This window comes from Lithobates pipiens, unplaced genomic scaffold, assembly GCF_037356315.1.
Source record: "Lithobates pipiens isolate NorthernLeopardFrog02 unplaced genomic scaffold, aLitPip1_a1.2 Scaffold_23, whole genome shotgun sequence".
In the NCBI taxonomy this organism is placed as follows: domain Eukaryota; kingdom Metazoa; phylum Chordata; class Amphibia; order Anura; family Ranidae; genus Lithobates; species Lithobates pipiens.
Window position 1 is genome coordinate 49,897,970 of NW_027507785.1, and position 144,179 is coordinate 50,042,148.

The 144,179-nt window shown below is 46.2% G+C and overlaps 1 protein-coding gene and 1 long non-coding RNA gene across 2 annotated transcripts in view; both read right to left on the reverse strand.

Annotated features, from left to right (window-relative positions):
- Positions 1-864, reverse strand: part of LOC143927483 (uncharacterized) — a 1,643-nt gene extending 779 nt beyond the window's left edge. Inside the window, exon 1 of the long non-coding RNA XR_013262275.1 lies at positions 1-864. This exon is cut by the window's left edge and continues 459 nt beyond it. This is a non-coding gene — a long non-coding RNA (uncharacterized LOC143927483).
- Positions 865-2,711: 1,847 nt separating this feature from the next.
- OXTR (oxytocin receptor) lies at positions 2,712-89,530 on the reverse strand. The gene is made up of 2 exons (XM_077451574.1): positions 88,069-89,530; positions 2,712-10,195 (listed from the first exon to the last, which is right to left on the reverse strand). Exons 1-2 carry the CDS (start codon positions 88,970-88,972, stop codon positions 9,945-9,947), a joined length of 1,155 nt encoding a protein of 384 aa, XP_077307700.1. The 5' UTR covers positions 88,973-89,530; the 3' UTR covers positions 2,712-9,944.
- Positions 89,531-144,179: the final 54,649 nt, after the last annotated feature.

Here is a 144,179-nt window from a genome sequence, read left to right on the forward strand (position 1 = left end):
TTCTGAGATGTCTGCATATTCATACATGTTAATAAAGACTTCTCATTGCGCTGTTAAAGTTTAATGGTCCATATAATTTATGTGCGGCAATAAGGTATAAAGCCAAACTCTACCACCTGAGTCCAGCTATGGATCCATTATGGTGGCTCTAGCTCAGAAACGTTTTGTTACATTTACCTCCATGCTCTGTAATGTGTCAATGTAACCCTTCCAGTTCCAGGTATCTTTTACCTATTACCAGGTTCACAAGACTCCCCTTGGCGATGCTTTTCTTGGGCCTCCAACTTATATGATATTACGACAAATGTGACGGAATAACTGGGAACAACTCAAGGTGGACAGAACACTGAAAGCAACCAGGTGGGTGGGGTCAAAACCCAGGTGGGTGGGGTCATATCCCAGATGAGTGGGGTCAGAACCCAGGTGGGTTGGGTCAGATCCCAGGTGGGTGGGGTCAGAACCCAGGTGGGTGGGGTCAAAACCCAGGTGGGTGGGATCAGATACCAGGTGGGCGGGGTCACAACCCAGGTGGGCGGGGTCAGATCCCAGGTGGGTGGGATCAAAACCCAGGTGGGTGGGGTCAGACCCAAGAACTGTGAACATTAAAGATGTTTTGCAACACCAGAGTCTGTGCAACCCATAAGCAACGAGTTCCTCGTCTACATGGAAAATGGAATGATCCTTGCCACCATGAACATAATCACTGATTTGACAAAAGGATCTCTCACTTTTGCAATTTTAAGGCCAACCTAATCAATCTATAAAGCAATAAACCCAGTTTTCTAAAGTGCACAATCACAGTGCCCACCGCCCACACAGACTTCTGTTACACCAGGGCTAGGACAAGACGGGGGGGGGGGGGGGGGGGGGTTGGCAGCAGGGATAGTCACCCCAGGCACAAGCACTCCCAAAGAGGGTAGGGGCAGGGGCGGACTGACAACTTATGGGGCCCCCGGGCAATAGGAGATTATGGGGCCCCCAGGCAATCACAGATTATGGGGCCACACAGTATTCACAAACACACACAGACACACACAGTATACAGTCACACAGTACACACAGACATGTTTCTATTGGCTGAGAAGGTACTGGAGAGGTGGGGCAGCTATAATCTTGGGATTTTTAGACCAAAAGGATGTCGGTAAGGGACATTTCAAAGACAGATGTAAAAAAACACACATTTTCTACATACTGTCCCTGGTTTTACTGAGGCTGGCAACCCTGGTGGGGGCCCCTAGTGGCATGCGGCCCTCCAGGCATGTACTGGCCATCGGGACTACCGGGAGTTTCCCGGTGGGCCGATGGCTCAGTGGGCCGGTTTCAGTGACAGCCTGCCAAATTAATGGCTGCGCTACTCTCGCAGCCATGTATTTGAGCACCGCTGTATTTCCGAGTGCAGAGCAGCGCGGCGCACTTCGGGCTCTTTCCGCCCCCACTCGGTGCTTTCAGAACACTGCACAGATCTTCGGCCACCTCCGGCCCACAGTCGTCCTTTTCTGTCACCGCTCGGCTTCCCCCGCCCCCTCCCCTCCGACAGCTCTTCAGCTTCAGCTATGAAAACTCGGCCAGCTCCGGCGGCCCCCGCGGTAACGGACGCTGTGAATTTAAATGAGCCGGGGGCCGCCGTGTGATGTCCTGAGAGCAGCCGACAGGCAGAGAAGTCCCCGGCAGATGAGGGAGGCCAGAGGATGGTGGTGCTGCTGGAACCCGTCCAGGTAACCGGCTGGCCCAGCACAACCATTGATTGCTATATATAGCATATGGCTGTATATATACAGGATGGAGGACCCTATGGAATGTAGGGGTTGTATGGTATGTAGGGGGCCTAGAAGAAGGACCCTATGGAATGAAGGGGGCCCAATGGGAAAAAATGGTGTTATTTTTTCTGCATCAGTCTTGATGACATCAGAAGACATTGGAGCATGGGGGGAGAAGACTCCGAGGACCAGTCTAACAGGATGGAGGATCAAGTAAGCAAATCTTCCTGTTTCATGCTGCCTGGACCTAAACAAGCCCTTACAGTGTGGGCACGATTTTATTGTCAGATGACAAACTGACCTTTGAAGCAAAGCCCTCCAGTAGTGCGCTGTCACTGCTGCCGGGGGCTTCCCCCTTCACCTGGTCTTGCTTCTGGGTTTGCATACTCCTGCTATGTGGCTAGCCGGGCCCGTGATGACGTCACTCTCGTGCAAGTGCGCAGCATACTGTTTTTGTGCGTGTTTTCAAAATTGGAGTGGGCCGGTCTGGATGAAGTCCAGGGCCAAATTTTTGTCCCAGTCCAGCCCTGGGGCCCTCTGGCAGTGCCCGAGTAGCCCAATGGTCAGTCCACCCCTGGGTAGAGGGACATGCATGTTCTAGATCCATGGTGGGCAACTAGCAGATTGTGGAATCCCTTATACCAGGGAACACACACAACAAGGCCACTCTCCACCCCCCTTAACCCTCATCTGCCCATAGCTGACATTAAAAACACATAGTGCATACGCAACTGCCCAGCCAACCCCAGCTGCTAGAAAGCAAGCCCACACACACTGTGAACCCTGCATGCTTACTATGGGCAGACAAGCCACAGAGGGGCAAAGATGCTCATTTATTTGTCATGTATTAGGAGCCAAGGAGGGGAGCACCGTTTCACATCTTTGCCTCGGGCGCTAGACGGCCCTGTTCCAGCACAGTCGACACAATTCTACAAAATTTGGTTGCTGCAGAAATTAACGTTCAAATCATTTTAGACTTTATTATAAAGGCTATAAGTCCCCGAGTTCTTTCATACATTCTTATAGTGGCTACAGCGCCCAGAACGACCGTCTCACATGAGATCTGCGCCGCGTCATTCAGTGCTGTCGGTGGCTGTCAACGAACATGTCCAATAAATACAGCATTGACATTTACAAAGCAGGTGAAGTGAAAAATGGTGATAACGGTGGTGTGAGGACTAGATATGGACAGGAATTGGTGCAGTGTTAGAGACATGACTGAGCCATTACTGGTGAATTTTTATATGTCCTATACATGGTGACATATGATGCCGGAAATTGACAGCAGACGTGGTGATGCAGTGATAGGTTTTAAAAATTACTCATTGGCGCTGCAACATCCGAGAAATGCTATACTATTAATAAATGGCTGTACATTTGGTAGACACCTGACACTAGGAAACAAACAGCGGCCTTCTTTGTGATCAATGCACTAGAAAGGACTGGTCAATTATGAGGCCATCTTGGATGATTCACTGGGAAATAGCCAGAACACCCAGACCAGATGATGTCATTTCTTCAAACCTTAGTTGGCAAGACTAAGCCCTTGTACACACGGTCGGAGATTCCGACGGAATGTGTCCTATCGGACCGTTTTGTCGGATAATCCGACTGTGTGTGGTCTCCATCGGACTGTTTCCGTCGGAGTATCCGATGGACCAAGTTTTCCAACTTGTCCATAAAATTTTCCGATAAAATGCTCCGATCGGACATACTCCGATCATGTGTAGCCTACTCCGACGGACAAAGTGCCACGCATGCTAAGATCAAATTCCTAGACCAAAGCTATTGGCTACTAGCCTGAACGTAGTCCCGTCGTAACGAAATAACGTCATCACGTTATGTACAATCGGATTTTCCGACAACTTTGTCCGACCGTGTGTATGCAACAGTTTTGGACAAAATCCGTCGGACAAAATCCGTCGGACAAAATCCAACGGATTTGGTTGTCAGAATGTCCGACCGTGTGTACAAGGGCTTAGGCCATCTTGTCCATACTCTAGGACAGACTTTCTCGACCAGGGTTCATTGAGGTTCCTCCAGAGTTTGCTAGGGTTTCATTGACCAATGGGCAACCTTTGGCTCTCAGATACATTTCCCAATGACACCATTGATCGTTTTAGCTATAGGTTAAGTGGAAATTCTTCTCAATGACCTCAAATTGAAGGATCATTCTTCCCATTGACTATAACACTAATGTACTCTGAGCTGCAGATGAGCCAGTTGGCCCAGAAAGTTACCTCAATAGTACCTCCATGTTAAAAAGGTTGAGAAGGGCTGCCTTGGGGACTAGTGACATCACTAAGAATGTTTTTTTTTTTTTATTCCTGAGGAACCAGTGATAGCCTATTAGAAAAATGGTGTTGTAGATAAACCCAACTGAAGTCACTTCACTAGAACAGTTACCGTAAGCCCCATACACACTATCAGATTTTCTGCTAATTTTTGTCTTCAGGTTTACCAAAACTATGTGGTAGAAGGGCCTGCCTGATTGCATACAAATGGAAACGCCTAAGGTTTGACCTCATATTATATGGTTTTGGTAAATCTGAAGGAAAAACTCAGCAGAAAATCTGATAGTGTGTATGGGGCTTTACTTGAACTGTCAACCCTCTAGGCTGGCTTTTCTCAACCAGGGTTCATTGGAATCCTAGGATTCCTCAAGAGGTTTTTTTGAGCAATGAGTAAGTTCTACCAGTAAGATAAATTCCCACTGACACCAATGATCTATTTAGCTATCTGTAAGGCAGGGATTCTTCCCAATGACCCCAAATCTGAGTATCATTCTTCCCAGAGACCATCACACTAATGTACCCGGAGCTGTCAATGAGCCACTGAGCCCCAAAAAGTTATCTCAATGGGTTCCTCCATGTTAAAAAGGTTTAGAAAGGCTGCCCTAGGGACTAGTGACATCACTAAGACCGTGTTGCGTCAATTTCCAAGGAACCAGTGATAGCCTAATAGCAAAATAGTAATGTAGATAAGCCTAATTGACGTCACTTCACTAGAAAAGTTACTTGAGCTGTCAACCCTCTAGGGCCATGGACACTGGTGGATCTTGATCTCCAACCTATACTGACTATCAATGTAAATGGGGCAATTTTCCACTGACACCCAATGTAAAGGGTCACTTCTACGCTGACCAGCAACGTAAGAGGGGAACTTTTCAATGGACCAATAATGCAAAAGGGTACTTCGCCAGTGGCCGCTTGCGTAAGTGAACCCTTCTTTTCTGGCCATTATTTTTTATAATTTCTCTTACCATTTACTAATCACACTAATATACTATGACAGGGGTCTCCAAACTTTATAAACAAAGGGCCTGTTTACTGTCCTTCAGACTTTTGGAGGGCCGGACTTTGCCCAGTGGGAGTAAACAATGCCAGATCTTTGTATTAGGGGGAGAAATAGCTTGTGCCAGTGAAAAGGAATAGTGCCCCATTGTTGGTGTCAGTGGCAGGAATTACGCCATACTGTTAGTGTCAGTGGAAGGACTAGTGCCCCATTGGCGTCAGTGGCAGGAATTATGCCATATTGTTAGTGTCAGTGAAAGGAATAGTGCCCCATTGTTGGCGTCAGTGGCAGGACTAGTGAACTATTGTTGGTGTCAGTGGAAGGAATGGTGCCAGTGGAAGGAATGGTGCCAGTGGAAGGAATGGTGCCAGTGGAAGGAATAGTGCCTCATTTTTGTTGTCAGTGGGAGGAATTATGCCCCATTGTTGGTGCCAATGGTAGGAATAATAACTCAAAGCCTGGATAAAGTCAAGCAAAGGGCCGCACTTTGGGGACTGTTGTACTATAGCATGGATATGCAATTAGCGGACCTCCAGCTGTTGCACAACTACAAGTCCCATGAGGCATAGCAAGCCATTGGCTCCCACTACTGTCAATCAAATCCAATGATGCTGGCACCGGGGCCGAGTCCTGCAATCAGCCTCTATGGACGCCGAATGCGGGACTCGGGAGCGCGCCCGCAAGGTAACCCCCGGAGAGGGTGCTTCTCCTAGGGCAGGGATATGCAATTGGCGGACCTCCAGCTGTTGCACAACTACAAGTCCCATGAGGCATAGCAAGACTCTGACAGCCACAAGCATGACACCCAGAGGCAGAGGCATGCTGGGACTTGTAGTTTTGCAACAGCTGGAGGTCCGCTAATTGCATATCCCTGTACTATAGTATCAATTTTAGCAGGGGGTCCCTAGGAACTTAAACACTTTCAAGAGTTCCTCCAGAGGTAAAAAGGTTGAGAAAGCCTGCTCTAGTGGCTAGTGATGTTACTAAACCCAATTAGTTGCAAAAAACTAGAAATTTGTTTTGTGACTAATGCCAATAGAGCCAAAGATCAGGCCAATTATTTTTTTTTTTAAACCTGTGATGTCACTGCTGCCTCAGATACAAGTCCACCAAACTAAACGGGTTCCTTTACGTTGGGCAGGCCACCATACATTTGAACGAATAACTGGATTTTAAAACACCTTAGATCCTTTAATATATCCTGGAAATGTAAGCAAGTTTGCAAATATACTGTATGTTTTTCACTTTTCCCTTTCTCCGATTGTCCCCTGAGAGCTGTACCAGATCTTCTTAAATGTCTGCCAGTTCAACTTTCCTGCCTGATGGCTGAAGAACACAGGAGGACTAGTGTAGTTGGATGAAAACGGTATCTCTGGGATCCTTTATAGATGTGCATGCTTGTGGTTGACAGCCTCTTGGTTATATGCTATCAGATTATAAAACCTGCTTCTATAGTAATATATTAAGCTTCTTTTCTAAGTGTAGTGTTAACCAAAAAGTAATCTTTGATGTCACATTTTTACATGCTTGATGAACTATATAAGCTTTTTCTCAACCAGGATTCCATGGAGCCTAAAGCCGCGTACACACACGGGCGGACTGTCTGTCCAACTTACTCCGCTGAAACACATTTCAGCGGACAGTCCGCTCGTGTGTGGGCTTCAGCGGACTTTTTCAGCGGACAGTCTGGCGGACTAAAGGCCCGTACACACGGTCGGACTTTTTGACAACAAACATGCAAATTAGCTGTTTTGGAGCAACATCCGACTGTGTGTACGCTCCATCGGACAAACTTTTTTCTGTTTTCATCGGACTTTTGTTGGCTGTGCGAACGGACAAACTTTCTGGCAACAAAAGTCCGATGGAGCAAAGTCCGACCGTGTGTACGCAAAAGCATCGGACTTTTGTACAAGGTACAAACACGCATGCTCAGAACCAATGCAAAAGATCAGACTACAATACAGAAGTTGACCAAAGGTGGCGCTGGAGTCATTGAATGTCCTCTTTTGAAGTGGCGTCAGTACGTTGTGACGTCACTACGTTCGTGTTTGTTGTCAAAAAGTCCGACTGTGTGTATGCAATACAAACTTGTGGACCACGCCCTTTGTACAAAAGTCCACGGAAAAGTTTGTACAAAGTCCGACCGTGTGTATGAGGCTTAAAGGCCCATACACACACGATCAGACTTTTTGACAACAAACATGCAAATTAGCTGTTTTGGAGCAACATCCGACTGTGTGTACGCTCCATCGGACAAACTTTTTTGGTTTTCATCTGACTTTTGTTGGCTGTGTGAACGGACAAACTTTCTGGCAACAAAAGTCCGATGGAGCAAAGTCTGATCGTGTGTACAGAAAACCATAGGACTTTTGTACAAAGTGCAAACAGGCATGCTCAGAACCAATGCAAAAGATCAGACAACAATACAGAAGTTGACCAAAGGTGGCGGTAAAGAGCAGAAAAACCACGTGGTTTGGTGAAAGTTGGCTAAAAAAGTCCTGCTGTGTGTATGCAATACAAGTTCAGGGCCGACGCCCTTTGTACAAAAATCCAAGGGAAAGTTTGTACAAAGTCCTATCGTGTGTATGAGGCTTAAATCTTTCGGAATTTCCGTAATACAGTCCGTCCAACTTTGGTTTCAGCGGACAGTCCTTTTGTGAGTAGGCTAGTTGGACGGACTAAGTATGGCGCATGCTCAGAAAGGATTTACACGGCGGAAGGTTGCATTGCTGAGTATTGGACGTCCTATTTCTAGTCCCGTCGTACGTGCTGTACACGTCATCGCGCAAGCTTTCAACGGACTGTCTGTTCATCGTGTGTGGTCAAGTCCGTTCATTCAAAAGTAGGACGGACTGTCCGTCGGATTGTCTGACGGACTTAGTTGGCCAGACAGTCCGCCCGTGTGTACGCGGCTTTAGGCCCCTTTCACACGGGACGGATCTGTGATGATCCACCCCGTGAACATCCGCTTGCTCAACGGGGATCGCTCCGTTGATCCCCACTGAGCCGGCGGATGACAGGGCGGTCCCTGCACACTGTGCAGGAACCGCCCTGTCAGATCTCCGCTCTCCTCTATGGGGGTTCGGATGAACACGGACCGTCTGTCCATGTTCATCCGATCCGCTCTGCAGACGGATAGAAAAATAGGATTTTCCTCTGTCTGCAGAATCGGACCATAGCAGAGACGGATGATATCGGGTGTCAGCGGATAAACGCTCATCCGCTGATACCCGCTATCCCATAGGGATGCATGTATGTCCGTATTTCATCTGAAAACAGATGGATGAAATACGGACATACTGTCCGCGCGTGTGAAAGGGGCCTTAGGGTTCCTCCAGAGTTTGCTAGGGGTTCCTTGAGTAAGGAGCAATTTCTGCCATTTAGATAAGTAACCACTGACATCAATCATCTTTTTAGCTAATGGGGGATATACCGATTAAGCACAAGGAACAATACGTCCCGTGACCATCAAGCTAAAGTACTGTGAGCTTAGATGTAGCAGTTACTAATAGGGGTTCCCTGAGACTGGAAAGTTATTTCAAGGGATTCTCCATTGTTACAAAGGTTGAGAAAGGCTGTACTATACTGTTTTCATTAACTCCAAAGCAATGATTCTTATCCTCTTAATACTTGTTAGCAGAGGCGTAATTAGAACCCCGGTGCAAGAAACCATGAAGGGTTCCCCTGACCAGTGGGACCCTTTCCATCAGTCCCAGACCCTTTCCCTCTGGGGTGCTTTCCACCAGGCCCAGGGTCCTCCCCGCTGAGCCCGTTACCCATAAGCCCCAGTTCACACTGCTGCGATGTATCGTGCGACACTAAAGGCAAAAAGACTGTGCACTTTGCAAAGTGCAGTTGCTCCAGAGCTTAGTAAATGAGCAAAAGCTCAGCTGAATTTATTTTATTTATTTTCCTTGCACGTGATTGGGTATTCTTTGCAAAGTGAAGAGTTACCGAATTTACTAAGCTCTGGAGCAACTGCACAGTCCATTTGCTTTTAGTAAATCAACCCCATTGAGAGAGATTTACTGGAACATTTGGACACAGAATCTGGTGCAGCTCTGCATAGTAACCAATCAGTGTGCACCAGTTTTATTAACTCTCCTCCCATAAAGTCGCAATGCAAGTCAAAATACAATGGCTGCTGTCTAAATCAATCTGACTGAAGGTGCAGCGACTTTGCTGTGATTTGAGTGTCATAGACTGCAATGTTAAATCACAAAAGTTGCAAGCAAGGAAGTGGCGAGCAAGTTGTGTGACAGCAGTGTGAACTGAGCCTTACAGTCCCTTCACATGTCCTGCAGAGGCCCCCCCCCCTTCCTGCTGTCTTAGTCCGCCCCCATGGTGGCGGAATGCCAGGGCCCAGTTATGATCCTGCGACCCTGGTAGTTCCACTACTGCTTGTTAGCATTTTGGGACCCTTCAGATCTTCAAAGCCTGGAAACCATGAACATCTAGCAGCTATTACCAATGGGTAACAGGAATTACCAAGGTCCATGCACATCTAAAGGGAGACCGGAATACTTTCTTTCTAATAACACCTGGATGCCTTGTGTCCCCTCTCCAGTCGCCCACGGCTTCCTTGAGTTTCAGAGGTCTTCTGCTAGGTATAAAAGCAGAAACTTATCCTCAAGACTGCAAGCTGCTGACATAGACTGAAACATTAAAAAAAAAGAAGCCACATAACAGTCACATGTACTGTTCATCCAGAAGGTCCACTTCTCCATACATCCTACTCTTTTAGTCTCCCATCTTGCCTCTCCTAAGATTGGGGTCATCATCAACTCCACAGCAAGGAAGATAATCTACAGTGTCCCCAAGGCTTTGTCCTCTTTTGTGTCCACCATCTGTACCACCTGGAAAACCCAACCCAGTACAAAGGGGGGAGGGGGGTCACACTGTCGATGGCTGAGTGATGCTCTTTTGGCTGGAGCTCTTCCGACTCAAGACGAACGTTGAGGAGTTGCTCTTCCTGCTGGCGCTCAGGTCGCTTCCCTGCTGCTTGGCCTTCAGGTACCGCGCCGAGCAGCAGAGAAAGCGCTGCAAGAGGTCGTGGAAGAGGTGTCCGGTGAACAGCATGTAGATCCAGGGGTTGCAGCAGCTGTTAAGGCTACCCAGGAGCATGGCGATGATGAACAAGGAGGCTGCGAGAAACAGAGAAAGAGAATAAGTTTGGTTGAAGTATAGGAGGCGAGGCACATAGTCAGAATAATAGGAGGCATAAAGGTATAACGCCACAAATGAACAGAGAGAATGCTGGGGGGACATGGCTTTCCAATCATGTTACTGTAGCGCTACCCCCGCAGGAGCCGCTGCTTATTTGGGCCTATTTCCCCACTCACAGCATATACAGCCAGGCACACAGCATTTTCAGCATTCTTCCTTTGGCTCAATATTCAGTCCAAAGTTTTCTTTTAGGGTTTTTATTGGAACAGGAACTTGGATAGGAATGGGGGCATGGGATACCCCAAAACTGTAGAAACAGAGGACTGCTATGCTTCTGGCTGTTTTATACAAAAAATGCAGGCTGCATTGTACATCCTGTGGCTGTATTGAATTGTTCAACTCCTGGCTGTACTGAGCAGTATAGCAGGCTCCTCACTGTTTTGCACAAATCCTGGCTGCGTTGCCCTTTCTTGTGGGATAAAATACCCTACAGTCACTTCTCTGTATAGCAGGATCAATGATCCACTCAGTCCCAGAATGGTTGGGCTTCCTCCCACCAACTCCCTTCAGTCTCTGATCCAGACTCACTTTGCTAGGCCCCCAAGCTAAGCCTAGTTGGGACCTCGATGTCTTGAAAGGCTCCACTGGCATCCTGCACAGTGGTCTCCTCTGAATCACTGGACTTAGGAACTCTGCACCCTGGCTGCCAAGCCTCACAATATTTATGCCCCCACCCCCCACCTTCTGGGCACACCTTCCCAAGGATTGGCTGGAGTTGCATAAATATTCAGGCTGCCTGTCTCTCACTCTCACTATGCTTCTAGCAGTCTCTAGAACACATATGGCAATAGGGTTGCCACCTCATCCGTTTAAAACCGAACATATATGAAATACACAGGTTCTGAGGCTAATTAAATGCATGTAAGGCACTAAGCGAGTTTAATCAGCCACAGAACCTGTGTAATTAATATGTGTTCGGTTTTAAAGGGAAGAGATGGCAACCCCATATGTCAAACACAAGGCCCGTGGCCCGAATCTGGCTCGCCAGGGTTTGTCATGTGACCCTAGCAGTCAGAACGTGGTAGGACTCCATTCCACCACCTCTGGCTCTCACTCTCCGCTTCCGCTCCCAGCTGTCACTTGTAAACACAGAAGCTGTCACTCTGTATACAGTACACCCCTGAACTCTGCATTCTGTGCATAGTGCACCCCTATACCCTGGACCCTACATAACGCACTACTAAAGTCTGCACTATGTACATAGCATAATCCTGAACTCTGCACTCTGTACATAACAAACTCCTGCTCCTGAACAGTGTTCATTTTGGCAGCAAATTTAGATTTTTTTTTAGTCTTAGGACTGAAATGGAATTTTAGTTTAAGGCCTCATGCACACGAGACGCAGTTAAACGCGCGTTCAGATGCAGTTGGACAGTTTTTTCAACTGCACCTGAACTCATTCAATGTTATCCTATGTGTCCATGCACACAGTCTCGTTTTTTTCCGTTTATATGCAGTTGCGTTTAATCTCGTTTTTCCAGAAGCAAAAAAATGCGTTCAGAAACAAAAATTTCTGCGTTTCAGACGCAAAGCGCGGCTAAACGCGGCACCCGCGTTTAGCCGCGTTTGCGTTTATATGCGTTTTTAAAGGTGACCTTTTTTTTTACATTAAAAATCTCAAAAATGATTGCAAATGATGAAAAACCATTAGAAAAATATTTTAAACAATTGCAATTGCAAGTGGACAATCCACAACTTGTGGCAAGTGACGTGGCAAGTGGACAATCCACAACTTGTGGCAAGTGACATGGCAGGTGGCAAGTGATGTGGCAAGTGAACAATCCACAACTTGTGGCAAGTGACGTGGCAGGTGAAGTGGCAAGTGACGTGGAAAGTGGACAATCCACAACTTGTGGCAAGTGACGTGGCAAGTGACCTGGCAGGTGACGCGGCAAGTGACTTGGCAGGTGACGTGGCAAGTGGAAAATCAACAACTTGTGGCAGGTGACTGGCATGTGACGTGGCAAGTGGACAATCCATAACTTGTGGCAGGTGACGTGGCAAGTGACGTGGCAAGTGGACAATCCACTTGTGGCAGGGGACGTGGCAAGTGACGTGGCAAGTGGACAATCCACTTGTGGCAGGTGATGTGGCAAGTGACGTGGCGAGTGGACAATCCACAACTTGTGGCAGGTGATGTGGCAAGTGATGTGGCAAGTGGACAATCCACTTGTGGCAGGTGACGTGGCAGGGGACGTGGCAAGTGGACAATCCATAACTTGTGGCAGGTGATGTGGCTGGTGACGTGGCAAGTGGACAATCCACATCTTGTGGCAGGTGACGTGGCAGGTGACGTGGAAAGTGGTGTGGCAAGTGGACAATCCACAACTTGTGGCAGGTGATGTGGCAGGTGACGTGGTAAGTGGACAATCCACAACTTGTGGCAGATGGCATGGCAGGTGACGTGGAAAGTGGACAATCCACATCTTGTGGCAAGTGACGTGGCAGGTGATGTGGCAAGTGACGTGGCAAGTGGACAATCCACAACTTGTGGCAGGTGACGTGGCAGGTGATGTGGCAAGTGATGTGGCAGGTGATGTGACAAGTGGACAATCCACATCTTGTGGCAAGTGACGTGGCAGGTGACGTGGCAAGTGACGTGGCAGGTGACGTGGCAAGTGGACAATCCACATCTCGTGGCAAGTGACGTGGCAGGTGATGTGGCAAGTGACGTTGCAAGTGGACAATCCACAACTTGTGGCAGGTGACGTGGCAGGTGATGTGGCAAGTGACGTGGCAGCTGACGTGGCAAGTGACATGGCAAGTGGACAATCCAAAACTTGTGGCAGGTGACGTGGCAAGTGACGTGGCAGGTGACGTGGCAGGTGACGTGGCAAGTGATGTGGCAAGTGGACAATCCACAGCTTGTGGCAAGTGACGTGGCAAGTGGACAATCCACAACTTGTGGCAGGTGACGTGGCAGGTGACGTGGCAAGTGAACAATCCACAACTTGTGGCAGGTGACGTGGCAAGTGACGTGGCAGGTGATGTGGCAAGTCACGTGGCAAGTGGACAATCCACAACTTGTGGCAGGTGATGTGGCTGGTGACGTGGCAAGTGGACAATCCACAACTTGTGGCAGGTGACGTGGCAGGTGACGTGGCAAGTGAACAATCCACAACTTGTGGCAGGTGACGTGGCAAGTGACGTGGCAGGTGATGTGGCAAGTCACGTGGCAAGTGGACAATCCACAACTTGTGGCAGGTGATGTGGCTGGTGACGTGGCAAGTGGACAATCCACAGCTTGTGGCATGGCAGATGACGTGGAAAGTGGACAATCCACATCTCGTGGCAAGTGACGTGGCAGCTGACGTGGCAAGTGACGTGGCAAGTGGACAATCCAAAACTTGTGGCAGGTGACGTGGCAAGTGACGTGGCAGGTGACGTGGCAAGTGATGTGGCAAGTGGACAATCCACAGCTTGTGGCAAGTGGACAATCCACAGCTTGTGGCAGGTGGCATGGCAGATGACGTGGAAAGTGGACAATCCACATCTCGTGGCAAGTGACGTGGCAGCTGACGTGGCAAGTGACGTGGCAAGTGGACAATCCAAAACTTGTGGCAGGTGACGTGGCAAGTGACGTGGCAGGTGACGTGGCAAGTGATGTGGCAAGTGGACAATCCACAGCTTGTGGCAAGTGACGTGGCAAGTGGACAATCCACAACTTGTGGCAGGTGACGTGGCAAGTGACGTGGCAGGTGACGTGGCAAGTGATGTGGCAAGTGGACAATCCACAGCTTGTGGCAAGTGACGTGGCAAGTGGACAATCCACAACTTGTGGCAGGTGACGTGGCAGGTGACGTGGCAGGTGAACAATCCACAACTTGTGGCAGGTGACGTGGCAAGTGACGTGGCAGGTGATGTGGCAAGTGACGCGGCAAGTAGACAATCCACAACTTGTGGCAGGTGATGTGGCAAGTGACGTGGCAGGTGATGTGGCAAGTCACGTGGCAAGTGGACAATCCACAACTTGTGGCAGGTGATGTGGCTGGTGACGTGGCAAGTGGACAATCCACAGCTTGTGGCAGGTGGCATGGCAGATGACGTGGAAAGTGGACAATCCACATCTCGTGGCAAGTGGCGTGGCAGGTGATGTGGCAAGTGACGTGGCAAGTGGACAATCCACAATTTGTGGCAGGTGACGTGGCAGGTGATGTGGCAAGTGGACAATCCCCAACTTGTGGCAAGTGACGTGGCAAGTGGACAATCCACAACTTGTGGCAGGTGCCGTGGCAAGTGACACGGCAAATGCAAGTGTACAACTGCTCTCTATGCTGCTGCTGCTCACTCTGATCAAAATAGCAGAAATAGTTAAAAAAAAATGCTTTGAGAGCTTGGGGAGGGTCTACATGATGTTATCTTTATAAACGCGTTTAAACGCAAACGCGTCTAAACGCGTCTAAACGCGGCATGCAAACGCGGCAAAACGCGCGTTTCTAAACGCGCGTTTCAGCTTTTTTTTAACAGAGGTTTCATCTGCGTCTCGTGTGCATGAGGCCTAAGTCCCATTTTAGTCTCCTGCAATTGTTTTGGTTTTAGTCGTATTTAGTTGACTAAATCTCCAGTATATTTTAGTCGACTAAAATGTCCTATGTTTTAGTTGACAAAAATCTCTAGTACATTTTAGTCGACTAATACACACCAATTTTAAGTACACAATGGGGTTTATTTACTAAAGTTGGCAAGTGCAAAATCAGGCTCACTTCTGCATAAAAACAAATGAGCTTCTAACCCCAGCTTGTTCAATTAAGCTTTGGTTATAAAACCTGGAAGCTCGTTGGTTTCTATGCAAAAGTGAGCCTGATTTTGAACTTTACAGCTTTAGTAAATAAACCCCATTGTGTACTTAAAAGTGGGGTATGCCTGTACTAATTTTAGTTGTCTAAAATCGAATAGGTGTCGTTAAATTGTAATGCATTAGTTAACATTTCTCTACAATTTCCAAACTCATTATATACTGCTGGAGTGAAAAATCAAATATGGTATTATTTATGGTATTGAGGTATTAACATGTCACCAGTGTTAATTTTGAAGTCAAATTTCAATTTAGTTTTAGTCTTAGTCTTTTCTTTTGACTAAAATGGCATTTTAGTGTTAATCGTATTTTAGTCATCTCAATTGTTTTAGTTTTAGCCGTATTTTAGGTGACTAAAATAGTATTCATTTAGTTGACTAAAATGTTTTAGTCGTTTTAGTTGACAAAATTAACACTGCTCCTGAACTCTGCACTCTGTATGTTGCCCACTCCTGAACACTGAAAGCTAAGTTGCTAACTCCTTTTTCTGGCCAAAGGTGGGCCAGAAGACATTGGACCAGATATTGGCCTACCAACAACAACCTACAAAGCCATCCACAACTCTGCTCCAAGATATATCACTAAACTCATCTCAAAACACCAATCACAATGTCCTCTCCATTCCTCCCAAGACCTTCTGCTCTCTGTCTCCATCCTCACCTCCTCCCATGCTTGCGTCCAGGACTTCTCAAAAGCCTCTCTGGAACTCTTTATCTCAATCTATCCAACTATCTCCTACTCTGTCCAAAAAGCTACAAAGTCATCAACAACTCTGCGCCCAAATATTTTCCCAACCTCATCTCAAAACACCAACCAAACCATCCTCTATATTCCTCCCAAGACCTCCTGTTGTCTATCACAATCGTCACCTTCTTGCCTCCAGGACATCTCCAAAGCCTCTCTGGAACTCCTTATCCAAATCTATTCAACTATCTCACACTCTGTCCAACAAACTACAAAGCCATCCACAACTCTGGCCCGAGATTTATCACCAGCCTCATCTCAAAATACCAACCAAACCATCCTCTCCATTCCTCCTAAGACCTTCTGCTCTCTATCTCCCTTGTCATCTCCTCCCATGCTCACCTCCAGGATTTCTCCTGACCCTCTCTGGAACTCCTTCCTCAATGTATCCAACTATCTCCTACTCGGTCAGACAACCTATAAAGTTATCCACAACGCTGCCCCAAGATATATACCCTCAAACTCGTCTCAAAACACCGACCAAACTGCCCTCTCCATTCCTCCCAAGACCTCCAGCTCTCCATCTCCCTCATCACCTTCTGCCAAGCTCGCCTCCAGGACGTCACCAAAACCTCTCTGGAACTCCCTACACTGGAAGTCTATCCAATGATCTCCAACTCTGCCCACCTTTAGGTGATTCTTGAAAACCCATTTCTTCTAGGAGGCCTATCCCCCCTCGAAGTAACAAAATGTACCTTGACGTTCAGCTTTTGTATCACTTGACTTTCCCTTTTAAATGGAAAGTTCTAATGAGCAGGGCCCTCTGATCCCATATGTATTGAATTATAATGTAATGGAACCGTCTCCGTCCATTCTGTAAAGCATTGGCGCTATATAAATCTTGTATAATAATAATAATAATTGTGAGATAGTCTAAACAGTCCAGCAGTTCTATGACTAGCTCCATTTAATGTAGTGGAATATTTTTCCTCTAAAGCAATATACAGAAGACAAAACGCTGTCACAGGTACAGAACATTACATAGGAATAAGATCTACATTCAATCTAGAGAAGAACAAGAGATCGTACTGCTTGCGAAAACATGTCCAAGGTCACCCATCTGCAGAGACTCTTCCTAGAAATACAACCCTCCAGGGGAAGATATGAATATAAAGAGCACATAATATTTGCAGCTATTGTTGCTCCGGGCTTTGTATTTGCAAAAAGATTAGGAGGCCTTAATGAATGGTGATAATAAATCTGCACGTGGATTAGACTGAATGATATGCTGTTTGCAGGAGGGTTTACGTGCGTTGTGTACACGTGCGGTCCTTCCTTATCCAAAGGGCCATCATGAAAACCGTAGGTGAGGCCCAAAGGTGGATTCAAACCTGAACAATGAAAGTTTGTATCGAATTAGCTGCCCTGGGAAAGCATTAACATTTCTTATCGTATGAGATCCAGGAAATGCAGGGCACAGCCGCTCCTCTGATAATCTTATGGCCCCTAATGTGAAAAGGTTACAAGCATAAAATTTTACATAAACAACAGTTGGCTTAGCTGTACATGTAAGCTCAAATATCAACCTGTGATTTGCCAATTCATGGGTGATGGTTCACTTAAATGCCCCCATTGTATATACTCAGCCACCTTTTACTCCCTGCCTTTCCATTCGTCCAACAGAGCAGCCTTGCTCAACCTTCTCTTACATGAAGGAACCCTTAAAATAACATTCAGGTTTCATAAATTCCCTGCTAACAATTGCTAAATCTACAGATTAAAGTGGCTGTAAAGACTCAAGTTTTTTTTTTACCTTCATGCATGCAGCAGCCTCCCCTAACACTTACCTGAGCCCGATCTTCCTCCAGCGCTGTGCACGGGAGCCTTGGCTCTCCCAGGTCTCTTCCTCCTCATTGGCTGAGACAGTCAATAACAGCCAGTGAGCCAATGATGAAAGAGTGGGGGTGAGGAAGCCGCTTTCTATAGGGGCACTAGGAAGGAGGGAGGGGCCAGGAGAGCCTGTGGGAGACCCGAGAAGAGGAGGATCGAGGCTGCTCTGTGCAAAACCACTGCACAGAGCAGGTAAGTTTGGCATGTTTGTTATTAAAAGACAAAACAAAAACAAAAAAATGCCTTAATTATCACTTTGGTGGTCAATAGGGATGATCTTGGGTTCAGGCTGAACCCAGAAATAAGCTGCCATTATTGGGCCAATGAGCTGAGAGCTGGAGATTTCTAGAAGGGGTGGGGATGCTCATGACATCAATGGCCTAATATGGACACATGACCAACCATATGAGGTTAGCGGTCTTGACCTAATATGGACATGTGCCCATGTTAGGTCAATGGGTTTTGATTTAGAAAAACTTGGGTTCAGACTAAACCTAAGATCATCAAGAGTGGTCAGAAGAAGTTATGCCCCTCTTACAGAAAACTAATAGGATAAGGTCAGTGGGTTTTGATTTTGAAGAACTTGGGTTCAGACCAAAACTAAGCTCATCAAATGTGGTTAGAAGAATGAATGCCCTTGTTACAGATAACTATTAAGATAAGTTCAATGTGTTTTTGATTTTGAAGAACTTGGGTTCAGATGAAACCTAAGCTCATTAAGAGTGGGCAGAAGAAGTTATGCCCCTCTTACAGGTAACTAGACATGTGCAAAAGGAAAAAATTTGTTTCGTTTCGTTTTAATTAGTTAATTCATTAATTTCGTTTAGTTATATTCGTTAACTTCCTTAAATTCGTTTTCGGATTTCGTTTAGTTTTCTACCGAATTCGAAAAATCGGCCACATTCGAAAATATTTCAACGAAATTCGAAAATATTTCTACCGGATTCGAAATGATTTCAACATGATTCGACATTATTTCAACCACATTCGAAAATATTTTGTGATCCGACTTTAGGGCCATGTATCTCGGGGTCACTTGGTGCTAGAAACTCCAAATTTGGATATGTTGTAGCGCTAGTACTATTGTGTTTGCAAATTTGGGGTTTCTAGCTATAAGTGACCCCGAGATATGTGGCCCCAAAATCGGGTCGCAAAATGTTATTAGTTAATAGAGCAGAGAATGACATTTTGCGACCCGAATTTGGGGCCACTTATCTCGGGGTCACTTATAGCTAGAAACCCAAAATTACTAGCACTATAACATATCCAAATTTGAAGTGTCTAGCACCAAGTGACCCCGAGATACATGGCCCTAAAGTCGGGTCACTAAATATTTTTGAATGCGGTTGAAATAATGTCGAATCATGTTGAAATAATTTCGAATCATGTTGAAATAATTTCGAATCATGTCGAATTCATTCAAATTCATTCGTTATATTTCTTTCGTATTCGTTGTAATTTGTTATTTTTTTATTCGGACATTCGGATGCATCCGAATGTCCGAAAGATGCAAAATTCGTCTGAATTTCGATTCGTTACGAAACTAATTGCACAAGCCTACAGGTAACTAATAATATAATTGATGTCAATGGTTACATAGCTAAGAGGTGCATTTGCACATTGCTCAAGGAACCCCTAGTGACATCTCAAGGAAACCTAAGGTTCCACAGAACCCTGGTTGAGAAAGTCTACATCAGTTGATTTGATAAACCCAATGAAGATATGGAGAGCATATCAATTATTACTCTTCTCCCCACAGCCAAAAGTACTTGAGCAGCCAATTGCCACCACTAGAAGCACAACTGGAGGGTTCTTGGAGCTCTGTAAGCCCCAACTGGAGTAATTCAGAGCTAAAACAGAGCTCTATGACTTGAATCCAACAGGTAAAAAGGTCAGAAGATATGAAAAGGGAAGGTTAGTATAGGCAGCTTGAAGTATTTAAAGGAACATGTTGTCTTGCCCTCTATAAACAAAGCACGGGCTCACTTTAACTTGCATATAAAGACCTGGCTAAAAATCAGAACACCTTATTCATCCCAAAAGTGTTCAGAAGGGCTGAGGTGAGGATTCTGTGCTGGACATTCCAGTTCCTCCACTACAAGCTGGTCAAACCATGTCTTTATGGAGCTAGCTTTGTGAACAGGGACAAAAAAGGAGCATTCCCAAAATTGTTGTCACAAATTTTGAAGCTCACAATTGTCTAAAACAGGGATTTGCAATTAGCAGACCTCCAGCTGTTGCAGAACTACAAGTCCCATGAGGCCAGGGGTGGACTGACCATTGGGGCACTCGGGCACTGCCCGAGGGCCTCATGCCACTAGGGGGCCCCATCAGGGTTACCAGGCTCAATAAAACCAGGGACAGTATGTAAAAATCTGTGTTTTTTAAAAAAAATCCCAAGATTATAGATGCCCCCCCTCTTCAGTGTGTGTATGTGTATACTGTATGTGTGTGTGTGTGTGTGTATACTGTGTGTCCCCATAATCTCCTATTGCCTGGGGGCCCCATAATCTCATATTGCCCGGGGGGGCCCCATGAGTTGTCAGTCCGCCCCTGCATGAGTCATAGCAAGAATGACAGCCACAAGCATGACACACAGAGGCAGAGGCATGATGGGACTTGTAGTTTTGCAACAGCTGGAGGTCCGGTAATTGCATATCCCCCGTCTAAAATGTCTTTGTATAGCGGAGCAATAAGATCACTGGAAACACCTGTACTCCCTCATTTGAAGGGAGATCTACAGACTTTTGGTCATATACAGTGCCTTTAAAAAGTATTCACACCCCTTGAAATTTTCCACATTTTGTCATATTACAACCGAAAACGTCAATGTATTTTATTTGGATTTTATGTGATAGACCAACACAAAGTGACACATAATTGTGAAGTGGAAGGAAAATGATAAATGTTTTCAACATTTTTTTGAAATAAATATGTGAAAAGTGTGGGGGGTACATTTGTATGGCGCCCCCCTGAGGTAATACTTTGTAGAACCCCCTTTCGCTGCAATTTCAGCTGCAAGTCTTTTTAGGGATGTCTCTTCTAGCTTTGCACATCTCGAGAGGGACATCTTTGCCCATTCTTCTTCTTTGCAAAATATCTCAAGCTCTGTCAGATTAGACAGAGAGCGTCTGTGAACAGCTATTTTCAAGTCTTGCCACAGATTCTCAATTGGATTTAGGTCTGGACTGTGACTGGGCCATTCTAACACATGAATGTGTTTTGATCTAAACCATTCCATTGTAGCTCTGGCTGGATGTTTCGGGTCGTTGTCCTGCTGGAAGGTGAACCTCCGCCCCGGTCTCAAGTCTTTTGCAGACTCTAAGCCCTTGTACACACGGTCGGAGATTCCGACAACCAAATCCGTAGGAGTAATTCCGACGGATTAATTCCGGAAGAGGTCCGGAAGTGATGTTGCATACACACGGTCGGACAAAGTTGTCGGAAAATCCGATTGTACATAACATAATGACATTATTTAGTTACGACGGGACTACGTTCAGGCTAGTAGCCAATAGCTTTGGTCTAGGAATTTGTTCTGAGCATGCGTGGCACTTTGTCCGTCGGAGTAGGCTACACATGATCGGAGTATGTCCGATAGGAACATTTTTTCGGAAAATTTTACCGCCAAGTTGGAAAACTTGGTCCGTCAGATATTCCTACGGAAACAGTCCGATGCAGACCACACACCGTCGGAATATCCGACAAAACAGTCTGATAGGAAACATTCTGACGGAATCTCCGACCGTGTGTACAAGGGCTAACAGGTTTTCTTCTAAGATTTCCCTGTATTTGGCTCCATACACCTTCACATCAACTCTGACCAGCTTCCCTGTCCCTGCTGAACAAAAGCATCCCCACCACATGATGCTGCCACCACCATGTCTCACGGTGGGGATGGTTTGTTCAGGGTGATGTGCAGTTTTAGTTTTCCCCACACATATCGTTTTGCTTTTAGGTCAAAAAGTTTAATTTTGGTCTCATCTGACCAGATCACCTTCTTCCACATGTTTGCTGTGTCCCCCACATGGCTTCTCACAAACTACAAACAGGACTTCTTATGACTTTCTTTCTCCAATGTCTTTCTTCTTGTCACTCTTCCATAAAGGGCAGATTTGTGGAGAGACGACTAATAGTTGTCCTGTGGACAGATTCTCCCCCCTGAGCTGTGGATCTCTGCAGCTCCTCCAGAGTCACCATGGACCTCTTGGCTCTTCTCTGATGAATGCTCTGCTTGCCCGGCTGGTCAGTTTAGGTGGACGGCCATGTCTTGGTAGGTTTGCAGTTGTGCCATACTCTTTCCATTTTCAGATGATGGATTGAACAGAGCTCCGTGAGATGTTCAAAGCTTGGGATATTTTTTTATAACCTAACCCTGCTTTATACTTCTCCGCAACTTTACCCCTGACCTGTCTGGTGTGTTCCTTGGCCTTCATGATGCTGTTTGTTCACGAAGGTTCTCCAACAAACCTCTGAGGGCTTCATAGAACAGCTGTTTTTATACTGAGATTAAATGACACACAGGTGGACTCTATTTACTAATAAGGTGACTTCTGAAGGCAATTGGTTTCACTCGATTTTATTTAGGGGTATCAGAGTAAAGGGGGTGGAATACAAATGCACGCCACACTTTTCAGTTGTTTATTTGTAAAAAAAATGTTCAAATCCATTTATTATTTTCCTTCCACTTCACAATTATTTGCCATTTTGTGTTGGTCTATCACAAAAAAACAAATACATTCATGTTTTTGGTTGTAACATGACAAAATGTGGAAATCTTCAAGGGGTATGAATACTTTTTCAAACCACAGTATGTAGCTAGGTGTGGTGGTCAGGGATCCACAAGCTTGGCTGTTTGGTATCTAATTTCTAAAAAAATTCTTCAAACTTGTTCAAGACAGCAGCACAGAGGCCACCAACCAACAGCGAGCAATCACAAATAATCTGTTCATTGCAAATTGATATTTGATTGGTTGCCATGGATTACTGCACAAATTATTTTTACCCTCCATAAGATGACGTTCATCAACAGCACTCTATATTGACGCTCCATTGTCAGTGCCCTGTAGATGGCGCTGCGTTTCCACACACACAGAGGTTCAAGAACCTTTTTTTTTTTTTAATTTCCAAAGTGCCAACGGGGAGTTCAGAGAGAACGTTAAATGGAAGAGAATTGTACGGCGCACGATTTCCCCATATAAATATGTAACCACATAATTAATAACAATAAAGCAGACCGCTGTCTAATATTCATGTACAGAGGCGGACAAATGAGGAGCATAATAAGCCGGAGCGAGGTGATAAAGTGGTGGCTGGTGACTGATTTTTACGCACATTTAGAGAACACATATGGAAAGCATAAAACCCCTGATCGAGATAACCAAAACAACTAAAGTTCTATATCAGGACTCTGATCTGGTCTCCAAAAAATCTGAATTCTAATGTTAAAAATCTCAAATTCCACAATAAAAAGGGTTATAAAATGAAAGTGTATCCTAAGCCAAAGTGGAGGAGTGGTGAGGGGTTAGTTGGTTGAGGGCATTAGTGGAGGAGTGCTGATGGGTCAGTAGGTTGAGGGATTTAGTGTTGGAGTAGTGATGGGTTAGATGGTTGAGGGAGTTAGTGGTGGAGTGCTGAGGGGTTAGTTGGTTGGGGGAGTTAATGGTGGGGTGCTGGGAGGTAAGTTGGTTGAGTGAGTTAGTGATGGAGTGGTGAGGGGTTAGTTGGTTGAGGGAGTTAGTGGTAGAGTGGTAAAGGGTTAGATGATTGAGGGAGTTAGTGGTGGAGTGGTGAGGGGTTAGATGGTTGAGGAAGTTAGTGGTAGAGTGGTGAGGGGTTAGTTGGTTAAGGGAGTTAGTGGTGGAGTGGTGAGGGGTTAGTTGGTTGAGGGTGTTAGTGGTGGAGTTGTGAGGGGTTAGATGGTTGAGGGAGTTAGTGGTGGAGTGGTGAGGGGTTAGATGGTTGAGGAAGTTAGTGGTAGAGTGGTGAGGGGTTAGTTGTTGGGGGAGTTAATGGTGGGGTGCTGGGAGGTAAGTTGGTTGAGTCAGTTAGTGATAGAGTGGTGAGGGGTTAGTTGGGGGAGTTAGTGGTGGGGTGGTGAGGGGTTAGTTGGTTGAGGGAGTTAGTGGTAGAGTGGTAAAGGGTTATATGATTGAGGGAGTTAGTGGTGGAGTAGTGAGGTGTTAGTTGGTTGAGAGAGTTAGTGGTGGAGTGGTGAGGGGCTAGTTGGTTGAGGGAGTTAGAGGTGAGGGGTTAGTTGGTTGAGGGAGTTAGTGGTGGATTGCTGGGGGGTTAGTTGGTTGAGGGAGTTAGTGGTGGAGTGGTGAGGGGTTAGTTGGTTGAGGGAGTTAGTGGTGGAGTGGTGAGGGGTTAGTTGGTTGAGGGAGTTAGTGGTGGAGTGGTGAGGGGTTAGTTGGTTGAGGGAGTTAGTGGTGGAGTGGTGAGGGGTTAGTTGGTTGAGGGAGTTAGTGGTGGATTGCTGAGGGGTTAGTTGGTTGAGGGAGTTAGTGGTGGAGTGGTGAGGGGTTAGTTGGTTGAGGGAGTTAGTGGTAGAGTGGTAAAGGGTTAGATGATTGAGGGAGTTAGTGGTGGAGTGGTGAGGGGTTATATGATTGAGGGAGTTAGTGGTGGAGTAGTGAGGTGTTAGTTGGTTGAGAGAGTTAGTGGTGGAGTGGTGAGGGGCTAGTTGGTTGAGGGAGTTAGAGGTGAGGGGTTAGTTGGTTGAGGGAGTTAGTGGTGGATTGCTGGGGGGTTAGTTGGTTGAGGGAGTTAGTGGTGGAGTGGTGAGGGGTTAGTTGGTTGAGGGAGTTAGTGGTGGAGTGGTGAGGGGTTAGTTGGTTGAGGGAGTTAGTGGTGGAGTGGTGAGGGGTTAGTTGGTTGAGGGAGTTAGTGGTGGAGTGGTGAGGGGTTAGTTGGTTGAGGGAGTTAGTGGTGGATTGCTGAGGGGTTAGTTGGTTGAGGGAGTTAGTGGTGGAGTGGTGAGGGGTTAGTTGGTTGAGGGAGTTAGTGGTAGAGTGGTAAAGGGTTAGATGATTGAGGGAGTTAGTGGTGGAGTGGTGAGGGGTTATATGATTGAGGGAGTTAGTGGTGGAGTAGTGAGGTGTTAGTTGGTTGAGAGAGTTAGTGGTGGAGTGGTGAGGGGCTAGTTGGTTGAGGAAGTTAGAGGTGAGGGGTTAGTTGGTTGAGGGAGTTAGTGGTGGAGTGGTGAGGGGTTAGTTGGTTGAGGGAGTTAGTGGTGGATTGCTGGGGGGTTAGTTGGTTGAGGGAGTTAGTGGTGGATTGCTGGGGGGTTAGTTGGTTGAGGGAGTTAGTGGTGGAGTGGTGAGGGGTTAGTTGGTTGAGGGAGTTAGTGGTGGTTTGCTGGGGGGTTAGTTGGTTGAGGGAGTTAGTGGTGGAGTGGTGAGGGGTTAGTTGGTTGAGGGAGTTAGTGGTGGAGTGGTGAGGGGTTAGATGGTTGAGGGGGTTAGTGAAGGATTGGTGAGGGGTTATTTGGTTGAAGGAGTTAGTAGTGGAGTGGTAAGGAGTTAGTGTAGGAATGGTAAGGGGTCAGGTTTTTATTTGCTGTCAATGACATGTGGAAGTATTCCAATTGCTTGCTTCCAATGACAAAAGATTAATATATATAGTACGTTCACCTATATAAACTACAAGACAATGAATAAAAAAGTATTTTATAAGGGATGCATCTAAAAAAACAAAAACGCTGTAATGCGGAATCTATTATGGTCCTAGCACCCAAGGCCTCTACATGATCTGAAGGAGGGATGGGGGGGGGGGGGGGGCTTTGTCCATTGGCTACCATCATCCCTTAAACAGGATATCAAACACAACGTCCAATCTTACAAAGATCTTACGACTTCCGTGAGTTCCCGACCCCTAACAATATCAGGGGTGATAAGTGAAACAATACGACTAGAACTGAATAGGAAATCCATAATAAATGACTGATAAGGTGTGTGAGGCTCTGGGCCAGGGTTGTTTGGAACGTGGGTGGCTTTAAATAGAACCCAGAATAGATGTCCTGTTTCCCACGAAAAGGGCTGGGTGGGTGATTCTAGATATTTGGCAAAGATAGGCAAGAATTGGGCAACAAGCTATGCTCTCTCTACTTCCCCACTATTATTTGCATATCCAAAAAGAAAAAAAAAGGCGGCATAGCATAATAGATTATTCTTTTACTCCGATAAAGTGTAATTTGAGTTTTACTGAGATAAAAAAACAAACAAACCCAGTCCAGCTGAACGAAATACATTGTATTTTAACAAACAGATCTTTAAATATAAAGAGTCCAATCCAAAGTAGGCGACATTCAACTACGTATTAGATACCGGCCAGGGGCGTAACTATAGGGGGTGCAGCAGTCGCGACCGCACCTGGGCCCTGTGATGCAGGGGGCCCATGCAGCCCCCTCTACATATGGCCGGCAGCAGCATAGGCAGCTAGCACACACTATTACATACCCCCTCCATATCCCCCTGGGGACAGGGACCCCCACCTCCCCTGGGGACAGGGACCCCTTCTCACCTGGGGGCAGTAACTTTATCTTCCCTGGAGAAAAGGACCTCATCTCTTCTGGGGACGGGGACCCAATCCTGCCTAAAGACAGTCCCCCAATAGGGCACCTAAAAATGTAAAAAAATAAATAAATAAAAACTACTGATACCAGTGGTGGAACTACAGGGCTCACAAAAGGTCATACCTGTGACCACGCCCTGGAGTTCCACCGCCGGCCTCGGAGGGAAGGGCCCTGGCTGGGGTTCAGGGGGGCCCTTCATGGTTTCTTGCATCGGGGCCCTGAAGGTTCTAGTTACGCCACTGATACCAGCTCGCCAAATATTGTTTCTAGCTTCGAGACTAGTTAAATCAAAAGAAAGAAAAAGTAGAGCCACGTGTACGCCACTGTTTCTTTTTAGAGTTTTACATTTTGTTACCGTTCTTCTATATAATTGATCTCAACAGATAAATTGACATCCATGTTAGATGATTCATCCATATAGATGATTCACCATTCTTTTCTCTGAGAAGAAGAATATTCACCGTGGACCCGTCAAAATTGCAGTTAGTTTAACAACTATTATGGAAACGGCCAACAATATTCTTCAAATTCTTATCTAAGACGCCAATGTTTCCTTAAAGTGGTTGTAAAACCCTTACAAACCACTTTGACCTACAGGTAAGCCTAGATTAAGGCTTACCTGTAGGTCCAAGAAATATCTCCCAAACCTATACGGTTTAGGAGACATTTACCGTAGACAGCGGCGTGCAGGCGCACTGAGCGTGGCATCGCCGATGACGAAAATGCCGCGCGTCTCGGCTCCCGTGCGCATGCGCGGGAGTGACGTCATCGCGGCTTCGCCGAATGACAGCGGCGGAGCTGCGAGACCCACGAGAAGATGGATGCGCCGGACTACAGGGGACAGCGGTGACTTCATAATGGGCTACTATGCGATGCGATGCGATGCATAGTAGTCCATTATGCTTTGCCTTCGCAGGGAATGAAACATGTGCGGGAGTGACGTCATCGCGGCTTCGCCGAATGACAGCGTCGGAGCTGCGAGACCCACCGAGAAGATGGATGCGCCGGACTACAGGGGACAGCGGTGACTTCATAATGGGCTACTATGCGATGCGATGCATAGTAGTCCATTATGCTTTGCCTTCGCAGGGAATGAAACATGCGCGGGAGTGACGTCATCGCGGCTTCGCCGAATGACAGCGTCGGAGCTGCGAGACCCACCGAGAAGATGGATGCGCCGGACTACAGGGGACAGCGGTGACTTCATAATGGGCTACTATGCGATGCGATGCATAGTAGTCCATTATGCTTTGCCTTTGCAGGGAATGAAAGAGGAAGTAAACTCATCAGGGTTTACTTCCTTTTTAATAAAGCTTTCAGTTTTACCCAATGGCTTCCATAATCCATCACCAGTTTGATATCACTTTGGTTTATTGTTGGTCTCGGTAGTTACTCCTTCATCACCGTACAAGCTTTATTGAATCCTGCACTCAAGGGCGGACTGACAACTCATGAGGCCCCCGGGCAATAGGAGATTATGGGGCCCCCAGGCAATCAGAGATTATGGGGCCACACGATATACAGACACACAGTATACACAGACATCTTTCTATTGGCTGAGAAGGCACTGGAGAGGCGGGGCAGCTATAATCTCTGGATTTTTAGACCAAAAGGATGTCAGTAAGGGACATTTCTACATACTGTCCCTGGTTTTACTGAGGCTGGCAACGCTGATGGGGCCCCCTAGTGGCCCGGGGGGCCCTTGGGCAGTGCCCGAGTGGCCAAATGGTCAGTCCGCCCCTGGCTGTTTAATATATTTTTGTTTTGTTTGTCCCTTGGTCCCGGTAGTTGCACTTTTGTCACCTTACAAACTCTATTGCATCCTACCCAAATAACTTTGTGTCTAGAGTATAGACATGACTAGGGTTTAGTCACAAAGTTATAAGTGCAGGCAGGGGCGGACTGACCATTTGGCCACTCGGGCACTGCCCTAGGGCCCCCGGGCCACTAGGGGGCCCCATCAGCATTGCCAGCCTCAGTAAAACCAGGGGCAGTATGTAGAAATGTCCCTTACTGACATCCTTTTGGTCAAAAAATCCAGAGATTATATCTCCCCCACCTCTCCAGTACCTTCTGGGCCAAAAGAAACATGTCTGTGTATACTGTGTGATTGTATGCTGTGTGTGTGTGTATACTGTGTGATTGTATACTGTGTGTGTGTGTGTGTGTATACCGCGTGACCCCATAATCTCTGATTGCCTGGGGGCCCCATAATCTCCTATTGCCTGGGGGCCCCAATGTCAGTCTGCCCCTGTAAACAGCTGACTTATTATGGAGGCAACTGACGTCAATTAAACTTTCAAATTCAATGGTAGAACACTTTTGGGAGATACAAGAGGTAAAGCCGATGTTTTTTTATATTTATGGGGATATAAAGAAGCAGAAATTTTGGAGTTTAAGTAAAACTTTATTTTATTAACTAACTTGGGTGAAATATATGAACCCTGAAGAAGGGAGTTAATCCGCCACAAGGGGGATCACTTAAACTCCAAACTTTTTGCATCTACACTACAGTATATATCCCCATAAATGTACAACTATTGACTTTTTCCTCTGGAGGATGAAAGCTTTTTGGTAACTTACAACCCTTCATCGAGCGTTATACATTTTGGATCTTTGGGGAACCCAAAAGCTTGCATCTGCATAACTTGTTAGCCAATAAGGGGGTTCACTTAAACTCCAAACTTTCTGCAGGTCTGCTCTATCCAAACATAGACCGGTAGAGTTGACGCTCCTGACTGCTGCTTCTGTTGAGATTTCTTTGCTGTTCATGTTTCCAACAAGGAACAAGGCCATCCTAAATGCGTTGGGCTTTCACGGCTGGATTTACCAGAAGCAGTATCTCACAAAAGTCAGTACACCCCTCATATTTTTGTAAATCTTTTCTTCTATCTTTTCATGTGACAACACTGAAGAAATGACACTTGGCTACAATGTAAAGTAGTGAGTGTACAGCTTGTATAACAGTGTAAAGCCTCATACACACGATAGGACTTTGTACAAACTTTCCCTTGGATTTTTGTACAAAGGGCGTCGGCCCGGAACTTGTATTGCATACACACAGCAGGACTTTTTCAGCCAACTTTCACCAAATCATGGGGTTTTTCTGCTCTTTACCGCCACCTTTGGTCAACTTCTGTATTGTTGTGTGATCTTTTGCATTGGTTCTGAGCATGCCTGTTTGTACTTTGTACAAAAGTCCTATGGTTTTCTGTACACACGATCAAACTTTGCTCCATCGGACTTTTGTTGCCAGAAAGTTTGTCCGTTCGCACAGCCAACAAAAGTCCGATGAAAACCAAAAAAGTTTGTCCGATGGAGCGTACACACGGCCGGATGTTGCTCCAAAACAGCTAATTTGCATGTTTGTTGTCAAAAAGTCTAATCGTGTGTATGGGCCTTAAATTTGCTGTCCCCTCAAAATAACTCAACACACAGCCATTCATGTCTAAACCGCTGGCAACAAAAGTCAGTACACCCCTAAGTGAAAATGTCCAAATTGGGCCCAAAGTGTCTATTTTGTGTGGCCACCATTATTTTCCAGCACTGCCTTAACCCTCTTGGGCATGGAGTTCACCAGAGCTTCACAGGTTGTCACTGGAGTCCTCTTCCCCTCCTCCATGACGACATCACGGAGCTGGTGGATGTTGGAGACCTTGCGCTCCTCCACCTTCCATTTGAGGATGTCCCACAGATGATCAATAGGGTTTAGGTCTGGAGAGATGCTTGGCCAGTCCATCGCCTTTACCCCTTAGCAAGGCAGGGGTCATCTTTGAGGTGTGTTTGGGGTGGTTATCATGTTGGAATACTGCCCTGCGGCCCAGTCTCTGAAGGGAGGGGATCATGCTCTGCTTCAGTATGTCACAGTACATGTTGGCATTCATGGTCCCCTCAATGATCTGTAGCCCCCCAGTGCCGGCAGCACTCATGCAGCCCCAGACCATGACACTCCCACCACCATGTCTGACTGTAGACAAGACACACTTGTCTTTGTCCTCCTCACCTGGTTGCCCCCACACACGGTTCACACCATCTGACACCAAATAAGTTTATCTTGGTCTCAGACGACAGTGCATGATTCCAGTAATCCATGTCCTTAGTCTGCTTGTCTTCAGCAAACTGTTTGCAGGCTTTCTTGTGCATCATCTTTAGAAGAGACTTCCTTCTGAGATGACAGCCATGCAGACCAATTTGATGCAGTGTGTAGAGTATGGTCTGAGCACTGATAGCGTGACCACCCACCCCTTCAACCTCTTCAGCATACTAGCATGCTTTACTGAATATAAAGACTGATTTTACTGTTGTGGGTTTAGTAACACTTTAATGCAGAAAATGCACTAGGGTAGGGGGTCTCCAAACTGTGGCCCATGGGCCGGACGTGACCCTTTGCTTGCCTTAGGGCAATATTGCTGCTATTGACAGCAACGACACCATTCCTTCCAATGACACCAATGATGGGGCATCATTTCTCCCAGTGATGCCAAGGATGGGGCATTATTCCTCCCACTGACCCCAATGATGGGGCACTATTCCTCCCACTGACACCAACGATGGGGCACTATTCCTCCCACTGACACCAATGATGGAGCACTATTCCTCCCACTGAAACCAATGATGGGGCACTATTCCTCCCACTGAAACCAATGATGGGGCATTATTCCTCCCACTGACACCAATGATGGGGCATTATTCCTCCCACTGACACCAATGATGGGGCACTATTCCTCCCACTGACACCAATGATGGGGCACTATTCCTCCCACTGACACCAATGATGGAGCACTATTCCTCCCACTGAAACCAATGATGGGGCACTATTCCTCCCACTGAAACCAATGATGGGGCACTATTGCTCCCACTGACACCAATGATGGGGCACTATTGCTCCCACTGACACCAATGATGGGGCATTATTCCTCCCACTGACACCAATGATGGGGCACTATTCCTCCCACTGACACCAATGATGGGGCACTATTGCTCCAACTGATACCAATGATGGGAATGATGATTCCTCTCACTATTACCAGTGATAGGGCGCTGTTCCTCCTCCTACTGACCACAGGTACAATGCTTTTTTTTTTTTTTTTAATCCAACTGTCCCCCAAACCTGAGGAATTGTTCTCTCCCACTGATGCCGGTACATTTTCCGCTCTCGCAGTCTGGCTCCCTCTAAAGTCTAAAGGAAAGTCAGCAGGCCCCTATGTTTAGAACATTTTCGAGAACCTTAAAAAAAAAACGTATTATCCTTTACAACCACTTTAATAACAGGATTGTTTCAAGCATGTGGTGACCTTGTCACAGTCATATATGGATGAAAGTAACCTTATTCTTTGAGGGAGGAACCTATGATATCACAAGGGACGCACCATGCACACAACCAAAGACCGCCATCTCCCTCTGTGTGATTCTTCTCCAATAACTTTATAGGACACCTTGCGGTGTATTGACATGGAGTGATTGATGCCTCCTTGGTTAAGCCTTACCTTTAGCGGGTGCTCAATCTAAAGGGCTGGTGACACGGGACTTCGAAGCCAACAGGCCTCATCCTTGCTCTCTGGTGCGACGCACACAGAATCAATGGAAACATTTTCATGCAGCAATGGCGAGCGAGACTCATCACCCGCTCAGGAGGGAAATGGGATTGGATGTTTCAGAAAGGCTCTGCCGAGAGATGTCTCCACAAAGGCTTTTAAGGTGGAATAAAAAAAAAAAGACATATATGATGCAGTTACATCAGCCTTTCCAGGTCCCCCCAGCCAACAGTTTTGTTACTTGTTGATCCTGCCAGTACTTCTATTTTGGAATTTAGGTGATTCCCCATTTTGGCTAATTTCACCCAACTTGGGCCAATAAAAGATATTTCTTAAACTCCAAAAAGTCTGCATCTAAATAACCCTATACGTGTAATACCTCTGAGCTCTCCTTTGCAAGATGCAAACTTTCAGGTAACTTAGAACCCTTCGCCAAGCCTTATACTAGGGATGAGCCGAACACCCCCCCCCCCCCCCGGTTCGGTTCGCACCACAACCTTCGAACGGACCCAAAATTCGTACGAACTTTAGAATCCTATTAAAGTCTATGGTGACTCGAACGTTCAAAATCAAAAGTGCTAATTTTAAAGGCTAATATGCAAGCTATGCAACAGACAACACCAGCAATAAGGGGTATCTTCAGGTGTATACTGTGCTGGAGGCACACAACACCCACTTTAACTCCTGCAGATGCCTGTATTAGAGAACACCAGCAATAAAGGGTAGATACAGGTGTATACTGTGCTGGAGGCACACAACACCCACTAACTCCTGCAGATGCCTTTATTAGAGAACACCAGCAATAAAGGGTAGATACAGGTGTATACTGTGCTGGAGGCACACAACACCCACTTTAACTCCTGCAGATGCCTGTATTAGAGAACACCAGCAATAAAGGGTAGATACAGGTGTATACTGTGCTGGAGGCACACAACACCCACTTTAACTCCTGCAGATGCCTGTATTAGAGAACACCAGCAATAAAGGGTAGATACAGGTGTATACTGTGCTGGAGGCACACAACACCCACTTTAACTCCTGCAGATGCCTGTATTAGAGAACACCAGCAATAAAGGGTAGATACAGGTGTATACTGTGCTGGAGGCACACAACACCCACTTTAACTCCTGCAGATGCCTGTATTAGAGAACACCAGCAATAAAGGGTAGATACAGGTGTATACTGTGCTGGAGGCACACAACACCCACTTTAACTCCTGCAGATGCCTGTATTAGAGAACACCAGCAATAAAGGGTAGATACAGATGTATACTGTGCTGGAGGCACACAACACCCACTTTAACTCCTGTAGATGCCTGTATTAGAGAACACCAGCAATAAAGGGTAGATACAGGTGTATACTGTGCTGGAAGCACACAACACCCACTAACTCCTGCAGATGTCTTTATTATAGAACACCAGCAATAAAGGGTGGATACAGATGTATATTTTTCTGGAGGCACACAACACCCACTTTAACTCCTGCAGATGCCTGTATTAGCCCTTGTACACACGGTCGGAGATTCCGACAACCAAATCCCTCGGAGTAATTCCGACGGATTAATTCCGGAAGAGATCCAGAAGTAATGTTGCATACACACGGTCGGACGAAATTGTCGGAAAATCCGATTGTACATAACGTGATGACGTTATTTCGTTAGGACGGGACTATGTTCAGGCTAGTAGCCAATAGCTTTGGTCTAGGAATTTGATCTGAGCATGCGTGGCACCTTGTCCGTCGGAGTAGGCTACACATGATCGGAGTATGTCCGATCGGAGCATTTTGTCGGAAAATTTTACCAGCAAGTTGGAAAAATTGGTCTCAGTCGGATATTCAGACGGAAACAGTCCTATGCAGACCACACACAGTCAGAATATCCGACAAAACGGTCCGATAGGAAACATTCCGACGGAATCTCCAACCGTGTGTACAAGGGCTTAGAGAACACCAGCAATAAGGGGTATCTTCAGGTGTATACTGTGCTGGAGGCACACAACACTCACTTTAACTCCTGCAGATGCCTGTATTAGAGAACACCAGCAATAAAGGGTAGATACAGGTGTATACTGTGCTGGAGGCACACAACACCCACTAACTCCTGCAGATGCCTGTATTAGAGAACACCAGCAATAAATGGTAGATACAGGTGTATACTGTGCTGGAGGCACAGTATACAGACTTTTTTTAGGCAACAACACGAACGTAGTGACGTTTCAACGTACTGACGACACTTCAAAAGAGGACGTTCAATTACTCCGGCTCCACCCTTTGGTCAACTTCTGTATTGTTGTCTGATCTTTTGCATTGGTTCTGAGCATGCGTGTTTGTACTTTGTACAAAAGTCCGATGGGTTTGTGTACACACAATCGGACTTTGCTCCATCAGACCGTGTGTATGCTCCATCGGACAAACTTTTCGTTTTTCATCTGACTTTTGTTGGCTGTGCGAAAGGACAAACTTTCCAGGCAACAAAAGTCCGATGGAGCAAAGTCCGATAGTGTTTACAGAAAACCATAGGACTTTACAAACACGCATGCTCAGAACCAATGCAAAAGATCAGAAAACAATACAGAAGTTGACCAAAGGTGGCGGTAAAGAGCAGAAAAAAACACGTGATTTGGTGAAAGTTGGCTGAAAAAGTCCTGCTGTGTGTATGCAATACAAGTTCACGGCCGACGCCCTTTTGTACAAAAATCCACGGGAAAGTTTGTACAAAGTCCGATTGTGTGTATGAGGCTTTAGATCTCTTCATCAAGCTTTATACATTTTGGATCCTTGAGGAACCCAAAGTTACCCTGAAATCTCGCATAATAGGTTAGCCAATAAAGGAAATAACCTAAACGCCAAACATTCTCCATCATCGATGACTAACATGGTACCCTATGGCTGCTATGATGGAGCTGACCTTTAACTCTGCTCTTTGAATGCTCTGCCTGACTTTGAAGCAAGGAAATCCTCCATCTTGTACAGAGCACAGGATTAAAATCAATGAGGACATCTGGCCACCCGGACGGCGCGCAAATAAACTCGTTCTTGTTGTCATGCGGTGACTTTTGTATTGGCAGCAGTGGAAACACTCCGCCTTCCCCCTTCCCTCCGGTAATGACAGCGTCTACTGATAAAACCTTAGCGGTTCATTAGAGCTGAGCGTCAGAGATACGGACAATGTAGAATCGCCTCTCTCTACACCAGGCTCACAGCCGCAGAGAAACGTGCAGCTGAGCATTCCCTAAGTGGATTCATTTCGGAGATCAGACAGCATGTCCACCCCCATGCCCTCACCTTGTACTAGAACCCAGACAGCATATCTGCCATCAGTTGGCAGCTGACTCCCCCACTGGTGAAGAACACCCCCTCATAGGTATTCGCCTCATTGCCTGACCTTCACTGGCAGCCTGACAGTCCTTGAATTAAAGCTGAGCTCCGGCCTCGCCTTCAGTTTTGCATAGTTATAGCGGCTCCTCTCCTGGACTGAAATGGCTTCCTTTGATTTCACCGCACACTGTGAGCTTCTTACAATGTGCATTAGAAGCCGCAGCAAATCAGATAGAGCCCTGCCTCGTCTCTTGACTGGAGGACATCATCTTGCCATTTTCTCCTTAGCCTGTCCCTGGCCTGCCCACTGATCTTCAATTCTGCCAATTGTGAAGGCTCAGGATCACATGTGGGCATTACCATGCAAATACAGTCTGCCCAGGAACACCCACTAATGCCGCGTACACACGAGCGGACTTTTCAACGTCCAAAGTCCGAAGGACTGAGTCCGTCAGACTATACGATCGTGTGTGGGCTGCAACGGACTTTTGACTCACCAAAGTCCGAAGGACTTTAGAATATGGAACATGCTTCAAATTTTCCCGACGGAACTCCGCCGGACCCGGTCCCCTTCGAAAAATCCGCTCGTGTGTATGCTACTCCGACGGACTAAAACCGACGCTAGGGCAGCTATTGGCTACTGGCTATGAACTTCGTTATTCGAGTCGGGTCGTACGTCATCACGTTCGAATCCGTCGGAGTTTAGTGTGATCGTGTGTGGCCAAGTCCATTCGGCCGAAAAGTCTGTCAGAACTCCGTCGAACTCCGGCAGAACTCCGGCGGAACTCCGGCGGAACTCCTTTGGAAGTCTGTCGGGCATAAGTCCTCTCGTGTGTACGGGGCTTAACGCCACTCATTTTGATATTTGCATAACTCCTCCAAAGAGCCAGCCCAAGAGGAGTACCAAGGCAAGGTGCTGTGATGTTTTCAAGAAGCGATGTACAGTACAGCTCCCAGCTGTTCCTCCCTGCTTCATAGAGGAGCACAGAGACCCATGGAGCACGTTCAGCAATCCAGCCACCCATAGGAGCTCACAAACCCGCCCATAGGAGCCCGGAATCCAGCCACCCATAGGAGCCCGCAAACCTGCCCATAGGAGCCCACAATCCAGCCACCCATAGGAGCTCACAAACCCGCCCATAGGAGCCCGCAATCCAGTCACCCATAGGAGCCCGCAATCCAGCCACCCATAGGAGCTCACAAACCCGCCCATAGGAGTCCGCAATCCAGCCCCCCATAGAAGCCTGCAAACCTGCCCATAGGAGCCCGCAATCCAGCCACCCATAGGAGCTCACAAACCCGCCCATAGGAGCCCGCAATCCAGCCACCCATAGGAGCTCACAAACCCACCCATAGGAGCCCGCAATCCAGCCACCCATAGGAGCTCACAAACCCACCCATAGGAGCCCGCAATCCAGCCACCCATAGGAGCTCACAAACCCACCCATAGGAGCTCGCAATCCAGCCACCATAGGAGCTCACAAACCCACCCATAGGAGTCCGCAATCCAGCCCCCCATAGGAGCTCGCAAACCTGCCCATAGGAGCCCGCAATCCAGCCACCCATAGGAGCTCGCAAACCCTCCCATAGGAGCTCGCAATCCAGCCACCCATAGGAGCTTGTAAACCCTACCATAGGAGCCCACAAACCCTACCATAGGAGCCCGCAAACCCGCCCATAGGAGCCCGCAATCCAGCCACCCATAGGAGCTCGCAAACCCGCCCATAGGAGCCAGCATTCCAGCCACCCATAGGAGCCCGCAAACCCTACCATAGAAGCTCGCAAACCCGCCCATAGGAGCTCGCAATTCAGCCACCCATAGGAGCTCGCAAACCCACCCATAGGAGCCCGCAATTCAGCCACCCATAGGAGCTCGCAAACCCACCCATAGGAGCCCGCAATCCAGCCACCCATAGGAGCCCGCAAACCCTACCATAGAAGCTCGCAAACCCGCCCATAGGAGCCCGCAATTCAGCCCCCCATAGGAGCTCGCAAACCCGCTCATAGGAGCCCGCAATCCAGCCACCCATAAGAACCCGCAAACCCTACCATAGGAGCTCGCAAACCCGCCCATAGGAGCCCGCAATCCAGCCACCCATAGGAGCTCACAAACCCGCCCATAGGAGTCCGCAATCCAGCCCCCCATAGGAGCTCGCAAACCTGCCCATAGGAGCCCGCAATCCAGCCACCCATAGGAGCTCACAAACCCGCCCATAGGAGCCCGCAATCCAGCCACCCATAGGAGCTCACAAACCCACCCATAGGAGCCCGCAATCCAGCCACCCATAGGAGCTCACAAACCCGCCCATAGGAGCCCGCAATCCAGCCACCCATAGGAGCTCACAAACCCACCCATAGGAGCTCGCAATCCAGCCACCCATAGGAGCTCGTAAACCCTACCATAGGAGCCCGCAAACCCTACCATAGGAGCCCGCAAACCCGCCCATAGGAGCCCGCAATCCAGCCACCCATAGGAGCTCGCAAACCCGCCCATAGGAGCCAGCATTCCAGCCACCCATAGGAGCCCGCAAACCCTACCATAGAAGCTTGCAAACCCGCCCATAGGAGCTCGCAATTCAGCCACCCATAGGAGCTCGCAAACCCACCCATAGGAGCCCGCAATCCAGCCACCCATAGGAGCTCGCAAACCCGCCCATAGGAGCCCGCAATTTAGCCACCCATAGAAGCTCGCAAACCCACCCATAGGAGCCCGCAATCCAGCCACCCATAGGAGCCCGCAAACCCTACCATAGAAGCTCGCAAACCCGCCCATAGGAGCCCGCAATTCAGCCCCCCATAGGAGCTCGCAAACCCGCTCATAGGAGCCCGCAATCCAGCCACCCATAAGAACCCGCAACCCCTACCATAGGAGCTCGCAAACCCGCCCATAGGAGCCCGCAATCCAGCCACCCATAGGAGCTTGCAAACCCGCCCATAGGAGCCCGCAATCCAGCCACCCATAGGAGCTCGCAAACCCGCCCATAGGAGCCCGCAATCCAGCCACCCATAGGAGCTCGCAAACCTGCCCATAGGAGTCCGCAATCCAGCCACCCATAGGAGCCCACAATCCCTACCATAGGAGCTCGCAATCCAGCCAACCATAGGAGCCCGCAATCCAGCCACCCATAGGAGCCCGCAATCCGGCCGCTGCCTGTAGGAGCCCATCCGCCTGCAGCCGCTGGGGTAAGTGCCGGGGTGGGGGATGCGGCCAACCGACCAGTGGGGGGGGGGATTGGTCGTGTGCCGCGCCCCCCCCCCCCCCCAAAAGCCACCACTGGATGCCATCAATGGGTATCAAAAAAGATATGTAATGAAATGGAAAGGATTTGTTTAGCTTGTTGATGAGAAGAGGAACGAGGAACAAGGGAAGGCAAAATATAGGCATATTAAACTTCAGCAACTGTAAGGAGCGCTCACATAGCATAGAGATTCCACAGAGGTCGCCACCTGCTGGCTACAAGTGGTAAGCATAAAATATTTAGCATTTTATATTCACCTAAAAAGTTTCATATTGTAATATCCCCCCCGAGGGATATGAGTCCCAGCATGACCTGTCATCTGTTCTCTATCTGTACTAGAAATACAAGCACAGCTTTTTTTCTTGGGTCTCATTTAGATGGGTGGCTGAGCTTCGTTTTTACCATCCCCCTGCCACCCACCCAAACTGTAGAATAACAGCTGGAGGCAGGGGCACCCTTACACCAACACAAGGCAGCTTCTATCTATCTATGGAGAGCAGCGGAAGAGCACAGGGGTCACCTACATTGCGAAGACCACAAGAAAACGAAAAGAAAGAGAGAGCACCAAACGACCATCCAAAGAGTCCAAAATCCTTTATTCATATCACACATAAAAACAGGACAGCAACACATTTCGGGACCCAAATCCCCCTTCATGAAGGCAGCTTCCATCTATCTATGGAGAACAGGGGGGGAGCATGGGGGTCCCCCAAATTGAGAAGTCCATGTGAAAACACAGTAAGAGAGAAAGCCAAACAATCATCCAAAGTGTCCAAACTTCTTTATTGTTATCACAAATAAAAACAGGACAGCAACACGTTTCGGGACCCAAATCCCCCTTCATCAAGGCAGCTTCTATCGATCTATAGAGAGCAGGGGAGGAGCACGAGGGTCACCCAAATTCCATGCGAAAACGAAGAAAGGGAGAGCGGCCAATGATCATCCCAAGAATCCAAAATCCTTTATTGTTATCACACATAAAAAAAGAATAGCAACACGTTTCAGGCACCCAAATCCCTCTTCATCAAAGCAGCTTCCATCTGTCTATGGAGAGCAGTGGAGGAGCACGGGAGTCCCCCAAACCGAGACGTCCATGGGAAAACGAAGAAAGAGAGAACACCAAACGATCACCCAAAAAAGTTCAAAATCCGTAAACAAAAAGAGAGGATAGCAACGCGTTTCAGGAACCTAAATCCACCTTCATTAGGGCTTGGTGAGCATAGAAAAATGTGTCTATTGGACTCAAAGTAAAAGCTCATGGATATAACTCCTAACTGACAGGAGACAGAATGGATGCTGGGTTGCGCCTGCCTGTTTGGCCATGTTACAACACTGCTATCTAATTGCAACGCAGCTTCCTTCTATCTATGGAGCAGCACTGTTGCCACCCTAGCACAAGAAAGATGCTAGAACTACAGAACACTGCCCCCATTTCTTCTTCTCCAAAGCATAGGGGGTAGGTGTTCTGTAGTTTACAGAGGTGAACTAGGTGAGGCTTCTTGAGTTATAACACTACAGAGTGCCCAGGAAACGGGACAGAGCTGGTTTTGCACTTATTGAACAGATTTAATAAAATGCTTTGGATATTTAAAGCGGTAATGAACCCAAAAATGAAATACATTGCATCTTACCAATCATTAGATATGGTGGCTGCATTCGTTTTCTTTTTTTTTTAGGCTTTTGTTCCCGTCTGTTTTCACCCGGTGATCTGGCCAGTAACACACCTCCTGTATTATACAGACACTACTCAGGATGAACAGGGCCATCTTAAGAGCATTATAGGCCCCTGGGCAATACAGTGCACCGGAGCCCTGTCTACATAATCACGCATGATTGCCCTTCAAATGCAGCTTTACTGTGCCCGTGAATGCAGCCTCACTGTACCCACCATTACAGCCTCACTGTGCCCATGAATGCAGCCTCACTGTGCCTGTGAATGCAGCCTCACTGTACCCACCATTTCAGCCTCACTGTGCCCATGAATGCAGCCTCTCTGTGCCCACCATTTCAGCCTCACTGTGCCTGTGAATGCAGCCTCACTGTGCCCACCATTGCAGCCTCACTGTGCCCATGAATACAGCCTCTCTTTGCCCACCATTGTAGCCTCACTGTGCCCATGAATGCAGCCTCAATGTGCCCACCATTGCAGCTTCAATGTGCCCACTGTTGTCCCCTTACTGTGCCCACCATTACAGCATCACTGTGCCCATGACTGCAGTCTCGCTGTGCCCACAATTGGACCCTCACTGTGCCCATTAATGCAGCATCACTGTGCCAATATTGCATCTAATCAATCATTAGATATGGTGGCTGCATTCGTTTTCTTTTTTTTTTTGGCTTTTGTTTCCATCTGTTTTCACCCGGTGATCTGGCCAGTAACACACCTCCTGTATTATACAGACACTACTCAGGATGAACAGGGCCATCTTAAGAGCATTATAGGCCCCTGGGCAATACAGTGCACCAGAGCCCTGTCTACATAATTACACATGATTGCCCATCAAATGCAGCTTCACTGTGCCCGTGAATGCAGCCTCACTGTACCCACCATTGCAGCCTCACTGTGCCCATGAATGCAGCCTCACTGTGCCTGTGAATGCAGCCTCACTATACCCACCATTGCAGCCTCACTGTGCCCATGAATGCAGCCTCACTGTGCCTGTGAATGCAGCTTCACTGTACCCACCATTGCAGCCTCACTGTGCCTGTGAATGCAGCCTCACTGTACCCACCATTTCAGCCTCACTGTGCCCATGAATGCAGCCTCACTGTGCCCACCATTGCAGCCTCACTGTGCCTGTGAATGCAGCCTCACTGTGCCCACCATTGCGGCCTCACTGTGCCCATGAATACAGCCTCTCTTTGCCCACCATTGCAGCCTCACTGTGCCCACCATTGCAGCCTCAATGTGCCCACCATTGCAGCCTCAATGTGCCCACCATTGCAGCTTCAATGTGCCCACTGTTGCCCCCTTACTGTGCCCACCATTACAGCCTCACTGTGCCCATGACTGCAGTCTCACTGTGCCCACAATTGGACCCTCACTGTTCCCATGAATGCAGCATCACTGTGCCAATTAATACAGACTCACCATCGCCTGGTAACACACACACACACAGCGGGCATCTCCTCCTGTGTATCACGGAGCTGGCTGGGTCTGTGTTTGGTGGCCACGCTGTAACAAGGTCTCACCCCCCTAGACCGGCTCGTGTGATAGGCGGAACACTGATTCAATCTACTATCACACAAGCCAGGCCAGGGGGGCTGGACCTTGTTACAGCAAGGCCGCCAAACACAGACCCAGCCAGCTCCATGATACACAGGTGGAGGAGAAGAGAGGGAAAGAGCGGAGCACTGCTGCCGCAACTCAAAGCAGCCCCATCGCAGACGACCTACCGGGAAATTTCCCGATATCCCGGTAGGCCAGTCCAGTCCTGGCTGGGGTTGCTGGGCAGGTGGGGCCCCCTAGGAAAGTGGGGCCCCCGGGCAACTGCCTAGCGTGCCCATGCAAAAAGATGGCCCTGAGGATGAATAAGCACAGGAGGCACAGCAAGCAGCAGCATTGTCAGTCTTGGGAGTGGGGGGGGGGTGGACCCAAACTCCAGCTAACACTTTAAAATGTGTTTCCTCCTGTTTACCTACCTCTTGGCTTCATCCTGTCATATACATTGTGTCATCAATCCATTCTTATATGGGTAAATATGTGCTCCCTGTGTATTGTTTTGGGATTGAATACATGTTTTTGTGTACAATCTTATGAATTTGTGTTTATTATAGATGACTTATTGTTTGTATCTGTGTTTTCTCTTGTGGTAGACAGTGCTGACAAATGTAAATCTCCTGAGGAAGCTACTAATCAGTGGCGAAACATGTAGAGAATTTTGTCCTTATGCACATTTTTGCAAGTGTTCTTTATTTGATGGATTATATTCTGTTGATTTTAATTTTTATATAATAAAATTATTTTATATATATATATATATATATATATATATATATATATATATATATATATATATATATATATATATATATATATATATATATATATATATATATATATATATATATATTCTATGTGTCCTTGCACCTCTAAAGTCCCATTTCTCTGCATTGTTGTTCATGTTATAATCAATTACAACAAACAGTTTTCTTTTCCATTCGGGATAAAGGTTTTACATGAACAAATAGAAGCCGGTCATTGTAAGCACCTTTGCCCACGTTAAATGGGTCCTCCCTTCCCTGTAAACTGATACCTTCTGCTGGAGAGCTTGTGCTTTTGAATAACACGAGACTAGCTCGCTGGATTCACCAGATTAAAATTCCCTCAGAAGAAAGAAAGCCTAAAAAAAATAAAAAATAAAAAAAAAGCGAATGCAGACATCGCATCTACGAATTGGCAAGCTACAATATAATAATCTTGCGTTTAATCCCGCTTTAATTCACATCTAAATGGGAGCAGAACTGCTGGGGGGAGGGGGGGGGGGGGTAGATGGAAGATACTGAGCTCTGATGAAGTCAGTAATTGGCCAGGAGATGCTGCTGAGCCTAAGGCTAGATTTACATTTGCTTGCTTCCACTCTGAAAACTAATGCAGCCACCACATCCAATGATTGTTAAGCTGCAATATGACGTTTTTGGTTTTGGCTTTTTTTTCTGCTTTATCCATAAAAAAAAAAAAAAAAGAAGCCTGCGGTGTCCTCCTTTAAGCTCCCACCCGCTGAGCGCCCAGAGATTAAGTATGCCATTGAAATGTAACCTCGGCTCGATGAGAGGCGGCCGCTCCGATTCAGCCTCACATCTCCAACTCTCCCGGGGGGGACTCGTCACCCGCCGCTGAAAGTCCTCGCTGACGTCACGGCTCCTTTTTTTGTGTATTTTTAGCTGCGGCGGAGAGAGGTGGAGGTGGGACGGCAAAAAATATGTCAAGCGTTAATTAGACGGATTTACGCCATTCTTACCTCCGCCGTTATCTCTGAACGGGAAGGCATTGGCGCAATTACTGTCAGATTTCCTTCCAAGGCTTGTAAAGTGATTCTGGATATGTCTTTCTCAGTTTTAGGCCTCGCTCTGAGCGTTGTACCCTCGCCGCGTTTGTGCGGGTGAAAGGCCGGTGTATCGAAACCTAAAAACAAAAATTTATATATATTGCAGATTACCATTTCTTAGATGTGGTGGCTGCATTTGTTTTCTTTTTCAGAATTTTTTTTCTTCCTAGCATACTTCTTCCCCTCTCTGAGTGGCTACGCTCCTTCCTCAACTGTATCTATGGAGGAAGTCATCACGATTGTCACACAGGCTGGACTACAAATTGTCTGCCTTAGTTCATTTACAATACACATGGATTGTGGAGGTTAGCAGTTTGTAGAAGAAAGATTGTTTTTGCATCCAGGTAGGGAAGTGACAAGGATATTGCATTTCTAGCGGGATTCACAGGTATTTTCTGTACCCTCGAAAAAATGTATTTAGCATGAAAAATGAAAACTAAAGCAGCCAGCACATCCAAGGATTGGTAAGCTGCATTATATAAAATTTTGTTGGGTTTTAGATATCTATCTAGTACATGTCATATCCTATTTTATAGGACAGAAATTAAAACTATTGCTGGAAGAAAGTAAGAGGCCTATTTATATCAAATAAAAGAAAAAAATCGGTGGATGAATGTCACAAACATTCGCCCAGCCTCCACGAATTCTTGCTTTATTCTGTGAAAATTGTTAGTTCCATCTAGTGGCCAAAATGTGGTATTACTCCTTGAAAAACCTCAATAAGGAAAAACCTGCATTATGGCCACGAAATAGAGCTGATGGGGCTACTGACCATACCGTCACGAAATAGAGCTGATGGGGCTACTGACCATACCGTATTCCCAACTCTTTCCCCATACTCTTGCCATGCCATATTACCAGTCCCCCTTCCCACCACTGGCAATACTCTTAGTACCCCTCGGCAGATACTTGCCAAGGCATAGTCTCAGTCACACTCCCCTCCTATTAGTGGCCACGTCATATTTCCAGTCCTCACCTCCCACCACCAGCGGGGCCATATTTCTATTCCCCTTCTCTCACTCTCTCCCACCACTAGTCACGCCATGCTCCTGTTTCCTCCTCCACTGCCCACTCCAAATTCCCAGTCACCCCCTTCCCACTGATTGCCATGCCATATTACCGGTCGCCCCTTTCCACCACTGACAATGCCATACTCTTTTGCTGCGTACACACAACCGGACTTTCCCGTAAACTAGGTCCGACGGTCTTCCCCGGCGGACTTTTCGGCGAAGTTCCGACGGACTTTCAAAACGAACGGACTTGGCCACGCACGAACGGACTTAGTCCGTTCGAAAGTACGTGATGACGTAAGACGGAACAAAAAAGGAAGCTCAATAGCCAGTAGCCAATAGCTGCCCTTGTGTCGTATTTGGTCCATCGGACCAGCACACACACGAACGCTTTTCAAGGTTTTTAGTCCATCGGAATTGAGTCCGTCGGATAGATTTGAAACATGTTCTATTTCTAGGTCCGCCGGATTTTTTCACCGAAAAATGATCGGATTAGCTCACACACGATCGGATTGTCCGATGGACTAATCCCTTCAAATCTAGTCTGCCGGAATGTCCGATGTGTGTATGCGGCATTAGTCCCCCCTCCAGCTACTGGCCATGCCATATTCACAGTCACCTTCTCCTCCCATTACTGGCCATACCATATTCCCAGCCCTTGTTTCCCACCACTGGCAACACCATATTCCTATTTCCCTTCTCCCACCACCGGCAACACCATATTTCTAGTCACTCTCTCCCACCACCAGCAACAACATATTTCTAGTCACTCTCTCCCACCACCGGCAACACCATATTTCTAGTCACTCTCTCCCACCACCGGCAACACCATATTTCTAGTAATGCTCTCCCACCACCAGCAAAACCATATTTCTAGTCACTCTCTCCCACCACCGGCAACACCATATTTCTAGTCACTCTCTCCCACCACCAGCAACAACATATTTCTAGTCACTCTCTCCCACCACTGGCAACACCATATTTCTAGTCACTCTCTCCCACCACCGGCAACACCATATTTCTAGTCACTCTCTCCCACCACCGGCAACACCATATTTCTAGTCACTCTCTCCCACCACCAGCAACAACATATTTCTAGTCACTCTCTCCCACCACCGGCAACACCATATTTCTAGTCACTCTCTCCCACCACCGGCAACACCATATTTCTAGTCACTCTCTCCCATCACCAGCAACACCATATTTCTAGTCACTCTCTCCCACCACCAGCAAAACCATATTTCTAGTCACTCTCTCCCACCACCAGCAAAACCATATTTCTAGTCACTCTCTCCCACCACCGGCAACACCATATTTCTAGTCACTCTCTCCCATCACCAGCAACAACATATTTCTAGTCATTCTCTCCCACCACCGGCAACACCATATTTCTAGTCACTCTCTCCCACCACCAGCAACAACATATTTCTAGTCACTCTCTCCCACCACCGACAACAACATATTTCTAGTCACTCTCTCCCACCACCGGCAACACCATATTTCTAGTCACTCTCTCCCACCACCGGCAACACCATATTTCTAGTCACTCTCTCCCACCACCGGCAACACCATATTTCTAGTAATGCTCTCCCACCACCAGCAAAACCATATTTCTAGTCACTCGCACCCACCACCGGCAACACCATATTTCTAGTCAGTCTCTCCCACCACCAGCAACAACATATTTCTAGTCACTCTCTCCCACCACCAGCAACACCGTATTTCTAGTCACTCTGTCCCACCACCGGCAACACCATATTTCTAGTCACTCTGTCCCACCACCGGCAACACCATATTTCTAGTCACTCTCTCCCACCACCGGCAAAACCATATTTCTAGTCAGTCTCTCCCACCACCAGCAACACCATATTTCTAGTCACTCTCTCCCACCACCAGCAACAACATATTTCTAGTCACTCTCTCTCACCACCAGCAACAACATATTTCTAGTCACTCTCTCCCACCACCAGCAACAACATATTTCTAGTCACTCTCTCCCACCACCAGCAACAACATATTTCTAGTCAGTCTCTCTCACCACCAGCAACAACATATTTCTAGTCACTCTCTCCCACCACCGACAACAACATATTTCTAGTCAGTCTCTCCCACCACCAGCAACACCATATCTAACCCCTACTGATCATGCCATACTTCTGTTCCCCCCTCCACTGTCCACTCCACGTTCCCAGTCCCCCCCCCCCCTTACTGATGGCCTTGCCTTATCCCCAATCCCGTAGTCACCCCCACTATTCACATCATATGCCAAGTCTCCCTTCACTCCTGGCCATGTCAAGGCCAACTTCAAGCCTTTTGACTGAGGAAGGCCACCAATTAGTGGAGCCGCTAGACCACATTCCTGGCCCAGTCTCTCCCCCTGTGGTTTTTAAAGAGAGGTACCATTTTATTGCTCCAGGTACTTGTGTTTTTGTTTCCATTGATAGCCGGCTGTGATAATTGCTACATTGTTCTTTTGATCTTCATTGTTACCAATGTCATTATTATCGGTGTTGATGAGCTCCCATCCCTTTCTGTATAAGATCATTCTTCTGAGAATATAATTAGTTCTGTATACTCCGCGCCAATTCTTTTTTTTTGTTATTAGTTTTTAAGTGAGTCAGTTGGAGACATACCGCATGCAATTATCGCGGCTCCCCACTAATGTATCTTTTCATCATTTTAGGTGCTGGTGTTATATTTTGATGCCTCTGCGTGTTCTTCCAACAACATCCTGATTACACAAAATGTTTTGTTTGCAATTAGTATCATTTACAAGCCGATTCCGCAGAAACAATGCAACTGTCCCCGCTTCCTGCGCCTTGTGCTATTTATAAAATATCACTACACTTTTGATGGGCACTCTGTTCCTGACTGCAATCAGTAGATTCACATTCCTCAGTCCTGAGCTGAGACAACAAAGTCTACTACATTCTGTTGTGGGACTAGGAGCGCGCAGTTCTGCATGCTCCTAGTTCTGAGACTTAACTGCCACTGACTGTGCTGGTTTCATGTCCAGCATGCTGATTAGTTCCTGATCATGCAATTGCATGTAGTACAGTGCATTCCCCCCCCCCCCCCTCTTTTTTCTTAACCTTAAAAAAGGAAATGTGTGTTCCAGTGCGTTTTCGGCACGTTCTGGCGCATTGCAATGTGTTTTTGATGCTTTTTACAGCATTCCAGTACAATCCAGTGCGGGAAAAATGCAGCATGTTCTACTTTTATTTGTGTAACTGGAACGCACTGGAACTTCAAGCACTGGTGTGAACTGTGCCACTAAAAACCATATAGGGTAGGTATATGCAGGGGCTAAAAAACTGAGATTATGCTAATTAAAAAGTCCACTGTACTGGAACATGAAGAGTCCGTGTTCAGGAAAAAAACTAGAACCACCCACGATGTAAATAGGACACAATAAGTTGAAAAAAGTTGAAAAAAATATATTAAAATATATCTTCCACCGAACAATAACACCGGGCCTCTTACCACAGACATTGGACCACTAAACTATAGGTGGTCAGATGGGCATAATATATCCATAATATCCACAACGCCCTTGACGATGTTCCTATTGGACAAAAAGCCACGTAGGGTGGAGATCTGACGTCACAACGCTCCACACGCCGACCGTGGCCATCTTTGTGGTTGGAAACAATTGATACCTAGGACAGATGGTAGTTTCTGATATACCTGATTTTATCTGATTAAATGTGAGTATTCTGGCTGTTTTTTATGGAATAAATTAATCCAGATTTTAAATGCTACACCATGAGGGAATGCCTTCTTTTATTTTAATGCATGAACCTGCGGATCCACTCTGTGTTGAGACCATACAAGATCCAGCTACCTCTTATTCAAGTGAAGTGGAGTCGTGAATATTATGGATATATTATACCCATCTGACCACCTATAGTTTAGTGGTCCATTGTCTGTGGTAAGAGGCCTGGTTTTGGTGTTCGGTGGAGGATATATTTTAATTCACCTTATTGTGTCCGCTTTACACTGTGGGTGATTCCAGTTTTTTTCCTGAACACGGACTCTTCATGTCACAATACAGTGGACTTTTTATCTCCATAATCTCATGTTTTTAGCACTGTGTATACCTACCCTTCTGTAATTTATTGTCACCAACAAACAATTTATGTCAACTGCTTTATTATTGTTAGCGCAGTGATTAACGTTAAACTAAAAACTATATAATCTACTTTGCATGCATTTTTGATGGTCTCAACACATAGTGGATCCGCCGGTTCATGCATTAAAATACAAGAAGGCAACTTCTCATGGTGTAGCATGTAAAATCAGGGTGAATTTATTCCATATAAAACAGCCAGATTACTCACATTTACTTAGATAAAAGCAGGGATATCAGAAACTACAATCTGTCCTAGGTATCGTTTCCAACCACAAAGATGGCCGCGATCTGCACATGTAGTGTTGTGACGTCAGATCTCCACCCTACGCAGCGTTTCGTCCAATAGGAATGTCGTCAGGGGCGTTGTGGATATTATGGATATATTATGCCCATCGGACCAGCTATAGTTTAGTGGTCCATCGTCTGTGGTAAGAAAAACGCACTGGACTGCATATGGTGTGAACTGGCCCTAAGCGCTTTTGTGGTGCTTTTCAGTCACTTTTGAAGGGCTTTTCAGGCACTTTCTATGCATTTCAATGGAGAGGGGAATTTTTTTTAGTGCCCCAAACACGCTCCAAAGATGCTGCTTGCAGGACTTTTTTTCACTGCCCCTCCAGTGTGAAAGTATTCATTGATTTTAATGGAATTAGGTTAATAATACGTTTTTTACTCATTTTCAACCTTTATATATTCATTGGGCATTGCCATGGTGGGGGTTCTCCCTTTCTTTTTAATGGAAATTGTTTTTTGTGAGTTTTTCATGTGCTCTTTTTAGCGAGAAAGCACCTGAAAAGCGCCTTATTGTGAAAGGGGTCTTATATGTAAAATGAGGAAAAATACATTTTCTTCAACATGTTTGTTCATTTATCAGCTAATAATAGTTTGGCAGTCAGGATTGCCACCAATTGTGACTCATTCAAGTAAATGGGGCTTTGATACAACTGCCCAGCTGCTGCCTCTATGGCACAAGGTAGTTCTGCCGCCTTTCTAGAGTAAACAGAAGGTGAGGAGGCGATGTATTGCCTCCGAGTCACCTGCCTCTGAAAAGCGATCCACTGCGTGATACCAGCATTCATTCTGCGGGTCTGTAAAGTACTTCCTGGCGGGACCCTGGATGGTCTCAGTACAGTAACCAGCAATGTATAAAAGAAAAACAATGTCAGCTCCTCTGAAGGGTTTAATCTTCCGGGGATTTATGGAAGTAGCTGTAAGGTATAAAATCACAAAAAACTGAAAGAAAATGTTATTATTTCTCTGCCAGCTGATGGGAGAAGGAAGAAAAGCGAACCGTGCTTATATCACCTCTCTGGGTCTATAGAGGTAAATATGAGCTGATCGTCACTACCCGAGATTTACAGATTAGAAAGACATTGAGAGTGGAAGTACAAACCGAGAACTCGCCACCTCTCCACCCCGCGCCAGACGGACACACAGACTGAGAGACTGACAGACATTATCCAGTCCGACAAAACAACGCACTTCTCTTTCACTGTATATCAAACGTCTAATTAAACGTATAAGAGGAAACTCCAATTAGGTTTCTTCCTTCCCTCCCTACTTCCTTCTTTCCTTCCAATTAAATCTTTGTATTCTTTTCTATTTGTTTCTTCCTTCCTTTCTTCTTTCCCTTTTTTCTCTATTTTTCTTCCTTTCCTCTCTTTCTTTTTCTTCCTTCACTGTTTCCATCTCTCTCTTTTCTTCCTTTCTTCCCTTTTTCCTCCCTTCCTTCCCTCCCTACTCTCTTTCTTTCTTTCTTCCTTCCCTTCTTTCCAATTAATTCTTTGTATTCCTTTTTATTCTTCCTTCCTTCCTTCTTTCCCTTCTTTCTTCCTTGCCTTCTTTTTTTTTTTCCTTCCTTCCCTCTCTTTCTTCCTTTTCTCCCTTTTTCCGTCCTTTCTTTCCTACTTTCTTTCTTCCATTCTTTCCAATTAAGTATTTGTAGTGCTTTTTTTCTTCCTTTATTCTTTCCCTTCTTCCTTTCCTTTTTTTTCCTTTCTTCCCTCCTTCCTTCACTATTTCCTTCTGTTCCTTCTTTCTCCCTTTCCCTCCTTTTTCTTTTCTTCCCTACATTCTTTCTTCCTTCCCTTCTTTACAATTAAGTCTTTGTATTCCTTTTTTTCTTTCCTTTCTTCTTCCTTGCCTTCTTTTTTTCCCCTTCTTCTCGCTCTCTCTTTTCTTCCTTCCCTCCTTCCTTCACTATTTCCTCCCCTTCCTTCTTTCTTCCTTTCTCTCCTTTTTCCTTCCTTTCCTCCCTACTTTATTTCTTCCTTCCCTTCATTATAATTAAGTCTTTGTATTCCTTTTTTTCCTTCCTTCCCTCCTTCATCCTTGCCTTTTTTTTTCTTCCTTCCCTCTCTTTCTTTCCTTCTTTCTTTTCTTCCCTCCTTCCCTTCCTTCTTTCTTCCTTCCCCCTTCTTTCTTTCTTTCTTTCTTTCTTTCTTTCTTTCTTTCCTTCTTTTCAATTAAGTCTTTGCATTTCTATTTTATTTCATTGCTCCTTCCTTTCTTCTTTTCCTCCTTCCTTCCCTTCTTTCTCTCTTTTTTCCTTCCTTCCCTCTCTTTCTTTCTTTTCTTCCTTCCTTGCTTACCTCCTTCCTTCACTATTTCCTTCCCTCCCTTCCTTACCCCCTTTTTCTTTCCTTCCCTCCCTACATTCTTTCTTCCTTCCCTTCTTTTCAATGAAGTCTTTGTATTCCTTTCTTTTTTCCCTCCTTCATTTCTTCCTTCCCCTCTTTCTACCTTTTCTCCACTTTTCCATCCCTCCCTTCTTTCTTCCTTTTTCCTTCCTTCCCTCCCTACTTTTTTCCTTCCTTTCTTTCCAATTAAGTATTTTTTCTGTTTTTCGTTCTCCCTTTCTTTTTTCCCTACTTCCTTCCCTCTCTTTCTTTCTTTTCTTCCTTCCTTTCTTCCCTCCTCCCTTCACTATTTCCTTCCCTCCCTACTTTATTCCTTCCCTTCTTTCCAATTAAATCTTTGTATTCCTTTTTTCTTTCTTCCTTCCTTTCAGTTCTTCCCCTCTTTCGCAGAGCAAGCGACCTCCTGCGCTAAAGGTGAAGCAGCTCGCCAAAAGGTGCAGAAAATCGCAGTTTTCACTGTATGTAGCATGGCCTACTATGGAGATTGTCACCTTGCACAGGGGTCCAGCAAGTCAGGTATAAGATATATATTTATATATATATATATATATATATATATATATATATATGTATATATATATATATATGTATATGTATATGTATATGTGTGTGTGTGTGTGTGTGTGTGTGTGTGTATATATATATATATATATATATATATATATATATATATATATATATATATATATATGTGTATATACACACCGTGCCAAGCTGGACAAACATAGCTATACAATACCAGTCATACCCGGCGTTCTGGTTTAAGAATAAAGAAGTGTTTCTGTGTGGAGTGTCTGAGGTCAGGGACTCCGGACTACGTGCCAAATATATTTCTGGATCCTAAAAATGTTAGAGCAACTGACCGAGTCTACAAAGAAGAGACTTCTGCTGGATTGATGGTAATCTTCTCTATGAGGCGCAGAAAACGGTGAGGTCTGGAAACTTACTGAACTGAACAGAAGTCAGATTTAAAGGCCTCTGAAATATCGGGCTTTTTGGTTTGGAGCGCCAGCACAAAATTACACAGGGCAAGCCGCTAAATGAATAAGAGACTTTTAATCCTTTGTACAAACATCCATAGACGGTGCATTGCGTGCCGGGTCAGATCCCGGAAAACAGACATACTGGTTCTTCTGTAAATAACTAACACCTGTATATAGACACGTGACGGTGCAATTAATGTCTTCTGGCAGAGAAATTCTATAGCTGAAGAAAATGATTGTAAATATAAGGAGCAAAATAAAGGAACTACCAGAGAAATCCCAATATGATCTATGGCAGTGGTAGTCATCTGGAAAATCATAGAGGGCCTCAAGTGCGCCTCCCGACACTTCCAAGAGGAACGCTCATTACCAGCGCATTTTCGTATCTCAACGCCCAAAAATGTTGGTCCTGCTGCGTATTTTGCAGTGCATCGCAATGCACACCACTTCGTTGGAGGAAGAACACCCCTCAGTATTGGAGGTCATGGCTTTGAAAGTTATCTCCCCTGCATTGCAGGTCATGGAATGGAAAGTTTTCTCCCCAGTATTGGAGGTCATGGCAGTAAAAGTTATCCACCCCCCCCCCCCCCCCCGAATTGGAGGCCATGCCATTGAAAGTTATCACCCCTGTATTGGAGGTCATGGCAGTAAAATTTATCTCCCCTGTATTAAAGGTAATGGCATTAAAGGTTATCCCCCCCCCACCGCGACTTTGGTGGTCATGGCAGTAAAAGTTAACCCCCTCCATATTGGTGGTCATGGCAGTAAAAGCTATTTCCCCTGTATTGGAGGTTATGGCAGTAAACGTTAACACCCACCCCCCCCCCTGTATTGGAGGTCATGGCAGTATAATTTATCTCCCCCCGTATTGGAGGTCATGGCAGTAAAATTTATCTCCCCTGTATTGGAGGTCATGGCAGTAAAAGCTATCCCCCCCATCCCGACTTTAGTGGTCATGGCAGTAAAAGTTAACCCCCCTGTATTGGTGGTCATGGCAGTAAAAATTATCTCCCCTCCTGACTTTGGTCGCCATTCATGGCAGTAACAGTTATCTCCCCCCCCCCGAATTGGAGGTTATGGCATTGAAAGATATCCCCCCTGTATTGGAGGTCATGGCAGTAAAATGTTACCCCCCCCCCCGAACTGGAGGTCATGGCAGTAAAAAATACCCTCCCCCTGTATTGGAAGTCATGGCAGTAAAAGTCGCCGCCCCCCGTATTGGAGGTCATGGCAGTAAAAGTCACCGCCCACCGTATTGGAGGTCATGGCAGTAAAAGTCGCCACCCCCCCCCCCCGTATTGGAGGTCATGGCAATAAAATGTAACCCCCCCCCGCATATGAGGTCATGGCAGTAAAAGTTACCTCCCCCTGTATTGGAGGTCATGGCAGTAAAAGTTACCCTCCCCACCCCCTGTATTGGAGGTCACGGCAGTAAAATTTAACCCCCTCCCCCTGCATTGGAGGTAATGCTATTAAAAATTAACCATCCTGTATTGGTGGTCATGGCAGTGAAGGTTATCCCCCTCCCCCCTCCGTAATGGTGGTCATGGCAGTAAAAGTTATCTCCCCCACCCAAATTGGAGGTCATGGCATTGAAAGTTATCTCCCCTGTATTGGAGGTCATGGCAGTAAAAGTTACCCCCCCCCCCCACCAGGGCATTGGAGGTCAGGGTAATTATAAAGAGAAAGGAATCCTGTAAACCTGCACATCGCTGCAAGCCCTGTATAGGAGAGAGTGTAACAGCCTCAGGCCACGCCTCCCAGCGCATTTCGCTCCACCCCCAAAGCTTAATCATACAAGTTACAAGGGGCTGCTCTGTGTTAGACATTTGTGAGCTGCACAGACACCAGGATTAACAGGCCTGTGTCATCTCTGAGACAGAATCTCAGTCCAGGAAGTAGATGTTGACCCTGGATTTACTTCCCACAGCTCCGCCCCCTCCTGTAGTTTTCCGCAGGCAGCCTGTAGTGGGTGGAGCCTGCTCTGGTGACTGGTCTTGCCTTCGCCCCCTCTTGTAATTTTTGTAGTGGGTGGAGCCTGCTGGGCCCCTCCCACATCTCTGCTCGCTCCCTTGTGCAGAATGATTGGTCTTGTCTCCACTCCTCTTGGAATTTTCTGTAGTGGGTGGAGCCTGCTTGGCCCCTCCCACAGCTCTGCTCTCTCTCCTTGTGCAGGGTGACTGGTCTGACTCCGCCCCCTCCTGTATTTTTCTGCAGGCAGCCTGAAGTGGGTGGAGCCTTCTGGGCCCCTCCCACAGCTCTGCTCTCTCCTTGTGCAGGGGCACTGGTCTTGTCTCCGCCCCCTCCTCTAGTTTTCTGTAGCGGGTGAAGCCTGCAGGGCCCCTCCTACATCTCTGCTCGCTCTCCTTGTGCAGGGGAACTGGTCTTGTCTCCGCCCCTCTTGCAATTTTCTGTAGTGGGTGGAGCCTGCTGTGCCCCTCCCACAGCTCTGCTCTCTCTCCTTGTGCAGGGGGACTGGTCTTGTCTCCACCCCCTCTTGTCATTTTCTGAAGTGGGTGGAGCCTGCTGAGCAACTCCCACATCTCTGCTCGCTCTCCTTGTGCAGGGAGTCTGGTCTTGTCTCCGCCCCCTCCTGTAGTTTTCTGTAGGCAGCCTGCAGTGGGTGAAGTCTGCTGGGCCCCTCCCACAGCTCTGCTTTCTCTCCTTGTACAGGGGGACTGGTCTTGTCTCTGCACCCCTCTTGTAATTTTCTGTAGTGGGTGGAGCCTGCTGAGCCCCTCCCACATCTCTGCTCGCTCTCCTTGTGCAGAGTGATTGGTCTTGTTTCCGCCCATCTTGTAATTTTCTGTAGTGGGTGGAGCCTGCTGGGCCACTCCCATATCTCTGCGCTCTCTCCTTGTGCAGGAGGAGTGGTCTTGTCTCCACCCCCTCCTGTAGTTTTCTGCAGGCAGCCTGTAGTGGGTGGAGCCTGCTGAGCCCCTCCCACAGCTCTGCTCAGCTGGTTTGTAAAGAAATGGTGCACACGAGGTTGGTTTATTCCCTTGGCAGCTATTGAGGAATAGATTGAAATGAAAGTTTTTGTGCTCAGAGTTCAGGATTTCTATATTTCCTGTATTTAGATTTTCCAGCTGCAGGACCCCCTCCCCCTCCCCCACCGTTGTCTGAAAAATAAGATATTATAAACCTGCGTTTGGCGGCAATAAAGCATTAATTACTTGCTGCAGCAGCTGCTCTCTAAGTGCGCCGAACGTCCCCCCCATTACAATCCACTCCTCGGATCAGCAGCGATCCTGAACGGGCAGCCAGATTTAATGGAGGTATCAGCGCCAAGGCTGGCACCGCAATCCGAGCGCACGCTGCGACTGTCAGAGCGAGCCCAAGGTTCATCGTGTGGCTTCCAAAAAAAAAAAAAAGGCTGTTGAAAGCCGGACAAGTGATTTGGGTAGAGAGAAGCTGATACGGCAAACTTACCGCTATTCCAAGAGAGCCAATCATCACCTTCCTTCCATAAGGCTCCGTTCACACCCGAGCGACTTGAATTGTTGGAGGAATCGTCGCGCTTCTGCCCGCTATTCCAATCACGGGACGAATCTCTATTACTTGTTAATGGCACCCCAATTACTCCATGGTTGTCACGCGATAATTTGCGATGTCGCCTCTTTTTTTTTTTTTTTGAGCGACAAGCGTTGCATGTTTGCGATTGCAGCATGATTTATCGCGTGACAACCGTGACAAAATAGCAGCGCAATCGGGTTGCCCGATTTAAATCTGAATCCCCAGCATCACGTGTGGGCATTATCTTGGGGCAGTCTGCTCTTTTCGGGCTTTGGCCAGTAGGTGGCGCTAAGCCTCATATTTTCTACTATACTTAGTGCCATCTAGTGGCCTAATGCAGTATTTTTCTTTTTAAATCAATAAAAAACATTTGACCAGCACAGAAAATTGAATACTCTTCTTTTTTTTTTTTTTTTTACCATTTGCACCTAAACAAATGCATTTTCAGTATTTTTTTTTTACCCGAGTGTGCCCTCCCTTTGCAGTAAATGATTAGGAAAATGCAAACTGTTGTCCTGGAGTAACGTAAACATACAGTATTCAAGTGTATTGATGAAGGTCAGCTCCAAATAATAAATAATAATATGGTACCAACATCCCTAAATTATAGAATAAAAGAGCTTTAAAGAAATTAACTCATATCTGCAATAAAAAAAGACATTTATTTATTTAGAAACTTGATAAAAAGATTACAGTATTCTATATTGTCATAAGTATATACACACAACCTATCATAGACAAAAAAATGCTGTAATCAAATACATAGTGATATCACGTCCAGCTTTTTCAGCATGTTTCCCCGATGTGGCTTCTTCAGGAAAAGGACGTAAAATATTTATTTTAAGTAAAGAGGAACCCTGAGTGAAATATATTCCTCTTTACTAAAAATAAATATTTTACTTCCTTTTCCTGACAAAGCCACATCGGCGAAACATGTCGAAAAAGCTGGATGTGATATTACTTTGTATTTGATTACAGCATTTTTTTTGTCTATGATAGGTTGTGCGTATATACTTATGACAATATAGAATGCTGGTAATCTTTACTTTTTATCAATTTTATTATGTCTTTTTTTTTTTATAGCAGCTATGAGTTAATTTCTTATTAGTTTGTACCTAAAGTCCCGTATCTCCAAGCTCTTGTAAACATACAGTACATAACCCTAAGGGGCGGGTCCCTGACACCATGGGTCCAGACAAAGTAGCATGAATGATGAGGTGTCCTTCAACCCAGGGGTAGAGGGTTTCCATAGAGGAAGTGTGTATTTACCGCCAGTGCTGAACACGCCTAATCTGCAGGATTTTTCAAAAATTACAAAATTAAAAAAAGTGATTCATTAAATTAATACATTTTTTTAATAGTAAAACTATTAATGTAAAAATAATAAATAGTAATAATATTAAAATACAAAATAACAAAATAAGTATTAATAGCGACATTAAATGAATTTAAATGTAAATTAAATTTAAATATTTTTAAAAAAATGACATCTGGGGCTGAACGCACCCAATCTGCAGGAGTTTTAAAAAAATAAAAAAATAAAAAAAAATGATGAATAACATTTTTAATAGTAAATCTATTACTAGTAAAATAATAATTAATAGTAGTAATAATAAAATACAAATAATAATAATAATAAAAAAAATACTAATAATAAAATTTAATTAATAAAAAAAACAATGTCATTAAAAATGAATTGCAAAAATTGTAAAAATTACAGCCAGCGCTGAACGCACCGAATCTGTGGGATTTTTCAAAAATTCAACAAACATATACCCAGGTATGAACAGAGATGCCATGGGAGGATCTCATTGTTCCCTATAGGATTAATCTACTTCATACCGGGACCCTCCCAGCTGTTGGAATCGGTTTGACTATTTTGCCGTTACATTTGTAGAATAAAACATCTTCAAGGAAATGCTCTGATCAAAAAAATTAAAATGTTGCAGCTGAACTCCCCCCGAGGCGCTCCCTGCACCCTGATGGGCTGCTAATTATTGGTTTGCTGAGTCTGGCCGAAGCGTCTTAGATAATCGGAAGATTTCGGCAAATATGCAATTTCTTATCAAAGCTGGTAAATCCTTGTTCAGCAAGTCATTACAGAGTGAAAGAAAAGCACTGAGCAGCTATTAGAGCCTTCTACCAACCCAACTGTAAGGTCAGGACAACATTATGCATATAGCCAGGCAGGGGCGTTGCTAGGTCTACAAAAGATCTGGGGCTAGAGCCCATAGCAGCGTAGTAAATAAAGTCATACGTTTGGGCGGGCCTACACATATATACAGTAATATACGTGTGTGTGTATATATCCCCAGAGACCCCCCTTTACATCATGGTCCCAGAGAGCCCCCCCCTTACATAAGGGTCACCAGAGAGCCCCTCCTTACATCAGGGTCCCCAGAGAGCCCCCCACTTACATCAGGGTCCCCAGAGAGCCCCCCACTTACATCAGGGTCCCCAGAGAGCCCCCCACTTACATCAGGGTCCCCAGAGAGTCCCTTCTTACATCAGGGTCCCCAGAGAGCCCCTCCTTACATCAGGGTCCCCAGAGAGCCCCTCCTTACATCAGGGTCCCCAGAGAGCCCCCCACTTATATCAGGGTCCCCAGAGAGCCCCCCCCACTTACATCAGGGTCCCCAGAGAGCCCCCCCACTTACATCAGGGTCCCCAGAGAGCCCCCCCACTTACATCAGGGTCCCCAGAGAGCCACCCCCTTACACCAGGGTCCCCAGAGAACCCCCCTTACATTAGGGTCCCCAGAGAGCCTCCCCCTTAAAATCAGGGTCCCCAGAGAGCCTCCCCCTTAAAATCAGGGTCCCAGAGAGCCTCCCCCTTTAAAATCAGGGTACCCAGAGAGCCTCCCCCTTAAAATCAGGGTCCCCAGAGAGCCCCCCACTTACATCAGGGTCCCCAGAGAGCCTCCCCTCCCCTTGGGGACCCCTGCAAAGACTCGGGGCTATGGGCCCCAGATTAGGGGCTTTAGCCCCAAAAGCTATCCCCTAGTGACACCACTGTAGCCCGGCATCAGGAGATGTCAAAACTGGTTTCCGCAGCGCTTCAGTCTCGGGTTACATGACCTGAAGCCAGCATGGTGGGAAACCCAGAGGTTCTCCTTGGGTGCCAATAGTTCACTGAAGGAAGACCTCAGCAGTCCTGCAACATCAGTTCAATGTAATGTAATTCCTATAAGTATATTTATTGTTTACTGGATGGAAGGGTAACACTGATATAGTGAGAGGGTTTTTTCATCAGAGAATAGATACAGCTAATCACATCCTCCCCCAAGCCCCCCCCCCCAGTATAGAGCTCTCTCCGTACCCCCCCCCCCAGTATAGAGCTCTCTCTGTACCCCCCCCAGTACAGGCCCCCCACCCCAACTTTTCCCCAGTATAGAGCTCTCCCCCCCGTCCTCCTCAATACAGAGTCCCCTCACCTCCTATAATGCCCCCAGTACAGAGCTCTCCCCCCACCATCCCCATCAGTACAGAGCCCCCCCCACCTCCTCCTTCCCCCCCCAGGAAAGAGCTCTCCTCCTAATCCCCCAGTTCAGAGCCCTCCCACCTTCTCCCCACTATACAGCTCTGTCCCCCAACTCCTCCTTCAATAAAGAGCCCCCCAATCTCTTATAATCCCCTCAGTAGAGAGCTCTCCCCCTACCTCCTCCTCTTACCCCCAGTATAGAGCTCTCCCCCCACCTTCCCTCTCAATACAGAGTCCTACACCTCCTATAACCCCCAAGTACAGAGCCCCCCCCCCACCTTCCGCCTCAGTACAAAGCCCCCCACCTCCCCCCAGTATAGAGCTCTCTCCCCAACATTACCCCGTAGTATAGTGCTCTTCCCCTACATTCCCCTCAGTACAGAACCCCACCTCCACCTTACACCCCCCCAGTACTGATTGGGGAAATTGAACTTCCCCTCTTTATGTGTATCTCTCAAATGTGAGGGGAAATCCTCTATCAGTAGATTTGCTCTCATCTCCTTTTCAAGTCACCAGCGTAAAATGTTGGATCTCCTTTATTTTCTGTCCCAGTGACAATGAGGGGGGGAAGGTTGAACATTTAAAGCCTGTCAGAGGTTCTAATCCGTCCCTATTCCATCCAAAACTGAAAATAAAGTTTTGGCTTTAGACATACTTTAAGACTTCATATCCCTCCCATAGAGAATATTCTGGGATCTGACGGCCCAGAACAATCGCAGAACAGCTTCAGTCTGTAGCCGCAATGGCTTTGGATTGGCGTATATCCTAATACACAATGAGTAGGAGCAGGATGATCATTTGTTACTGAAATACGTAATTCACAGCTGCATGGGAAACCAGATTCCCTCCAGATGTGTCCTGGTGTTCACAGTCTGTAGGAGGAATTAGGAGAACTTCCAGCTGTGGACGACCCCGACCCCCTGATCCCCCCCATCATCTGAGCCTATAGGCAAAGTCGCCGGACTGGAGCAGGGATGACTTTATAATGATAAAAATGATCCTGTTATTGTATATCGTGTCATGTCAGGAATTTATTCATGAATACTTGGGTTTATCATGGGCTACTAAGAGGTCCTCTTCTAGAACCAGTTCTGCTCTGCTCACTTTTCATTCCCATGGATCAGCAGTACACAAAGTATTGGTAGTTTCTGGGAAATTAGATCATTAACATTAACCAGAGAGATGGCTCACATGACCACCTCAAAACTATAGGACTCAACCTTTATTAACTTTATTATGATCTACACAGTTGTTATGGGTGACACCCCTAGCAGGTGACACAGGCTAACCCATGGTGTGTATTCTAGGTGACAGCTTTGCCTCCACCACGCACCACACAAGGAGTGATGAGCTGATGAACCTAGTAGCCCCTGAGCTACTTTGCTGCTAGCTGACTCCAAGTCAGGATGAGACAGTAGGTTAGTGTCCAGACTGGGTTGAAGCAAGTTGCAGGCAAGAGGGTAGTCAGCATCCAAACAGAGGTTAAGACAGGAAAGAGAGTAGTCAGAGTCCAAGCAGAGGTCAAGGCAAGTGGCAGTCAGGAGAGTAGTCGGGGGCCCAGGCATAAGTCAAGGCAAGAAAGAAAGAAAGCCGAGTCCACAAAGAGATCAAGGCATGCAGCAAGTAAGCGTGTTGTCAGGGTCCAATCAGAGGCCAACACAGGTGGCAGGCAAGAAAGTAGTCCAGGCACAGGTCAAGGCAGGCAAAAGAGTTGTCAGAATACAAGCAGATGTTAAGACAGGAAAGATAGTAGAGTCCAAGCAGAGGTCAAGGCAGGTGGCAGGCAAGCTAGTAGTCAGGGCCCAGGTACAAGTCAAGGCAAGCAAGACAGCTGAGTCCACAAAGGGGTCAAGGCAGGCAGCAAGCAAGAGAGTTGTCAGGGTCCAATCAGAGGCCAAGGCAGGTGGCAGGCAAGAAAGTAGTCCAGCCATACGTCAAGGCAGGCAATAGAGTAGTCAGAATACAAACAGAGGTCAAGACAATAGGTCAAAGCAGGCAGAAAGCAAGAAAGTAGTCGGGGTCCAAGCAGAGGTCACGGAAGGTGGCAGACAAGAAAGTAGTGAGGGTTCAGGCACAAGTCTTGGAAGGCAAGAGAGTCCACATAGAGGTCAAGGCAGGGAAGAAAGCAGTCAAATTCCACACAGAGGTCAAGGCAGGCAAGAGAGTTGTCAGCTTCCATGCAGAGGTTAAGACAGAAAAAAGAGAGTAGTCAGAGTTCAAGCAGAGGTCAAGGCAGTTGGCAGGCAAGAAAGTAGTCCAGCCACAGGTCAAGGCAGGCAAGAGAGTAGGAGAGGTGAAGACGAGAAACAGAGTAGTCAGAGTCATGCACAGGTTGAAGCAAGCAAGAGTCCACACAGAGGACACGGCAGGTAGCATGTAAGCGAGTATTCGGAGTCCAAACAGAGGTTAAGGTAGGTCAAGAGAATAGTTGGGGTCCAGGCACAGGTCAAGGTAAGCAAGAGAGCAGGGTTAAAAGCAGTCAGAAAGCAAGAGAGTAGTCAGGGTTCAAGCAGAGGTCATGGAAGGTGGCAGACAAGAAAGTATTCAGGGTACAGACACAAGTCCTGGCAGGCAAGAGAGTTGTCATAGTCCACGTGGAGCTCAAGGCAGGAAAAAGAGTAGGCAGAGTCTACGCAGAGGTTAAGGTAGGCAAGAGAGTAGTCAAAGTCCATACAGAGGTCAAAGCAGGCAAGAGAGTAGTCAGAGTCCACGCAGAGGTCAAGACAGGAAAGAGAGTAGTCAGAGTCCATGCAGAGGTCAAGACAGGAAAGAGAGTAGTCAGAGTCCATGCAGAGGTCAAGACAGGTGGCATGCAACAGAATAACTTGAAAAGGCAAGAGTTAGCATCAGGGGCATGGAGACACAAGCAGACTTAGGTGATCTGGGCCAGCAATGGGTTATCAGGAATAACAGCACGGGTTAGCGGGCAAGAAGTCACAGTGCTAGCCACCAAGGAAGACAGTTTTAAATACTTTTCAAGTAAATGAGCATGCCTTGCATTAGTAATGGACACCAATGCAAGCAAACGCACATGTGCCGCTGCATGCTGCCAACATGCACATGCTTATGCATGCAACCAGCCACAACCACAAAGCCAAGGCCTTGATAGACCTAAAGAATTGTGTCTGATCTCTCTGAGTCCCTTGTCCTCCATTGGAGGGAAGAATGTCCGGTATGTGTGGAATGTAATCTTCATCCATATCTGAGTCCTATCATCACAGCGCTGACACACGAGCCATGTGTGATTATCAAACATGAACCCTCCACAGACAGGAGGACATTCTGATTGTTGTGCTCAGGATGTGATGGTTCCGATGTCATTACTTCACATGCGTTCCAATCACGAGGTGACACGTTGTTAAGAAATAAATAAAGATTTCGAGGAATTCTTTGACATTTATACTGTTTACTATATACAATGTAAAAGTTTTTCCATTTCCAATTAGGAGAGTTTGGACGTGCGGAGATTTCCTGAAAATAAAGCGTTCGTGCCGAGTCCTTCAGCGTCTGCATCAATTTTTATGCAGATTATACAATTCTTTTTGAGTACAGCGATTTTATCAGCAACACCCAATCAGAAAGTAGTGTCCAGAGCTCTGACCTTAAAGTTTATTTACATTGTAAAACAACCCATTCAGTGTAAAATAGAAATGAAAGACAAAACATTTGTGTATAGCTATAAAAAAATAAAAAAAACATTATAAATACCCTTTTAACATTTTCATGATCACATAATCTCTGTTCTGAGTTGCATAAGGGGCTTAAAGAGGTGGGGTGGAGAAACAGCAGTACACTGGTCTTCTAAGTGAATGGCTGTGCAGGGGGGGGGGGGGGTATCAGCACAAGTCTTGGCCACTGAAGGACAGGCAGGCTGAGCCAGCACAGCCACAAAACTGACCACACTGGGATGGATGTGCTCTCATGCCTAGTGTAGTCAGTATGAAACAGGAAAGTAGGGGACAGGAAGCAATATAAACAGAATACTTTTTAACATTAGTACATGGTACAACATGCACATATCAGGAACGTAGGTGGGGTGCAGCGTTGTGCTGCGCAAAAATAAACTCAGTCCCAGTGCAATTAAATTACTTTGGGTACAATGCTGTAAAATAATGCATGTGGAAACAACTGGACAAATGTTCAATTCATTAAGAGTTTGGCGGTAAATAGCTCATGCGGTAAAATAACGGTCATCATCGCATATTTTCATGAGGTAATTTATCACCTGGTAGCTGGTTGTCCTTAACAAGGGATGATTCATCGGCTGTCAACGGGTTTCCCGCTGACAGCTGAAAGAAAAAAACATTACGGCAATTAAATATTCTTTAAATAAAACAGCGTGGGGGCCCCCCAATCTATATTAGCGAGTGCCCCCCCTCGAACTTTACCAGGCCACATGCCCTCAACATATTGTATGTTGATGGGGACAAGGGCCTCCTCCCCACAACCCTGGCCGGTGGTTGTGGGGGTCCGCGGGCTGGGGGGGGGAGGGCTTATCGGAATCTGGAAAAAAAACCTGTGGACCTGCTGTCTAACAGCTCAGAAATAACTAAGGGGCAGAGCTACCTTGCAATTGTATTGGGTGGCCCCACCTCCTGTGACGTAACAGGCCCAGCATACACCTGGCCGATGATGTCGCAAGAAGGCGGGTATTGGAATAATGCAGAAACAGTTCACAAATAACCCAGTGGAAAGGCAGCCCAGCAAGGAACACTCGCAGTTCCAACAACCTGTAGAGAGCAGGATGCAGCAGAACTGACAGCGCCTGTAGAGAGGGGTAGAATGTGGCCTGGCTGTCTGGTGCCCAAGCAGGCAGATGCCCAGAGTATTTGTGAGCCCTACTCTTTCACTCCTCATCAGGAACCTTCACCACTGCTAGTTCTGGCCCTACCCGGTGGGGTACCTGACCCTACTCTACCAACTCGCAAAATGCGCGCCAAACCTGGAAGCCAGGGCCTTGAAATGGCTCTCCCGAACCCAAGATGGCTGCTAGAGTCACATGGTGCAGCAGCATCCAATGGGATAGCTTATTCATTTGACCCAGCAAACCATAGAGGAACCCTGCTCCTTTTGACTTCCTCTCCACCTACAATGCAGCTGCAGAAGAGCGCCACCTGCAGTGGGGAAAGTAGACTGCACCTACCTACAGGAATATAAAATGTTGGGGTAACATATACTTTAAAGCCGTCTATGAAGGTCTGCTTACATAAGCTATACAACCTATACCATGCCAAGATACTACAATAAATTAAAAACTTGTAGAGAATTAATATAAGGATCCCAACTGCCCCAGATGAAGCAGCAGCGTCACCCCGCCAGCCATCACCATCAGCCACTAAAGAACTGCCAGCACAGCTCAACTCCATACCCAGCAATAGTTTGACTTTAACTACTTTCCTCTCTGCAGGGAACTGAGCTTAAGACCCTCCGAGCGAATCTCCGCGTTACCGAGACCCGTCTCTATCCTATAATGCAGAGCTTCTATATTTATAGCTTTCGGGATGCACTTTGTTTCTTGTAAGCTTAGCCGTTATTTTTCACCCGTAATCCGGAGTATTGTGGAAATAGATGGCAGCAGACCGCAAACGAGAAAATGTGACACCAATGGATTGTCTCTCCCAGTCAGAAGTGTGATCCGCGGGATGTGTTGTCAGCTTCCAATTTACAGAATTTGGACAATTCTATAATAAGGCATGCAGAGAAAAACGAACCCCTCCCCCCCCCCCCCGCTATTTTATCTCCAACGTCGTGGAGGTGTCAGCTGAGCCTCTTCGCTTGTACCACCTTAAAGGGATATTAAATCCAAAACCAAGAAATGTCATATATTGCAGCATACCAATCATTAGATGTGGCGGCTGTATTAGTTTTGTTTCATTTAGGCTTTTTTTCCCGCTCTTTTCAGATGGTCTGACCAGCAGGGGCGTTGCTAGGTCTACAAAAGATCTGGGGCTAGAGCCCATAGCAGCGTAGTAAATAAAGTCATACGATTAGGCGGACATACACATGTATATACAGTAATATACGTGTTTGTGTGTGTATATATATATGCTCAGATAGCCCCCCACTTACATCAGGGTCCCCAGAGAGCCCCTCCTTACATGAGGGTCCCCAGAGAGCCCCCCCCCTTACACCAGGGTGCCCAGAGAGCCTCCTCCTTACATCAGAGTCCCCAGAGAGCCTCCCCTTGCGTCTGGGTTACCAGAGAGCCCCTCACTTACATCAGGATTCCCAGAGAGCCCCCCTTACATCAGAGTCCCCAGAAAGCCCCCCACCTACATCAGGGTTCCCAGAGAGCCCCCCTTACATCAGAGTCCCCAGAAAGCCCCCCACCTACATCAGGGTTCCCAGAGAGCCCCCCTTACATCAGAGTCCCCAGAAAGCCCCCCACCTACATCAGGATTCCCAGAGAGCCCCCCTTACATCAGAGTCCCCAGAAAGCCCCCCACCTACATCAGGGTTCCCAGAGAGCCCTCCTTACATTAGGGTCCTCAGAGAGCCCACTCGTTATATCAGAGTCCCCAGAGATTTGACAACACTGAAGAAATGACACTTTGTCTACAATGTAAAGTAGTGAGTGTACAGCTTGTATAACAGTGTAAATTTTCTGTCCCCCCAAAATAACTCAACACACATCCATTAATGGCTAAACCACTGGCAACAAAAGTGAGTACACCCCTAAGTGAAAATGTTCAAAATAAGCCCAAAGTGTCAATATTTTGTGTGGACACCACTATTTTCCAGCACTGCCTTAACCCTCTTGGGCATGGAGGTCACCAGAGTTTCACAGGTTGTCACTGTAGTCATCTTCCCCTCCCCCATGATGACATCACAGAGCTGGTGGATGTTGGAGACCTTGCGCTCCTCCACCTTCCATTTGAGGATGTCCCACAGATCAATAGAGTTTAGGTCTGGAGACATGCTTGGCCTGTCCATCACCTTTACCCTCAGCTTCTTTAGCAAGGCAGTGGTCATCTTGGAGGTGTGTTTGGGGTGGTTATCATGTTGGAATACTGCCCTGCGGTCCAGTCTCTGAAGGGTGGGGATCATGCTCTGCTTCAGTATGTCACAGTACATGTTGGCATTCATTTTCCCCTCAATGATCTGTAGCTCCCCAGTGCCGGCAGCACTCATGCAGCCCCAGACCATGACACTCCCACCACCATGCTTCACTGTAGGCAAGACACACTTGTCTTTGTCCTCCTCACCTGGTTGCCTCCCACAAACACTTGACACCATCTGAACCAAATAAGTTTATCTTGGTCTCATCAGACCACAGGACATGGTTCCAGTAATCCATGTCCTTAGTCTGCTTGTCTTCAGCAAACTGTTTGTGGTCTTTCTTGTGCAACATCTTTAGAAGAGGCTTCCTTCTGGGACAACAGCCATACAGACCAATTTGATGCAGTGTGCTGCGTATGGTCTGATCACTGACAGGCTGACCCCCCCCACCCCTACAACCTCTGCGGCAATGCTGGCAGCACTCATACCTCTATTTTCCAAAGACAACCTCTGGATATGACGCTGGGCACGTGACCTCAACTTCTTTGGTCGACCATGGCGAGGTCTGTTCCGAGAGGAACCTGTCCTGTTATACCGCTGTATGGTCTTGACTACAGTGCTGCAGCTCAGTTTCAGGGTCTTGGCAATCTTCTTATAGCCTAGGCCATCTTTATGTAGAGCAGCAATTCTTTTTTTCAGATCCTCAGAGAGTTCTTTGCCATGAGGTGCCATGTTGAATGTCCAGTGACCAGTATGAGAGAGTGAGAGAGATAACACCAAAATTAACACACCTGAGACCTTCTAACACTAACGAGTCACATGACACCGGGGAGCGAAAATTTGGACATTTTCACTTAGGGGTGTACTCACTTTTGTTGCTAGCGGTTTAGACATTAATGGCTGTGTGTTGAGTTATTTTGAGGGGACAGGAAATTTACACTGTTATACAAGCTGTACACTCATTACATTACATTGTAGACAAGTGTCATTTCTTCAGTGTTGTCACATGAAAATAGAGAAGAAAAGATTTACAAAAATGTGAGGGGTGTACTCCATTTTTTGTGAGATACTGTATATATATATATATATATATACACATACATATTTACACATATATATATATATATATATATACACACACACACACACACACACACACACACACACACACACACACACACACACACACACACACACACACACATATATATATATACAGTATACACACACACATACACAATGGGTAAAGTAAGTAATAAGTATTGAGAATGTCGCCATTTTTCTAGGTCAATATATTTGTTGGTAATGACGGCTTCGTTGCTCAGGTATGATTTTGCCTCATTCCTCCACACAAACAGTCCTCAAATCTTGAAGGTTCTGTGGGCCTCTTCTATGAACTCTGATCTTTAGTAAGGATGGGCTCAGCTCCACGTGCCCCCTCCCGCCAGGAAGCTTACAGTGCGCAGCACTAATCGCGGGCAGTGAGACATTTCCCGATCTGTTCCCACCTCCAACCCTCGCTGTTGGTATGGGGGGGGGGGGTGTTTTTGGGGTGATGTGCCATTTGACCTCCAAACATGGTGTGTATTATGGCATCCAAAGAGTTCAAGAGAGACTATAGTCTCCCAGTATTTCACAGGCTTGTCTAAATGTTGTGCAGCAAACTTTAAGCGAGCTTCAACATGCTTCTTCTGCAGCAATGGAGTCTTGCGTGGTGAGCGTCCACACAGGCCATGGTGGTTGAGTGCATTACTTATTGTTTTCTTTGAAACAATTGTACCTTCTAATTTCAGGTCTTTCTGAAGCTCTCCACAAGTGGTCCTTGGCTCTTGGACAACTCTTCTGATAATTCTTTTCACTCCTCTGTCAGAAATCTTGCGAGGAGCACCTGGTTGTGACATATATGGTGAAATGGTGGTAATATGGTCAAATTTAATTCTTTTCACTTCCGGATTGTGGCCCCAACAGTGCTCACTGGAACATTCAGAAGTTTAGAAATCTTTCTGCAACCAATGCCATCAGTATGTTTTGCACCAATAAGGTTGCAAAGGTCTTGAGAGAGCTCTTTGCTTTTACCCATCATGAGACGTTTCTTGTGTGACACCTCGGTAATGAGACACCTACCTTTTTATAGGCCTTCCGTTGAGACTGAACCAGCTGATATTAATTTGCACTGACAAGGGGCAGGATTGCTTTCTAATTACGGATAGATTTCAGCTGGTGTCTTGGCTTTCCGTGCCTTTTTACTCCTCCCTTTCTTCATTTATTCAATACTTTTTCCATGTGTCATTCCATTTTATTACACAGAACTTCATTTCTGAACTTTTGGTGTCTTTGTATGTATGGATTGGATGGGTTGTTACCGACATGTGGGGAAAATTTCATGTCAGTAGTACCTTTACCAATATATTTACCTAGAAAAATGGTGACGTGTTCAATACTTATTTTACCCGCTGTGCATGTATATATTTTTTTTAATGATTTGTTTTGCAATATGATATAAGATAGAGAAAAACATCCAATTTTCTGAAACTGCAGAAAACTCAAAATGTTACTTTCTTGTAACTATGACAACCCCTTTAGTGCGCAGAATATCCTCCAGAAATCACATTTTTTGCACGTAGGATTGGCTCACGGCGTCTCCCAAAAGTCTCCACAGAGACTGAAGATAAATTACCGCCATCGACTGCAACAGAGTTTCTTTTTTCCTAATATATTCCCTAAAAGGAATATGCTGCTTTTTTTTTTTTTTTTTTTAATAGGAGATAGACCGCTCAGGTGGTTATAATGAAAGCAGACTCTTCCAGTTAGCGGTCAGTTTGGGAAATGTTGCGGCGGTGAGGGGTTACGTCACTCCCCAGAAAGTGGAAAACAGATAGGAAAGTTTTCTTTCGAATCATTTCAATGTATATCAGGTGGATGAGATTTTTTTTGTCTTTTACTATTTCACCCCGGAGTTCCTCTTTAAACTGCCTGGATGATATCACAAGATTTACCCCTTTCATACTCGGCGTCAGCGGCAAATGGGCCTCTAAAAAAATTGTAAAAAACAATAATGAAAAATTGTTGTAAAAAAAATATTATAAAAAAGTAAAAAAAATGGAAAAAAGTAATAATAAAAATAATTAAAAAAACCCTACTAACATCAATCTCTGCCCTACTGACACCGTCCACTGCTCTACTGACACCATCCACTGCCCTACTGACACCGTCCACTGCCCTACTGACACCATCCACTGCCCTACTGACACCTTCCACTGCCCTACTGACACCTTCCACTGCCCTACTGACACCTTCCACTGCTCTACTGACACCGTCCACTGCCCTACTGACACCGTCCACTGCTCTACTGACACCATCCACTGCCCTACTGACACCGTCCACTGCCCTACTGACACCGTCCACTGCCCTACTGACACCTTCCACTGCCCTACTGACACCTTCCACTGCTCTACTGACACCGTCCACTGCCCTACTGACACCGTCCACTGCCCTACTGACACCGTCCACTGCTCTACTGACACCATCCACTGCCCTACTGACACCATCCACTGCTCTACTGACACCATCCACTGCTCTACTGACACCGTCCACTGCTCTACTGACACCGTCCACTGCTCTACTGACACCATCCACTGCCCTCCTGACACCATCCACTGCCCTACTGACACCATCCACTGTTCTACTGACACCATCCACTGCCCTACTGACACCATCCACTGCTCTACTGGCACTGTCCCCTGCTCTACTGACACCATCCACTGCCCTACTGACACCATCCACTGCTCTACTGACACCATCCACTGCTCTACTGACACCGTCCACTGCTCTACTGACACCATCCACTGCCCTCCTGACACCATTCACTGCCCTACTGACACCATCCACTGTTCTACTGACACCATCCACTGCCCTACTGACACCATCCACTGCTCTACTGGCACTGTCCCCTGCTCTACTGACACCATCCACTGCCCTACTGACACTATCCACTGCTCTACTGACACCATCCACTGCCCTACTGACACCTTCCACTGCCCTACTGACACCTTCCACTGCTCTACTGACACCGTCCACTGCCCTACTGACACCGCCCACTGCTCTACTGACACCGTCCACTGACCTACTGACACCGTCCACTGCTCTACTGATACCGTCCACTGCCCTACTGACACCATCCACTGCTCTACTGACACCTTCCACTGCCCTACTGACACCTTCCACTGCCCTACTGACACCTTCCACTGCCCTACTGACACCATCCACTGCCCTACTGACACCATCCACTGCTCTACTGACACCGTCCACTGCTCTACTGACACCATCCACTGCCCTCCTGACACCATTCACTGCCCTACTGACACCATCCACTGTTCTACTGACACCATCCACTGCCCTACTGACACCATCCACTGCTCTACTGGCACTGTCCCCTGCTCTACTGACACCATCCACTGCCCTACTGACACCATCCACTGCTCTACTGACACCATCCACTGCCCTACTGACATCATCCACTGCTCTACTGACACCATCCACTGCCCTACTGACATCATTCACTGCCCTACTGACATCATTCACTGCCCTACTGACATTGTCCACTGCTCTACTGACACCGTCCTCTGCTCTACTGACACCGTCCTCTGCTCTACTGACACCGTCCTCTGCTCTACTGACACCGTCGAATGCTTTACTGACACTGTCCACTGCTCTACTGACATCATCCACTGCCCTACTGACACCGTCCACTGCCCTACTGACACCGTCCACTGCCCTACTGACACCATCCACTGCCCTACTGACACCATCCACTGCTCTACTGACACCATCCACTGCTCTACTGACACCGTCCACTGCTCTACTGACACCGTCCACTGCTCTACTGACACCATCCACTGCCCTCCTGACACCATTCACTGCCCTACTGACACCATCCACTGTTCTACTGACACCATCCACTGCCCTACTGACACCATCCACTGCTCTACTGGCACTGTCCCCTGCTCTACTGACACCATCCACTGCCCTACTGACACCATCCACTGCTCTACTGACACCATCCACTGCCCTACTGACATCATCCACTGCTCTACTGACACCATCCACTGCCCTACTGACATCATTCACTGCCCTACTGACATCATTCACTGCCCTACTGACATTGTCCACTGCCCTACTGACACCATCCATTGCTCTCTCTCTCTCTCTCTCTCTCTATATATATATATATATATATATATATGTATATAAACACGCGTGTGTGTTTTGAGCTTCGGGGTGCACACCTTAATGCAATAGGCTGCTCACACCTATGGCAAACTGATACATTCTGCTGGAGAGCTTGTGAAAAGCAACAGACTTGCTGGATGGATCACCAGATGAAAATAGAAGAAAGAAAGCCTAAAAAAAAATGAAAACTAATGCAGCCATCAAAATTAAGAATTGGAAAGCTAAATTGGGTTTAATACCACTTTATGGACTTTGGGTGAAAAAAAAAAGGATTTGTTTTTGAATAAAAATGTTTTTGTTTTTTGCAAATGTGTTACAGGGAGGACGTAGAGAGGAACATTACAAAAGGGGTTAAGTTCCTGTTAAAAGATTATCACAGGGCGAGGTACCAGGAGTACTATAAATCCCAGCATGCTTTGCCAGGCTAGTGTGCTGTATACAATGATGGGTGTTGCGGTTCTGGTACAGCGGAGAGCTTTTATAATGGGAATAATGAAGGTCTCGTGGAGTCTCGCCTCCTCCCGCCGTCACATTCCTCGGGCCCCGGCAGATGGAAAGTTTACATTCTGCTGTCTAAATTGAATGTTGCTGTAATTAAACATATGGAGCACGCTGTCATTATGTTAGATTTCAAATCCCTGCTAGTGCCAAATTTACTTGGTCTTGACATGATGTCCCCTGAGTGGACCAAGGTTTGAGCTCCTCCAATCCTCGAGGGCAACCATTGACGCTCCAAAACGCGTCGGAAAATTTTATAGCCGAGCTGGAAAACTTGGTCCGTCGGATACTCCGACGGAAACAGTCCGATGGAGCCCACACACGGTCAGATTATCTGACAACACGGTCCTATCGGACATTTTCCGTCAGAATGTCCAACCGTGTGTACAAAGGGCTTAGAGAACCTAGGTTTGGGCTCCTCCAATCCTCCAGAGCAGGGATCTCCAAACTACGGCCTTCAGTTGTTGAGGAACTGCAATTCCCATCATGCCTAGTCATGTCTGTGAATGTCAGAGTTTTACAATGCCTCATGGGACATGTAGTTCCCCAACAGCTGGAGGGCCGTCGTTTGGAGATCCATGCTCCAGAGCATACATGACATGCTATACATGGACAGACATATTCTCCACAAATGCAATAAGGTTGTGTATACCGTAAATCTTTGGTCAGCCTTCTCGGATATATTGTAAGTCACACCTGGTAATTGACAGCATCTTCCTCTGACTTAGGTCTTTTCATCTGTAGCACTTAAATACTACATGTCCCATGTTGCGTCTACCTGCCAGGTCAAAGTCCCAGGTCACACGCTCCGGCAACATTCTGGAATAATTCCGTGAATGCCAGGAGATGTGCTTACATTGCTCGGCAGGAGTTTTGGAGCAGAATATGTCAATCAACAGACCGAAGACAGAAAGAACAGAATTATTATTTGTCCAGGTCCCGTCTCTTCTCCTTCCAAAATGCTGAGCACAGTAACTTTTTAGTGCAGTAGTGCTTAACCTCATTTGATATGAGAGACTTCAGATGTGGCCCCTGACATCATTAAAGGGCAGCACAACATCTTTAGTGAATGTGATGCTATAGAAAGCTGTCAAGAGACAGCAGGAGATGGTCAGAGACTACAGACATGACATAAGAGATGATCAGAGACTACAGACATGACATAAGAGATGGTCAGAGGCTACAGGTGTGCCATAAGAGATGGTCAGATTCCAGACATGACATAAGAGATGGTCAGAGGCTATAGGTATACTACAAGAGATGGTCAGAGACTACAGGCATGCTACAAGAGATGGTCAGAGACTACAGGCATGCTACAAGAGATGGTCAGAGACTACAGGCATGCTACAAGAGATGGTCAGAGACTACAGGCATGCTACAAGAGATGGTCAGAGACTACAGGCATGCTACAAGAGATGGTCAGAGACTATAGGTATGCTACAAAAGATGGTTAGAGACTACAGGCATGCTACAAGAGATGGTCACAGACTATAGGTATGCTACAAGAGATGGTCAGAGACTACAGGCATGCTGCAAGAGATGGTTAGAGACTACAGACATGCTACAAGAGATACTCACAGACTATAGGTATGCTAAAAAAGATGGTTAGAGGCTACAGGTATGCTACAAGAGATGGTCAGAGACTACAGACATGCTACAAGAGATGGTCAGAGACTATAGGTATGCTACAAAAGATGGTTAGAGACTACAGGCATGCTGCAAGAGATGGTCACAGACTATAGGTATGCTACAAAAGATGGTTAGAGACTACAGACATGCTACAAGAGATGGTCACAGACTATAGGTATGCTACAAAAGATGGTTAGAGACTACAGGCACGCTACAAGAGATGGTCACAGACTATAGGTATGCTACAAAAGATGGTTAGAGACTACAGGTATGCTACAAGAGATGGTCACAGACTACAGGCATGCTACAAGAGATGGTCACAGACTACAGGCATGCTACAAGAGATGGTCACAGACTACAGGCATGCTACAAGAGATGGTCAGAGACTACAGGCATGCTACAAGAGATGGTCACAGACTACAGGAATGCTACAAGAGATGGTCTAGCTAGAGGAATGCTACAAGAGATGCAGGCACTCATCGACTGGAAATTTTCCACACAGCTCCTTCAACATGTCAATTGGAAACTCACTTTTTTTGAAGCCAGGTGGTGCCAACAGGGCCACCAACAGAACAAATGCCAGCTGATTCAGCAGGAGTCATCCAAAAGTTAGTCTGAGCATCGTCAGCTTTAGCTACACAAGCTGTGTTTGTTGCATTTATACTGATTTTCTGGTACTGACTCGGCCTGCTTCTGGACTTCCCTTCTGCTTGACTTCTGGTTGCGGACCTGGCTTGTTTTAAGGACTCTGAATCTCTCTACTGTATATGACCCTGGCTTTACTCATGACTACTCTGCTAACTACATCCCTGTGTATGACCCTGGCTTTACTCATGACTACTCTGCTAACTACATCCATGTATATGACCCTGGCTTTACTCATGACTACTCTGCTAACTACATCCATGTGTATGACCCTGGCTTTACTCATGACTACTCTGCTAACTACATCCCTGTGTATGACCCTGGCTTTGCTCTTGACCATGTTATAAATACCTCTTTATCTACAGGTGATATCTTACTGTCTTCTGCTGAAGCCTAACCTGCCTACCACTGGTGTTCTTTATGTTCCTGCTGATGCTTTCATCCACCTGTCTTAAGACATTCCAGTTGGGTTGGGTCCTTCCTGATGCCACCATCAGCAAACCTTGGCCCCCCAGGGGTGCTTGGACCATAGCCACAAGGGGAGACCTCTCGTCACTTTGGCCTCCAACCAGGTATGTGACAGCTACACAAATAGCATGAGTCTAGCATTATTGTACAATGCTCCAATCATATTACTACAGAACAGATAGAAAGTGCATCGGCTCTCTCCTATATTGTGTAAAGGATTTCACAGTCTAGAGAGAGCTGCCAAGCCGTAGATATCATCACCTTTTTATATGAGAACATTTCAATGAACTCTGAATAAATGTACTTGAACAGAAAGATTACATCCTTTTCACTATTCATGCCCTGACAGTTAGTATTGGATCCAATCCTGTACAATTTATCTCTAAAATATGCCTCTATATGCTTCCAGTGGAGCTTAATCCATAGGGCAGCCATTCTCAAAGATTTTACCCTGGAGGAACCCTGCCAATAATTTACAGTCCTTGATCAATTCCTGATTAAGTTAAATATAAATTCCCAGTACATCAGTGTGATCAGTGGGAGAGGTGACATCTTATGTTGGTGGTCAGTGGCAGAAGGTCCGCCTTATATTGACCACCAGTGAGAGAAGAGCCCTCTCATACTGACCACCAGTGAGAGAAGAGCCCTCTCATACTGACCACCAGTGAGGGAAGAGCCCTCTCATACAGACCACCAGTGAGAGAAGAGCCCTCTCATACTGGCCATCAGTGGGAGAAGAGCCCTCTGATACTGATCATCAGTGGGAGAAGAGCCCTCTCATACTGACCACCAATGGGAGAAGAGCCCTCTCATACTGAGAACCAGTGGGAGAAGAGCCCTCTCATACTGACTACCAGTCGGAGAAGAGCTTTCTCATACTGACCACCAGTGGGAGAAGAGCCCTCTCATATTGACCACCAGTGGCAGAAGAGCCCTCTCATATTGACCACCAGTGGGAGAAGAGCCCTCTCATATTAACTACCAGTGGGAGAAAAGCCCTCTCATATTAACTACCAGTGGGAGAAGGGCCCTCTCATATTAACTACTGGTGGGAGAAGAGCCCTCTCACATTGACCACCAGTGGCAGAAGAGCCCTCTTCCACTGACCATCACACCAATGTATCATGAGTTGTAGATATAGCCATTTTAACAGGGGTTCCCTGAGACCGAAAGGTTATTTCAAGGGTTCCTCCGTGTTGAAAAGATTGAGAAAGTCTGGTCTATACAGACATCAAAGGAGCAATGTAATAACAGACCATCAGTTGACTTCACATGTCGCAGTTATAAATATATCACTGTTTGCTCCGAAAACATGGACGTGCGCCAGTTGGAAGGTAGAGAGCATAACGCAGACACATACTGAAACACAAGCACGTAAAACATTACCTACACACATGTGAAGTCTACAGATGCCAAATCTTCATAATTCTGTATTAATGGTGGTAATAGTCAATATGGGCCCCATTATATAGATGTAACCCCAACTTTAATGACACTTAGATCAGTGCTGGATTTAACACTGTGGAGGCCCATAAGCATTAGAAACCAAAAGAGTTTGTTGTCCGGACTGAGGCCTCCGATGTGGGATTGGGAGCGGTGCTGTCACAGGTTGTTCATGGTGAGGAGCACCCGGTAGTCTTCCTCGGTAGGAGGTTGACACCAGCAGAGAAAACCTACGCTATAGTTGAGCAAGAGTGTCTGGCCATGAAGTGGGCTCTGGAATCCCTCAGACATTACCTCTTGGGGGGGGGAGGAAGTTTAGGCTGATTTCTGAACATTCCCCTTTAACATGGATGAGACACAAGGTAAAGGAACTAATGCCAGGATTGCTCGTTGGTTCCTGGCACTCCAGGAATTTAAATTTGTAGTGGAGCATAGGCCCGGGAGACTGCATCAAAATGCAGATGCCCTCTCCCGAGTCCATTGTTTTAGCTCCACTGTTGCCTCCACCTCCTTGGCACGGGGGGGGGAATATGTATAGGGTGCCATGGCTGGCTCCTGGAAGGATGCTATGTTCCCCCTCTGTTTGGACTGTGGTCCCTTTAAGGTTAACTCACCTGTCAGGGGAAGTGGGTTTAAAAGAAGACAGGAAGTTGTAGGTGGGTGTGGAGGAGTATAGTAGAGACTGTGGATGGTGGACGGTGAATAGCTGTGAAAGCGCACGGCGGTGTCCTGCGTGGAAACCTGCTAGGAGAGAAAGTTACCTGCGATACAAATTAAGGACTGTTCAAGTTCTGAGCCCTGCAAGTCGGTGAGACTGATATTTCTTTCTGTTGTTTTTGCTGCTGCGAAGCTGTTTAAGTTTAATAAACCTCATTTAGATTGAAGAGCCTGTGTCCTGCGATCTAGCCGGTTCCCAGAATTTTACAATCCCATATACTAGATGCAAAAAAGGAGGGGAATGTGGGACTTTGAATGAGGTGTTTGTGGTGGAACCAAGGAAATTCATATAACTTATAAGTTTAATTTTTTTTTAAATAATCTGTATGTTTATTTACTAACACAGTAAATGGCTTGACATATGACGGTGATACATACGTGATAAAAGAGAATAGCAATATACATTACAATTGTACAATCAGCATGGCACATTGCAAAATAGAATATTACGTAATATTCCTCCATGTCAAGATACGGTCTAGTAAAGATGGTTAGACCATCTAAGAAAAAGGTCTTCTGTGCCACCCCAGCGTGGCGCTGGGCACACATAAATAATCTCCATTTAGCGGTAGACAGTCCTTTCGGCAGCACTTCATGTGTACTTCTGCACCGGTGTTCCTGGAGCTTGACTCTTTGCTTTTCTATGAGCCAATAAGGTAATTATTTTGGGAGTATCCTTGGCACATTGCCTTCACCTTGGTGTTTTCCATGAGTACAATACAATCACTTTAGTTTCGATCTCTATGTCTTTTTGCTTTTCCTTTATCACCTGTCTCACTTTGAGACTTGGCCCTATTGGACACCTTTTCACTGTCCTCACTTTTCATATTGGTCACAGGCTCTACTTCACTTCTTGATAGTGGTCTACTCTGCTTCACTTCTTCATAGTGGTCTACTCTGCTTCACTTCTTCATAGTGGTCTACTCTGCTTCACTTCTTCATAGTGGTCTACTCTGCTTCACTTCTTCATAGTGGTCGACTCTGCTTCACTTCTTCATAGTGGTCTACTCTGCTTCACTTCTTCATAGCATAGTGGTCTACTCTGCTTCACTTCTTCATAGTGGTCTACTCTACTTCACTTCTTCATAGTGGTCTACTCTACTTCACTTCTTCATAGTGGTCTACTCTACTTCACCTCTTCATAGTGGTCTACTCTACTTTACTTCTTCATAGTGGTCTACTCTACTTCACTTTTTAATAGTGGTCTACTCTACTTCACTTCTTCATAGTGGTCTACTCTACTTCACTTTTTAATAGTGGTCTACTCTACTTCACTTCTTCATAGTGGTCTACTTTACTTCCCTTCGTTATAGTGGTCTACTCTATTTCACCACTTCATAGTGGTCTACTCTACTTCACTTCTTCATGGTGGTCTACTCTGCTTCACTTCTTGATAGTGGTCTACTCTGCTTCACTTCTTCATAGTGGTCTACTCTGCTTCACTTCTTCATAGTGGTCTACTCTGCTTCACTTCTTCATAGTGGTCGACTCTGCTTCACTTCTTCATAGTGGTCTACTCTGCTTCACTTCTTCATAGCATAGTGGTCTACTCTGCTTCACTTCTTCATAGTGGTCTACTCTACTTCACTTCTTCATAGTGGTCTACTCTACTTCACCTCTTCATAGTGGTCTACTCTACTTTACTTCTTCATAGTGGTCTACTCTACTTCACTTTTTAATAGTGGTCTACTCTACTTCACTTCTTCATAGTGGTCTACTCTACTTCACTTTTTAATAGTGGTCTACTCTACTTCACTTCTTCATAGTGGTCTACTTTACTTCCCTTCGTTATAGTGGTCTACTCTATTTCACCTCTTCATAGTGGTCTACTCTACTTCACTTCTTCATGGTGGTCTACTCTACTTCACTTCTTCATAGTGGTCTACTCTACTTCACTCCTTCATGGTGGTCTACTCTACTTCACTTCTTCATAGTGGTCTACTCTACTTCACCTCTTCATAGTGGTCTACTCTACTTCACCTCTTCATAGTGGTCTACTCTACTTCACTTCTTCATGGTGGTCTACTCTACTTCACTTCTTCATGGTGGTCTACTCTACTTCACTTCTTCATAGTGGTCTACTCTACTTCACTCCTTCATAGTGGTCTACTCTACTTCACTCCTTCATAGTGGTCTACTCTACTTCACTTCTTCATAGTGGTCTACTCTACTTCACTTCTTCATAGTGGTCTACTCTACTTCACTTCTTCATAGTGGTCTACTCTACTTCAGTCCTTCATGGTGGTCTACTCTACTTAAATTATTCATAGTGGTCTACTCTACTTCACTTCTTCATAGTGTTCTACTCTACTTCACTCCTTCATGGTGGTCTACTCTACTTCACTTCTTCATGGTGGTCTACTCTACTTCACTTCTTCATAGTGGTCTACTCTACTTCACTCCTTCATAGTGGTCTACTCTACTTCCCTTCGTTATAGTGGTCTACTTTACTTCACTTCTTCATAGTGGTCTACTCTACTTCACTTCTTCATAGTGGTCTACTCTACTTCAGTCCTTCATGGTGGTCTACTCTACTTCACTTCTTCATAGTGGTCTACTCTACTTCACTCCTTCATGGTGGTCTACTCTACTTCACTTCTTCATGGTGGTCTACTCTACTTCACTTCTTCATAGTGGTCTACTCTACTTCACTCCTTCATAGTGGTCTACTCTACTTCCCTTCGTTATAGTGGTCTACTTTACTTCACTTCTTCATAGTGGTCTACTCTACTTCACTTCTTCATAGTGGTCTACTCTACTTCAGTCCTTCATGGTGGTCTACTCTACTTCACTTCTTCATAGTGGTCTACTCTACTTCACTCCTTCATGGTGGTCTACTCTACTTCACCTCTTCATAGTGGTCTACTCTACTTCACCTCTTCATAGTGGTCTACTCTACTTCACTTCTTCATGGTGGTCTACTCTACTTCACTCCTTCATGGTGGTCTACTCTACTTCACTTCTTCATAGTGGTCTACTCTACTTCACTTCTTCATAGTGGTCATGGGTTCTGTATCACCTGTGATATTAGTATACACACACTGCTATGGTTATATTTTATAGTATTTAGAGTTCCCTTTGACCACAATACAAAGATTTTTCACACATCTCACCCCTCTGGGGATTACAAGTGTGCCCACGCCTTCTCTACTGGGTCTCTTTCCACAGCTCCCGGGATAGACATGTTGGCCGGCCCTTGGTTTGCGGTACCATATGGCTTTGACTCCAACTGTTATGTGAGTATTTCTAGGCATGGCTAGCAATTTCTTTCCATCCATTTTTTGCCATATTTGGTTCCTACATTAGATTACACTGTTTATTTAGATCCTTTTCCAGATTATAGATGCACCCGCTCCCGATGAGTGGATTGAGTCCACGAAATGCGTTGAGCCCATTCAGATGCCTTCATTCACACCGACATTTTTTTAGATGGTCTAACCATGTTTACTAGACCATATCTTAGTATCCTGTGATTTTGTTGACCTCATGACATGGAGGACTATTACGTATATCCTATTTTTGCAATGTGCCATGCTGTTATTACAATTTTAATGTATATTGCTATTCTTTTTTTATCATGTATGTATCACTGTCATATGTCATGTCATTTACTGTGTTAATAAACATTCAGATTTAAAAAAAAAAAAATGTTATACTTATATGAATTTCATTGGTTCTGCCACACACGCCTCATCCAAAGTCCCATACGTCTCATTTAAAGTCCCAATTATTCCCCCTGTAGGTTATATATCCCATATACTAAGGCAAACCTGTAAAGGTTACTATGTGTAGGAAATGTGTATATTCCTTGTACTAGGCCAAACCCGGCAAGGATAACATGTGCGGGGAAAATGTGTATATCCTTTGTACAAAGGCAAACGAGGAATAGTTACTTTGTGCGGGAAAACGTGTGTTCCCTGTCCTTGGAGGGACACCCCAACTTCTCAATCTAATTACAGTAATAAAATATCTGAGCACTTTTCCCACCTCCAATAAGTCAGGGTCAGGTAACATGCTGTCGCAGAGCTCCTTTATCCTCCATACACACCTGAACCTTTTGTTGGGAAATTCCTGAAAGGTGACAACACTCAGCATGAAGAATTCCATTATTCTCAAGGAGCTCCTTTACACCTGAGCATTGTGCTGCGTGTCCCATGTCGTGTAAAGCTCCAAAAAGCACACAAGCTTCTGTGGAGCCGAGCCGCATGTTTTTGGCCCCCAATGACGAATAAAATACTTGAGAAATGCGTGTTTATGTGCGTTTTTTCAGGTGCACTCTTTTAAAGGTCTATGGGGCCAAAATCGTACAATTCTTCTCCTATTCGACAAGTGTTTAAAATAAATAAATAAATAAAAATGCCTCTATATCACTTTTGACTCAAGCCGTAATCCTACAATGAATCAGTCGAAATTATCTGTCTTATTGTCTCTGTTAGTGGTAGAATTGCTGAATGTCATGATAGGTTGAGGGGCAATGCGGGCTACTTTGGGAGGTTAGGTGGCACTATGGGAGCTAGGAGGCATTGTGAGAGGTTGAGGGGCACTGTGGGCCACAATGGGAGATTCGGTGGCACTATGGGAGCTGGGAGGCATTGTGAGAGATTGAGGGGCACTGCGGGCCACAATGGAAGATTAGGTGGCGCCATGGGAGCTGGGAGGCACCATGAGAGGTTGAGGGTCACTGAAGGCCACTATGAAAGGTTGGGTGGCACTATGGGAGCTAGGAGGCATCGTGAGCAGTTGAGGGGCACCGAAGGCCACTATGGAAGGTTGGGTGGCACTATGGGAGCTGGGAGGCATCGTGAGAGGTTGAGGGGCACTGAAGGCCACTATGGAAGGTTGGGTGGCACTATGGGGCTGGGAGGCACTATGGCAGGTTAGGGGTCTGAAGCTAAGGCCCTGTGGGGGGGGGGGGGGGTTGCAGCTCCATAGTGGACCATGGCCCAATGACTGAGAACCACTGCTCTAGATAAAACTTGCACTCCTGTCTACATGTACGCCAGCAATAGTTGCATGGGGATAGTGCTTTGTTACCCTTCAACAGGAAGGACCTTCATGTCAGAATTACCACATATCATTTCAATGAAAACTGCAAATTTGAAATATTTAAATTTAAAGAATGTAAAACATTGTGAGGGGTTGAGGGGCACTGCAGGCCCCTATCGGAGGTTAGGTGGCACTGCGGGAGGTAGGAGGCACTGTGGGAGGTTAGGTGGCACTATGGGAGCTAGCAGGCATTGTGAGAGGTTGAGGGGCACTGCGGGCCACTATGGGAGGTTGGGCGCCACTATGGGACCTGGGAGACTATGGGAGGTTGGGCGTCACTATGGGAGATAGGAGGCATTGTGAGAGATTGAGGGGCACTGCAGCCACTATGGGAGTTTGGGTGCCGTTATGGGACCTGGGAGACTATGGGAGGTTGGGTGTCACTATGGGAGCTGGGAGACATTGTAAGAGGATGAGGAGCACTGCAGGCCACTATGGGAGGTTGGGTGGCACTGTGGGGCTGGGATGCACGTTGGGGGGTTAGGGGTCTGCAGCTAACTAAGGACCTGGGGGGAGTGAGGCCACGGCCCGATAGTGGGCCATGGCCCAATGGCTGAGAACCACTGCTCTAGATCACATGTGCACTCCAGCAATGGCTGCATGACATTTCTCAGAGTAGATTTCCTAATGGTAACAACAGTGGACAACCCCTGTGCAATGTTTCCTGGAATGGCCGCTAGTGGTCTCCTGGTATGTCTGTGACAACGCAGGAGCACAATTGAGAGTTGGGGACAGAACGTTGTCACCCTTCAACAGGAAGGACCGTCATGTCAGACTTACCGCATATCATTTCAATGAAAGCTGCAAATTGAAAATATTTATGTAACAACATCAATAACCATTTGTCTACCAAAGTACATTTACAAACGAATGAAAGCTGCAGAATTAAAAAAAATAGACAATGACTTCTGAAATGATTAACGACTATATAAATACGCCCCGGGTGAATGGCGTCCACTAAACTAACTCTAAACTATACGGTGACAGGACTGAATCCACTCCACCGAGCAGACGCCGGATTCCCATAATAAGCGTGAAACTTCTACACCGAGAGATGGATTGTCAGCACTACTCAGGATAATAGAATTATTTATAATCCAGCCCGGGGCGCAGCCAGCGTAACACAATACCGGATTTTACAAGGTGCTTAGATGTAAAACAGATAGTAAATTGTACAAGCTTATTAAAGAATTGGCAGCCTGGACCCCCCGGCTGTGAAAGAACTACAAGCCCGAGCAAGCCTTCACATAAAGAATAGGCAGCCTAGACCCCCCAGTTGTGAAAGAACTACAAGCCCCAGCAAGTCTTCACATAAAGAATAGGCAGCCTGGACCCCCCCCCCAGCTGTGAAAGAACTACAAGCCCCAGCAAGCCTTCACACAAAGAATAGGCAGCCTGGACCCCCCCCCCAGCTGTGAAAGAACTACAAGCCCCAGCAAGCCTTCACACAAAGAATAGGCAGCCTGGACCCCCCCCAGCTGTGAAAGAACTACAAGCCCCAGCAAGCCTTCACACAAAGAATAGGCAGCCTGGATCCCCCCAGCTATGAAATAACAAGCCCCAGAAATTATTCACACAAAGAATAGACAGCCTGGATCCCCCCGGCTGTGAAAGAACTACAAGCCCCAGCAAGTCTTCACATAAAGAATAGACAGCCTGGATCCCCCCAGCTATGAAATAACTACAAGCCCCAGAAATTATTTGCACAAAGAATAGACAGCCTGGATCCCCCTGGCTGTGAAAGAACTATAAGCCCAAGCAAGTCTTCACATAAAGAATAGACAGCCTGGACCCCCCCCCCCCCCAGCTGTGAAAGAACTACAAGCCCCAGCAAGCCTTCATGCATAGAATAGGCAGCCTGGACCCCCCTGGCTGTGAAAGAACTATAAGCCCCAGCAAGTCTTCACATAAAGAATAGACAGCCTGGACCCCCCCCCCCCAGCTGTGAAAGAACTACAAGCCCCAGCAAGCCTTCATACAAAGAATAGGCAGCCTGGCCCCCCCAGCTCTGAAAGAACTACAAGCCCCAGCAAGCCTTAACACAAAGAATAGGCAGCCTGGACCTCCCCCAGCTCTGAAAGAACTACAAGCCCCAGCAAGCCTTCACACAAAGAATAGGCAGCCTGGATCCCCCCAGCTATGAAATAACTACAAGCCCCAGCAAGTCTTCACATAAAGAATAGGCAGCCTGAATACCCCCCCCCCCCCCCCAGCTCTGAAAGAACTACAACTTCCAACAATTTTTCACACAAACAATAGGCAGCCTGGATCCCCAGCTGTGGAATCACTACAAGTCTCAGCAAGCCTTCAGCCATTTGGAACTCGACTGCCCACAGCTGCCCAGACACAGGTTTAGTCTTATTTCATGATATATTCTTTCTCTGGTTTCTGTAAGATATTACACAACGTCACTGCAAATATTTGTACAGCATTGCTGTAATTGAATAAAATAAAACGATTTGTAAGACTACCCCCTCCACACACAGACTGTCGGCATTATCCACCGACCATAACATGGACCTCTATGTACAGTGATACGTTGGCGTTATACGGTCTACTGGTCTGTCATCTCCAGGGAATTCAATTGCTAAAACCGTCTTTTTGAGATTAAATGATTTTATGCGTGTTTCCCATACACCTCAGTGGTTGCTAGATGATATTGTAATGTGTGAAGACATGAAAAGCCAAAAGAGACCCAGCGATGTAACCCATGTCCAAGAAATATCCCCCCAAATACACCACAAGAGGAATAGATAACCCATCCTGAGCTACCCGATTGTACAGATCGGTCAGCAGATTGTACAGCCTACAGGTGGCAAGCTGAATCACTCTATAGTTGCTGGTGAGATCATCTGCTGGTGCTCCTTCTCTGTTCCCTGAAGTCTCACTTCTTCTGCTGCATTCTCTAGATCAGGGATATGCAATTAGTGGACCTCCAACTGTTGCAGAACTACAAGTGCCATGAGGGAGAGACTTTGATAGCCACAGGCATGACACCCAGAGGCAGGGGCATGATGGGACCTGCAGTTTTGCACCAGATGGAGGTCCACTAATTGCATATCCCTGCTCTAGAGCAACCATTTCTCAACCAGGGTTCCTCCAGAGGTTGCTAGGGGGTTCCTTGAGCAATGAACAATCTTTGCCTCTCGGATAAGTTCTCACTGACACCATTGATCTTTGTAGCTATCTGCAAGGGGGTAATTCTTCCCAATGACCCCAAGTGTAAGGAGCCTTCTTCCCACTGACCATCCCACTAATAAATGGTGTAGAATCATAGGGGGGCGTTTGGGACTTTAAATGAAGCACACGGTGTGTGTGTGCCTCCATCCCTGGCTCAGGTATGAGAAAAAGGAAAGGTAGGACTTTAAACGAGGTAGCACCTACATGGCACTTACTTTTCTACATCCCAGACATGAAGCCCACTCATACCACTACCTGGATTTCTGCCTTTTCGTTTTTCCTGGGGATGATGTTTTGTGCACCTAGTCCCTAATCCTGTGGGGCTCCTTCCACAGCTCCTGGTACAGACAATTTGGACAGCCTCTGATTCCTTGTCCCCCATTTTCCAGACTTATCATGATAGTTGCATGCACCTGCCCCTGAAGATTGGTATTATCCACGAAACGCGTCGGGATTTTAGGATGCATTCTCATGCCTTCTGATAGGAACCTACTTTGACTCATTATCTACAACCAAATGGTCATACTGTGTTTCCTACCATTGATTACACTGCATAGTGCCATTTAGATGATGTGTACATGTATGAATCTGCAATAATTCATTTTATCCATATTAAATCTCTTGTCAATTTTATATACCGTCCCTTTGATATGTATATATAATGTATTCAGGAGGTCAATACCATGTATGTGTGTGTATATATATTAAACCTTTTTTTTTTACTATGTGCATCATTGTTATGTACTGTTAGACTAAGTATACCAATTAAATATACTTTTTAATTATCTCACCCCCACAAATCAATAGCCTCATTTAAAGTCCCACCTTCCTTTTCCTCATACTAATGAATCATGAGTTGTAGATATAATCATTTTTAGCAGAGGTTACCGAGACCAGAAAGTTATTTCAAGTGTTCCTCTGTGTTGAAAAGGCTGTGATAGGCTGCTCTAGAGTAGTGATTCTCAACCAGGGTTCCGTAGAACCCTAGGGTTCCTCCAGAGGTTGTAGGGGTTCCTTCAGCATTGGGCAATTTCTGCCTCTCAGATAAGTTCCCACTGACACCATTGATCTTTTTAGCTCTCTGTAAGGAGGGAATTCTTCCCAATGACCACAAGTGTAAAGACCATTCTTCCCACTGACCACAAGTGTAAGGACCATTCTTCCCAATGACCACAAGTGTAAGGACCATTCTTCCCACTGACCACAAGTGTAAGGACCGTTCTTCCCAATGACCACAAGTGTAAGGAGCGTTCTTCCCAATGACCACAAGTGTAAGGACCATTCTTCCCAATGACCACAAGTGTAAGGACCATTCTTCCCAATGACCACAAGTGTAAGGACCATTCTTCCCACTGACCACAAGTGTAAGGACCGTTCTTCCCACTGACCACAAGTGTAAGGACCATTCTTCCCACTGACCACAAGTGTAAGGACCGTTCTTCCCAATGACCACAAGTGTAAGGACCATTCTTCCCAATGACCACAAGTGTAAGGACCGTTCTTCCCAATGACCACAAGTGTAAGGACCATTCTTCCCAATGACCACAAGTGTAAGGACCGTTCTTCCCAATGACCCCAAGTGTAAGGACCGTTCTTCCCAATGACCACAAGTGTAAGGACCATTCTTCCCAATGACCATTACACTAATGTATCAGGAGTTGTAGATTTCTAATTTTTAGCAGGGGGTTCCCCGAGACCGAAGAACTATTTCAAGGGTTCCTCTGTGTTGAAAAGGTTGAGATAGGCTGCTCTAGAGTAACCAAATCTCATCCAAGGTTCTGTGGAACTCTATGGTTCTTCCAGAGGTGACTAAGGATTCCTTGAGCTGTGGCGTACTGATTTCCCATGTGATGGTGGCTCGATAGTTCTAAGTCCAACACCACTTGGCAGAGCCAGTGGCATTACTCTAAAGCCTTGTACACACGGTCGGAGAATCCGTCGGAATGCGTCTTATCGGACCGTGTCGTCGGATAATCCGACCGTGTGTGGTATGCATCGGACTGATTCCGTCCGAATCTCCGTCGGACCCAATTTTCCAACATGTTGGAAATATTTTCCGACCAACTGGTTTGATCGGACATACTCCGATCATATGTAGAGAATTTTGATCGGACCAAGTGCCACGCATGCTCAGATCAAATTCCTACATCAAAGCTATTGGCTACTAGTCCCATCGTAACAAAATTACGTCATTACGTTCTGAATGATCGGATTTTTGGACAACTTAGTCCGACCGTGTGTATGCAACAGTTTCGGACAAGATCCGACGGGCAAAATCCGACGGACAAAATCCGACGGATTTGGTTGGCAGAATGTCCGACCGTGTGTACAGGGGCTAAGGGCGACATTCTGACCACCACTGTATGGAGACTTTCTTCCCACTGACCACCACACCAATGTAAGGGGCAATTCCCCAATAACCACCAATGGAATAATCTTAGCAGGGGCTCCCTGAGAACTGAAAATTGTTAAAAAAAAGTTTCCTTTGGAGTAAAAAAGGTTTAGAAATGCTGCTCTAGAGTAGCTTTAGTTCCATCGGAAAGGGTGAGGGACTCTCCATTAATAACCACAGGCAGGCAAAGCTTGACGCCCAGGTGTGAAGATCTCACCATGGGGTTCCAACAGTAAGCCATCTGAGAGTTCATCCCTCCAGCATCTACCAAAAACTGAATATCGGTTTTGGGTTGATTGATACTCTGTGAAGTAGGCAGGGTTGAGTCAGGTAGGCTGATTGACATTTTTTGCTAGTACTTTCCTCCATAAAAAATAGAGACAAGTACATGGCACTGTATCGACAGCCCAATCGAGGTGAAGTTTGGCCAAGTTCAGCAATCTGTAAGAGTGCCCATTGGCCGCCCATCGCTCTTGGTGAGAGATCTGCCAGCAATTGCTGTGGACTGTATAATCAATTTGTAATGGTGGTAAAGCCATGTCGTAGCTGCCTTGGGAACATCTAAGAGGAGCGGGGCTCAAAAAGTCTGCCACCCAATGACCTACCCAATGCAACCTAACCTAACGTGAGGGGAGGCTAACTTTGGCCTTTTTGCCTTGGGTGCTAGAAGACTTTGTCCCAACATTGGGTCGAGCAGTCACCCCTTACCTTCTTTGGGTGCTTCGGGGTCCCAGACCGACCACATCTGGACGTAAAAGAAAGGGGTCCAGCATATGATATAGGCCAGCACTATGATAAAAGTCATTTTCACTGTCCTAATTTTGGCCTTGGAGATAAGTCGGACACTGCTGACTCGGGACAGGGTGGCTCTTTTGTTGCTGCTCAGCCTCAGGTTGCTCTCACAGACCGTCTTCAGGCGAATGTTCTGCCAAATCTTGAAGCTGATGAGCCCATAGCAGATGCTGAGGATCAGGACTGGGATGATGTAGACGGACAAAGTGATCCAGGTGATATAAGCCTTGAGCCCCCAGGGTTGGATGAAGTCAGCCAAGCAGTCATGAACCCCATTGCCCACCGAGGTGAGGGAGAAGATGACGATCTGAGGGATGCTTAGGAGGAAGCTGATGATCCAGGTGAGCAGGACGTAGACACAATCCGACCGTCTGTGTAAGGACCTCAGGGGCTGGCAGATGGCCAGACACCTGTCCAGGGACATCAGCAGGAGCATGTAGGTCGAAGCAAACATCCCCACCACCTGCAGATATTTGACCAATCTGCACATGATGTCCGGGGCATAGAACCTGAAGGTGATGTCCCAAATGAGCTGGGGGAGAACCTGGAAGAGGGCCACCACCAGATCCGCAATGCTCAGGTGCTTCATGAAGAAGTACATGCGGGAATGCTTGTGTCTGTTGATGTGAATCGCTATCAGGACGCAAATATTTCCCACCAGGGCCAAGATCAGGATCAGGGCCAGTACTGCCACCTCCACCTTGGCCACCTCCTCATTTCTCTTCAGAGGGTCCCTGGTGAAGTTCGCACTCTGGTTCCTACTCTCCAGGCTGGAGTTCCCCCAGGAGTTATTCATACAGTCGCTGTCAAAGCCCTCCATGATCCTGCTGTCAAGGTCCTCTAAAGCAAACTATACCACCTCCCTATGAGTGCCCATGGAGCCCCAGGTAGAAGGTGCTGTAGGCAGCTGGCTAAGGAGCCCAAAGCTGTTGTGAGTTTCTGGCAGCTCCTCTATTTTCCAGGGAACTTGCAGACGCAAGCTTCCTCAATCCAAAAGTACGTCTCTTGCTGGTGATAATAATCCAAAATTGCATGCATCCGCTAAGTCAAGGTGCCCAGTCCAGGGGCAAATCTTCCAATAATCCACATCCAGGACCAGCTTGTATCTCCGGTGTAGGGAGGTGCAATGTTCTAGCTTGTGCAATGATAAACTCCAAGTTTCAGAGTGCCTGTAATATGAGAGGGGAGGGAATAGTTCCTGGAGTCCCCAGCCTCAGATGGATTAGACATTCCTCATCCCTGTGACAGAACTGTGCAGCCCCCCATTCATGCCCATGAGCAGAGGGCAGCACCAGAAGCTGCTGGGGAAGGTGCACTCAGGCTGGCAGACCAGCAGGGAGTGAGGAGGAGACAGTCCCAGCAGCCACACCACTCTCTGACAACTCACATAAGGATTAATGAATAAAACTGCCAAGGAGGTGGGGGGGTGAGTAGCCAGCGTGCAGTTCCTTGTGTCGGCCGCTAGATGTCGCTGCAGGACATGCTTGTGTCTATACAGCTGAATGGACAGTTGAGTGGTGCTGATGCAGAGAAAGTCTTATCACAGCTGATGCTTTACTGCTGGAGGAGATCACACACCCAGCAATGCCAAATCCAGAGCTCACACTTCCCATCCTCACAATGCAAACCCCTCCATGATCATTATTTTTTTCTCCTCTTTGTTACAGCTGATTTTAAAGTGTAACTACATTCAACAACAAAAATACAATTCATCTGGAAAGTATTCACAGCGCTTCACTTTTTCCACATTTTGTTATTTTACAGCCTTATTCCAAAATGTATTAAATTCATTATTTGCCTCAAAATTCTACAAACAATGCGCCATAATGACAACGTGAAAGAAGTTTGTTGGAAATCTTTGCAAATTTACTAAAAATAAAAGACGAAAAATATCCCATGTACATAAATATTCACAGACTTTGCTCAATACTTTGGTGAAGCTCCTTTTAACACCAATTACATCCTCCAGTCTTGTTGAGTATGATGCTACAAGCTCGGCACACCTATTTTTGGGCAGTTTCTCCCGTTCTTCTTTGTAGGATCTCTCAAGCTCCATCAGGTTGGATGGGGGAGAGTCGGTGCACAGCCATTATCAGATCTCTCCAGAGATGTTCAATCGGGTTCAAGTCCGGGCTCTGGCCGGGCCACTCAAGGACATTCACAGAGTTGTCCCGTAGCCACTCCTTTGTTATCTTGGCTGTGTGCTTAGGGTCGTTGTCCTGCTGGAATATGAACCTTCGCCCCAGTCTGAGGTCCAGAGCGCTCCGGAGCCGGCTTTCATCATAGATGTCTTTGTAAATTGGCCACGTCATGATCGGGCTTCCTCCAGACAGGATGGTTGCCATTCAGTCCAAAGAATTCAATATTTGGTTCTTCAGACCAGAGAATTTTGCTTCTCATGGTCTGAGAGTCCTTCAGGTGCCTTTTGGGAAACTCCAGGCGGGTTGTCATGTGCCTTTTACTGAGGAGCGGATTCCATCTGGTCACTCTACCATACAGGCCTGATTGGTGGAATGCTGCAGAGATGGTTGTTCTTCTGGAAGTTTCTCCTCTCTCCACAGAGAAACGCTGGAGGCTCTGTCAGAGTGACCATCAGGTTCTTGGTCACCTCCCTGACTAAGGCCCTTCACCCCCGATTGCTCAGTTTGGCCGGAGCGGCCCGCTCTAGCAAGAGTCCTGGTGGTTCCAAACTTCTTCCATTTATGAATGATGGGGGCCACTGTGCTCATTGGGACCTTCAATGCTACAGAAAATTTTCTGTACCCTTCCCCCAATCTGTGCCCTCCATACAGTCCTGTCTCGGAGGTCTACAGACAATTCCTCAGACTTCATGGCTTGGTTTGTGCTCTGACATGCACTGTGGGACCTTCTATAGACAGGTGTGTGGCCTTTCCAAATCATGTCCAATCAACTGAATTTAGCACAGGTGGGCTCCAATCAAGTTTTATAAAACATCTCAAGGACGATCAGTGGAAACAGGAGGGACCTGAGCTCCATTTTGAGTGTCATGGCAAAGGCTGTGTGCCTTCCTTGCCACATGAGCACCATAGACTGCAATGTTAAAATCACAAAATTCACTTCTTTATCTTATATTTGTAACTTTGGCTGCAACTTCAGTGTTTTTTTTTTTTTTTTTTGATCAATAATATGTGTGACACATTGGGGGTTATTTACTAAAGGCAAACACACTTTGCACTGCAAGTGCACTTGGAAGTGCAGTCGCTCTAAATCTAAGGGGTAGATCTGAAATGAGGGGAAGCTCTGCTGATTTTTATTATCCAATCGTGCAAGCTAAAATTTACTTCCAAGTGCACTTTCAAAATTGTTATGATTTGCCTAAGCCAAAGGGTCCTTTCACACGGGGCGGATCAGTGCTGATGTTTTCACACAAATATATAAAATTTGACCATTGTAAGAGCCACTATACAGTTGGATTGTATAGTGTATGGCTTGAGTTATACACATACAGTATTTATTTTTGGACATATTTTTCCCATATATTTATTTTCCTTAGATCCGTATTTGAATAAATATACTGTATATTATTTGTATTATCATTATTTATATTATTTGTAATATCATTATTACTATTTGCATTATCATTATTCATATTATCATTATTTATAATATTATTATTACTATTTGCATCATTATTATTTATTTGTAATTTTATTATTAATATTATTTGCATTATCATTATTTATAATATTTGTATTATCAATATTTACAATATTATTATTACTATTTGCAATATTTATTATTTATATTATTTGTAATATTATTATTAATATTATTTGTATTATCATTGTTCATATTATTTGCATTATCATTATTTATATTATTTGTAATATTATTATTACTATTTGCATTATCATTATTCATATTATTTGTATTATCATTATTTATATTATTTGTAATATTATTATTATTAGCATTATTATTACTTATATTATTTGTAATATTATTATTAATATTATTTGCATTATCATTATTTATATTATTTGTAATATTATTTTTACTATTTGCAATATTATTATTTATATTATTTGTAATATTATTTGTATTATCATTATTCATATTATTTGCATTATCATTATTTATATTATTTGTAATATTATATTTTTTACTATTTACATTTTCATTATTCATATTATTTGTATTATCATTATTTATATTATTGGTAATATTATTATTATTAGCATTATTATTATTTATATTATGTGTAATATATTATTAATATTATTTGTATTATCATTATTCATATGATTTGCATTATCATTATTTGTATTATTTGCAATATTATTATTACTATTTGCATTATCTTTATTTACAATATTATTATTACTATTTGTAATATTATTTGTATTATCATTATTCATATTACTTGCATTATCATTATTTATATTATTTGTAATATTATTATTACTATTTGCATTGTCATTATTCATATTATTTGTATTAGCATTATTTATATTATTTGTAATATTAATATTATTACAATTAGCATTATTATTTATTTGTAATTGTATTATTAATATTATTTGCATTATCATTATTCATATTATTTGCATTATCATTATTCATAATATTTGTATTATCATTATTTACAATATTATTATTACTATTTGCAATATTATTATTTATATTATTTGTAATATTATTATTACTATTTGCATTATCATTATTCATATTATTTGTATTATCATTATTTATATTATTTGTAATATTATTATTATTAGCATTATTATTACTTATATTATTTGTAATATTATTATTAATATTATTTGCATTATCATTATTTATATTATTTGTAATATTATTTTTACTATTTGCAATATTATTATTTATATTATTTGTATTATCATTATTCATATTATTTGCATTATAATTATTTATATTATTTGTAATATTATTATTACTATTTGCATTATCATTATTCATATTATTTGTATTATCGTTATTTATATTATTTGTAATATTATTATTATTAGCATTATTCTTACTTATATTATTTGTAATATTATTATTAATATTCTTTGCATTATAATTATTTATATTATTTGTAATATTATTTTTACTATATGCAATATTATTATTTATATTATTTGTATTATCATTATTCATATTATTTGCATTATAATTATTTATATTATTTGTAATATTATTATTACTATTTGCATTATCATTATTCATATTATTTGTATTATCGTTATTTATATTATTTGTAATATTATTATTATTAGCATTATTCTTACTTATATTATTTGTAATATTATTATTAATATTCTTTGCATTATAATTATTTATATTATTTGTAATATTATTTTTACTATATGCAATATTATTATTTATATTATTTGTATTATCATTATTCATATTATTTGCATTATAATTATTTATATTATTTGTAATATTATATTTTTACTATTTGCATTTTCATTATTCATATTATTTGTATTATCATTATTTATATTATTTGTAATATTATTATTATTAGCTTTATTATTATTTATATTATTTGTAATATTATTATTAATATTATTTGTATTATCATTATTCATATGATTTGCATTATCATTATTTGTAATATTATTATTACTATTTGCATTATCATTATTTACAATATTATTATTACTATTTGTAATATTATTTGTATTATCATTATTCATATTACTTGCATTATCATTATTTATATTATTTGTTATATTATTATTGCTATTTGCATTATCATTATTTATATTATTTGTAATATTAATATTATTACTATTAGCATTATTATTATTTATGTTATTTGTAATATTATTATTAATATTATCATTATTCATATTATTAACATAACATTATTTATTTTATTTGTATTATTTATACTTTTATTGTTTCTTTTTCTTGGGGAGGAGGGGGGGTTCTTCTTTTTTTTTTTTTTTTTTTTGTAACTTAATTGATGAAATGGTGTGTTTTATTGTTCAGATTCTCACATTGGTTTGGGGTTCTTGTATATTGATTATCTATTCAATGTCACCTGACATTCATCGTTATACATCCGATACTATTAGCAATTGGATTAGAGCCCCAAGAAAAAAAAAAAAATTGGACATGTCAAATCGCAAGCCAAATTGGCCCAATGTGAATGTGAACTAAAAGTAAAAGAAAAAAAAAATTTTTTTTTTGGACATTTTGATTCATTTTGATTTTGGTCATTTATGCTCGAGAAGCGGAAGTGACAACCGAGGTCGCTCTGGTCCTCCAAGGACATAGAGCGGACTGGGGGCCAACTTGCCCTCACTCGACTTCCTGCCTAGCAAACAACCACATCAAATCAGGCATTACCGAGACGGGTCCGGTAAGCCAGGAAACGACCTGGGAAGCGGTGAGAAGGCCCCCCCCCCCTCCTTGTGATCTTGTAGCGAATCCGCTCCTGGGATCACTTTTATCGGCCGCCTAAGGGGAAAAAACGATACCGGGGTTTTGGCATCTAGGTGCAGCCACAACTCTGGCATTTAACGTCAAAATCATTACGTACATTCCCAGGTAGGCAATTTGGCAAGTCCGGCTGCCCTAAACTACCAGAAAGCTGCTATCCGATTGGCTGCCTCATATAACCCATGCTTCTTCTACTGCAGATCTCTGCTGAACAGGCAAAGCATGACCACGGGAGGGCCGTGCGATTTGGCGGTTGGTGGAGGGTTGCGTGAGAGCGCGGCATCTCTTTCTCCGGTGAAGTTGTTGAACAGAAGCCAAAGATTCATTTATACAAGCTGCTCCTCCAACTGCGCGCGGCGTGTTATGAACGGGGCAAGGGGGTTGTTAGATATTTCCCATATGGAAGGACGGGGTGATGGGGTCATCGCATTCCTGAGCGCAGGAATCCGCGCACACCTGCAGGCTCACCTTGTATCGGCACGTGGCTGGGATTCAGGATCTGAGATGTGGGCTGTATGGAGAGAGAGAGAGCCAAGTTATGTAACATCTGTACATACTCAGATAAGATCTGGATGTTGTGGAAGGAAGCCGAGCCAAGGCGATGCGGCCAACACAAAGGGTCCAGGAATTTCACCTCTAAATAAAAGCCCGTCCAACGCAATTCCTCCCAGGGGTTTGTACCTGCTCGGGTTTTTTTGCTGGAATTTTTCACAGCTATAGCTCTCCACCCCAAACCTAGAAAACGGCCTAATCCAGGATTTCTGAATCTTATAGAGGCCGAGGAGCAGTCAATTCTTCCAAAACATTCCCTGTCCCAACAGTAAAAAAAAAAAGTTTATACTCTCACTATAATATGGGACTATAAAATATGTATTGAAATGCCTGGGAGACTCGGAATGGGGCTGTGTGTCAATGTAGGGGGGCTGGAGGTTCTTGAGGGGGTTAGGGTTTAAGGGTTGCAGATTGGTGGCCCTGTAGGGGGATGGGGTTTCTGGAGGGAGCTGGGAGCAGTTGTGTGGGAGTGAGACTGGAGGTCCTTCCAGGGCTTTTCCAGGGGTGCTGTGGGTGAGTGAAGTGCATTGTTGGAGGCTGGGGGTACTATGGGGGGGCTAGAGGCTCTACAGCAGGCTAGGAGATACTGTGGGATTTTGGCGGGCATTGCAGGAACTGAGGGCTCTTGAGGAGCACTGTGGGCTACTATGGGAGGTTGAGGATACACTATGGGCTCTTCTCTAGGCACTGTGGGAGGTTCTAACTCTAAATAGAAGAGAAGAGGTGGAGGTTGAGGAGACACCATGGGTTCTTCTCTAGGCAGGGGCGTAACTATAGGGGGTGCAGCAGTCGCGACCGCAACTGGGCCCTGTGCTGCAAGGGGCCCATGCAGCCCCTTTACATATGGCCGGCAGCAGCATAGGCAGCTAGGGGTACCAGTGCACCATGCACACGGGTGGCTGGAGGTGGAGGGTGACTAGCAGAGCTCCATGCTCGACTATCGCACTGGCTGCTCTTTAGTTGTGCATTCCCCGCATGACCTGTGTCCTCGGCCGGCTCCTCAGAGTACCCCTCTCCTGCTCCATGCATTGCCACTCAGTCCGATGTCTGTTCTCCCCAGCCAGAGTCCCGCCCCCCCCCCCCCCCCCGAGTCCGGCCCACACTGCACTGCATACTTCTCCCGGGTAAACAAACTTTAAGCACACAGATGCAGTGCAGCCCTATGAGAGCCAGCTCCCGGAGGACACTGCAGGCTTGTCTGCCAGCCCCCCTCCTCCCCCGTCATACACAGATGATGAAAGGTCTTTCTGGGAGATATGCTGATCGCCCGTCCAGCACACTGGATGGAGCCCAGGCCAACATGGATGAGTGCGTGGCCTACAGCTTGGTCATGGTGAGTGAGAGGACCCCATTCCCCACACACCATTACATACCCCCTCCTTCTCCCCCTGGGGACAGGGACCCCTTCTCACCTGGGGGCAGTAACTTCATCTGCCCTGGAGAAAAGGACCTCATACCTTCTGGGGATGAGGACTCCATCCTGCATAGGGACAGTCCCCCAATGGGGCACCTAAAAAAAAAAAAAAAACTACTGATGCCAGTGGTGGAACTACAGGGCTCACAAAGGTCATACCTGTGACCACGCCCTGGAGTTCCACCACCAGACTCAGAGGGAAGGACCCTGGCTGGGGTTCAGGTGGGCCCTTCATGGTTTCTTGCATCGGGGCCCTAAGGGTTCTAGTTACGCCACTGTCTCTAGGCACTGTGGGAGGTTCTAACTCTAACTAGAAGAGAAGAGGTGGCGGTTGAGAACTATTGCTCTACAGTAGATGACACTGAACTCCTGTGTACATGCACTCCAGGGGTAACTGCATGGCATTTCTCAGGGCTGGTTTTCTGATGGTGACAACAATAGACAACGCCTGTGTAATGTGTGCTGAAATAGCCACTTGTAGTCTCCATCGGAAGCTTCTTTAAGAGGGTGACAACACAGAAACACAATAGGGAGAAAGGGACAGAGTGTTGTCACTCTAAGAGGAAGCGCCTGAACAAGGACTTTTACGGTAGGATCACCAGGGATTGTTTACTTCTACTTTACTAAACTACTCCCACAGTGCCACCCAGTCCCCTGCAGCGCCCCCCTACCTTGCGGCAGACCCTCCTTTCCCCCCATAGTGTCTCCCCCCCCCCACCAACTCCTACTTTGCCCTCCAGTCTCCCCTGTTGTCCCAGCCTCCTAAAGCGACCTCCAGCCCCCTGCAGATACCCCCTACCTTGCTGCAGAGCCCCCTTCCCCCCATAGCGTCCCACAGTCCCCCCCCAACTCCTACATTGCCCTCCAGTCTCCCCTGTTGCCCCAGCCTTCTAAAGCGACCTCCAGCCCCCTGCAGATACCCCATCCCCAGCGACCTCCAGACTCCTCAACCGCCAACGGAGACACCAAATCTGCTGCAGAGTCCCCTAACCCCCTCTAGAACCTTTATCCCCCCAAAGTGACACCCAGCCCCATCCAGAGCCTTCCAGAATTTCAATACATATTTTGTATTCTCACACTTTTTTTGCTTGGAAGAATTTACCGGGCCTTGGTCTCAATAAGGTTGAGAACCATTGATCAAGAACGTGGGTGACAAACTCAGGTTGCATCAGCATTATGGTTGCCCTTAAAGGCAGTGGTGGCTGGTGGGCTTTTCTCTTGGGGGGGCTGAAAACAACCAGGACTACCACCAACCCCCCTCCCTCGTGCGCAGCACTAATGCACCCCCCCCCCCCCGCATCAGGGGTGGCCGGGGGCTCGCAGCACTGACAATTGCCAGCACCCCCCCAGCACATACTGGTTTACTGCAGGCAGCGGCGGTGTGCTCTCCTTTCCTCCTCCATGCAGGCAGTGGCGGTGTGCTCTCTTTTCCTCCTCCATTGAGGCAGCAGCGGTATGCTCTCCTTTCGTCCTCCACCAAGGAATTGGTTGTGTGCTCTCCTTTCCTCCTCCATTTAGGCAGCAGTGGTATGCTCTCCTTTCCTCCTCCTCCTCCATGCAGGCAGCGGCGGTGTGCTCTCCTTTCCTCCTCCATGCAGGCAGCGGCAGCACCGGCACTTACTGGTTCTGTGCGGGCTGCTGTGGTGTGGTGTCAGCGGCGGCTCCAGCGTGTCTCCTCTTCCAAAGCGCTGGGCATCCAATAGGATCGCCCAGCGCTTTGGCCAATCGGGAAACAGGTCTCAGGACTTGCCTCCTGATTGGCAGGGAGGAACTGTAGTGTGACCATAGCCAAAATGAATTCACTATTGTCACACAACAGGGTGGGATTGGGACGCAGTGCTCTGCGCCCCAAGCCCACCCTATTTTGAAGCCTATTAGAGCCTCTCGCTGTAATCAGGTGCTTCAAAATACACACCCCCTGCTTATCCCCCACATAGTATTTCATGCGCCCGGCGTCCTCAAAGGGGCCAGGTGCGCGGATAGGCAGGGTGGCGCCCATGCGCCTACAATACATGGGCAGTCATTGCTCAAAGGGCCGGTTGTCTCTGTAAGACCAGACGTCGTGAGCACCCCACCTCCTCTTACATCAGATGTCAACAGCTTCTTCCCCCACCCCCACCATCAGAAGTCAAAAGTCCCCCACATCACAGTGAACCCACCTTACCATGTGCTTCTGCTAGGAAGAAGCTGGAGGAGGAAGTGGGAAGCAGAAAGTGCAGGGTCTGGAGAAGGACCAGAGGGGGGCTTGAGTCAGCTGCCAGAATCTGCTGAATGCTAAGACCAGGGAGAGCGGAAACAAGGATGTGCTGCACAGAGAGGCTCAAGATCTGTAGGAAGAGTTCTGTCCTCCTCTCTGCTGTAGACCGAGGGAGGCAGAGACAAGCACTGAGAAATGCAGGATCTGGACGAGGGACTTCTGTCCTCCTCTCTGCTGCTGACTGTTAAAACAAGTTGGGGGCAGAGATGATGGGGGGTGCTGCAGCTGCAGGAGAGGTGCGAGGGCCACATAAATATGGCCTGGTAGGCTGTATTCAGCCCACGGGCCTTGTGTTTGACACATGATCTAGAACAGTGATGAAGAACCTTGGCACCCCAGATGTTTTGGAACTACATTTCCCATGATGCTCATGCACTCTGCAGTGTAGTGGAGCACCATGGGAAATGTAGTTCCAAAACATCTGGGGTGCCAAGGTTCGCCATCACTGATCTAGAACATCTGCTGTTCCATAGAGACCGGAGGGTTAATAAAATGTTATGTACAAAACTTTTTCTACAATTTACAAGTTGTTTTCTTCACTGATGTATCACATGCTGAAGTACACTCCAATCCACTTCATATCAAATGACTTGTGCAGGAAAACGACAGCCTAATGGTATAAATTAGGCAAAACAATTCCCCAGTAAAGCAAAGAGTTGTTTGAATTGAGGAGTTTTATATTAAAAATACTCAATCCATAAAATTCTTTATTAAAGTGCGAAGCGAGTAGCCGCCAGCGAGTAAAAAGCACACAATCCTCCAAATAAAGCAGCAAAGTTTCGAGCCTCTAAACAGGCTCTTCTTCAAGCATGGAGGACCATGGAGAGCTTTGCACTTTGCAGACAAAACCTCAGACTTTTGTCCGAAGGGCATTGGCCCCAAACTTGTCTTGCACACAAACAGCAAGGAATTGTCAGCCAACAAACACGAATGTGTTTTTTCAGCTCTTTAGCGCCACCCTTTGGGCTCCTTCTGCTAATTTCGTGTTAGTAGAAGTTTGCTGAGTGTTGATTCGAGCTTTTCAGTTTGTGATTTTAATTTCGCCCCTTTCAGTTCCTTTCTAGACGGCCTTTTATCAACCAGACATGTTGCGGAATCGGAGGAGATAACGTGTTATTTATTATTGGCCTTGGAGTTATTGCTTTGACCCAAGTCCAGTCCAGGAACAGGAGGAGGAGGATTCCTTGGACCAAAAATTGGTTGCTTTATTAATCGTGACCAATTCTGTCATATGCCTTTGCTGCGGGAGCTCCAGGAGAATAATCCGGATGATTTTCGGACTTATCTCCAGATGACGGACCCCTGCTTTCACCAACTCTTGGCATTGTTGACCCCCCTATATTAAGAAGCAGGATACATACATGGGGCTTTTATTTTTTGGTTGAATAATAATGGTTTGATTTGGTATATTTTCTATATATTTGGATGCAAAGAATGCACTTTTTGATTAAGTTCTATTGGCAGATAGCATGTCTAATTTTATTTGTTTTCTTTTTTTAATGCACAGTAAAAAAAATCATGTAGAATAATACTTGGCTCTGTGTTTTACTTCAAATGACAGTTTGGGAGTAGGCAGTTACATTTAAAAAATACAATGTAATTTTATTACAATGTATTAAATACAATGTAAAATTTACAAGGGACACCAACATAGTTGTATCTTTGATCTTAAAAACTACGGGATAATGGTGTTGTGGTAACAAAAATAAAATAACAAGCATATTAATATTATTCTTAATATCACTAGAAAAAAAAAAAAAGAAAAAAACTTGTTTGCAATAACTCCATCAGTATCACCAGCAAAGCAGCTCCATTATTATCCCATTAAAGAAGAAGAGAATTGTGCGCTGCATTTCCAGATTTTATAATTTGCCGCGTCACGAATGTTAAGTCTCCATTACGAACGCTCGTTTACAAGACCCACCGCTTCCGGCTCGTCCTTGCTTCCGAGCATGCGTGTTTGTACTTTGGACTTTTGTCTGATGGACTTGTGTACACACGCTCGGGAAAATCCGACAACAGACATTTGTCCACGGAAAATTTGAAAGCCTGCCGTCCAACATTTGTCCGCGGAAAATCCGACAACAATTGTACGATGGAGCGTACACACAGTCGGATTTTCCGCCAACAGCCCGTCATCACACAATTCCCGTCGGAAAATCCGATCGCGCGTACGAGGCTATAGAGCTCTATGGATTGAACATTTTGCGGTGGAGAAGCCCTCGGTGAGGACGCCTTTTTTTTTTTGCTGTATTGCTCTCTCCGCTGATAATTTAATATGCATTAAATGTCAATCTGATCAAATCCAATTTTGCTGATGAGGCTTTCCGTCTGCGCCGAGGTCGCGGCCGATATGGAACAGTTCTGATGCAGCAAAAGTGACCCCGGCAACTTTTATTAGGATGCTGATTTCTATATAGCCGGCAATTAAAATGAAAGAGCTTTCTAAATGAAAAAATAAAAATCTTTGTCACTGAATAACTTTGAGAAAGTAGAACTGAAAGTCATGGCATAAAATCCACTAATAAACCAAACATGGCTGGAAACCCAACTCAAGACGCTTGGCTTTTATTTTTAATAAACAGGGAAGGGTTTAGGCCATCTGCCAACTTTTTTTAATGCTGTATTTGAAGCACCACATCAAAATGTAATGAGTCCGAAATGAAGTTTTATTCCAAACATAAATTTGATTCAACCCAACGCGTTTCGGAATCCAGATACCGCCCCCCCTTTCATATAGAGTTCCAACCAGCTGCTGTAACATGTTGAAACTGATAACTAATGCTATGTTGAAGTTGAAAAGTACACCAACCTTACATTCTGACCCTTTTAAGCCTTGATAAAGGGGACAATGGATGACCCCCCCCACCCCAAATGCATTGGCTTTAGTGTTCAATCTATGTTTAGAATAAAACTTAATTTCGGACTCATACATTTTCATTGTGGTTCCTCAGTTCCCAGATTCAAATACAGCCTTCACTATCTGCGGAGATTGTGTTAATTAATCCCTGAGAAGCTGCCGACTTAACGTTCAGATGCCCCACAGGCTATAAACTTAACATTTACACAAGAATCTGAGTATTAAATTGCTAGAGATAATCACCTCAAGATTCCAGGGCCATCAATCGACTACTTTAAACAACTTTTTAATGATGTCCATGTCCCGGTTTCTTCTCACTTCCTGTCTATTAGACAGAACAGGAAGTGAGGGAAGATGTTCTCAGGACTTACCCTGGAATCAGGAGTTGCTGAGAAATGTCTGTTTATAAGGAGACACGTTACTCCACAACGTCCCATTTGAGTCTACTTTTTATTCATTCTGTTAAGGACTTCTGATGAAGCCTTGAAATGTGTTGCCTTGTATCTCAATGATGGAATAAATGCTTTCAGACACCAGTTAAGCCTATTTTCATTCAAGGTATAAAAGACTCTGAAGAAGGGGTACTTTATAGCCCTGAAAAGTGTCGGCTTGTTGTCTTGTATTTCTGTGATTAAATAAGTGCTCTCAGACACCACTTGAGCCTACTTTCATTCATTCTTTTAAGGACTCTGAGCCCTGATAAAGCCTTGAAACAGGTTGTTTTGTATCCCTATGATGGAATTAATGCTCTCAGGCACCAGTTGGGTCTACTTTCATTTATTCTATAAAGCGCTTTGACGAAGGGATATTTTTCTTTTATATATCACCCGGCACTGGTATATCCCCCCCGGATCTGGTATAATATATCACCCGACACTGGTATATTATATCCCCCAGCACTGCTATATCACCTGATACTGGTAATTATACTCCCCACCACTGGTATAATATATCACCCGACACTGGTATATTATATCCCCCAGCACTGCTATATCACCTGATACTGGTAATTATACTCCCCACCACTGGTATAATATATCACCCGACACTGGTATATTATATCCCCCGGCATTAGTATATTATATACATGGGCACTGGTATATTATATCCCCCGGAACTGGTGTAATATATCACCCACCACTGGTATATTATATCCCCCGGAACTGGTGTAATATATCACCCACCACTGGTATATTATATCCCCCAGCACTGGTATATCACCTGACACTGGTAGATTATATTCCCCACCACTGTTATAATATATCACCTGGCACTGGTATATTATATCCCTTGGGACTGGTATATCACCTGACACAGGTATATTATATCCCCCGGCATTAATATAATATATACCTGGGCACTGGTATATTATATCCCCCCAGAACTGGTATATCACCTGGCACAGGTATAATATATCACCTGATACTGGTATATCACCTGGAATTGGTATATTATATCACCTGGCACTGGTATATTATATCCCTTGGGACTGGTATATCACCTGACACTGGTATATTATATCCCCCGGCATTAGTATAATATATACCTGGGCACTGGTATATTATATCCCTCGTATATTATATCCCCCGGTACTGGTATATCACCTGGCACTGGTATAATATATCACCTGATACTGGTATATCATCCGTCACTGGTATAATATAATATATCACCTGATACTGTTATATCACCCGGAATTGGTATATTATATCATCTGGCACTGGTATAATATATCACCCAACAATGGTATATTACCTGGCACCGGTATAGTATTTCCCCCGCAACTGGTATATTATATCAATGGGCACTGCTATAATATATCACCCAACACTGGTATATTATTTCCCCGGCAATGCCGTGAAAAGGTCATTTAGCGCCCAGGGCAAAGATGCCAAACCGCTCCTCTCTCCCCCATTCATGATCTGCAAGCTTAGGGGATACTACACCCACCAGACACTTACCTGTCAAAGTCGCTGCTGCTGTCAGCCTTGTAACACAATGAAGGCACCCTCATCTCTACATAAAACGATTGTGCCCAGGGCAGCCACCCCTGGTCCCGGGCCCTGTCCCCCGGCACTGGTATAATATATCACACGGCACCAATACCTGTATTCAGTGGAGTAAAGTTAGCCAGCAGGTTCCTTGGCACAGAAGCGCATCATTGATGGGGGGGGTATTGTATGGTCAGGGTGGGGGAAGTTTTGTCAGCAGGGACTTCTTGCAGTTGCTTCTGTCATTCCTCTACAACAGTTTTAGGCGGCTTTTCGGGTGAAGAGTTCACTGTAAAGAGACCCTGTCATCTGCTTAAAAAAGTTGCAGCTGTCTGTGCTGGCCCAGCTGTTCACCTCCCTACATAACCTTTTATGAAGCTGTCGAGAGAAGACCACAGAAGAATACTATAGACCAGGGATATGCAATTAGCGGACGTCAGCAGCCCCAGATGTCATCCAAATGACCCTCTATAGCAGGGATATGCAATTAGCGGACCTCCAGCTGTTGCAGAACTACAAGTCCCATGAGGCATAGCAAGACTCTGCCAGCCACAAGCATGACACCCCAGAGGCAGAGGCATGATGGGACTTGTAGTTTTGCAACAGCTGGAGGTCCGCTAATTGCATATCCCTGCTATAGAGGGTCATTTGGATGACAGCTGGGGCTGCTGACGTCACATCCATGATGGCGGCACCCAGCAGCAGTCTCGGGGCGTTTGGATATCTACAAAGGAAGGCCGAAAAGTAAACATGCTCTGCGCACCGATCATGAAGTGTGCTGCTGAGATGAATGGGGAAACAGGGTCTCTAACCTGATATTTTCCATCCTGATAATAAAATAAAAATCCCTAAAAAGACGATCGTTCCTCTCTATGCCTCGCTGCGTTCTTTGCCCCCCCCCCCCCCATCCCTACAGACAGTAAATTGTGATCAGTATGCTGTTTAATAAATAGTGTCAGGAGCGCGGCCCGGCCCGTCTGCTCCGGGACAGTTTTATGTCTGTGGATATATTGCTCTGATTCTCGCTCTGCTTTCCATCTGCAGGGATCCTGAGGATCGAAACGCTTGCAGGGACCGCGGCGGCTCACCACGCCGACACCGCAGTCCTGGCTGCAGAACTGGGTATTGCATTGCCATGGCCGCTCTGCCCTTCTGAAGTATCATCGTCCTCGGAGGAGGGGACACCGACGCAGCAATAATGTGTTGCTGGTCATGTGTCGGCTGAGCTTGCAGGTCATTGGTTGTATTCAAGCGTCAGTCTCCACTCTGAGCACCGAGGATTTTTTTTTTTTAACCACTTGCTTACTGGGCACTTAAACCCCCCTTCCTGCCCAGGCCAATTTTCAGCTTTCAGCACTGTCACTCTTTGAATGAAAATTGCGCGGCCATACGACACTGTACCCAAATGAGATTGTTATTTATGCAGAGCTTTACATATATTTTGTACATTCACATTGGTCCCTGTCCTCAAGGAGCTTACAACCTAAGGTATGCAGACTGTCGGAGATTTAACGTTTCACTAAAACCCACATCATAAAAAAAACAATCAATAAATAATGTATGTCATGTGCTATTCCTACTCAGTCATTATGAGATTCGTTTTCTGTAGTCTGCAAAAAAAAACCTGGTTGATCCTGCTGCTCTCTATCTCCCCCTCCTGTCCATGTCCCCACTTCAGTTGAGGATTTTGCAGAGCAAAGTTTGCAGTGAGTTTCTATGCTGAGCATTTCCTCCCTATCACATTTGAGCAGCCCATGTGACTATAGAGCAGAGATGGGGAACCTCGGCACTCCAGATGTTTCGGAACTACATTTCCCATGATGCTCCACTACACTGCAGAGGGCATGAGCATCATGGGAAATGTAATTCCAAAACATCTGGGGTGCCAAGGTTCACCATCACTGCTATAGTCTCACATGTGGGCGTATTCACAGTGGTAAATGACAGCCCACTTCCCTCCCTCCTCTTCCTCCATGCCCACTAACAAGCTAAACACAATAGGGGCGATATATTGCATGTAGATTGATGGAGGCTTCACCTCCCTCTTATTCTAAGACGCAGGCTGGAAGGGAATGACACAGCCTGTGACTGGCAGAAATCTGTCCAAAAAGTAATAAAGATTTGATTCCAAATATATATTTGTATGCCAATTTATAAAAGGTTATTGATATTAATTATTTATTTTTACTCTGTATTCCAAAGGCTGTTTTTTTTTTTTAATTATTTTGAACATGTGACCAGCAGCAGAGGACTAGAAGCTCCTCCTGCTTATGTTTACCTGAAAAACAGGCTGGGAGAGAGCTGGGTCATGTGACAGCTGGATATCGATTATGAAAAAGGTACTTGGATGTTTTTTATTTATTTTTTATTAAAATAATTACAGTGCCGCCATCCACATACAGAAATAGAAGGGACAATGTAAATGAATCTGTGTGTGTTTAGTATCACTTTAAAGGGGTTGTAAAGGTTCATTTTATATTTTCTACATAGGTTCCTCTGAGCTAGTGCATTGTTGGCTCACTTACCTTTTCCTTCGATTTCCCTTCTAAATGTTTTTTTTCTTTGTCTGAATATCTCACTTCCTGTTTCTCCTCAGTAAACTTCTCACCATCACCCGAGCGGTGGTTAGTCTGCCAGAACAGCTTACTGAACAGCTTACTGAGGAGGAACAGGAAGTGAGAAATTCAGACAAAGAAAACAAAGAAAAAAAACATTTATAAGGGAAATCGAAGGAAAAGGTAAGTGAACCAACAATGCACTAGCTTAAAGGAACCTATTTAGAAAATAACAAAATAACCTTTACAACCCCTTTAAGTAAATCTAAACTCATCACTACAACCTGTCTGATCACAGAGCCCCCAGAGGTGGGAGGGTGTCCTGCATGGCGGCTGGGTGTGCCTCCTGCCTGTAAAATTAGTATAATGACACCCGGATAGTGCAGCCTGTACCAGTGCTGAACACAGAGATGAGTGAAGTGATCTGGTTACATTTCTGCTACATTGTAATAAATCTAAAATTCTTTGTTGAGGGTTCCATTAAAATTCCCAAATGAGAAGCCCCAACGTCCACTCAGTTTATCATTAAAGTACATTTAAACTCGATCACTAGAATCTCAGACCAGTTTGGTTCCCGTCTCCCAGATGTGCTCCTGCATTGTCACCCTGATACCTGCAAAACTACATCCGGGGCGATGATGTGCCATCAATTCTGGAGCAACTGCATGTAGACAGATTGGAGGGGGAGGGGTGGAAGAGGGTGGGCTGATCAGGAGTCTGCAGGGAAGTTTAAGGGGCTCTGATATTGGGTCTGACTGTTAATGGGGGGATTTTTTTTTTCTTACCACTGATACTGGGGCTCTTTGTTCCCCACTGTCCAATGAACACCAAGCATTTTTCTCCCACTGACCAATAACGCCAGATTATTTGTCAGCTCTGAAAAATATATAACGAGAGAGTTTTTAGAAATGATCCTTTGTCCAGAGGTTTCTGCATGTCTGTAAGGCAGTAACTTGTAGCACAGTAATTACAGAGCACATTGTGGGTACAAAGGACTGCGGAAAAGATGATTTGCAGTGTATATCGGACTCAATTTAATAATGCGCTTTTAAGCCACACCCAATATTCAGTGCTACTATGTAGCCACGCCCACTATTTTGCCACGGTACACCACGCACTATCCCTTCTCCATGCTGTCCCTTTTTAGGAAAGTGGCTAATGTTAGGAAGGATGGCAACACTGGGGATGGAAACAGAATGAAAAAGAGAGAACACAGAAATAACCGAACCCCCCCCCCCCACCCCCATGGCAATTGTTTATAATACTCAGGGCTGTAGCAGCGACATCCAGTTTGGGTTTACCTCTAATTTAAAGGATGTGTCCGCAATAAATAAATACATTTTTAGAGTTCCAAAGGAAAGCATTTCTTAGATCTTTAAGTATAACTTATTAATTCTACTACTCAGACGCTGGGAGGAATACGAATATACAGATTAGCTGATTTATTAAAGCAGACACCCGGAATTATTTTACGTCTTGTAGATCAGTGGGAGTCGGTGGGAGGCACGCTCTGCTCTGCGCTCTGTCTTGTCAGTGACTGTTAATGTTAATCTTATATATGTATATGTCCCTGCGGCGGCCATTTTTTTTTCATGCTGCGCATGCGGGGGGGCTCTACTCTACTTTCATAATAGAACCGCACTGTGGCTGGACGTTCCTCGCTCTCAGTGCATGGCTACGGGTCACATCTGACCTTATTAAAGACAATGGATTCTGCAGTTAGGTACAGACCCAGCTTAAGATGTATTTTTTTTTAATGGTAACTGCAGCATGTTAAGTATTGTCTCATTTTAGCTCTTTACTCAGATCACAGGACTCCCCCTGACTGTATTCAGGCATCACCCAGGGTCACCCCCTACTTCCTGAACAGATGCTGGCTCATAGAGGACACAGTCATGTGCAGTTCTTGGCTGTGTTCATAAACGCTTGACACAGATCAGACCCCTGCTGCAGCCTCTCACCTTTCCAACTCCCAGCTTTAGTGGCATTGCAATGGGGGGGGGGGGGCGGACCGCACACCCAGGTGACACCTGCCAGAGGAGTGACACCATGAAGTAGGAAGTGATATTTGACCACGATGGCATCACCCCCATTTGTGACATTTATAGGAGTCGGTTTGGTGGTGCGCACCATGACTGTGCGCTGCCGGCCCGAAATTAGTCTGCCATGGCGCCCTGCAGGGCGCTACTACTGCCATTATGTGCAGTGTTATATGGGAGAAGAAAATATTGGGGGTGACACCTTGTTTTACCGCACCAGGTGACACCAACCCAAGTGACACCACTGTTCAACTTACTACAAAGTTACAATGTTGCAGTCTTATCACTGGGAGGAGGAGAGAGGGTTTTGGGACTTTAAAGTTTAGTTCCACCCAAATATGGGACTTCCGCTTTTCGGAATCCTCCCCCTCTCTGGTGTCACATTTGGCACCTTTTGGGGGGCGGGGGAAGCAGATACCTGCCTAATACAGTAGATTTTGCTACCACTTTGGGCATAGATAGCCAAGCCACCTGCAGGTATCTACGCCACTTCTGGCACCTTCTCCCCCCTGCTGTCTTTTGGGAGACACACAGGTCCCAGAAGACAGCAGGGACCAGTGGGGTCACGCATGTGCAGTAGGGAACCCAGGAAGTGAAAGGCCGCAAGGCTTCACTTCCTGATTCCCTTACCAAAGATGGCGGCGCCTCCACCCGAGAGCCGGGTCAGCTTTGGGTGCTGACATCGCGGGCACCCTGGACCGTTAAGTGTGCTTATTTTAAGTCAGCAGCTACAGTATTTGTAGCTGCTGACTTTTCAAAAATAAATAAAAAAAAACAAAAAACGCAGAACTCCGCTTTAAATGAGGCACATGACATCTTGTGCCTCCATCCCTATTAAATGAGAAAAAGAGAGAGTTGGGACACAACTGACAGTTACTAAGGTATAATACGTTAACAAATCGATACATTGTATACAACAAAGAGGTTTTGTTGATTAACCTAATTGATGAGTTAAAATGGATATAATATACATCATCATTGCAACAATACATATGGTAAAACATATACATCAATATATTTTTTTATCAATATAAATAAAAAAAATCAAAGCACATATAGCACAACTTCATAAAATGATAAAGAGCTGTTTGTATGGGAGATCTCAATAATTCAAAAAAATTTATGATAAACAAATCTAAAAAAGCCAACATGTATATACATATTTCAACAGAGAAATTGCATCCTAATTAGCTTGACGCGTTTCGTGGCGTTCACTCCACTTCCTCAGGAGCAGGTGCAATCTGGCTATCTACGAGAAAATACAATGGACAGTGATATAGTATTCCTATTTTTCACAGCTCTTATTGTGAAGAAACCTTTCCCTATTTGGAGATTTAATCTCTTTTCCTGTAGATGTAAAGAGTGCCCCCTTGTCCTCTGTGATGACCTTAAAGGGATTGTAAAGTAAAAATTTTTATTTTTTTAAAATAACAAACATGTTATACTTACCTCCACTGTGCAGCTCGTTTTGCACAGAGTGGCCCCGAACCTGCTCTTCTGGGGTCCCTCGGCGGCTGTCTCTGCTTCCTCCCGCAGGTGCTTCTCACGTTTATGCGAGGTCCCTCGCATTGGTGAGAAGCACCTGCGGGCGCGCTCCCGTGATACAGCCGGCGGCTATAGCCGCTCGCTGTATCACAAGGCCCCGCCCCCCGGCGCGCTGCGTCATTGGATGTGATTGACAGCAGCGCGAGCCAATGGATGCGCTGCTTTCAATCCACCCACTCCAGCCAATCAGCGGCCAGGCTGAGCGGCGAAGAGGACGGCGGGGGCAAGCGCGGGATTTTCGAGGGGTCAGGTAAGTAAAATGGGGGGACTGTGGGGGCCGGCAGTGTGAGATGTTTTTTCACCTTAATGCATAGAATGCATTAAGGTGAAAAAACATTTACCTTTACAACCCCTTTAAAGTGATTAACTCAACGCCAAGTTCCCTATATGGACCCCTTATATATTTGTACATGGAGATCATATCCCCCCTCAATGTCCTCTTCTCAGGAGAGAATAAATTCAGTTCCTCTAATCTTTCCTCATAGCTGAGCTCCTCCATGCCTCTTATCAGTTTGGTTGCCCTTCTCTGCACTTTCTCCAGTTCCCCGATATCCTTTTTGAGAACTGGTGCCCAAAACTGAACTGCATATTCCAGATGAGGTCTTACTAATGATTTGTACAGGGGGGGCAAATTTATATCTCTCTCTCTGGAGTCCATACCTCTCCTAATACAAGAAAGGACTTTGCTCGCTTTGGAAACCGCAGATTGGCATCTTATTATTGAGCTTATGATCTACCAGAACGCCCAGATCCTTCTCCACCACTGATTCCCCCAGTTGTTCTCCCCCTAGTATGTATTAGATATATATATATATATATATATATATATATATATATATATATTTTTTTTTTTTTTTTTTTTAAGGCACCCTGACTGAATATTAATTAATATTGCTGCTCTTCTGCAGTGCAGGTGTAAAAAAAAGAGGGAAAAATAAAATATAAATGAGTTAAATAAAAAAAGTGAAAAACTCATAAATAAAATGATATTAGAAAAGGGAAACGTATAACGTACCGTCGCTGAACACATGTCGCCGTTCCCCTTTGATCATGCCTAATCCGAGTCTTGTATTGCTCATCTTCTGCAATGCAGTTGTACAAAAAAATAGAAATAAAAATAAATGAAAATATAAATAAACAATTTAAATAAAGAAAAAATTGAAAAACACATAAATAAACATAAATAAAAAAAAAAGGAAACTTATAATGCACCCACGCTGAAAGTATGCCACAGTTTCCCTTTTAGGCTCCATGCACACTGAAGCTGATAAACTGCAGTTTATTGGCGTTTGGGCGTTTTTTGTAAAAGCCCATAAACTCCACTCTATGTTAGCCTATGTGTCCATGCACACATGGACGTTTTTCAGCTTTAATGAGCAGTGGAGTTTATGGGCTTTTTTCTGAACGCCAGAAATTCGCATTCAAAGTGCCGTTTTTCAGCGGCAAAAAACGACAAACGCTCATTAACGCTCATTAACGCTCGTTCATTAGTGTTCGGCATTCTATTTTTCAATGCATTGTGGGATTTTTGGAGTGTCCTCTGTGTATTTTTATAAAAAACGCCCATTAACGCCAACGCTGTAAAACGCTCATTAACGCTAGTATAAAACGCTGTTAAAAGCAGGTTTTTCAACCAGCGTTTTCTGCTAGCAATCTGGCGTCCAGAAATAGCTTTTTTGAGCTTCAGTGTGCATGGAGCCTAAAACATGTCAAATCCTGTTCTTGTAGTATTGCTTGTTCTCTGCAATGCAGATGTAAAATTGGGTAAAAAAACAAACAAACAAAAAGAAATTCAAAATGATAAATACATAAATAAAAATAAATAATGAAAAGAAACTTTTAATTTGCCCTCACTGAACAGGCCACAGTTCCTCTTTAAACACGTCTAATCCGAGTCTTACATTATTGCTCATGATCTGCAATGCAGGTGTAAAAAAATAAAAATAAAAATAAATTACAATATAAATTTAAAAAAAACGTCCATCGCGCTCCAGGCCACGCCCCCTACCATATATCGTGGTATACACTGTTGGAATTTCTAGATCCCGAGTTGCAGCACATTCATGGACAGGGCTGGACTGGGACAGAAATTTGGCCCTGGACTTCATCCAGACCGGCCCACTTACATCAAAGTGTCCCATCAGCACTCCCCTTACATCAGAGTGTCCCATCAGCACCCCCTTTACATCAGAGTGTCCCATCAGCACCCCCTTACATCAGAGTGTCCCATCAGCACCCCCTTACATCAGAGTGTCCCATCAGCACCCCCTTACATCAGAGTGTCCCATCAGCACCCCCTTTACATCAGAGTGTCCCATCATCACCCCCTTACATCAGAGTGTCCCATCAGGACCCCCTTTACATCAGAGTGTCCCATCAGCACCCCCTTACATCAGAGTGTCCCATCAGGACCCCCTTACATCAGAGTGTCCCATCAGCACCCCTTTACATCAGAGTGTCCCATCATCACCCCCTTACATCAGAGTGTCCCATCAGCACCCCCTTACATCAGAGTGTCCCATCAGGACCCCCTTACATCAGAGTGTCCCATCAGCACCCCTTTACATCAGAGTGTCCCATCATCACCCCCTTACATCAGAGTGTCCCATCAGGACCCCCTTTACATCAGAGTGTCCCATCAGCACCCCCTTACATCAGAGTGTCCCATCAGGACCCCCTTTACATCAGAGTGTCCCATCAGCACCCCCTTTACTTTAGAGTGTCCCATCAGCACCCCTTTACATCAGAGTGTCCCATCAGCACCCCCTTTACATCAGAGTTTCCCATCAGCACCCCCTTTACATCAGAGTTTCCCATCAGCACCCCCTTTACATCAGAGCGTCCCATCAGCACCCCCTTTACATCAGTGTGTCCCATCAGCAGCCCCCTTACATCAGAGTGGCCCACTGAGCCATCGGCCCACTGGGAAACTCCCGTTAGTCCCGATGGCCAGTACATGCCTGTTCATGGACATCTGGGATATTGTCTTTGTACAGAGTTCATACTGCAACTTTACATCATCTACAATTACCCAGATCATAGAGCGTCCCTTGATTTTTAATCTCTATGGCCCACTGGTCGCACGTCTTTTCCTCCCTCCTCCACACTTGGACTCGGGGGGGGGGGGGGGGATACTTTCCTATATATTATATTTTGTTGGGTCAGATTCAATGGTTTTCGGATATGTGAGGTGGATATACACTGTTGTAGTTTGTCTTGCATGGTGCCATTTTTTAACACGATGTACTTTTTTCTTTTCGTAAATTTTATACAATAATTACGGTTCTAGTTGATCCAGCGAGTTTATGTATTTTTGATTTTTACTAGAGGTGAGTGAGGGAAATCAGGCTTTTTATCGCAGTTTTTGCATTATATTTTTTCACCGATCGCTCCCGCTCTTTTTTGGAATAACTTTGGCATCGACATGTATTTATACATTTTTTGATTCAGTGTACAATAAAACCTTGGATTGCGAGCATGATTCGTTACAGAAACTTGCTTGTAATCCAAAGCACTTGTATATATCAAAGCAAATTTCCCCATAAGAAATAATGGAAACTCAAATGATTCGTTCCACAACCATTTATTCATAAGCCCTTCAGTTTATAGTCCATATAAAAAGATCATAGCAATGTGATTGCATTGCTCGTAATCTGCAATGCAGGTGTAAAAATGGGAAACAACAATAAATGACAATATAAATAAATAAATTAAATGGATAAAAAAGTAACAATAAATAAAAAATAAAAAATTAAAACTTATAGTGCAGCTTTACTGAAAACATAGCGCAGTTCCCCTTTAAACACGCCCTAATCTGAGCCCTCTGCAATGCAGGTGTAAAAAGGAAATAAAATTAGGTTTTTCTTTATTGTAAAAATAACCGGAGCAACTGAGGACACGGCGAGGGAAGACGGAACCACTGGAAACGCAGAACAATAATGGGATAACGTGGCTAAATGTTCTTCCCAAAGGAGGATATAAAATTCCTCTGTGACCCGACCGTGCCTGCCGGAGACTTGATTCAATTAGACTCCGCTCTAAGCTGAACCCTGCGAATGATCCTTCTTTAGTAATAATGAAGGCCATTCTCATAAAACAACAATGAAAAATCCTCTTCTGTAGATACGTTTTTTTTTTTAAAGATACGTCATATTTACATTGGATCAACTGTGGGTATAGAATTGGGTATATGGGCTGGTATGATATTATTATATACATATATTTTTTTTATTTTTTTTTTGTGGTTGAACTGGATGGACTTGTGTCTTTTTTCAACCTGACTAACTATGTAACATCTATTGTGGTCTCTCAGGATAACACTGACAAGTCTACTACTAAGCAGCAAAGGGCCCCTTGAAATGATTTTACCATGTTGGCCCTTGTGATGGCATGTGACCCAGGAAATCAGATTCTAGTGCACAACAGAACATCCCTACAGAGGAGTCAGAATGTGGGGGTGACATTCCTACAGAGGAGCCGGAATGTGAGGGTGATATCCCTACAGAGGAGCCAGAATGTGGCAGTGATATTCCTACAGAGGAGTCGGAATGTGGGGGTGACATCCCTGCAGAGGACCTGGAATGTGGGGGTGATATCCCTACAGTGGAGCCGGAATGTGGGGGTGACATCCCTACAGAGGAGCCGGAATATGGGGGTGATATCCCTACAGAGGAGCCGGAATGTGGGGGTGACATCCCTACAGAGGAGCCGGAATATGGGGGTGACATCCCTACAGAGGAGCCGGAATGTGGGGGTGATATCCCTAGAGAAGAGCCGGAATATGGGGGTGATATCCCTAGAGAAGACCCGGAATGTGGGGGTGATATCCCTAGAGAAGCGTCGGAATGTGGGGGTGATATCCCTACAGAGGAGCCGGAATGTGGGGGTGATATCCCTACAGAGGAGACGGAATGTGAGGGTGATATCGCTACAGAGGAGTTGGAATGTGGGGGTGACATCCCTACAGAGGAGCCGGAATGTGGGGGTGATATCCCTAGAGATGAGCCGGAATGTGGGGGTGATATCCCTACAGAGGAGCCGGAATGTGGAGGTGATATCCCTACAGAGGAGCCAGAATGTGGGGGTGATATCCCTACAGAGGAGTCGGAATGTGGGGGAGATATCCCTACAGAGGAGCCGGAATGTGGGGGAGCTATCCCTACAGAGGAGCCGGAATGTGGGGGAGCTATCCCTACAGAGGAGCCGGAATGTGGGGGGTGATATCCCTACAGAGGAGACGGAATGTGGGGGTGATATCCCTACAGAAGAGCCAGAATGTGGGGGGGATATCCCTACAGAGGAGCCAGAATGTGGGGGGGATATCCCTACAGAGGAGCCGAAATGTGGGGGTGATATCCCTACAGAGGAGCCAGAATGTGGGGGTGATATCCCTACAGAGGAGTCGGAATGTGGGGGAGATATCCCTACAGAGGAGCCGGAATGTGGGGGAGATATCCCTACAGAGGAGCCGGAATGTGGGGGGTGATATCCCTACAGAGGAGATGGAATGTGGGGGTGATATCCCTACAGAAGAGCCAGAATGTCGGGGGGATATCCCTACAGAGGAGCCGGAATGTGGGGGTGATATCCCTACAGAGGAGCCGGAATGTGGCAGTGATATTCCTACAGAGGAGTCGGAATGTGGGGGTGATACCCCTACATAGGAGTCGGAATGTGGGGGTGACATCCCTGCAGAGGACCTGGAATGTGGGGGTGATATCCCTACAGTGGAGCAGGAATGTGGGGGTGACATCCCTACAGAGGAGCCGGAATATGGGGGTGATATCCCTACAGAGGAGCCGGAATGTGGGGGTGACATCCCTAGAGAAGAGCCGGAATATGGGAGTGATATCCCTTGAGAAGACCCGGAATGTGGGGGTGATATCCCTAGAGAAGCGTCGGAATGTGGGGGTGATATCCCTACAGAGGAGCCGGAATGTGGGGGTGATATCCCTACAGAGGAGCCAGAATGTGGGGGTGATATCCCTAGAGAAGAGCCGGAATGTGGGGGTGATATCCCTACAGAGGAGCCGGAATGTGGAGGTGATATCCCTACAGAGGAGCCAGAATGTGGGGGTGATATCCCTACAGAGGAGCCAGAATGTGGGGGAGATATCCCTACAGAGGAGCCGGAATGTGGGGGTGATATCCCTACAGAGGAGACGGAATGTGGGGGTGATATCCCTACAGAAGAGCCAGAATGTGGGGGGGATATCCCTACAGAGGAGCCGGAATGTGGGGGTGATATCCCTACAGAGGAGTCAGAATGTGGGGGTCACAACCCTGCAGAGGAGGTAGACTGGATACATTGTTTACAAATGACAATAATTTGGGGTGACCTCAGCCAAGTGACGGTTCTGGCGGAGCTCCTCTCACATCACCCCCACCCCTCCGGCACACCGGTGGAATCTCATGCTTGGCATTAACTAGGAATGAGCCGCCAAGCAATGCGTGTCTAACCAACAATTTCCAAGAATAATCTGAAAACATAAATCTCAGCAAATCTATCAAACAAAATCCTGGAGATAAATAGCATCTTCCCTCAAATGCTCCGAGGCAGAAAATAATTTTTATATATATTTTTTTTGTGTTTTTAAAACATATTTTTTCATTAGATGAGGCCAAGAGCCAAGCCCAGCTCAGCAGGAATGGTGCACGGCATCTGGTACACGGTGTGCACTATAATCCCACATTCATAGCGGCTTAGCGGACGGCTCCTCTGCCTTGCAGCACCGGGACTAGTAGCTCAATTCCCAGCCAGCACCCTATCTGCATGGAGTTTGCATGTTCTCCCTGTACTGTATTAGTCGTAGTATGATATTCTACTGAGCGTACCCAAGATGTATGCCCCAACGCCAGTTTGATTAGCGCTTTAACTCCCCAGGGTGAAAAGTGCTATGTTGTTTTGTTAGGGGCTGACCATCTGACACACAGCAATGCAGTTCAGGAGGTGGCGGATGAGATATGAACTGAGTACTCACAGAGGACCTCCTCGTTCCTGTGGCCTCTGTACGTGCATGTTGCCCTTCTGGGTGGGCTCTCCCAACCGCTGGTGGCATGTCTGGGTGGGCTCTCCCAACCGCTGGTGGCATGTCTGGGTGGGCTCTCCCAATGGCTGGCGGTATATCTGGGTAGGCTCTCCCAAGCACTGGTGGCATATCTGGATGAGCTCTCCCAATCGCTGGTAGCGTGTCTGGGTGGGCTCTCCCAGTCACTGGTGATATCTCTGGGTAGGCTCTCCCAACCGCTGGTGGCATGTCTGGGTGGGTTCTCCCAGCTGTTGGTGGTATCTCTGGGTAGGCTCTCCCAACTACTGGCAGCATGTCTGGGTAGACTCTTCCAACCACTGGTGGTATGTCTGTGGGGGCTGTCCCGCTGGTGGTATGTCTTTGTGGGCTCCCCCACTGGTGGTATGTCTGTGTGGGCTCCCCCGCTGGTGGTATGTCTGTGTGGGCTTCCCCGCTGGCGGTAGGTCTTTGTGTGCTCCCCCGCTGGCGGTATGTCTTTGTAGGCTCCCCCACTGGTGGTATGTCTTTGTGGGCTCCCCCGCTGGTGGTATGTCTGTGTGGGCTTCCCCGCTGGCGGTAGGTCTTTGTGTGCTCCCCCGCTGGCGGTATGTCTGTGTGGGCTCCCCCGCTGGCGGTATGTCTGTGTGGCCTCCCCCGCTGGCGGTATGTCTGTGTGGGCTCCCCCGCTGGCGGTATGTCTGTGTGGGCTCTCCCACTGGTGGTATATCTTTGTGGGCTCCCCTGCTGGTGGTATGTCTTTGTGGGCTCCCCCGCTGGCGGTATGTCTGTGTGGGCTCCCCCGCTGGAGGTATGTCTGTGTGGGCTCCCCCGCTTGTGGTATGTCTTTGTGGGCTCCCATGCTGGTGGTATGTCTTTGTGGGCTCCCCCGCTGGTGGTATAGTTAGAAGCCGATTGCTTACTGTGCATAGCTGTGCCAGTTTTAATAAACCCCATAGGCTAACATGGAGGGGCAGAAAAAAAAAAGTCAAATGCCCGTAAAGCGTGCGTTTTTTTTTGTTTTTTTCTGAGCCGCGGTGTGCATGAGATCTTCATACCTTTCATCTGAAAGATTCATCTATTATAAATGATAAGAAATATGAAAATATCTTTGTCAGATCCACGAGGATATTCACTATATTCCCGGGTTAGACTCCAGATGAGGAATCATTTTTTAATATATATGATGATCTGTGGACTCCTCTGCTTCAATGTAAAAGATTTATTGATCGGCGGAGAGGTCCTCATGATCGATGCCCCCCCCTATATATATATATATATATATATATATATATATTATGGTCTGTGCGGTATTATCAGAGATGTTTATATATATATATATATATATATATATATATATATATATATATATATATATATATATATATGGTAATGTGTGGTTTAGTGTTATGTGGCTTTTTAGTAAAAGTGGATTGGAATTATTTCTATGTGGCGGAGGATGTGTAAATCTCTCGGAGAATATTCTATTTCCAGGTTCATATGTGAAGGTCTCAGTTCCAGATGACATTTAGTGCGCCGAGTACCATCAACAACGATCATTTTTTCATCAAATATTATTTGACGCTTTTTATATATTCTTTTATATATTCTCCAGCCTCTTTCAGCCTCTTCACGCCTGCATGCATGCACTCACTCCGGCGTTGGCTGCACATCATCGCTCCGGGAGCGATACCCGATAGTGACAACGGTGAATCATTCCGGTGAGCTGGACCAATCGATCAGAACGGAAACGTCCACCGGGTGGTATTGTGGAGAACCGCTTATAATACTTACAGCAAGTGCCACATCTAAGATAACTAATCATTGGGCTAATGAGATCAATAGGACACAGACTTTATCGGCACCACCCCATCGACGATCATCTTAAAGCGGAGGTCCACCCTAAAGTGGATCTTCCGCTCATTGGATTCCTCCCCCCCCCCGGCGCCACAATTGGCACCTTTCAGGGGGGAGGGGGGTGCAGGTACCTGTACAGTACAGGTATCTGCACCCACTTCCGGGATAGCTCTCTGCGGAAAGGGGCATCGATTACGCCCCTTTCCGAAAGTCCCCCGCTGTCTGCTGGGAAACACACGGATCCCAGAGGCAGCGGGTCCATCCTCATTGCGCAGCGCGACTTGCGCTTGCGCAGTAGGGAACCAGGAAATGAAGCCGAAAGGCTCCACTTCCTGATTCCCATACTCTGGCGGCGGCAGCACCCGAGAGACGATCGAGAGATCGGCTTCGGGTGCCGACATCGCGGGCGCTCTGGACAGGTAAGTGTCACTATTTTAAAAGTCAGCAGCTGCAGTATTTGTAGCTGCTGGCTTTTAAAAAAAAAAAAAACACGGAATCACATCGGACTCCCGCTTTAAGCACCTGCAGACCGCCCGCCTGCAATGTACTGTGGATGGGAGGCCCATACATCGCTGCCTGTTTCTGGGTTCAGGGAGCACGCATGCGCATCCGCATGTGCGCCCCTCCACGCATATTGTACACAGCAGGAGCCTGTCAGCAGGTCCCAGCCAAAGATTCTTGGCCGGGACCTGCTGATCAGCTGTGTCCAATCACAGCCCAAAAGAACAAAATATTACAGCGCACACATGCAAAAATAAAAAGACATTTACCTCCTGCAAGGCTTATTTAAAACACCTAAACATTTGCAAAAAAACATCATCAAACAATATGGGGATTTGGTCGCACCATATTGCTGTACGATGCTTAAGCCCACTTACTGCGACAAAGTACCCCATGATTAGCGGGTCCTGCAATGTACTGTGGATGGGCAGCCCATATGTCGCTGCCTGTTTCTGGGTTCAGACAGTGCGCATGCGCATCCGCATGTGCGCTCCTCCGTGCATATTGTACACAGCAGGAGCCTGTCAGCAGGTCACAGCCAAAGATTCTTGGCCGGGACCTGCTGATCATCTGTGTCCAATCACAGCCCAAAAGAACAAAATATTACAGCGCACACATGCAAAAATAAAAATACATTTACCTCCGGCAAGGCCGATTTAAAAAAAAAACACAAACATTTAAAAAAAAACATCAAAAACTATGGGGATTTGGTCGCACCATATTGCTATACCGTGCTTAAGCCCACTTACTGTGACAAAGTACCCCATGATTAGTGGGTTCTGCAATGTACTGTAAATGGGCGGCCCATACGTCGCTGCCTGTTTCTGGGTTCAGGGAGCGCGCATGCGCATCCGAATGTGCGTCCCTCCGCGCATATTGTACACAGCAGGAGCTTGTCAGCAGGTCCCAGCCAATGATTCTTGGCCGGGACCTGCTAATCAGCTGTGTCCAATCACAGCCCAGAGCCCTGTGTTGACAATCAACGCAGCGCCCCATACAGAGAGAACGCTCTCTGTTTCTCATCCCTGCACAGCAGGGATGAGAAACTTAAGCCCCATACACAGGGTCAGATTTTCTTCTGAGTTTTTCCTTCAGATTTACCAAAACCATATAATATGAGGTCAGACCTGAGGAGTTTCAATGTGTGTGCAATCAGGCCGGCCCTTCTACTACATGGTTTTGGTAAATCTGAAAATCTGATAGTGTGTATGGGGCTTAAGAGATCTATTATTAAAAGCAGAACACTTTACACATAGTAAGCCACACATTGAACCCTTTGATCGCCTCTGATGTTTAACCCCCCTCCCTGTGTCATTAGTACAGTGACAGTGCATATTTTTAGCACTGATCACTGTATTAGCGTCACTGGTGGTGGCAGTTAGTCAGTTCTCTCAAGCGTCAGCTAGCCTCGGTTCACAGTAGATGTGGTGGGAATTTGCAGCCGATTCCGCACTGCATCAAAATCGCAAAACCCGCGCGCCGAACTGATTGGGGAGTGTATGGTAACCACTTTCGGTCCCGGAAAGGATTCGCCCCCTTAGGCCGGGTTCACACTGCTGCGGGTGGGAGATCCGGATGTGATTCGCACCGCACTGCAGTGCAAATCACATCCGATCTCCGTAGCGATGCGAGTTCAGCCATACAGATAGTATGGCTGAATTCACATCGCTCCCGCCGCAAACTCGCACAGGACCCTTTTTTTGGTCCGCAGCAGAATCGGATCGCATGGGTGTTCACACCATGCGATCCGATTCCTGTGCGAGTGTGCAGATCGCACTGCGATATGCGGACGGATCTGGGGGTGTCATTAACATTTCATTGACACTCCCAGCCATTCGCATAGGGCAGTGTGAACTGCCGGCGGGAGGCATGCGATGCGGGAAAACGCCGCGGATTCGCAGCGTTCCCGCATCGCTATGGTGTGAACCCGGCCTTAATGACCAGGACATTTTTTGCAATACGGCACTGCGTCGCTTTAGCTGACAATTGCGCGACGCTGCACCCAAATAAAATTGACGTCCTTTTTTTTCCACACAGAGCTTTCTCTTGGTGGTATTTCATCACCTCTGTGGTTTTTATTTTTTGCGATATAAATAAAAAAAGAAGCGACAATTTTGAAAAAATATATATTTTTTACATTCTGCTACCGAAAAAACCCCCATATACAGTGGTGTGAAAAAGTGTTTGCCCCCCTTCCTCATTTCCTGTTCCTTTGCATGTTTGTCACACTTAAGTGTTTCGGAACATCAAACCAATTTAAACAATAGTCAAGGACAACACAAGTAAACACAAAATGCAATTTGTAAATGAAGGTGTTTATTATTAAAGGTGAAAAAAAATCCAAACCATCATGGTCCTGTGTGAAAAAGTGATTGCCCCCTAAACCTAATAACTGGTTGGGCCACCCTTAGCAGCAACAACTGCAACCAAGCGTTTGCGATAACGTGCAATGAGGCTTTTACAGCGTCCTGGAGGAATTTTGGCCCACTCATCTTTGCAGAATTGTCCTAATTCAGTTACATTAGAGGGTTTTTGAGCATGAACGGCCTTTTTAAGGTCATACCACAACATCTCAATAGGATTCAGGTCAGGACTTTGGCTAGGCCACTCCAAAGTCTTCATTTTGTTTTTCTTCAGCCATTCGGTGGTGGACTTGCTGGTGTGTTTAGGATCATTGTCCTGCTGCAGAACCCAAGTTCGTTTCAGCTTGAGTACACAAACAGATGGTCGGACATTCTCCTTCAGGATCTCTTGGTAGACAGCAGAATTCATAGTTCCTTTTATCACGGCAAGTCTTCCAGGTCCTGAAGCAGCAAAATAGCCCCAGACCATCACACTACCACCACCATATTTTACTGTTGGTATAATGTTCTTGTTATGAAATGCAGTGTTCCTTCTACGCCAGATATACTTGGACACACACCTTCCAAAGAGTTCCACTTTTGTCTCATCGGTCCACAGAATGTTGTCCCAAAAGTCTTGGGGATCATCAAGATGTGTTGTGGAGAAATTGAGACGAGCTTTGATGTTCTTTTTGCTCAGCAGTGGTTTTCTCCTTGGAACTCTGCCATGCAGGCCATTTTTGCCCAGTCTTTTCCTGATGGTGGAGGCATGAACGCTGACCTTAACTGAGGCAAGTGAGGCCTACAGTTCCTTGGACGTTGTTGTGGGGTCTTTTGTGACCTCTTGGATGAGTCGTCGCTGCGCTATTGGGGTAATTTTGGGCGGCCGGCCACTCCTGGGAAGGTTCACCACTGTTCCATGTCTTCGCCATTTGTGGATAATGGCTCTCACTGTGGTTCGCTGGATTCCCAAAGCTTTGGAAATGGCTTTATAACCCTTTCCATACTGATAGATCTCAATTACTTTCTTTCTCAATTGTTCCTGAATTTCTTTGGGTCTGGGCATGATGTGTAGCTTTTAAGGATCTTCTGGTGGACCTTACTGTGTCAAGCAGCTCCTATTTAAGTGATGCCTTGATTGTGAACAGGTGTGGCAATAATCAGGCCTGGGTGTGGCTATAGAAATTGAACTCAGGTGTGGACAACCACAGTTATAGTATGTTTTAACAAGGGAGGCAATCACTTTTTCACACAGGGCCATGATGGTTTGAATTTTTTTTCACCTTTAATAATAAACACCTTCATTTACAAATTGCATTTTGTGTTTACTTGTGTTGTCCTTGACTATTGTTTAAATTGGTTTGATGTTCCGAAACACTTAAGTGTGACAAACATGCAAAGGAACAGGAAATGAGGAAGGGGGCAAACACTTTTTCACACCACTGTATATATATATATATATATATATAAATAAAAAATGAATGTATTCATCAGTTTAGGCCGATATGTATCCTAAAAAAATCGCAATAAGCGTATATTGATTGGTTTGCGCAAAAGTTATAACGTCTACAAAATAGGGGATCGTTTTATGGCATCTTTCTTAATTTTGACTAGTAATAGCGGCGATCAGCCATTTTTAGCGGTACTGCGACATTGCGGCAGACAGATCGAACACCTGACATATTTGACACTTTTTTTGGGGGAACCGGTGACATTATTACAGTGATCAGTGCTAAAATTATGCACTGTCACTGTACTAATGACACGGGGAGGGGTTAACATCAGGGGACGATCAAAGGGTTAAATGTGTTCCCCCGTTTGTGTGTTCTAACTGTATGGGGGGACAGGGGGAGACACAGAGCCATCTTCCTGAACGGAGATCTGCCTTGTTTACTCCGGCAAATCCCCGTTCTGTCTCTGTGGGGGCACGATCGCAGGCAGCCTGTGAACATCGAGTCCGCCGGACCCGCCGATTGGCTCCAATCGGGGCACGCTCATGAAAGCCAGTACGGCGATTTGCGCAGCCAAGTCACCTTGCTGCAGTACATCTTCGGCGGGCGGTTGGCGAGTGGTCAAGTTCACAACCATGCGATCCGATTCTGGTGCAGACAAAAAAAAAAAAAAGGGTCCTGCACAATTTGGTGCGAATGCAGTGCGATTTGAGCCATGCAAATCCGTGGCTCAAATCGCACCGCATGTAATTCACATAGGAATGCGCTGCGATTCCTGTGTGAATTACATGAGTGTGAACCCGGGCTGAGTGTCAGATTGCCCGCCACACTATCACAGTTCCATTATAAGCTGCTGATCACCATCATTAGTAGTATAAAATTATATATATATATATATATTTATTTATTTATTTATTTTTTTCCAGTATATACACCATAGTTTGTAGACGGTGTAACTTTCACACAAACCAATCCCTGTACACTTATTGTGATTTTTTATTTTTTTTTTTTAAACATGTAGCAGAATACATTTTGGTCAAAATTGATGAAATTTTATTGAAATTTTTTTTTATTGGTTGCGATTTATAACCGAAAGTAAAAAAAAAAAATTTTCAAAAGTTTTTTTTTTCTTTGTCTTTTTTTGTTTATATAATAATAATAATAATAAAAAAACGCAGAAGGTAACAAATATCACTAAAAGAAAGCGCTATTTGTGTAAAAGAATTACTTAAATTTTATTTCTTTACAGCGTTGCATGACATGCGAAATTACCAGTTAAAGTAGCGCAGTGCTAAATAGCAAAAAAAAAAAAAGTCCTGGTCACGAAGGGGGTAAAATCTTCCGGATTTGAAGTGGTTAAAAAATAACTTTTATTATATAGTATATTAAAAAACAATGATATACTATATAATATTTTTTTTAAAAGACATGTAGCAGAATACATTTTGGTCAAAATTGATGAAGAAAATTGATTTAAAAAATGTTTTTTTTTTGTTGTGTTTTATAACTGAAAGTAAAAAAAAAAAATATTTTTCAAATTTTTCTTTTTGTCTTTTTTTATTTATATAATAAAAAAACTAAAAAAAAAACGCAGAATTGATCAAATACCACCAAAAGATAGCTCTATTTGAGTAAAAGAATGACATAAATTTTATTTCTGTACAGCGATTCATAACCGCGCAATTATCAGTTAAAGTAGCGCAGTGCTAAATAGCAAAAAAAAAAATGTCCTGGTCACGAAGGGGGTAAAATCTTCTGAACTGAAGCGGTTAAAAATAACTTTTATTATATAGTATTTTAAAAAACAATGATATACTATATAATTTTTTTATTTTTTTTAAGACATCTAGCAGAATACATTTTGGTCAAAATTGATGAAGACATCTGATTTAAAAAATGTTTTTAATGGTTGTGTTTTATAACCGAAAGTAAAAAAAAAAAAAAAAAAAATGTTAATTTTTGACCCTTTTGGTTTATATAATAAAAAATAAAAAAACCACGGAGGTGATCAAATACCACCAAAAGAAAGCTCTATTTTGGGTAAAAGAATGACATAAATGTTATTTCTGTACAGTGTTGCATGACCGCGCAATTACCAGTTAATGTAGCGCAGTGCTAAATCACAAAAAAATGTCCCGGTCATGAAGGGGGGGGGGGGTAAAATCTTCCAGAGCTGAAGTGGTTAAAAAATAATTTTTTATTATGTAGTATATTAAAAAACAATGATATACTATATAATTTTTTTTGTTTTGTTTTTTTAAGACATGTAGCAGAATACATTTTGGTCAAAATTGATGAAGACATTTGATTTAAAAATTTTTTTTTTAATAGTTGTGTTTTATAACCGAAAGTAAAAAAAATAAAAAAAAATTAAAAAATGTAATTCAATGATATACTATATAATTTTTTTTTTTTTAAAGACATGTAGCAAAATACATTTTGGTCAAAATTGATGAAGACATTTGATTTAAAAAATTTTTTTTAATAGTTGTGTTTTATAACCGAAAGTAAAAAAAAAAAAAAAAAAAATTAAAAAATGTAATTCAATGATATACTATATAATTTTTTTTTTAAAGACATGTAGCAAAATACATTTTGGTCAAAATTGATGAAGACATTTGATTTTAAAAATTTTTTTTTAATAGTTGTGTTTTATAACCGAAAGTAAAAAAAATAAAAAAAAATTTAAAAATGTAATTCAATGATATACTATATAATTTTTTTTTTTTTAAAGACATGTAGCAGAATACATTTTGGTCAAAATTGATGAAGAAATTAGATTTAATTATTTTTTTTATTGGTTGTGTTTTATAACCGAAAGTAAAAAAATTATTTTTTTCTTTTTGTCTTTTTTTGTTTATATAATAGAGGTGATCAAATACCACCTAAAGAAAGCTCTATATGTGTAAAAGAACGGCATGCACTTTATTTCTGTACAGCGTTGCACGACCGCGCAATTACCAGTTCTACATTAACCTATATTTACACATTTCACATAAAAAAAAAAAAAAAAACGCTAAATAAAAAAAAAAAATAAAAAAAAATTTTTTTAATTTAATTTGTAAATAACTTTTCAATGCTTTGTACCATTGCTGACAGCTCAAGTTAAAACAAAACAGTTGCGGTAGGGATCGGTAATTAGTATCGGCGAGGACTAAAATAAAAAGGATCGGTACTCGTACTCATTTAAAAAAAAAAAAAAAAAGGAATGGTATGGGTGCGTCCCTACTTGTAATATTTCTACAAGGGAAGATAAGAGATTGTATTACAATGTAACCAGATCACTTCCCTCTCATCTCCACGTCCAGCACTAGTACAGGCTGCGCTATCAGAGTGTCATTATACTAATTCTACAGTATGGAGACACGTCCTGCCGCCATGTGGGACCTCCAACCACCGGGGGGCTCTGTGATCAGACACACACACACAGGACAAATCTAGAGGCGTCATCGGCAAATCTCCCCCCCGGCTCCAGTAATTGCCGGATAGGCAGACCCGGGAGAAAGGCTTTAGTGGACAGCAGATGTCCTGCAATTTGATTACCGACATTATTATCATCATGACTGTTCTAGTTAAGGTCCCACAGACCTCGGTGTCTGGCGCGTTTCATTGTCTCATGCATCTTTTACCACATTAACCACTTCAATACCGGCCGCTTTCACCCCCCCCCCCCCTTCCTGCCCAGGCCAATTTTTAGTGCTTCTGCTAAACGCACACATTCTTTTTAGGTGTATGTAGACGATGATTTATATGATATCTTATATTAAAGTGGTTGTAAACCCTCACAACACACTTTGACCTACAGGTAATCCTAGATTAAGGCTTACCTGTAGGTCCAAGAAATATCTCCTAAACCTACACGGTTTAAGAGATATTTACCCGAAGACAGCCACCGCTGTCTATGGCGCATGCGCCGCAGACAGCGGCCCGCAGGCACACTGGGCAGGCCGCAGATCGCGGCGATACGCAGCGAGTGTCGGCTCCCGTGCGCATGCGCGGGAGTGACGTCATCGCTGCTCCGGCGAATCACAGCGCCGGAGCAGCCAGAGCCGGGAAGTCACGCAGCGAGTGTCGGCTCCCGTGCGCATGCGCGGGAGTGACGTCATCGCTGCTCCGGCGAATCACAGCGCCGGAGCAGGCAGACCCGGAAGTCACTCCGGGATCCATGGCAGCGGCAGACATGAAGACGGAGGACCGCTTCGGGGGCTTCGTTCTCAGGTAAGTTATTCATAATGAGCTAGTATGCTATGCATACTAGCTCATTATGATTTTGCCTAGCCGGTTGCTTCCCACCCCCCCCCCCCCCCCATGGGTTTACATACAACCACTTTAATGTTTTACAAATTTAAGACGTCTTTCCAGAAGTGGTATTCCCTGGAGAAGATTTATAAACAGTACACTTTTGAAACGCGTCGGATATCCTTCTGTTGTATTCCTTGCCACAATCAACGACTAAAGGGCACTGCCACTTCATGGCCAACGGCCACGATGTGTAAATGTTGGCAACACCATTTATGTAATGTTTTATGTTATCAATATGAGACTTTTTTATGCAATTTTTCTATAATAAATAATAATTTTCTATATATGAAGTTTTATATATGTTTTTTTTTTCTTCAATTGCCCATAAAATTCAATTTTTTGAGGTTTATCCTAAGAAATAGAGGGGAAATCTTCCAATGGGGGACACTGGATTCCCTTAGTTGCAGGAATTTCCTCTCACTTCCTGTTTTGGCTATGGGACAGGAAGTGAAGGCAAATCTCAATGGGACACAGATGGCCGACAGGGGTTATAACCCTCCCTTAACTCTATCCATAACGAAGAAAAAAACTTGCCTTTAGGCTATGTTTCCACTATTGCGCCCCCAAAGTCGGGAGATTTTGCAGCGATGTTTTGCCGCAATTTTACCGCGATTTTTTTTTTTTGCCGCGACTTGAAGCAACGCCTGTGTATTCTTGAGGTGTATGGACCTCAAGTCGCATCAAAGTGGGACCAAAAGTAGTGGAGGGACTACTTTGAAGTCGCTGCGTCTTGAAGTCGCATAGATATGAATGGTCCTCATTGGAAATCATGGAGGGATACGACTTGTCATGCGACTTTTCAGTCCCCAATCGCATGAAAAGGCGCACTAGTGGAAACCGAGCCTTAAGGTTTATACTAAAGAAAGTTTTTTTTTGTTGTTGTACATCACATGGTATCTGGATCTGTTTCCTGTCATCCTGTAGCCTTTTCGATGTATCCGACTCCCAGCACCCCCCTCCCCCCCCCCGCTCCGCCGCGTCCCCTCGTTTGTGCAATTATCGTAACATTTCAAAGTAAACACAACAAGCCGTCACCCCCCCTCCCCCCCGTGGCTTTTCCCAGAAATAAAAAAAATAAAAACAAGGTCACTTTGTGATAATTAGCATGACGGATTTTTTTTTTAGAAATTTAAAGATTAAAAAAAAAACAAGGATCGCTGAGAGCGCGGCGCGGGAATATCGTATTCCCCTGACCGCAACAATAATCATTACAGAGTGTTCTCGGGGGGGGGGGGGGGGGGAAAGAAACAATGTAACGAGGGCCGTCTACTCCCGATACAAGGAACACAATTCTGCTGGTTATTTACGGGAAAGTCTGTGTAGCGGCTTTCATGGACAGAACGCGTAGAAGAACGAGTGCCCCCAAATTCCTTCACATGTGTGTTACTGTTGGCCTTACGGGGACGCCAGAGCAGCTTTATTTTTCAGGGAGGGGTTATTGTGTTTCTCCAGTTGGCACAGCACAGCTTTCAATATTGTCGGCTCCTGCTTTATCAGTGCTGCTTCCCTGAACTTCCAGTCTTCACGCGAATGAGTTAACAGTGGGCAGTGCAGTCTTCCGTCGGTGTGTTAGCTTGGAGATGGTAGGGGAGTGCGTTGGCATTGTAGGCTTTAGGGCTGTGTGCCCCTGGACGACGTCATTTGTGACGAAACGCGTATGATGGAGCGCCGCGTTCCCGCAGGTCCCCGGAGTGACAGGCTACTAACCTTGAGCCAGCCGGCTTGTTTTTATGCTGAGATCTACTTGCTTAACTGTAAGTGTTCTACAATTTTTAATATTAAAACACCCAAAGATTTTATGCTAGAGAAGATTTTATTTCTTCTTGAGGACCCGGTTTCATTGAGCCCTCATTGGGTGGTGAAAGTCCGTGAAGACGCTGTGTCCATCAAAGGCCCTGGCTGGGTATAGACTAGACTAGGCCGAAGCCACGGCCTTGCCTAAAAACTCCTGCCCGCAGCTCTGCAGGACTGGCGCGGTGGTGGAAAAAAAAAAATCTATGAAAAAAAAAAACAAAAAAAAAACGATTTGCTTAAATTTTGAATTGATTTGACCTCTCAACTCGATTCAAGATTTAAATTGATTTTTGCCCCAGCCCTATGTCACATCGGATGTCACTTCATTGGATAAACTTTATCACCTGTTATAATTTATTCACATTTTGTTTTTAAGCGCAACTTATTTTTAAATAGTTTTCTATAGATGCGCACAGTGTAGGGGGCTATCCCAGGCTATGGGGCTGTGTGTTTCTTTTGATGCACACAGCGTAGGGAGACACCACTCTAGTCCCTGCATGTAAGGGGTGTCTCCATAGGATGCTGCAAGAGAAAGGAGCCACCCTGAAACAGAAAACCTGGGGAAGCGGTCATGGCACCGGGAAGAAGGGCAGTGCCTTGCTATCCCAGGCTATGGGGCTGTTTCTTTTGATGCAGACAGCGTAGGGCAGTGGTCTACAAACTGTGGCGGGGGGGGGGGGAATTTGATGAGGCCCTTTGCTTCCCCCTATGCTGCCCTTGGGGCACTCTTCCTCTCACCGACACCGACAGTGAGGCACTCTTCCTCTCACCCACACCGACAGTGAGGCACTCTTCCTCTCACCGACACCGACAGTGAGGCGCTCTTCCTCTCACCGACAGTGAGGCGTTCTTCCTCTCACCGACACCGACAGTGAGGCGCTCTTCCTCTCACCGACAGTGAGGCGTTCTTCCTCTCACCGACACCGACAGTGAGGCGCTCTTCCTCTCACCGACACCGACAGTGAGGCTCTCTTCCTCTCACCGACACCGACAGTGAGGCGCTCTTCCTCTCACCGACAGTGAGGCGTTCTTCCTCTCACCGACACCGACAGTGAGGCGTTCTTCCTCTCACCGACACCGACAGTGAGGCACTCTTCCTCTCACCGACACCGACAGTGAGGCGCTCTTCCTCTCACCGACACCGACAGTGAGGCGCTCTTCCTCTCACCGACAGTGAGGCGCTCTTCCTCTCACCGACAGTGAGGCGCTCTTCCTCTCACCGACACCGACAGTGAGGCGCTCTTCCTCTCACCGACAGTGAGGCGCTCTTCCTCTCACCGACAGTGAGGCGCTCTTCCTCTCACCGACACCGACAGTGAGGCGCTCTTCCTCTCACCGACACCGACAGTGAGGCGCTCTTCCTCTCACCGACACCGACAGTGAGGCGCTCTTCCTCTCACCGACACCGACAGTGAGGCGCTCTTCCTCTCACCGACACCGACAGTGAGGCGCTCTTCCTCTCACCGACACCGACAGTGAGGCACTCTTCCTCTCACCGACAGTGAGGCGTTCTTCCTCTCACCGACACCGACAGTGAGGCGCTCTTCCTCTCACCGACAGTGAGGCACTCTTCCTCTCACCGACAGTGAGGCACTCTTCCTCTCACCGACAGTGAGGCACTCTTCCTCTCACCGACAGTGAGGCACTCTTCCTCTCACCGACAGTGAGGCACTCTTCCTCTCACCGACAGTGAGGCACTCTTCCTCTCACCGACAGTGAGGCACTCTTCCTCTCACCGACAGTGAGGCACTCTTCCTCTCACCGACAGTGAGGCACTCTTCCTCTCACCGACAGTGAGGCACTCTTCCTCTCACCGACAGTGAGGCACTCTTCCTCTCACCGACAGTGAGGCACTCTTCCTCTCACCGACACCGACAGTGAGGCACTCTTCCTCTCACCGACACCGACAGTGAGGCACTCTTCCTCTCACCGACACCGACAGTGAGGCACTCTTCCTCTCACCGACACCGACAGTGAGGCACTCTTCCTCTCACCGACACCGACAGTGAGGCACTCTTCCTCTCACCGACAGTGAGGCACTCTTCCTCTCACCGACACCGACAGTGAGGCACTCTTCCTCTCACCGACAGTGAGGCGTTCTTCCTCTCACCGACACCGACAGTGAGGCGCTCTTCCTCTCACCGACACCGACAGTGAGGCGCTCTTCCTCTCACCGACACCGACAGTGAGGCAATCTTCCTCTCACCGACAGTGAGGCGTTCTTCCTCTCACCGACACCGACAGTGAGGCACTCTTCCTCTCACCGACACCGACAGTGAGGCGCTCTTCCTCTCACCGACACCGACAGTGAGGCGTTCTTCCTCTCACCGACACCGACAGTGAGGCGCTCTTCCTCTCACCGACACCGACAGTGAGGCGCTCTTCCTCTCACCGACACCGACAGTGAGGCGCTCTTCCTCTCACCGACACCGACAGTGAGGCACTCTTCCTCTCACCGACAGTGAGGCGTTCTTCCTCTCACCGACACCGACAGTGAGGCGTTCTTCCTCTCACCGACACCGACAGTGAGGCGTTCTTCCTCTCACCGACACCGACAGTGAGGCGCTCTTCCTCTCACCGACACCGACAGTGAGGCGCTCTTCCTCTCACCGACACCGACAGTGAGGCGCTCTTCCTCTCACCGACAGTGAGGCGTTCTTCCTCTCACCGACACCGAGGCGCTCTTCCTCTCACCGACAGTGAGGCGCTCTTCCTCTCACCGACACCGACAGTGAGGCGCTCTTCCTCTCACCGACACCGACAGTGAGGCGCTCTTCCTCTCACCGACACAGACAGTGAGGCGCTCTTCCTCTCACCGACAGTGAGGCGCTCTTCCTCTCACCGACACCGACAGTGAGGCGCTCTTCCTCTCACCGACACCGACAGTGAGGCGCTCTTCCTCTCACCGACAGTGAGGCACTCTTCCTCTCACCGACAGTGAGGCACTCTTCCTCTCACCGACAGTGAGGCACTCTTCCTCTCACCGACACCGACAGTGAGGCACTCTTCCTCTCACCGACACCGACAGTGAGGCACTCTTCCTCTCACCGACACCGACAGTGAGGCACTCTTCCTCTCACCGACACCGACAGTGAGGCACTCTTCCTCTCACCGACACCGACAGTGAGGAACTCTTCCTCTCACCGACACCGACAGTGAGGCACTCTTCCTCTCACCGACACCGACAGTGAGGCACTCTTCCTCTCACCGACACCGACAGTGAGGCACTCTTCCTCTCACCGACACCGACAGTGAGGCACTCTTCCTCTCACCGACACCGACAGTGAGGCACTCTTCCTCTCACCGACACCGACAGTGAGGCACTCTTCCTCTCACCGACACCGACAGTGAGGCACTCTTTCTCTCACCGACACCGACAGTGAGGCACTCTTCCTCTCACCGACAGTGAGGCACTCTTCCTCTCACCGACACCGACAGTGAGGCGCTCTTCCTCTCACCGACAGTGAGGCGCTCTTCCTCTCACCGACACCGACAGTGAGGCGCTCTTCCTCTCACCGACACCGACAGTGAGGCACTCTTCCTCTCACCGACAGTGAGGCACTCTTCCTCTCACCGACAGTGAGGCACTCTTCCTCTCACCGACAGTGAGGCACTCTTCCTCTCACCGACAGTGAGGCACTCTTCCTCTCACCGACAGTGAGGCACTCTTCCTCTCACCGACAGTGAGGCACTCTTCCTCTCACGGACAGTGAGGCACTCTTCCTCTCACGGACAGTGAGGCACTCTTCCTCTCACCGACAGTGAGGCGCTCTTCCTCTCACCGACACCGACAGTGAGGCGCTCTTCCTCTCACCGACAGTGAGGCGCTCTTCCTCTCACCGACAGTGAGGCGCTCTTCCTCTCACCGACACCGACAGTGAGGCGCTCTTCCTCTCACCGACAGTGAGGCGCTCTTCCTCTCACCGACAGTGAGGCGCTCTTCCTCTCACCGACAGTGAGGCGCTCTTCCTCTCACCGACAGTGAGGCGCTCTTCCTCTCACCGACAGTGAGGCGCTCTTCCTCTCACCGACACCGACAGTGAGGCGCTCTTCCTCTCACCGACACCGACAGTGAGGCGCTCTTCCTCTCACCGACACCGACAGTGAGGCGCTCTTCCTCTCACCGACACCGACAGTGAGGCGCTCTTCCTCTCACCGACAGTGAGGCACTCTTCCTCTCACCGACAGTGAGGCACTCTTCCTCTCACCGACAGTGAGGCACTCTTCCTCTCACCGACAGTGAGGCACTCTTCCTCTCACCGACAGTGAGGCACTCTTCCTCTCACCGACAGTGAGGCACTCTTCCTCTCACCGACAGTGAGGCACTCTTCCTCTCACCGACAGTGAGGCACTCTTCCTCTCACCGACAGTGAGGCACTCTTCCTCTCACCGACAGTGAGGCACTCTTCCTCTCACCGACAGTGAGGCACTCTTCCTCTCACCGACACCGACAGTGAGGCACTCTTCCTCTCACCGACACCGACAGTGAGGCACTCTTCCTCTCACCGACACCGACAGTGAGGCACTCTTCCTCTCACCGACACCGACAGTGAGGAACTCTTCCTCTCACCGACACCGACAGTGAGGCACTCTTCCTCTCACCGACACCGACAGTGAGGCACTCTTCCTCTCACCGACACCGACAGTGAGGCACTCTTCCTCTCACCGACACCGACAGTGAGGCACTCTTCCTCTCACCGACACCGACAGTGAGGCACTCTTCCTCTCACCGACACCGACAGTGAGGCACTCTTCCTCTCACCGACACCGACAGTGAGGCACTCTTTCTCTCACCGACACCGACAGTGAGGCACTCTTCCTCTCACCGACAGTGAGGCACTCTTCCTCTCACCGACAGTGAGGCACTCTTCCTCTCACCGACAGTGAGGCACTCTTCCTCTCACCGACAGTGAGGCACTCTTCCTCTCACCGACAGTGAGGCACTCCTCTTCTCACCGACACCGACAGTGAGGACCTCCTTCTTCTCACCGACACCGAGGCACTCTTCTTCTCACCGACACTGACAGTGAGGCACTCCTCTTCTCACCGACAGTGAGGCACCCTTCTTCTCACTGACACCAACAGTGAGGCACTCTTCTTCTCACAGACACCGACAGTGAGGCACTCTTCTTCTCACAGACACCGACAGTGAGGCACTCTTCTTCTCACCGACACCGACAGTGAGGCACTCTTCTTCTCAGGCCGCGTACACACGGGCGGACTGTTCGCCCAACTTTGTTCGTCAAACAGTTTCGGCAAACAGTCCGCTCAAAATTAGCATGGACGGACATGGCCACACACGGCACTTTTTGAGCGGACTGTTTCAGCGAACTGTTTGCCAAACAGTTCGCTCAACTTTTGAAATGAACGGACTCGCCCACGTAAGGCGGAGGCAAGTCCGCCCATTTCGAGCGCGTGTACAGGTAGGCGGGCCCGCTAAGGAGACGTCGCGGGCTCCGCCGCCTGGAATGGACTTAAAGGGGAACCCCAACGCCGAAAAAAATCGGCGTGGGGGTTCCCCCCAAGTCCACAACAGACCCTTGTCCGAGCACGCTACCCGGCCGGCCAGGAAAGGGGGGCGAGCGAGCGCGCGCCCCCTCCTGAGCCGTACCAGGCCGCGTGCCCTCAACATGGGGGGTGCCTTGGGGAAGGGGGGGCCGCGCGGCCCCCCCACCCCAAAGCACCTTGTCCCCATGTTGATGAGGACAAGGGCCTCTTCCCGACAACCCTGGCCGTTGGTTGTCGGGGTCTGCGGGCGGGGGGCTTATCGGAATCCGGGAGCCCCCTTTAAGAAGGGGGCCCCCAGATACCGGCCCCCCACCCTATGTGAATGAGTATGGGGTACAATGTACCCCTACCCATTCACCTGTAAAATAAAAGTACCCAAAAAAAAAAACACAACACGAGAAAAAATATTTTATTGCACAGCTCCGGGGGTCTTCCGTCTTCGGGGGTCTTGTCCCCCTCTTCGGTTCTTCTGCCGGGCCACCGCGCCTTCTTATAGCTCTTTTACAGGCGGTGGCCCGGTCTTCTGTCGCCGCTGCCTTCCGTTCTTCTGTCGCCGCCTTCGGTTCTTCTGCCGGGCCACCGCGCCTTCTTGTAGCTCTTTTACAGGCGGTGGCCCGGTCTTCTGTCGCCGCTGTCGCCGCCTTCCGTTCTTGTTCTTCTTCTTGTTCTTCTTCTTCTTCTCCAGGAGATGTTGACACGTCGCTCTCTCCGGCCGGAATGCCAGAGCCGCGCTGTGCGGTCACTTATATAGTGACAATGGGGCGGTGTCACATGGTATATGTCACATGGGTTGGTCACATGGTGACCCCGCCCCCTTACGATGTCATAGTCCCCATGTGACATCAACCCATGTGACCAACCCATGTGACATATACCATGTGACACCGCCCCATTGTCACTATATAAGTGGCAGCGCAGGGCGGCTCTGGCATTCCGGCCGGAGAGAGCGTCGTGTCAACATCTCCTGGAGAAGAAGAAGAACAAGAAGAAGAACAAGAACGGAAGGCGGCGACGGCGACAGCGACAGCGGCGACAGAAGACCGGGCCACCGCCTGTAAAAGAGCTACAAGAAGGCGCGGTGGCCCGGCAGAAGAACCGAAGGCGGCGACAGAAGAACGGAAGGCAGCGGCGACAGAAGACCGGGCCACCGCCTGTAAAAGAGCTATAAGAAGGCGCGGTGGCCCGGCAGAAGAACCGAAGAGGGGGACAAGACCCCCGAAGACGGAAGACCCCCGGAGCTGTGCAATAAAATATTTTTTCTCGTGTGTTGTGTTTTTTTTTTGGGTACTTTTATTTTACAGGTGAATGGGTAGGGGTACATTGTACCCCATACTCATTCAGATAGGGTGGGGGGCCGGTATCCGGGGGCCCCCTTCTTAAAGGGGGCTCCCGGATTCCGATAAGCCCCCCGCCCGCAGACCCCGACAACCAACGGCCAGGGTTGTCGGGAAGAGGCCCTTGTCCTCATCAACATGGGGACAAGGTGCTTTGGGGTGGGGGGGCCGCGCGGCCCCCCCTTCCCCAAGGCACCCACCATGTTGAGGGCACGCGGCCTGGTACGGCTCAGGAGGGGGGGCGCGCTCGCTCGCCCCCCTTTCCTGGCCGGCCGGGTAGCGTGCTCGGACAAGGGTCTGTTGTGGACTTTGGGGGGACCCCCACGCCGATTTTTTTCGGCGTTGGGGTTCCCCTTTAAGTCCATTCCAGGCGGCGGAGCCCGCGACGTCTCCGTCGCGGGCCCCGCCTACCTTCACACGCGCTCGAAATGGGCGGACTTTCCTCCGAGCGGGAACAGTTTGCTCATTTCGAAAGTGGCCTACACACGGGCGGACTGTTCGCTCAAACAAGGTTTCAGCGGACAGTTTTTCGGAATTTCCGAAAGACTTTGTCCGTCCAACTGTCCGCTGAAAGCCCACACACGAGCGGACTGTCCGCCCAAACACTGTTCAGCGGACAAGGTTGGGCGAACAGTCCGCCCGTGTGTACGCGGCCTCACTGACACCGACAGTGAGGCACTCTTCTTCTCACTGACACCGACAGTGAGACACTCTTCTTCTCAATGGCACTGACAGTGAGGAACTCCTCTTCTCACTGACACCAACAATGAGGAACTCTTCTTCTGACATCAACAATGAGGCACTCTTCTCACTGACACCAACAATGAGGCACTCTTCTTCTCACTGACACCAACAATGGGAGGTTGTTTGCTCCCACTGATGCCGGGACATTTTCTACTGCCCCTGGCCTCACTCCAGCCCCCCTTGTTGGTTGGATCAGGCGTTTTCTGATTGGAGGAAGTAGAGATTGTGACATTACCACCTTTTCCAATCAGAGAGCATCTTGAATTCAGTGAAGAAACCACAAGGAATTCTGTACTCGGTTAGAAACCCCCTGTGGTCAGTTATGATTGAAGAAGCTCGCTGGCTATTGGCTCTCTGAGGTCACATGGCACAGGCTCAGCTAATGGGAGGCGGGCGTCTGCTTACTGCAGCTCTGTGTGTTTTTGTCGGTGGGCACATGCTTTCCTGCACTTCACCGCATGCGTGTGCTGTACAGAAATATTCATTTTACAGTTTCTGGAACGGAATGATCCGCCAACAAATAAAGGACATGACATTTAAGATTCATCCTTTAATCCGCAGCCGCTGTGAGTTATCTGCACTCCGGGATACGGCAGAATTCGGGGAGGCGGTTATCTCCTGGCGGAAAGGACGCCGTTCATTTTCATGAGTTCTCTTGTGAAAAGCAACAGGTTTTAATTTCCTGCCACTTCATTCCACATGAAGAGAAGATGAAAGAGATTCACAGCCGGGAAAGGTTTTTTTTACGTGTTATAAACCGTCTGTGACCCGGGAGGGGCGGGAACGTCAATCAGATCCGATCGCCCATTATGGGGGAGGGGGGGTCCCACACACGGCGTCACTGATCGTCTACTGATTGATGAACAGGCGGATAGGCGAGTGTCTCCGGGGGAAACTTGTCACGTCATTGTGGCAGACGGAATCGCTTGTAAATTCTTCTCCATAAAGGCGATGTAAACCCAACCACCGAAATCTCACAGAAGCTTTAACTACTTGCCAACCAGCCGCCCTTGTTATACTGCGGCAGGCTGGCACGGCTGCACCAATCGCCGTCATTGTATGTCGGCTGCTTTAAGAAGCTATGGGGGGGGGGCGCTGGCGGCGGGACGCCTGAGCCGATGCGCATGGCTGGCGGCCGCGATGTCCTCTAGCCATCTGCGAACGCTCCTCAGAGAGCCAGAACGGGGATCTGTCAATGTACACAGATAGATCCCCGCTCATTCAGGGAAGTAGAGAGAGATCTGCTGTTCCTAGTGATTAGGAAAAGCGATCTCTCTCCTCCTCCAGTCAGTCCCCCACAGTTAGAAACGGTCAGAAACCATGAAATCAGTACGGTTAAATCACACTTGTTTAATAATAAAAGTAAAAAGACCAAACGTAGTCAAAACACAGCCAAAGTCCGGTAACCGGAATGGATCGTCAGACAAGCCAGAAGTCAGGGATCAATGTAGTGGAACAACAAGCAGGATCTGGAGCCAGAAGGGATGTCAGCAAAGCAAGTCTTTAAACAGGATCGCAGGAGATAGCCTCTTGGTATGTTGACCAAAGCGAAGGCAGAGATCCTCTGGGCTGGACGGCTTAAGTAGGCAGGACTGATGAGCAGGATCATCAACAGCTGAGTAACTGTGGAGAGAGATAGGAGCTGGCAATTAGCCAACAGCTGAGCGGCCAGCTGTTCGCTGTTCAGAGGGCAATCAGCATTACCAGCTGTCTGAGACTAGATTTAGACATATGACTAAACCCGCAGCTCCTCTGAAGTGCGATCCAAGTGCAAGTCACTTTTCAGAGGTGATAGGCGGCAGGTGATGCCTCCTCAGCACTTGTTTTAACCCTCAACAGTGCTTCCCATTGGTGCTCATCAGTTCCGCCCATTGGTGCTCATAAGCGCCGCCCACTGGTGCTCATCAGTGCCGCCCACTGGTGCTCATCAGTTCCGCCCATTAGTGCTCATCAGTGCCGCATATTAGTGCCTCCTCATCAGTGTCCATCAGTGAAGCACAAAAATTGAAAAATTACTTATTTACACATTTTCTAACACAAACTAAGAAAATCTTTTTTTTTTTCAAGATTTTCAAGCTTTTTTTCATTTTTTTTTTTTTAGCAAAAAACCCAGTGGTGATTAAATACCAGGAAAAGAAAGCTCTAACCAAAAAAAAATAAATGCTGAAAGCTGAAAATTGGCCTGGGCAAGAAGTGGGGGTGAAAGTGCCTGGTACTGAAGCAATAGACCCCATTCACACCTGAGCGTTTTGTAGCTTGACGCCTGAAGCTACAAAACGCTGGAGGGGAAAAAATCCATTATTCTCAATGGAGATGGTTCACATCTCCACTCCATGTCGCCTGAAGCCGAATGCCTGAAGCTCAAACAAGTTCCGGACCCTTTTTTGTCGCTCGAATCGGGTAAAAAACGCCGCGAATCGCGGTAAAAAACGCCGCGAATCGCGGTAAAAAACGCCGCGAATCGCGGTAAACAACGCCGCAAAAAACGCTTGAAAAAGCTACGCTCAGGTGTGAATGCAGCCAAGTAACTCAACTTTTGTTGAGGGAAAAAAAAAACACTCCCCTCTGGGGGATCTCTATAAATTGTGGAGATTTAGGCTGGGTTCACACCGCTGCGGGGGGAGAACCGGATGTGATTCGCACAGCAAATCACATCCGATCTCCGTAGCGCTGCGAGTTCAGCCATACAGATAGTATGGCTGAACTCGCAGCGGTCCCGCAGCAAACTCGCACGGGACCATTTTTTGGGTCCGCAACGGAATCGGATCGCATGGGGGTTCACACCATGCGATCCGATTCCTGTGCGAGTCGGCAGATCGCACTGCGATATGCGGACGGATCTGAGGGTGTCATTAACATAACATTGACACCCCCAGCCGTCCGCATAGGGCAGTGTGAACTGCCGGCGGGAGGTATGTGATGCGGGAAAACGCCGTGGATTCGCGGCGTTCCCGCATCGCAGCAATGTGAACCTAGCCTTAAACAAACTTTGCTGCCGATAACTACATTTTGTTATTCTGAAGAAATGGCGGTTTGTTTCTCTGTGTCCATGTGCACAGTGAATGGGAGTGACTATATAATTATCAATCAGCAGGGCTATGAGGATAGCGGCAGGGTCTGCGTCCCTTTAGACGCGATTCCCCAAAAGTGACATTTTTGTTGCAGGGGACGCCCAAAATCTGACTTGTACCTTTAGTGCAGACTTCTGGGAAAATCAGCGAGCCAATCACATAAGCAGGAAATGACATATCCGGGGGGGGGGGGGGGGGGGGCTCTTTATACAATCTGTGTAGAACATCTCCAGGGTGTCATATTGCATTTCACAAGATGCTGCAGATTAAAAAGGAAAAGGACACTTGAAAAACATTCATTTAGAGCAGGTTACACTAAAATACCAAAAAATAAATAAAAAATTTAATGTCATTTCAAAGAAATAAAAAAAAAAAATGGCCCTTTAAGAGCTACGCATAACTCCACTTTCGTGGAAGGAAAAAAAGCAAAAAAATAATAATCTAGCATATACAACGCTAGATTATTATTTTTTTGCTTTTTTTCCTCCCACGAAAGTGGAGTTATGCGTAGCTCTTAACCACTTGCTTACTGGGCACTTAAACCCCCCTCAGTCCCAGACCAATTTTCAGCTTTCAGCGCTGATGCACTTTGAATGACAATTGCGCGGTCATACAACACTGTACACACATGAAATTTTTATCATTTTTTTCCCACAAATAGAGCTTTCTTTTGGTGGTATTTAGTTACAGCTCGGAGTTTTATTTTTTGCTAAACAAACAAAAAAAGATGCAGAAAAAAAAAAAAAAAATCATGTTTTAATAGTTTGTTATAAAAGTTTGCAAACGGGTCATTTTTCTCCTTCATTGAAGTGCGCTGATTAGGCGGCACTGATAGGCTGCATTGGTGGGCACTGATGGGCTGCATTGGTGGGCACTGATAGGCTGCACTGGTGGGCACTGATAGGCATAGTTAAGGCGGCACTAATGGGCACAGATAAGGCGGCACCGATGGGCACAGATAAGGCGGCACTGATGGGCAAAGATAAGATGGCACGGATGGGTGGCACGGATAAGTGGCACGGATGGGCACTGATAGGTACCACTGATAGATGGGACTGATGGGCACTGATAGGTGGCACTGATAGGTGGCTCTGATAGGTGGCACTGCTGGGCACTGATGGGCGGCACTGCTGGGCAGCACTGGGGTGCAGCACCTTTGAGGCAGATTGTGGGCACTGTGGATGGCACTGTGGGTGGCACTGACGGGGGGCACTTACTTTTATTCAGGATGGCACTGCAGGGGGCAGGTGGGTACTGGCAGGGGGCAGGTGGTCGCTTGTGTTGCTGGCCGTGATCGGGACTGATGTCCCGATCACGGCCGCCGGTGATCGGCTTTTATTTTTTTCTCCTCGCGCTGTCAGCGCGAGGAGGAATAATAGCTGATTACCGGCTCCGTTCTATCACATGATCAGCTGTCATTGGCTGACAGCTGATCACGTGATAAGGGGTCGGGATCGACCCCTTGCACGGATCGGTGATCAGGCGAGTCTCATGGACTCGCCGATCACAGAGCGCGCGCCCCTCAGGGGGCGCGCAGGCCGCTCGTGCACGGGACGACGTCAATAGATGTAGTCCCGGAAAAGTAGGTCAGCGCTAATGCCGTCATTTGGCAATAGCGCGGATCCCAAGTGGTTAATTAAAGGGCCATTTTTTTTTTTTGTATTTTTTTGAAATTACATAAAAAAAAATTCTTTTGCATTTTAGTGTAAATGTGAGATCTGAGATCTTTTTGACCCCCCAGATCTCTTTTTTTCTATTACAAGGGATGTTTACATTCCTTGTAATAGGAATAAAAGCGACACAATTATTATTATTATTATTATTTTTTTTAAAGAACAGTGTAAAAAATAAATAAAAGGTAATATAAATAAGAAAAAAAATAAGCTTGCGCGCAGAAGCGAACGCATATGTGAGTAGTGCCCGCGTATGAAAACGGTGTTCAAACCACACATGTGAGGTATCGCCACGATCGGTAGATCAAAAGCAATAATTCTAGCTCTAGACCTCCTGTGTAACTCAAAACATAGAACCTGTAGAATTTTTTTACACGTCACCTATGGGAGATTTTTAAGGGTAAAAGTTTTGTCGCCATTCCACGAGCGGGCGCAATTTTGAAGCGTGACATGTTGGGTATCAAATTTACTCGGCGTAACATTATCTTTCACGATATAAAAAAAAAAAATGGGCTAACTTTACTGTTGTCTTATTTTTTTATTCAAAAAAGTGTACTTGTAAGACCGCTGCGCAAAAAAAAGAAAAGTATTGCAACGACCGCCATTTTATTCTCAAGGGTGTTAGAAAAAAAAAAAGTATAATGTTTGGTGGTTCGAAGGCATTTTCTAGCAAAAAAAAAAAAGTTTTTAACGTGTAAACAACAAATCTCAGAAAGAGGCTCGGCCCTTAAGTGGTTAAAAGGGGCCGATGGGAGGTGCTAAAAATGTGGCACAACCACACGCCTAAAAGATCATATTCAGTACAATAAAAATAATTTTATGTCTTCTGTAAGAGTTGAGCGATGTGCGTTTCCTCTCGGAATGTTCTTCTCGGAGAAGAAGGGAAAGGAAAGTCCTGATTTGCTCTTCTGGATTCCGGACTCGGATGGGAATTATGTATAACGAACGTCCCCAGGAGAGGAATTTGTCGCGGCTTCCAGACTCTGACCGCCGTTTCCTTCATTGCAGATTATTTATGAGATTTTATTTATAAGCAGCTCATTTATCAACCCGACAAGCGAAAAACTCGCGCCGCCCCAGTCTCTCAAATATAGAAATCTAGCCGGCGGCCACATCTGTGGCACAGCAGACTTGGCGAGAGACCCGCGTTCTGTGGCAGCTGCATCAACCAATGGGTCGTCAGCTGTCAGCGGGCTTACCCGCTGACAGCTAAATGTAAAAACAAGCATTGGCAGCAATTTTTTTTTTAAAACTGTCGCTCCCCCCGCCCCCCAAAATCCATACCAGACTCTTATCCGAGCATGCAGGTCAGGAAAGGGAGGGGACGAGCGAGCCCCCCACGAACCATAACCAGGTCACATGCCCTCAACCTGGGAAGGGGGGTGCTCAAAAACTCTTGTACTGTCTTTTTTTTTTTTTGTTTTGGGTATGGGTATTTTGTACCCCTCACTCATTCACATGGGGGGGGGGTGGCGAGATCTGGGGGCTTCCAGATTCCAATACGCCCCCCCCCCCACCTGCAGACCCCCACAACCACCGGCCAAGGTTGTGGTGAATAGGCTCTTGTCCCCATCAACAAAAGCTCCCCCCCTCCGTTTCCTGGTGGGCTGCATGCTCGGATAAGAGTGTAGTAAGGATTTTTTTGGGGGCGGGGAGCACAATGCCATTTTTAAAAAAATGTTGGCATGGGGTTCCCCTCAAAATTCATACCAGACCCGAAGGGCCGGGCATGGATTGGGGAACGACGACCCCACATCATTTTTTTTTCAAATTTTTTTTATTGCCAGCAATGCTCGTTCTTACATTCAGCTGTCAGCGGGGAAGCCTGCTGACAGCCGATGACTCATCGGTTGTTAGGGACATGGCAGTCGGCTTCACAGCCCACTCCTTAGCAACCAGCTAAACACAGTTTGTTAAAGAGGAAAAAAAACGCAAACAGCCTCAAAAACGCATTAACACACCTGAAAACCGCATAGATGTGAGCCTAGGGTTAAACAAGAAGTTTATCTGCTTATATTTTGTCTTCCGGGGTTCCTCCCTTCCCCCACATCAACATGCTAATGAAATATTTTAATGAAACCTTCCCATTTCATACCTGAATACAGACCCTGTGATGTCATCGCTGGGTCTCTGTGCCTCTCTATACAATGTAGGCAGATCATGGCTGGTGGGAGGAGCCAGCAGGGGGCTGTACATAGCTTCCTGAAAACATCACAGCACCCGGCCTCAGTACTCCTCTCAACAGCCTTAATGCAAGCAGTGGGCCAGCCCTTGGGTGGAGATATCAAAATATCTTGACAGTGGGTGTCGGTGTGGGCGTTCCTAAGACGACTATTTGCATAGGCAACGCCCACATGTATTGCTGTGCCTCCACGATCGGAAAACTGAAATCCAATGAATGAAAGGGGGGCGGGCCAGAGACAGCCAGGAAATGAGGCGGGGCTCTATCTGACTTGCTGCAGCTTATGATGCACATGGTGAGAAGCTCACAGTGTGCGGTGAAATCAGAGGAAGCCGTTTCAGTAGCAGGAGAGGAGTCGGTACAATTGTGCAAGACTGAAGGGGGAAGGCGGAGTCCAGATTTGAAAGGAACGGACAGCCATGAGGCTCAGGGCTTGTGATTGGTCAATTTGAATTCTATCAGCAAAAGACGATAACGTATTTTTGGTGAGGGCAAAGCTGATACATTGTACTTATTACTGTAGATATTCTTATAATATATCTACAATGAAATCTTTTCGGTTTGTAGAACACAATGAAGGGTTAGAGTCACTGCCTGGTGTTTAATGCTGCCTGTGTCTCTGCCGGGGAGA

What these genes read in the sequence shown, in the direction of transcription:
- OXTR (XM_077451574.1), bottom strand. Translation starts at nt 88,972, where the DNA reads ATGGAGGGCTTTGACAGCGACTGTATGAATAACTCCTGGGGGAACTCC. An exon ending in CCCCGAAGCACCCAAAGAAG is followed by an intron (nt 10,196 to 88,068) that starts GTAAGGGGTGAC and finishes TGTTTCTCGCAG; the next exon opens with CCTCCTTGTTCATCATCGCC.